Consider the following 139523-nt stretch of genomic DNA (forward strand, 5'->3'; position numbering starts at 1 on the left):
TATTTGATCATTATCTTTTTGTAAACAGATTTTTTTTTTTTTGCCAGTCCTGGGGCTTGAACTCAGGGCATAGGCACTGTCTCTGAGCTTCTTTTGCTCAAGGATAGCATTCTACCACTTGAGCCACAGTGCCACTTTTGGCTTTTTCTGTTTATGTGGTACTGAGGAAACCCAGGGCTTCATGCATGCTAGGCAAGCACTCTACCACTAAGCCACATTCCCAGTCCTGCACAGATTATTTTTGTTTGTTTGGTTTTGTTTTTTTTCTCATTGATAAAGAGAAGACAGCATCAGTCACTTAAAAAGTAATATGGGAGAGGGTCTGGGAAGGTGGCTCAGTGGTAGAGTGCTTGCCTTGCATGCATGAGGCCCTGGGTTCGATTCCTCAGCACCACATAAAGCAGAAAAAGCCGGAAGTGGGGCTGTGCTCTAGTGGTAGAGTGCTAGCCTTGAGCTGAAGAGCTGAGAGACAGTGCCCAGGCCCAGAGTTCAGGCTCCAAGACTGGTAGAAAAAAAAAAAAAGTAATATGGGAGAAATGTACTCATTACCTTGCACATGTGATTATAACCCCTCTGTACAGTAGTTTCACAACAAAAAAAACTTATTTTAAAAAAAGTAATATGGGCTGGGAGACAGTGGCTCATGCCTGTAATTCTAGTTACTTAGGAGGCTGAGTTCTGAGGATCACGGTTCAAAGCCAGCCCGAGAAGGAAAGTCCATGAGACTCTTTTTTTTTTTTGTCGGTTGTGGAGCTTGAACTCTGGGCCTGGGCGCTGTCCCTCAGCTCTTCAGCTCAAGGCGAGCGCTCTACCACTTGAGCTACAGCGCCACTTCCGGTTTTCTGGTGGTTTATTGGAGATAGGAGTCTCACGGTCTCTCCTGCCCGGGCTGGCTTTGAACCGCGATCCTCAGATCTCAGCCTCCTGAGTAGCTACGATTACAGGCGTGAGCCACCAGCGCCTGGCTTCCATGACTCTTATCTCCAATAAACCAACAGAAAACCAGAAGTGGCACTCTGGCTCAAGTGGTAGAGTACTTGCCTTGAGCTGAAGAGCTGAAGGACAGTGTCTAGGCCCAGAGTTCAAGCCCCATGGCCAACAACAACAACAAAGTAATATGGGCCCAGCACTGGTGGCTCATAACTTTAATCTTAGCTACTTAGGAGGCTGAGATCTAAAGATTGTGGTTCAAAGCCAGCCTGGGCAGGAAAGTCCATGTGATGCTTATCTCCAATTTACCACCAGAAAACTGGAATTGGCACTGTAGCTCAAAGTGATAGAACACTAGCCTTGAGGAAAAAAAAAAAAAAAAAAAGCTCAGGTATGGCACTGAGACCCTGAGTTCAAGCCCCATGACCAGGAAAACAAAACAAAACAAGTAGTATGGAAGCCTAGTGTTGGTCCCTAACACCCATAACCCTAGCTACTCAAGGATCCTGGTTTGAAGACAGGCCAGGCATAAAGTCTGTGAAACTCTTTTGACCAATAAACTACCAAAAAAACCCTGGAATCGGAGCTGTGCCTCAAGTGGTAGAGCACTAGCCTGGAGAAAAAGAAGCTCAGGGTAGGGCTGGGAAGGTGGCTCAGTGGTAGAATCTTGCCTTGCATGTATGAGGTCCTGGGTTCGATTCCTCAGCACCACATAAGCAAAAAGAAAAAACCCGGAAGTGGCGCTGTGACTCAAGTGGTAGAACACTACCCTTGAGCTGAAGAACTCAGGGACAGCACCCAGGCCCAGAGTTTAGGCCCCACGACCGGACCCCCCCCCCGCAAAAAAAAAAAAAAAAGTAATGTGGAATGAAAGAGATATGGGTTCAAATCTGCCTCTGCCTTGTATTAGGTAAACAACATTAAACTAGATATATTCATTGATTAATATAAAGTTACTTTTTTTTTCTTGTGCAGATACTAAGGCTTGAATTCAGGGCCTTGCGATCTTGCTGGGTTTGCTAGATGACAGCTAGTGTTCTACCACTTGAGCTATACCTCCAGTCCAGCATTTTCTTGATTAATTAGAAATGGAATCTCCCAGACTATTCTTCAGGGGCAGTCTTTTTTTTTTTTTTTGGGGGGTCTGGTCATGGGGTCTGAACTCTAGGCCTGGGCGCTGTCCCTCAGCTCTTCAGCTCAAGGCGAGCGCTCTACCACTTGAGCCACAGTGCCACTTCTGGCTTTTTTCTTTTTGTTTATGTGGTGCTGAGGAATCGAACCCAGGGCCTCTGGCATGCAAGGCAAGTGCTCTACCACTGAGCCACCTTCCCAGCCCCAGGGGGGCAGTCTTTTTTTTTTCAATTTTTTTTTTTGAGTCCAGTCGTGGGGCCTGAACTCTGGGCCTGGGCACTGTCCCTCAGTTCTTCAGCTCAAGGCTAGTGCTCTACTACTTGAGCCACAGCGCCACTTCTGGCTTTTTTCTTTTTGCTTATGTGGTGCTGAGGAATCGAACCCAGGGCCTCTGGCATGCAAGGCAAGTGCTCTACCACTGAACCACCTTCCCAGCCCCAGGGGGGCAGTCTTTAAACCTCAGTCATCCAGGTCTCACCTTCATTAGTCTTTTTCTGATCAAGGCTAGCACTCTACCACCTGAGCTACAGATTCACTTCTAGCTTTTTGGTGGCTAATTGCAGATGAGAATTTCACAGACTTTTTTGCCTGGGTTGGCTTTAAACTACAATCCTCAGATTTTAGCCTTGTAAGTAGCTAAGATTGCAGGTATGAGCCTGTACTATGCCACTGGCACCTAGCTGGAATATTAATTTTTTTCCTCTCTCTCTCTAAATAAATCATAACCTCTAAGTAGGCTATAACTTCTTGGAAGGGAAGGTCAACTTCTTTTTTTTTTGTCAACCTCTTTTCTATTTTATTTTACTCTGTGTGTGTGTGTGTGAGAGAGAGAGAGAGAGAGAGAGAGAGAGAGAGTCAGTCCTGAGCCTTGAACTTGGTCCTGGGCACTGTCCCTGAGCTTTTTTGCTCAAGGCTAGCACTCTACCATTTAAGACATACCACCACTTCCAGGATTTTGCTGCTCAATTGAAGGTAAGCATCCCACAGACTTTTCTATCTGAGCTGGCTTTGAATGGCAATCCTCAGATTGCAGCCTGCTGAGTAGGTAAGATTGTAGATGGGAGCTACAGGAACACATCAAGGATGGATTTATTTTTCCTGGCGATTTCAGATGTTCAGTCAGTGTTTCAGACACTGTTTTGAAAGATTTCCCTATAATTTCTAACTTCATCTTCACAATATTTCTAGGTGTAAAGTATTCCTATTTCCACTCGACAGAGGAAGAAACTGAGGCTTGAAGAAACTGCCCAGGTCACAGAGCTCTAATAAACATGGGAAATCTGGCTACAGCCTCTGCACGTCTGTGAAAAGTACTCATGAGTAAGGAAATAACTTTGAAAGCGACTAGTAGAGAGATTATTTTCTCTTCTACTGTGGTCTTTGACTCAAAGAATATCTCTCATTTCCCTTACCCTTTATGGTTGCATGAGTAGTTCTACACTTGTTTCTGATATCAAGACATGGAGCTCACAGAATCATAGTCTTTTTTCCATATCCATAGGCCAGTATTGCTGGGGACGTTGAGGAGAATCAGGTTTTCTGGGACGTTGAGGAGAATCAGATTTTCTGGGAAAGGCTCAGAAAAGCAAGCATTTTCAAGGCAGGGAGTTGCGAGGTAGAGAGCTCGGCTTTGTTCAGCACCAAGGACAGAGCTAAGGGCGTCCTCAGGACCATGGACAGGGCAGCTGGTTGTGCTGGCTAGGAAAACCCAGCTGGTTTGGAGGAGGGCTGATCAAGGGAAGCCTGAGCACTCCAAAACTTCTCCTTTCTTTGCCTCAGCCCAACTTCAACCACCTGCTCCTGAGTCTTCGGAAGGAGAGAGTTACAAGAAGCAAGTACATTTTAGCGGGAGAGGATTATGTCAATAAAATTTCTTTAGCTGATCTAGTTGGAGAACTCCAGAAACATCTAAATTATTACAGTCCCCAGTGGAGAACAGGGCACTGCTGAGGATATCTGTTAATGATATGTATCTTTTAGACTGAATGGCAAAAGAACCATCATAGCCCTTTCTATTCTCCCCTCCAAGACCTCTCTCCCATTTCTTGCGCTCAAGATTAACCTCATGCAGAGCCATAGGTAGGAAAGAAGGAAATAATTTGCCCATAGTCTCTGTCTCTCCTTCCCTACCCTCCCACTTAACTCTTTTATCTTTCTTAAATGCACACACACACACACACACACACACGCCCACCCCCACGCACACACAACTGCAGCGTGAGAACCAGAGAACTTCAGCACACTTGTGAAGAAGGGGGAATTGTGAGCGAGCAAGTCGGTGCCCCCAAAAGCAGGCTCTGTCCCTTTAAATGGGTTGTAGCCGTGGGGGAGGGGAGCTGGCCGGAGCTGGCATTGTCCAGTTTGAACTGAGCACCGGAAGTGAAGGGGCAGGGCCAGGGCCGTGCACTGAGCCCCGGGCCATTGTCCATCTCCAGCCCGGGCCCTCGCTGCCCCCTTCGGCCCACCCTCTTTATCTCCTAGGAGGGAGGCTATCTCTTCTAAGGAGGAGCCTTCCCGGCCCCATCTCTCCACCCTCCCCTCCGCGGGGAGGGCAGCCCTGGGCTCGGGGGTCCCGCGACCTGGAGGGTCTGGGAGCTGCGGGCGGGGCGGGCGCCCCGACGAAGGGCCTCCGCGCCCCGGCTCTGGCCGGCCTTCCCGGCCGGTGGACGGGACGGGCGGGCTGGGGGCCGGCGGGGTACGGAGCGGGGGAGGGAGGACCCGTCTCCATCCCTCCGTCCCCGGCTCCCCTCCCGCTCTCCCAGGGCGCCCTACCTGGGGCCCACTAGAAACACACGAGGGAGGGGCAGGAGGGCTTTCTCCCCGGCCCTCGGGGGAGGCCGCGGGGAACTGTGGAGTCGGGAACTCTGGGAGGTCGAGACCTTTGTGCCGGCGGACGTGGAGGGGGCGAGCGCCTTGATCGACAGCGGCCGGTCATCCCTTCCCTTCGGGGTCCCCAGCCCCGGCCCGGCTCCCCGATCGCGGACGCACGGGGGTGGGGGGGGCGGCGGAGCGGGTCAGCGCGGAGCCGCGGGTCAGCGCCGAGGCTCGGGGGGAGGGGAGGGGCGCGGGGGGAGGGGGAGGGCTCATCCATTTCTCCCTTGACAGGTGGTTTGTGTTTCTGATTGGCCAGCGCCACCAGCCTTACACCTCCCTCCCCCAACTCTCTGGAATGTATAATTATCTGCGCGGGGGGCGGGGGGCGGTGTGGGAGTGTGTGGTGTGTGGGACAGTCACGTGGTTATCAAACTACACCCCCCCCTCACCTTCCCTACCTGTACCAGCTTTGGGGGACCCCCCCACGCGCCCCCACCACGCTGAGTCCTTAAAAGTGTTAAGATCCCAAATTCTGGGGTGCCCGCGACTCGCACGGGCAGATGACTCCCCAACTCCAGATGTGCGGCTGCGGAGCGGGTGTCAAACCTCCGGGTCTGGGAAGGGAACCCCAGAGGTGTCAGGGAGCCGGGCGGTGGGGGAGGGCCTCGCCGGGGCGGGGGGGGGGGGGAGGGAGGAGAAGGGCGAGGGAGGGGAGGGCGGGGAGGGGAGGGGAGGGCGGGGAGGGGAGGGGGCTGCCCGCGGGGGGCTGGGTCATTGTCTTTTAGAATTTGGGAGCCTTTGAAAAGCCGTGGGCCCTCCCACCGCTATTGTGCGGGGGAAGATGTAGCCGCCTCTTCTCCGAACCTCCCCTTTGCCTCCGGACTTCTCTGGGGCCAGCAGCCGCCCGACCAGGGGCCCGGGGCCGCGGGCTCAGCCGACGACCATGGGCTCGGTGTCCAACCAGCAGTTTGCAGGTTCGAACTCGGGACTTCGCGGGGACACCTTCAGGGTGCCGGCGCCCGGGAGCCACGTCGAAGGGAGGTGGGGGAAGAGTGTCTCCCCCACCCCCAGGCTGGGGCGCACGCAGGATCCCCCCTCCCTCCCCAAGACAGCGCGGCCTCCGGCCCGGCCACGGGGCCGTCTCCGGAGCCGGGGACCCCGGCGTCCCGGCGGCGAGCGCGCCTCGCCCGTGGGGGCGGAGGGAGGGCGGAGGAGGGGCCTGTCGGCCCGGGTGTCCCCGGCAGCGTGCCGTTGGGTAGACGGGCAAAACTTTCGGGGCACCCTTGGCTTCGGTGTGAGCTCGGGGAGCGCGGGAGGCAGCCGGGACAGGTTTCTCGGAGCCAGCTGCCGGGGACCTGCCCGCCCACCCCGGTTGTCGACGGGCTGGGAGGTGGGGGGGTCCCCTGACCCCCGCCCCCCGCTCACCGCTCGGCCCTGTCTCCAGGTGGCTGCGCCAAGGCGGCGGAGAAGGCGCCCGAGGAGGCGCCGGCGGACGCCGCTCGGGCGGCCGAGGAGCCGCAGCTGCTGCACGGGGCCGGCATCTGTAAGTGGTTCAACGTGCGCATGGGGTTCGGCTTCCTGTCCATGACCGCCCGCGCCGGGGTCGCGCTCGACCCCCCGGTGGACGTCTTTGTGCACCAGGTGAGACTGGTTCTGGTAACTTCGCGGCGGAAAGGGGAGGACTGGGGGCCGCGGACGCAGGACACGGACGGAAGCAGATCCAGGACTCTTGGAATTAAGCACCTCTTAATCTTTGCCTGGGCACCCCAACTTGGGAGTCTCCCCGCTGGGGGGATCCCCTCCCCCCGGTTTTGAAGACAACACTGGGGGCAGTGGAGGAACGCTGACGGTCAGCACCCCCAGCCCCCTTCCGGGAACCCCCCTAGCATACCACGTGTCTGTTACCTCCTTCCCCTGGGAAGGGAGCAGGGGGCAGGGAGGTGACCCCATGTGGCAGAAACTAAGGTTGTATTGTGCTTGTCGGTGGGGGGAGGGCGCGCAGGCCGACCGGGAAGCACATGCCGGGCCTGCGCCCTGCGCCGAGCGCCCGGTGCCTTCACGTCTGAATGGAGCTCGGAGAGGGCACTGGCATCCCCGCCCCGGGGCGCGAGGCCCCGCGGTGTCCGGGGCTCCGTGCAAACCCCACTCAGGTAGTCACCCAGAAGTTACACCCTGGGACCGCAGGGGGTGGGGTTCTGTGCGGGCGCTTGGAGGCTCGCAGAGGGTGGGTCGCAGTGAAGGAGCAGAGGGTTACCATGGTTGTTGGCAGGACTTGTCCTGCCAGGAAGGAAAACGGTTAGGGGGCCCAGGCGTGAACGTCGCCGGCTCAAGTCAGTCTAGGAGGGATCTGGGTGGATACAACCCCAAGTTCTCAGTTAAAGCAGGGCGGCTCAGTGGGGGGTGAAATTCAGTGTCGCGGGGCAGGGGGTGGAGGAAGGATGGCCTCTGGACCTATTCTCCACAGCTTGGCGTTTATGGCCCCTGACTGCCATTGATTGCTGTCCTAACCTTCCTAGCCTCAAACAAGGAGCCCAGAGCCAGCCTTCTCCCTCCTCCCAGCCTGCCCCTTTCCTCAACATCCTGCAGGGATGACCGTGGTAGGGCCGGAGTTGAAAGGAAGTTGCTGCAAGTTCCCTTCCCCGCGAGGTGGTTTAGGGCTGTTGTAGGAAAGAAGAAATTGCTAATCGCATGCCCTTTAGGTTGACACCCAGGCCTGGCCGGGCAGGGAGGGGTTACTTCGGGGAGGTTGGCCTCAGGAGCAGTGGGGGGAGGGGAAAGGAGGATGTGGGGATTAAGGGTTGGAGCCTGAGGGATGGCATTCGGGAGGGGGAGGGGGAGGGAAGGGAGGTGTGGAGTGGACTGGTTAGAAGCTTCTGGGAAGTCTTGAGAACAGTCCTCAGGGAGGAGGGGAAACTAAGGAGATCCGGACCTGCTGGTTACTGTGGCCTCCTTGGGGGTCTCTGGCCAAAAGGACCTGCAGCACAGTGCTTTACTCAGCTACCCCTTTTGCAGTGCCCCTCCCCCCCCCCAGTTCTATTCCTCTCCTGCCAGACTGCTGGTTTCTGGCTGATGGCCTTGCCCCCCCTTCATTTACATATGTGAATGATAACCCACAGGAAGTAATTGTGAGGGAAAGAAGGGAATTGGGGTCTTTAGATCTATTAAATCACTTTATTACAGGAACCTACTTTGAATAGCTCTCCTCAGCAGGAGGTTAAGGGGTAGGGGAGAGGGAGAAGAGTCTCCCATACTCTCACTTATCTGATCACAAAGACATTAAAATATTTTCTGGTCTGGGGAATGACTGGGCCAACGTCCCCAAATTGGGAGTTCTGAAATAAAAAAATTTCAGATCCAATGCTTTGGATCTCTCCTCCAAATACTGCTAAGGAGGACGAGGCTGAGGGGCTGTGTGGTTTCTGAGGTTTTTTTCTGAGCAAGTGGTGGTGGTGGAGGTGGAGAGTCCAGAGGAATCGAGTAACTTGGTATTGCCTTGGAAGAAAGCAGGAACCTTCTGGAATGCCAGGGACCAATGACTTTTAGAGAGCTGAGATTAGGAAGAATTTTTCATGGTTAGGAGCTTGGCTTGAGTGGTATTGAGCATTTGTCTAGCATGCCCAAGGCCCTGGGTTCAAACCCTAGTACCATGAGAAAAACAAAACCTAAGAACTTCTCCTTAATCTCCACTCTCAAGATTAGTTAATGAGGGGTCTATGTACACTTAGTTTGAAGTTCCTCTGGGAATCTAGGGATGAGATCGATTTGTAGGTACAGAACAATCCCTAAGAATTGTTTAATTTTAGTGGGGAGTTAAGAGTAAGAAATGCCAAACAACTCATTATTCAGCTACAGCGGATGGGCACTAAGGAGGTCAGTGTGATGGGGTGTTGGGAAGGATAATTTGCCAGGGCAGGGGATGAGGAGTCCCTTCCAAAATTGGCTTGTTAGATTTCCCAATACCTTATTAACTACTATTATTCATTCTCTTCCCTAGGAGTTAGGTGGGAGAAAAAAACCCATCCTTAGTTTCCATGCCACAAGAAAAATGCCCACAGACTAGAGAGAGAGAGAGAGTGTGTGTACGCATGCAAATACTGAGGCTTCAACTCAAGAACTCAAGATGCTGTTCCTTTAACTTTTTCACTCAAGGCTGGCACTCTACCACTTAAGCCACAGAGTCATTTCCCGTGGGTAGGGGTATGGGTAGGGTGTGTTTAGTTAATTGGAGATGAGTGTTTCCTGGTTTCATAGGGCTTTTCTGTCCAGGTTGGCTTTGAACCATGATCCTTGATCTCAGCTTCCTGAATAGCTAGGATTACAGGCTTCAGCCACCCACCCCATTCCTGGCTTTTAGCCCCAGTTTTTAAGCTGAAGAAATTTCTATTGGAGTTATGATTTTAAGGGAAGCTCTTAAATCTGGGTTTCTCAACATTGGCACAATTGGCAATTTTGAGAAGGTTAAAATAAAATTCCCTTGATCTTGGGACTGTCTGTAGAAAACACAACAGCTAGGCATGGGTTGCTCACACCTATAATCCTAGCTACTCAGAAGGCTGAGATCTGAGGATTGAGGTTCAAAGCCAGCCCAGGCAGGAAAGCCAGTGAGACTCTTATCTCCAATAAACCATCAGAAAACTGGAAGTGGCTCAAGTGGTAGAGCCCTTGCCTTGGGCTGAAGAGCTGAGGGATGGCACCTAGGCCCAGAGTTCAAGTCCTGTGACTGGATTCCCCCCCCCCCCCCCCCCCCCCCCCCGCCAAAAAAAAAGAATAGAATAATAGAATAGTATTCCTGGCCTATACTCCTAGTAGAAAACCAGTTATATCCTTCAGTTGTGAAACACTAAGTGAATGTAAACATTGCCAAGTGTCCCCTGGGAAGTAGAATCACCCCCCCCCCCCCACCCCAAGCTGAGAAAGTTACACAAGTAAACCAGTGCAAAACAGCTACACTGTCCTCTATACTTTTCATTATTCACCAAAAATGCTAAAATCGCAATGACCATGGGTTGAGCTTAAGTGTTTTGCTGCGTGTGGTTTCAAATCCAGACTGCCAACATTGATAGAGATTTGGGAGTTGGAAAACTTTCTTCTTCATAGTTTCTTAAAACCTATGTATGTGGGGCTGGGAAGGTGGCTCAGTGGTAGAGTGCTTGCCTTGCATGCATGAGGCCCTGAGTTTGATTCCTCAGCACCACATAAGCAAAAAAAAACCTATGTATGTTGACATTGAATTTCTGGCTAAAGTGGTCTGTTAAAAGACTTGGCAGCAAAAAAGAAAAGCACATACATAGTTGGTCAGATCACTAAGTTGGGTTTGGAAATAGACTTCTGATGGTCGGGTGGGGAGAAATAATAGGATCTTTCTTCCCTGGTTCATAGCACTGCGCCTGACTACTCACTCATGTATAGTTGTTGATATCATTTTCTTTTTTTTTGGGGGGGGGCAGTCAATTGTGGGACTTGGACTCTGGGCCTAAGCACTGTCCTTCAGCTCAAGGCTAATGATCTCTCACTTGAGTCACAGTGCCACTTCCCGTTTTTGTGGTTTTATTGGAGATGAGAGTCTCTCAGACTTTCCTGCCAAGGCTGGCTTTGAACTGTGATCCTCAGATCTCAGCCTCCTGAGTAGCTAGGATTACTGGTATGAGCCACTGCTACCTGGCTGATGTCATTTTCTTGTATGATTTTAGCAAATGTGTAAGCCCTGTAAGGAGGGAAACAACTGCCTGGGTCATTTGATAGAATCTATTTAGGCTAACAACACAAATGGAAATCAGCGAGCTGAATATGAACAAGGAAGGGCATCTTTATTTAGCACCTGGTAAATCAGGAATATACTGACTCGTTTAGCAGAAGTCTAACTCCAGAGGGAAAAGATTGGAGATAGAAAGAGAAGAGGTGTAAATTGATAGTTGCATTCTTTCTAGTCTGGTTAGATACAAACATGATCCTCTGAACAGTTGTAGAGTGAACGAATCACAGTTCTGAGCCCAAGAGAATTTTCTTGTTGATGAACTGGAAGCTGCGAGTTTATTGGTTTTTATTAATTATTCTCACTCTCTTTTTTTTTTTTTGCTAGTCCTAGAGCTCAACCTCAGTACATCATACATACATACATCATCTAGTTCTTCCCATACAAATGGGAAAAGGCAAAATAAATGGATTTTTCAGAAAGTTGGCTCACCCACTTGCTTTTTGGGTGTCATAGGCTCTTCTGGGAATACTTCTGTTTTTGCAGAGACATGCTTTCTCTAGATAGTGTCTCCAGTAGAGAGGCTGGGTCACCATTGGAAGCAAAGCTTCCAATATGGGAAGCTTCCACCCGGGGGTGACACTACTGACTGTCCAAAAGAGATTTTTCTAGTAACATGGACAAGAGTGCTGTTGTTACTCTGACATTGCTAATTAATCACATTCTCCACTTTGCTAGAATGTCCCCCCCCCCCCTTGAAACTGCCCTAGGTAAAAAGAAAAACAATTAAAAAAAAAAAACCACACCTCCCTTTATCCTGCAGATGTGCAGAATGACTTGGTAGCTCCTTCCTGGAAGATACCAGGAGTTGCAAAGAGAAAATTTCCATGAAGTTTACATATATTTATATATAAATATTTTCCTTCTTTGGGCTTGAACTCAGGGCCTGGGTGCTGTCCCTGAGCCTCTGTGCTCAAGGCTAACACTGCCATTTGAGCCACAGTGCCACTTCCAGCTTTTCCTCAGTAGTTTAAGTTTCATTTCAGGATTTATTTTAGTATAAGAAGGTAAAACTAAGCCTGGCGCTGGTGGCTCAAGCCAGTAATCCGGCGTACTTAGGAGGCTGAGATCTGAAGATCACAGTTCAAAGCCAGCTCGGGCAGGAAAGTCTGTGAGACTCTTATCTCCAATAAACCACTAGAAAACCGGAAGTGGCGCTGTGGCTCAAGTGTTAGAGCACTCACTAAAAAATAGAACCGTTTCCTGATCTTCCTGCAAGAAATTACAGCACAAATATGTAAGCCCTGTAAAGATGTAAGAAGCGGGTGTCGGTGGCTCATCCCTGTAGTCCTAGCTACTACCCAAGGAGGCTGAGATCTGAGGATCCTGGTTCAAAGCCAGCCAGAGCAGGCTCTTATCTCCAATTAGCCATCAGAGACCCAGAACTGGTGGTGCTACTCACAAAGTAGTATAGTAGAACATTGGTAAAAAAAGACTGAAAGGAGTTTGTACAGAGTTTTTTGTTGTTGTTGTTTTTTTTTTTTTTTTGGTCCGGTCGTGGGGCCTGAACTCTGGGCCTGGGCGCTGTCCCTCAGCTCTTCAGCTCAAGGCTAGTGCTCTACCACTTGAGCCACAGCGCCACTTCCGGCTTTTTTTCCTTATGTGGTGCTGAGGAATCGAACCCAGGGCCTCATGCATGCAAGGCAAGCACTCTACCACTGAGCCACCTTCCCAGCCCTGTTGTTGTTGTTTTAACATGATCTCAAGTTGGAGTTAATTGAGATGGGAAACCTGTGTCCAAGAAGGGTAATGGCCTTGTGCAAGGCAGTGCGTGGGAGCAATGATGTGTCAAATGACCACCTTAGGAGCTATGGAGAGAAATCTAGAAATCCAAGTGACTGTATGAGTTCCACAATCAGAACTCCTCAGTCCCTGCTGGTCCTAAGCTCTCTCTGGTTTGCCTTCTGCGCACAGGCTGATGGATAGCGCCATCTGGTGGGAAATTGCAGTCAGAAGCCTTGGATCTGGTTCTCCATGAGCAGAGGTGGTATAGATGATGGGTTGTGTATCTGTCTGCCTGCAGCTTTTGATTCTGGACATTTCTTGGGGCCTGTGCAACATCAAATAAAGTTCTGGGTGAATCTACCTTGGGTAATGAAGCTCAGAGCTCTGATTAAAGTTATTTTGTTGCATTTTTATTTCCATTATATTGGGCCATCTGGCTAGTAGAGTGAGGCTAGGGTGTTCTGTTAACACCTCACAAATCAGAAATGACACTTTGTGAGTTATAGCATGCAAAATGTTGAGAACATTACTCTGCTTGTAGCAAAAAATAAGAAGCTAGTTATTTTGGATAGCCGAGAACTTAGTATACTCAACAACTGTTGTGCCCTGGGAGAGCTCAAGGACAGTGTTCGGGCCCAGAGTTCAAGCCCCATGACTGACAAAAACAAACAAGGGAGCTCTGGGTGATGGAGAAGAGCTGGAAAACCCTCCAGTGAGATAGCCAGTATCTTGAAATTCTGTCTCTCCCTGGGTATGGGTGGCCCTCATGCCTGTAATCATTAGCTACACGGGAGGTTAAGATCTAAGGATACTGGTTCAAAGCCAGCTTAGAGACTTACTTTCATTAAACAAGCACAAAGCTCTTAGAAGTAGAGTTGTGGTTTTGTGGGGGGGGGTTGGTTTTTTTTGGGGGGGGAGGTCCGGTCGTGGGGCCTGAACTCTGGGCCTGGGCGCTGTCCCTCAGCTCTTCAGCTCAAGGCTAGTGCTCTACCACTTGATTTTTGTTTGTGTTTTTTTTGGGGCCGGTCGTGGGGCCTGAACTCGGCCTGGGCGCTGTCCCTCAGCTCTTCAGTTCAAGGCTAGCGCTCTACCACTTGAGCCACAGCGCCACTTCTGGCTTTTTTTCTTTTTGTTTATGTGGTGCTGAGGAATCGAACCCAGGGCCTCAGGCATGCAAGGCAAGTACTCTACCACTGAGCCACCTTCGCAGCCCCGCGCTCTACCACTTGAGCCACAGCGTTCCCCCTTTTTTTTCTGCTTATGTAGTGCTGAGGAATTGAACCCAGGGCCTCATGCATGCAAGGCAAGAGCTCTACCACTAAGCCACCTTCCCAGCCCTTAAGTGATACAGTTTTGAGCAGAGAAAGTAAGCAAGAGAGCTTGAGGCCCTGAGTCCAAACTTTGTAACATCACAGAAAGAAAAAATTCTGACTGTTACTACCAGTCCACTAGATAGAAGCCAGGAGACTACAGTGAACTGTGTTAGAGCTGGAAGAGACCCGATTGTCATGAAGCCTGACAAATGATTGAAAGAAGTAGATTTCTTAAATGACCATTTCTTAAGGTCCATTCTTTCTCTTAAGCTTAGGAAGTTAGTTTAGTACTGGAGCAGAGTTCTGCCAGGCATCAAGAAAAGGAAATGCTCCATTTTTGTTTTTGTTTTTTTTTGCCAGTCCTGGAGCTTGAACTCAGGGCCTGGACACTGTCCCTGAGCTGCTTTTGCTCAAGGCTAGCAATCTAGCACTTGCCACAACACCACTTGTGGCCTTTTCTGTTTCTGTGGTACTGAGGAATCGAACCCAGTATTTCATGCGTGCTAGGCAAGCACTGTACCACTAAGCCACATTTCCAGCCCCTCTGCCACTGTTTCCTAAGTGCCATCTTCTCCCATCCCCGCGCAGCAGTGGGCTCAGGGCAGACTGATTTCCAAAAACTTGGGAAGATGTGATCCCTTCCTCTCCCATTGAATATAGATCTGAGGAATTAATTATACTTATTTAGGGACAGGTCCTCTGTTGGGTCACTCTCAAGTTGGGGCGGGGGACAGGCCTAAGGGTAGGAAGAACTAGACCACTGGAGATGACTGGCAAGCCCAGCAGGTCTCACTGGCAAAGTGGTGTTTCAGTATCCATTTCTCTCACCATGACCATAACCCCAACAAGGAGAGGAAGGAAGGAACCGATCTGTTTGAATGTGGGGGAGGGTGCCTTGGAACTCCAGGAATCTGACCACCAGAACCAACCAGTGTCAACTCTTTGTTTCCTAGGGTTGGGTTCTATTGGGGGAAGCTCAGGCAGTGCCCCTCCCCCCTGGGGCTTTTTTTTTTTTTTTTTTTTGGTGGGGATAGGGAGAGGGGCGGGCCCCTGCTTTGTGTGTGGTTGGGGGTGGTACAAGAATTTTCTGGCTCCTTTCAGATGCTGGCCCTGGGAGGCTAGCTCCGTGGGGCTGCACACTGATTACCTATCTGATAAGAGAGGAATTCAAACTATGTGTTTTTAGCAAAGAGCTGGGAGGTGGGGGAAGGGAGACACTTCTAGAGACCACCAGTTTAAATCCTGGCCATCCGGGTTATTCTGAGGTGCCTGCCCAGGAGTTTTTTTGTTTTTTTTTTTTTAACTCACACATCTCCAGCCCAGAGAAGACTAGTCAATGTCATATTGAATTGTTTCATTTATAGTGTCCCCTATTCTCCCAAACTTCTGAGGCGTGGCTTGAAGAGGGAGTTACTCTGAGGCTGTGGGACAAGAGTTACAAAGCTGGTTAGTGATAAAACTAGAGTTAATTTTGAATCACTTGACACTTGGATGTCACTGTTGCCCTGCCCCCAAGCCAGTCTGAAGAGCCTGCTAATTGCCACCCACCTCACCAGGGATTCATGTGTGGCTGGCAAAGTGTTAACTACTTCTTATGCATAAAGCCCGCAGTGCACTGCCATAAAATTAGTATCTATTTCATCTTATAAATGCATAAGGAGAAGAGGGCACAGGCTCTGATTCATGCCTTTTTTCCTCCCTTAAGCCTTTATCTGCTGGATTTCAGCTCAGACTGAGAAGGTTCCAAACCTAGATAAAAGTTGAACTGGAGTCTACTGGGGAGAAGGTTGTTGGTCTTGCTTCTCTCTTATCCCAACTCTGAAAGAAAGTCATGGTCCTTTGTCCATTGAAATGTTTGTTTATTTATTTATTTTTATTTTTTGTCAGTCGTGAGGCTTGAACTCTGAGCCTGGGCACTGTCCCTGCGCTCTTCAGCTCAAGGCGAGCACTCTACCACTTGAGCTACAGTGCCACTTCTGGTTTTCTAGTGGTTTATTGGAGATGGGAGTCTCAGGGTCTTTCCAGCCTGGACTGGCTTTGAACTGCAATCCTCAGCCTCCTGAGTAGCTAGGATTACAGGCTTGAGCCACCAGCACCTGGCTGAAATGTTTTCTTTGTGTTTGCTCTAGCCCATTCTTGCTTTAATGTCCCACCTCCACCAAATCAAGATGGTGCAGTGAGAGGTGTCATCACAAGCATATTTCCATGCCTAGTAAATTGAAGGACACTGCTTAAGCTGTATGTGGTGGTTCATATCTATAATCCCAATACCACAAAGTCTAAGGCAGCAGAATTCCCCAGTTCAAGACTAACTGAGCTGGGCGCCCATGGCTCATGCCTATAATCCTAGCTACTCAAGAGGCTAAGATCTGAGGATCACAGTTCAAAGCCAGCCCAAGCAGTAAAGGTAGTGAGACTCTTACCTCTATTAAACCACCAGAAAAACTGGAAGTGGCACTGTGGCTCAAGTGGTAGAGCACTTGCCTTGAGCTGAAGAGCTGAGGGACAGCGCCCAGGCCCAGAGTTCAAGCCCCACAACCACCCCCCTCCAAAAAAAAAAAAAAAGGATTAACTGAGGAGATTGTGCCAGTGAGTGGCTCACTCCTGTAATGCAATCCTAGAAACAGGAAGCTGAGGATGGAAGGATTGCAGTTCAAAGCCAGCCCAGGCAGAAACATTCAAGAAACCTTTTCTCAAAATTAATCTGCAGAAAACAGGACTGGAGGCACCTCTGAATTCAAAATCCGGTACCATCAAAGGAAGAAGAAAGACTTCTTTATGCTGCTTAGTTAGGACTCTCAAAAATAAAGGAACTGCTTTCTCCCTTCTCAAACATCTGAGGTCCAGAGATGAGTGACAAGCAAGGTTGCAGAGTCAATGATTGAAGAACAGGCATTTCACAAACCAGGATGTGTGTGACTCCCAAACCTGTGCTCTTCACCAATAATCCAGGGGAAAGATTTGTCTTTTGTTTTGCAATGCTATCTAAATTACAGCAAATTTTTTTTTTTTTTGGTCCGGTCGTGGGGCCTGAACTCTGGGCCTGGGCACTGTCCCTCAGCTCTTCAGCTCAAGGCTAGTGCTCTACCACTTGAGCCACAGCACCACTTCCGGCTTTTTTCTTTTTGCTTATGTGGTGCTGGGGAATCGAACCCAGGGCCTCAGGCATGCAAGGCAAGCGCTCTACCACTGAGCCACCTTCCTAGCCCCTAAATTACAGCAAATTGGAATGATAGGAAATCCTATATTCCATCTAGCTAAATTAGCAAGTTTCATCTAAGACCCAATTGGAAGTGTTCTAGTGTCCTATGTGCATGTTCCCTCCAGCAGGACTAGACAGATGCACATTAATCCCTTTTTGCTTCTGTAACCCTAGTTTCTTTTCAGGAGCAGGAAGGGATGCAGGCTTTGTACATATTAGGAAAGCTCTTACCATTGAATCCTCTCCATCCTTTTTGTTGTTGTTGGTAGTGGTGGTAGTGATGGTCGTTGTCGTTGTCGTGTTGTGGTGGTGGTCATCATGGGGCTTGAACTCTGGGCCTGGGCGCTGTTCCTTCAGCTCAAGGCCAGAGTTCTACCACTTGAGCCACAGTGCCACTTCTGGCATTTCTGGTGTTTTATTGGAGATAAGAGTCTCATGGACTTTCTTTGCCTGGGCTGGCTTTGAACTGAGATCCTCAGATCTCAGCCTCTTTTGTAGCTAGGATTACAGGCATGAGCCATCGGGCCCAATCCTTTAGGGGGGTGGGGTGGGGGGACAAATCTCACTACTATGTGGCTTCAAACTGATAATACGCCTCCCTCAGCCTCCCAAGGGCTGGGATTACAGGTGTGTGCCACAATAACTAGCGGAACCCAATAGATAAGGCTGTGGTGAAGACTTGGGGAGGAGCAGGAAGATGCTATTACCTTCACCAATGGGCTGTGATACAGTGTGTGGCACCACTGGGAGCAGGAACTCTGGGTTCTTTTTTGTTGTTGGTCGTGGGGTTTGAACTCTGGGCCTAGTCACTGTCCCTGAGCTCTTTTGGTCCAGGCTAGTGTTCTACCACATGAACCACAGCACCACTATTGGTTTTCTGGTGGTTAATTAGAGATGACAGTCTCATGGACTTTCCTGTCAGGGCTGGCTTTGAACTACAGTCCTCAGATCTCAGCCTCCTAAGAAGCTAGGATTACAGGCATGAGCCACTGGTGTCCCGCTCCAGGCACTTTTTTAAAAAATTATTTTGTTTACTATTTATTTATTTATTTATTGGTCAGACGTGGGGCTTGAACTCTGGACTTGGGCACTGTCCCGGTGCTCAAGGCAAGTGCTCTACCGCTTGAGCCACAGTACCACTTCTTCTAGGCACTTTTGATTTCAGGATTTACCTATGTGAATAGCTCCCTGCTTTCTAAGATGTCTAAGCTCTTTAACTGCTTTTGTGAACATCAGTGTTAGATTTTGGTACACATATGCAGTATTTTAATGGAATTATTCAATATAAAGCAGGTCTACATTGTGTGTTTGTTTTTTTTTGTCGATCGTGGGGCTTGAACTCTGGGCCTGGGCACTGTCCCTCAGCTCTTCAGCTCAAGGCTAGTGCTCTACCACTTGAGCTACAGCGCCACTTCCGGTTTTCTAGTTGTTTATTGGAGCTAGGGGTCTCACGGTCTCTCCTGCCCGGGCTGGCTTTGAACCGCGATCCTCAGATCTCAGCCTCCTGAGTAGCTAGGATTATAGACGTGAGCCACCAGCGCCCGGCATTACATTGTTTTTTAAACCATACTGTGAGGTCATCTTTCCAAGTTGAATAATTTAAGAATCTTTATCTCCTGCTTCAAGACTAGCCAAGACAGAAAAGCCATAGAGGAAGTGGCGCGGCACTGTAGCTCATGTGGTAGAGCGCTGGCCTTAACCTGAAGAGCTGAGGGACAACGCCCAGGCCCAGAGTTCAAGCCCCACGACCGACAAAAAAAAAAAAAAAGAAAAGCCCTAGAGTCCATCTCTAAAATAACTGGCACAAAGCAGGACTAGAGGTATGTCTCAAGTGGTAGATTGTCAGCTTAGCCAAGGAAGTGAGGCCCCATACTGTTCATCCCCCAGTACTGCCAAAGATGAAGCAGAGAACAAGACTTTACATTCACTTTATAACTGCAACTTGCCTGGTGTTCCTTATGCCATATTGTACTCAAATATTCTGCTGCAGTGAACTAGCAAGTTATTTTGATTTAAGCTAACAATGATACTCTATATGTGTCATTCAGTGTTGTGAAAATTTTTTCTATATGTTTTATGTTTGTTCTTTGGTTGTGGGGCTTGAACTCAGGGCTTACCCGTTGTCCCTGAGCCTCTTTGTGCTCAAAGGCTAGCACTCTGCCACTTGAGTCACAGTGCCACTTCTGGTGTTTCAGTGGTTAATCAGGGACCACTTCCAACAGCCATCCTCAGATTACAGGCATCCGAGCCCTGCTTCTTTCTCTTATCTTTTTTTGTAGGTGGTAGCGACGGCTTAATTGTAGATAATAGTCTCTCAATCTGGCTAAGCCAGATCTCAGCCTGCATAAGATAGGATTATAAGCATGTGCCACTGGAATACAGCTACTAACACTTTTGACATTGTTGACATTGTTTCAGATTTGGCAGGGGCTGGGATGTAGCTCAGTGGCAAAGCGCTTGCCTCGCCAGTGCAATGATCTGAGTTCATTCCCCATTACCAAAATAATAATAGTTTCAGAATTAGAAAACAGTTAAAAGAACAGTGCAAATTTTTTTCCATCAGCCAGGTGCTGGTGGCTCACTCCTATAATCCTAGCTACTCAGGAGGCTGAGATCTGAGGATTCATGGTTCAAAGCCAACCTGGGCCAGAAAGTCAGAGAGACTCTTGTTTTGTTTTGTTTTTGTTGGTCCTGGGGCTTGAACTCTGGACCTAGGTGGTGTCCCTCAGCTCTTCAGCTCAAGGCACTCTACCACTTGAACCATGGTGCCACTTCTGGTTTTCTGGTGGTTTTATTGGACTTAAGAGTCTCACAGACTTTACTGCCCAAGCTGGCTTTGAACTGCGATCCTCAGATCTCAGCCTCTTGAGTAGCTAGGATTGTAGGCGTGAGCCACTGGTGCCCAAACCTGGGAGACTTTTTTTGTCAGTTGTGGGGCCTGAACTCTGGACCTGGGCTCTGTCCCTCAGCTCTTCAGCTCAAGGCTAACACGTTCTACCACTTGAGCCATAGCGCCACCTCCGGCTTTTTCTGCTTATGCAGTGCTGAGGAATCGAACCCAGGGCCTCATGCATGCAAAGTAAGCACTCTACCACTGAGCCACTTTCCCAGCCCCCCTGGGAGACTCTTATCTCCAATTAACTACCAGAAAACTAGAGGTGGCCTGTGGCTCAAGTGGTAGAGTGCTTGCCTTGAGTTGAGCTCAGGAACAGTGCCCAGGGCAAGAGTTCAAGCCCCACGACTGATCTAAAAAAAGAAAAAGTATATATAAACTTTATTGTTACTAAGGTGTTGCACAGAGGGGTTACCATTTCATAAGTGGTGATTTGTTTTTTGTTTTGTTGTTTTTGGACAATGCTTTTCCCCCAGTTTCTTCCTCTCATCCCTGCCTACAGGTTATGTAGGTCATTTTGTTGTTGTTGTTTTTTGTCAGTGGTGAGGCTTGAACTCTGGGGCCTACGAACTGTCCCTCAGCTCTTCAGCTCAAGGCTAGTGCTCTACCATTAGAGCCACAGGCCCACTTTCCGCTTTTTCTGCTTATGTGCTGCTGAGGAATCGAACCCAGGGCCTCATGCACGTGAGGCAAGCACTCTACCACTGAGCCACCTTCCCAGCCCATACGCCATTCTTTTATGTAACCCAAGTATGATGATTATGATCAAGAAATTTGACATTGATATATTTATCTGCATTCCATGTACAGATTTTTTTTTGGGGTCCGGCTGTGGGCCTGAACTCTGGGCCTGGGCACTGTCCCTCAGTTCTTCAGCTCAAGGCTAGCACTCTACCACTTGAGCCACAGCGCCACTTTCAGCTTTTTTTTTTTTTTTTTTTGCCAGTCCTGGGCTTGATCTCTGGGCCTAGGCACTGCCCCTGAGCTCTTCAGCTCAAGGCGAGCACTCTACCACTTGAGCCACGGTGCCACTTCTGGCTTTTTCTGCTTATGTGGTGCTGAGGAATTGAACCCAGGGCCTCATGCATGCAAGGCAAGCACTCTACCACTGAGCCACCTTCCCAGCCCATTTCCGGCTTTTTTTCTTTTTGCTTATGTGGTGCTGAGGAATCTAACCCAGGGGCCTCGTGCATGCAAGGCAAGTACTCTACCACTGAGCCACTTTCCCAGCCCTCCGTATACAGATTTTGATCTTACCTCATTCAGTCCATTCTCTTCATTGCATTGGATCACAGTTCTTGGTGATAATGACATTTGAGTTCATATTATGTAGGATGTCTTATGTAATCTGTTTTGTAGAGTATCCCTCTATGTTTGTCTGATTTTACCTCAGGGTTAGAGTGAAGGTGTGCAATTTGAAGTCATTTATCCTTAGTGCTTCTTATCAGATGTGTGTGTCCCGTCTGGGTGGGTCCCATTATTATTTTTTGTTTTCAATTTTTTGAGATAGGGTCTCTGCAACACAGGCTGTCTTAGCACTCTGGATTTTCCTGCCTCGGTCTTTTAGTTGTTGGATTTATAGTATGTGCCATCGTTTCCAGTTCCAAACTTAGTTTCCTTACCGATAGAGTAAGAGTCCTGTCATTCTTCTATCTTATAGGAACAGGTTTGTACATTTTTGGTAAATAATAAGAATGAATGATAAAAATCTACTGTGGGGGGGCGGGGGGAGAAAGAAAGAAAGCTGAGCCTGTGATCCTAATCAGGAGGCTGAGATGTGAGAATTTGTGGTGCCAGCCCAGGAAGGAAAGTCCATGAGACTCAACTCCAGTGAACCAGCAAAACTCTGGAGGTAGAGATGTGGCTCAGGCACAGCTTTAGGCCCTGAGGTCAAGCCAAAAATCACCACCAAAAAAAGTAAAAGAAAAAATTGAATTGTGTTTCTTTTACAGAGTAAGCTGCACATGGAGGGCTTCCGGAGCCTGAAGGAGGGAGAGGCTGTGGAGTTTACCTTTAAGAAGTCTGCCAAAGGCCTAGAATCCATCCGAGTCACTGGGCCCGGTGGGGTGTTCTGTATTGGGAGTGAGAGGCGGCCAAAGGGGAAGAACATGCAGAAGCGCAGATCCAAAGGAGACAGGTACAGCTCTCAAGGCAGCTTGTGTGGGTTCTAAGAATGAGATCTCTCCCAGTCTTGGGCCAGGTTGTCATGGCTTGTGAAGCTTATAGTTCCTGCAATATCTAAATAGTTGTGTGTGTCTTTGTGGTGTTCAGTGGAGAGGCACTGACTGCCCATGATCATTTGATGGTACTGGGGTTTTGAATTCAGGGTTCTCATAGTGCAAGTGCTCTACCACTGAGGAATGAGAGGCTTCTATCTCTGCTCTCCATCTCTATCAGGTCTCCAGTTGACTTGTTTGATCTTGATGTGGGGCTAAATCTCTTAGCTGTAAGCAGCTAAAAAGAATCTACCCTTTGGGGCTGGGAAGGTGGCTCAGTGGTAGAGCGCTTGCCTTGCATGCCTGAGGCCCTGGGTTCGATTCCCCAGCACCATATAAGCAAAAAGAATAAAGCCGGAAGTGGCACTATGGCTCAAGTGGTAGAGCACTAGCCTTGAGCTGAAGAGCTGAGGGATAGCACCCAGGCCCAGAGTTCAGGCCCAATGACCGGACCCCCCCCCCCCCCCAAAAAAAAAAGAATCTGGCCTTTAAAATTCCTTCATTATTAAGGGTATGGCAGGTCCACAGCTATCCTCCAAGTTGCAGTTTGATCAGTAACTCTTCGTGTGTGTGTGTGTGTGTGTGTGTGTGTGTGTGTGTGTGTGTGTGTGTGTGTGTGTGTGTGTGTGTGTGTGTGTGTGTCTCTCTCTCCTAGGGCTTACACTCTGTTTGTTTCTAAGCTTTTCCACCACTGCCGAGGAGGTTTTGTTTTTTAATTTATTTAATTGGGGATAACAGTCTCCAAGGTTTTTTTTTGCCCTGGCTGGCTTTGAAAGGAGATCCTCAGATCTCAGCCTCCATAGTAGCTAGGATTATAGGCATGAGCCATGGTCGTTCCCTCCCTCCCTCTCCATGATATCTATTCTCATCTTGGTATTTTCAAGTTCATCTCCAGAGATCATCTGATTAGATGACAATGAGGAGTCAAACCTCTAACCTCTTCCCATGTCTCTCACACCTTTACCCTCTCATTTTGTACCAGGTGCTACAACTGTGGTGGTCTAGACCATCATGCCAAGGAATGCAAGCTGCCACCACAGCCCAAGAAGTGCCACTTCTGCCAAAGCATCAACCACATGGTGGCCTCCTGTCCACTGAAGGCTCAGCAGGTCCCCAGCTCCCAGGGAAAGCCTGCCTACTTTCGGGAAGAAGAAGAAGAGATCCACAGCCCTGCCCTGCTCCCCGAGGCCCAAAATTGAGCCACCAGAGTCAGGAGGGCTACTCTTGCTAGCAGGAAGTTTCAAGGAGCAGGCATCAATCGGCAAAGTGGAGAAAGTGGGGATATGGGGTGGGTTGGCGAGTAGCTGGCACTGCCATACGTCTCAGGCCGGGATGTCCCAGCATCACCCCATCTTCTCTTTTGATGAGGGGAAGGGGTGATGCATAGGAACTCCCATCATGATCTATCCCAATTCAAGTGAGGGGCTTTGGGGGAACCACTTTTGAAACCTGCATACTTTATATGATAAGCTTCACCTGCCCCACATGCTTCCCCTCCTTCCCCCCCAGCCTCCAGCTTCTAAAAATGACCCAGATTGGCAAGTTGTTCCTTTAAAGAAGGATGTGTCCTATTTCCCTTGCCAGGGTGTGAAATAATTAAGCATCAGACCAGCAGATCCATGAGCCCAAATCCCCAAGGTGTAGTACCTCGGGTAGGAGGGCCCGTCAGGAGCAAGGCAGGGTTGTTTTGTTTTGTTTTGTTTTTTTTGTCTCCATCACCCTCCTCCCCTCCACATCTTGTTTCCTCATCACCCTATCTTGAGCCGTAGTGCTGGGAGAGCTGGCCCAGGCATTGGGTTGTGATGACAGGCAACATGGGTGACTAGGGAATGGCTACAAACCTGCTGCTCTGAGCTTCTCCCCGCCCCCGCCCCCCTTTCTGGGCCAATGTGATTGTAATTTATTTGTTCCCTTGGATAACTGCACCTTGGGTCCCCACTTTCTTCAGAATGCCAAACCTGCACTATCTGTGCGAATGACGTATCTTGTGCATTTTAACTTTTTTTTCTTATTATAAATATTCTGGTTTTGTATTTTTATATATTTTAATCTTAAGGCCCTCGTTCCTGCACTGTGTTCTCAGGTACATGAGCAATCTCAGGGATAAGTGGGCAGCAGCTCCAGGTCTGCACAGCAGGAAGACTTTGTTGTTTTTATCACCATGGAGAGCAACCATTTGGAGTGCATAGCCTATTGAACTACCTCATTTTTGCCAATTAGAGCTGGCTTTTCTGCCATAGGGTCCTCTTGAAACCCCCTCCACCCTTGGAAATGTTTCATGGGAGACTAGGTTTTTAATTGGGTTGCCCCATGACTTGTTCTCCTTCTGCTGGAAGAATGGAAATTAGTCTAAACAGGAAACGGTGGTGCAGACAAGGTAGAAGAGGCCCAAAGAGGAAGCCAAGGTTAGTAATGATTGTCTAATCCTATGGCTCTGGGACTTGTTTTCTTTCCATATACCATATCTATCCTTTACTAGGTTAGCCTGGGATTACTGTGCACGTAACTGCATATGTATTTTTTTTTCCTCTAAGGAATGGGAATTGATATGGTTGGATTTTAAGACCACAGATTTGTGTCCACCTTGTACTAGCCATGCAGGGATGGATCTATGAAAAGCAAGGACCAAAATCCTCAGTCTTGGCTTCCAGAGAAACCCATAAGTGAAGGCCTCTCTCTGGAGCCTGTGTCCTGCCCTGCTGCATAATGGTTCATAGTGTTGTGTTAGCTAAAGGAGAAAAAGGGGGTTTCGTTTACATGCTGTGAGATCACCGCAAACCTACCTCACTGTGTTGAAACGGGACAAATGCAATAGAATGCATTGGGTGATGTGTGTCTGATCCTGGTTTCTTGTCTCCCCACAAATGCTGCCCCCCTCTAGTTAATTGTATTTGTCTAGGCTCTGTAGGACTTTACTGAGTTTCTGAATTGGTCATTTGCTAGGTGGCCTAGTTTGTGTAAATAATAATGTGTGGGTCTTTTCTCCATGTTCTTTTTGGGGTTTTATTGTTTACAAACTTCTTTTAGAATTGAGTAAAATAGCCAAAGCATCTTTGACAGAAGGTTCTGCACTAGACAAAAGGATCTGAAGCTAAGTTGGGGGACCTTCTAAAGTGAGGATCTTGAACCAGTTTTTCTTTTGTTCCCTCACTTCCCCTGTTTCCCATTTTGGACTAGATCTTCGTTGGTAAAAATAATAATAAGTCCCTATCTTCTACCCTTTTCTCCCTCAAAAGAAAACCTACATGCCCATACACAGATGATTCTTGGAATGTCTCTTCAACTTTTATGTGACTTATGCAAAGATTCTGAAGATGCTAGGACTCCAACTTCCCTTCCCCTCCCACACACACCTTGTTCCCAACCTGAGTCCATGTTTTTTAAACGTAATTCTCATCAAATATGACATTTGTGACCAAACCTGCTTGTTCTGTGATACTAGAGAAAATCAATTGGGGCTTTCCATGTAGAAAGTGGGGTCAGGAGACCAGGAAAGGGAATATGAATGTATGTTCAAGTCACTCAGGAACTTGTACACAGGTGCAAGAAAAGTTATGTCAAAGTGGCCACAAGATTGTTTAATAGGAGACGGACGAATGTAACGCCATGTTTACTGCTAGAAACCAAAGCTTTGTGAGAAATCTTGAATTTATGGGGAGGGAGGGTGGGAAAGTGTGTACCTGTCTGTCCTTTCTCTGATCCCTGCAGACTAAAGCTCCCTTGGACTTTGATGATCCCAGTCCAGGGGTGTTTTATTTCATGATTGATTTGTGCTGTACCCGAGTACTTCCTTTCCCCTTTTCTAATCATTTTTTTTTTTTAACACATGCTGACTCTTCCCTACCTTTCTTTTCCTGGGAAAATACAATGAATAAATAAATAAATACTTATTGGTACTCAAACTGTCCGATTCTTGTCAGATATGTAACACCCACTCCCCCCCCCCACCCCGTTCTGTAGTTCCTATCTTAGATTGGGACTCAGAAGTCAGGGACAGACCATTAAAATTTTTTGTTCACCACTTTGTTAGGAATGAATCTTGATTCTGTCTTCATAGCACCTCATTACAGTGGATTTTTGTTTCTAGTTGAGGCCTCTTGTCCCTTCCTTGGAAGCTGCCACATTCAAGAGGGGATTAGAGGCTTGGCATGCATAAGAATGGGGTTGCCTATGCCACTGGCTGGGATGAAAGCATGGGGCCAGAGCTTGGGGCATGAGACCCTAATAATACTTTGTCCCCTACTCTTCAAAGCCTTTTACAAATCTTAATTAACCCCTTCTAGCACCCCCAGAATAATAATGTCATATGGAACTGGGGAAGTTGAGGCCAAAGGAGATTGTGAGTTCGTTTACCAGCCTAATAAATTGAATTTGTAAACTTTTTACGGGAAGATTTTACAAGGAAAAAAAAAAAACTTGATTTCAGGCCAACAAGATATTAACAAAAGTACAGAGAAATGGGATTAAATTGTCAAGTTGGCAACATCAGAGCAAGGGGTTTCTGCCTGCGCTATTTCCCCATAAGTAGTATCAAAACCTGAAGCTGACTTACCTGACTGGTCTTCCTGCCAAAGATTCCAGGCTTCCCAGGTCCTAAATGATGGTTGTTTGGTTATTGAAGGTTGGGTTGCCTGTCTCCTGGTCTTAGTTTAAGCATTTTAATCATGTTACAATAGCCAAGTCATGTCAGGTGCCCTGTACGCACCTCATATCTGTAATCTTAGCTACTGAGAAGGTGAATCTGAAGCTTGAGGTTCAAAGGACAGGTAAGTCTCAATTATTCCCTCCCTCCCTACATCACCACGACCACCACTCTGTCAAAAAAAGAAAGTCTGGGGCTGAGAAAGGTGTCTCAGTGGTAGAGTTCCTTGCATGCATGAGGCTCTGGGTTCCATTCCCCAGCACCACATAAGCAGAAAAAGCCCGAAGTGGTACTGTAGCTCTACTGGTAGAATGCTAGCCAAGTACCAACACACAGGCACTGAACTCTGGGCTTGGGTGCTATCCCTGTACTCTTCAGCTCAAGGTGAGCAGCTCAAGGCAAGTGCTCTACCGCTTGAGCCACAGTACCACTTCCAGTTTTCTAGTGGTTAATTGGAGATAAGAGTCTGGCAAGGGCTGGGAAGGTGGCTCAGTGGTAGAGTGCTTGCCTTGCATGCATGAGGCCCTGCGTTTGATTCCTCAGCACCACATAAGCACAAAAAAACAGAAGTGGGAGCTATGGCTCAAGTAGTAGAGCGCTAGCCATGAGCTGAAGAGCTGAGGGACAGCACCCAGGCCCAGAGTTCAGGCCCCACCACCGACCAAAAAAAAACAATTGAGCTGGAGGCATGGCTCAAATGGTAGCCCAACTCAATGACCAGAGGTATAAAACTCCAGTACCACCAGAAAAATAAAATCTCAGCTCCAAACATTTTAATAACTTAAATACTTAGAAGGAAATGCTGACTTTATTGGATACTGAAAGCCATTTTTAGTTTACATCCTTCCATGTACATGATTTTAGAAAGAATAGTTTTTTGTTAAGAAAATGCAACAGTTGGGCTGGGAAGTTGGCTCAGTGGTAGAGCGCTTGCCTTGCATGCCTGAGGCCCTGGGTTCGATTCCTCAGCACCACATAAGCAAAAAGAAAAAACCTGGAAGTGGAGCTGTGACTCAAGTGGTAGAGCGCTAGCCTTGAGCTGAAGAGCTGAGGGACAGCGCCCAGGCCCAGAGTTCAGGCCCCATGACCGGACCCAAAAAAAAAAAAAAGAAAATGCAACAGTTTCTTCCATGTCTAAAAATTCGGCAAGATTGGGTACATTGTGAACCCCTTGGTATTTCTATTTTGATACTTAGGGCTTTTCTGATTTTTAAGTTGCTCTTACAGAAAAGACATTTCTGCTTTTTAGTTTTTATTTATTTTTATTTTATTTTTGGTCATGGGGCTTGAACTCAGGGCCTGGGCGTTGTCCCTCAGCTCTTCAGCTCAAGGCTAGCACTACCACTTGAGCCATAGAGCCACTTCCGGTTTTCTGGTGGTTTATTGGAGGTAAGAGTCTCACGGACTTTCCTGCTGGGGCTGGCTTTGAACCACAATCCTCAGGGCTCAGCTGGTTTTGAGTTTATTTAGGTGGGGCTTGGAAATCTATAAACCAAAAGCTGGGTACCTCAAATGAGCCACAAATGGGCTGATACACAAAATGAAATACACTATAGCAAAAATTACTGGATTTTTGGGCTGGGAAGGTGGCTCAGTGGGAAAGCGCTTGCCTTGCATGCATGAGGCCCTGGGTTTGATTCCTCAGCACCACATAAGCAGAAAAAGCCAGAAGTGGTGCTACGGCTCAAGGGTAGAGCCAGCCATAGCCTTGAGCTAAACAGCTGAGGGACAGAGTTCAGGCCCCACGACCGGACCCAAAATAAAAAAAAAAAAAACCATTTATTTTGTCTTCAGCTCAAGGCTAAAGCTTTACCACTTAAGCCACAGCGCCACTTCCGGCTTTTTTCTTTTGTGCTTATGTGGTGCTGAGGAATCGAACCCAGAGGCTTCGAGCACGCAAGGCAAGCGCTCTACCACTGAGCCACCTTTCCAGCCCCTAAATAGGTTCTTAAGATCTCACATATGCTATGCAAACACTAGAGCTACATGGTCGGCTTATCTTTTTTTTACACAAGTATTTGGTGTTTTCCGTTTTCACATAGTTTTGATCCCAGGCCGGCTTTGGACTAGGATTCTAACAGAAGCCTATGCTGGTCTAGCCCACCAGCCACAGCTGCATGGGGAATCTCACTGAAGTGTTCCCAGGGCTGGCCTGGAACTTCGGTTTGCCACATCTCCACCTCCCAGTAGTTGGAAATATAGGCCTGAGCCACCGCCCCGGGACTCCTGAGTTTTACTAACTTGTGCCAGGACTTCTGGAGAATTCTGGTTTCTGCAGACCCCAAAGTTATCGAGATCCCTGAGGGCGGAAGTGTGCCTTACACCAGCTCAGCATCCTGCCTTAAGTATCCCAATTCGGGGTGGGGTTTCCTCAATTCACGCCCCGTGGCAATTTCCGCAGCAGCGAACTGAGGCCAACTAAGGGCCGCTGGAGCTCCACCTGGTCTCCAGCAGCCCATTCACCCGCTCGGAGCGCAGGAGACGTCTCTCAGTCACGTGACCCCGCTATCTGGCACCGCCGCCTCGCCCATCGCGAGTGTGCACCAATGGTAGCCCCCAAGCACTCGGCCCGTTCCCGCCCCTAGTTCATTGGTGCAGAGCTGGGCTCCGCCCCCTGAATGACGGAAGGGGCGTGTACCAGCGCCCAACGATGACGCAATCTTTCAGCGCCACGTAGTAAGGAAGTGTTGGCTCCCTGGCGGCTGAGCTCAGGTGCTGGGCAAAGGCGGAAAACGAGGAGACATCAGCGGGAGACTTAAAGGTACACTAAGAACATTGTGACTAGGCCACTGAGGTCTGAGGCAAAGGGTGCCGAAGACTTAGTGACTGCGAGCGCCAAAGTGGGAAATGGCTTGGCAAAAGACGGAGGAGAAAGAACTGGGCAAAGATCAAAATGTAGGCACCATAATGTGGCAGGAAGCAGACTTGGAAACTTAGAAAAAGTGCAGATAACGAGGAAGGCCCACGAAAACGAGACAGATGGACCAAGGAAAGTCCCCATTCGGCTTATACAGCTCTGAGTCGTGAAAGGTTAGACCAGTGTCTTTGGGTGCTGATGCTGTCAGCTTGCTACAATCCTGGTGATTCTCTTGAGAAGTGAATCATTGCAAGTGCTGATGACTTATGGTCTGTCAGTCTCTGTCTGTCTCCCTCCTCTCTCAAGTGTACCTGGCTCTTGTCTTGTTCTAGGTGGTCTTCTGGCTTGGCAAGAACTATGTCATGGATCAAGGAAGGAGAGCTGTCACTTTGGGAACGGTTCTGTGCCAATATCATAAAGGTAAGCCATGGCTCAGAGCACAAGCTGGCTTTATGACAGTTAGGTGATCTTGTGTCAAAGTCTATTGTTTAAATTAAGCAATCTTTAAGGTTAAGTGGGGTTTAGCCCAAGGGTCCAGAAACTTATAATTGTAATGTAGTTTTGACGTCTATATTTTTGGTAGGCCTTTTTTTTTTGTTGGGCATTCCTGGGGCTGGAACCCAGGGCCTGGACACTGTCCTGAGCTTCTTTTGCTCAAGACTAGCACTCTATCACTTCCAGCTTTTTCTGTTTGTGTGATACTGAAGAATCAAACCCAGGGCTTCATACATGTTAGGTAAGTGTTCTACCACTAAGCCACATTCCTAGCCTAGTAATGTTATTTTTTTTTTTTTTTTTTTGGTCGGTCGTGGAGTTTGAACTCTGGGCCTGGGCGCTGTCCCTCAGCTCTTCAGCTCAAGGCAAGTGCTCTACCACTTGAGCTACAGCGCCACTTCCTAGTAATGTTATTTTTACAATAGCATTTTTAGGCAAACCAAGGCCTCCCAATATTATTTGGCAGCATAGCTTGTTTTTCCAGATAGAAAAAAAAATTTTCCTGGAACTGGTGATCCATTGTTGTTACTGCTGTCCTCTGGGTTTAGCTAGAATAAATAATCTTCCATGTGGCAATACAGTGTAATGGACTCTGGAAGCAGTTAAGCATGAATGAAAAGTTTTATTTTATTGTTTATTCCCCATATGACTTTAATAATCGCAGAGCTGTTATGAGAACTAAATGAAATGTACAAATAAAGCACTTAGCAAGATGTCTAGCAGTTCTTAATTACTGTTATTTTGAGTGTTCTTTCAGTCACCTGAACACTGGGATCACTATTTATCACACTGTTTGTATCCACAAGTTTTCCTTCAGTTTCTCTCTAGGAATTTCAACTATTTCATATCTTTTGCACAAGACAGGTTTTAGGTTTTTTTGTTTTTGTTTTTGTTTTGTTGGTAGTGGGGCTTGAACTCTGGGCCTGAGCGCTGTCCCTCCGCTCTTCAGCTCAAGGCTAATGCTCTACCACTTGAGCTACAGTGCCCGGTTTTCTGGTGGTTTATTGGAGATAAGAGTTTCATGGACTTTCTTGCCTAGGCTGGCTTTGAACTGAGATCCTCAGATCTCAGCCTCCTGAGTAGCTAGGATTACAGGCATGAGCCACCGGTGCCCAGCCTAGACAGGTTTTAGATTGGAGTTTTCAGCCACACACTATCAAGTAGCAGATAGCAGTGAATTTATCAGTCAGTTAGCCTTAGACCTCCACATATGCTCACACACAGATACCAACTGACTTCAGGCAGGTAAGGAAATAGAAAACCACCTTTTCAGGAAGTCAGAACAGTCATATGTTGGGATTAACAAACTGCTCTGAATTTTCTAGAAGTACAAAGGTAGAAGATTTTGGAAAGGTGCAGGGGAAATGGTCAGTGAAAATCCCTCCAGGTGAGGGAAGATAGATTAAGGAGTGAATTTTTGCTACAGTAAACAACCCAGATTGGCTTTAAGCCACATAAGAATTTTGTCTCACTGAAAAAAAAAATTTTTAGTTTGCTTTGAATTTTTTTTTAAGAGATGAAGTCTTACCACATTGCTTAAGCTGTCTTTGAAATTTGTGAACTCAAGCAAACCTATTACCTCAGCCTCCAGAGAAACTAAGATCATTGATGGGTGCTCTCATGCTCCTATATATATATATTTTTTTTGTTGTTGTTAGTTGTGGGGCCTGAACTCTGGGCCTGGGCGCTGTCCCCCAGCTCTTCAGCTGTAGACCAGCAGTCTACCACCTGAGCCTCAGCCCCACTTCCGGCTTTTTCTGCTTCTGTGGTGCTAAGGAATCGAACCCAGGGCCTCATGCATGCAAGGCAAGCACGCTACCACTGAGCCACCTTCCCAGCCCCTCATGCTCCTATATTTTTCTTAAAATCCTGATGTTTAGCTGATTGCTCTGTGGCTCACTCTAACCCTAGTTACTTGGGAGGCTGAGATCTGAGGATCACAGTTTGAAGCCAGCTGCCGAGGAAAGTCCATGAGACTCACCTCAAATTAACAAACAAGAAGCCAGAAATGGAGCTTTGGCTGTGGCTCAAATGGTAGAGTGCTATCCTTGAGCAAAAAAGCTCAAAGACCCTGAGTTTAAACCCCAAGACCAGCATAAAAAAAAATATTGATATTTAGTTCTCTTATAAAGTTAGATCATATAGGGCTGGGCAGTTGGCTCAGTAATAGAGTGCTTGGCTCTCATGCATAAGGCTTTGAGTTCAATTCCTCAGCACCACATAAGCAGGAAAAAAAAAGACGGAAGTGGCACTGTGGCTCCAGTGGTAGAGTGCTAGCCTTGAGCTGAAGAGCTGAGGGACAGTGCCCAGGCCCAAAGTTCAAGCCCCATGACTGACAAAAAAAAAAAGAGTTAGATCAGAATAGCATTAGTCCTCAGTTTCTGTGTGCTGCCACAGAGAAACTAAGGCCTAGTGCTATTATGTTCAAACCTGTCAACTTGAGATGTAGTGTCCTTCTTTTTTTTTTGACAATCCGAGGGCCTGAACTCTGGGCCTGAGCACTGTCCCTGAGCTTCTTTTGCTCAAGGCTAGCACTCTAGCACTTGAGCCATAACACCACTTCCAGCCTTTTCTGTTTATATGGTACTGAGAAATGGAACTCAGGCCTTCATGCATGGTAGGCAAGCACTCTACCACTAACCCACATTCCTAGCCCTGTAGTGTTCTTAATCCCCAAAGAATATGAGATCAATTTATCATTTGTTTTCTTCTTTCCACAGGCAGGCCCAATGCCCAAGCACATTGCATTCATAATGGATGGAAACCGTCGCTATGCCAAGAAATGCCAGGTGGAAAGGCAAGAAGGCCACTCACAGGGCTTCAACAAGCTGGCTGAGGTGGGTGTGGGTAGCAGAACCCACTATGAATAGCCTCTGAGAATTTGATTAACACTAGAACATGAGCCTCTGAGCATGCTGAAGTTTGAGAAGGCTTTGTTTTTAAAAATATTAGTGGTGTGCATGCACATATATTTGAAGTGGGATCTCTTTATATAGCCCAATCTGGCTTCAGACTTGTGGTCCTCTTGTCTCTGCCTCCCAAGTGCTGGGACTATAGGCTTGCAACACGTGCATATCAGATTCTCTATATTTTACTTGCTTGGTAATTGTAGGTCTCATATTAACATTAACAACAACAAAAAAAGTCATTATAGCCAGGCACCAGTGGCTCATGCCTGTTAACCTAGCTACATAGGAGGCTGAGACTGAAGGATCATGGTTCAAAGCCAGCCTGGGCAGGAAAGTCTATTGAGACTCTTATTTCCAATTAATCACCAGAAAACTGGAAGTGGTGCTGTGCACTAGCCTTGAGCAAAAAAACTCAGTGGCAGCACCCAGGTCCTGAGTTCAAGCCCTATGACCAACCAAAAGAAAAAAGAAAAGGGGCTGGGAAGGTGGCTCAGTGGTAAAGCGCTTGCCTTGCATGCTTGAGGCCCTGGGTTCGATTCCTCAGCACCCATAAGAAAAAAGAAAAAAGAAAAAAAGTCATCACAAGATGAAATTGTCTCCTCATATTACCTTAACAAATAATTTCTATTATGTTGTGCCTCATATAATCTTCATAGTATGTCCTACATGTCCTAACATTTATGAATCTATATCTCTTAAAATTTTTATTTTAATTTGACATTTTGGCAGATTATTTTTCTATATGTTATAGAAAATTTCATTATGAGAATCTCATATAACTTGTTCAGCTTGTTTCACTGTTATTAAACATTGCAAACAGGGTTGTTTTAGCTACATGTAGTAGTACACACCTGTAATCTCAGCACTGTAGGGGACTGAGGTAAGAGGATTTGAGTTCAAGGCTTGCTTCTGCTGTATAATGAGATCCTATATCAAGAAAAAAGTTTAGGCCAGGAGCCAGTGACTCACACCTGTAGTCCTAGATACTCAGGAGGCTGAACTCTGAGGATCACAGTTAAAAGCCAGCCCCGGCAGGAAATTCCATGAGACTCTTATTCCCATTAAACGACCAGAAAACTGAAAGTAGTGCTGGGTAATGGTGGCTCAGGCCTGCAATCCTAGCTACTCAGGAGGCTGAGATCTGAGGATCACGGTTCAAAGCTAGCCTGGGCAAGAAAGTCCATGAGACTCTTATCTCTGATAAACCACCAGAAAACCAGAAGTGGTGCTGTGGCTCAAGTGGTAGAGCGCTAGCCTTAAGCTGAAGAGCTGAGGGACAGCGCCCAGGTCCAGAGTTCAAGCCCCAGGACCAACAAAAGAAAAAACAAAAACAAGTGGTGCTGTGGCTCAAGTAGTAGAGCGATAGATTTTAGCTGAAGAGTTCAGGGATAGCACCCATACTGAGTTCAAGCCCCACAAATGACACACACACACACACACACACACACACACACACACACTCTCTCTCTCTCTCTCTCTCTCTCTCTCTCTCTCTCTCTCTCTCTTTAGGATAAAGTCTCAAAAGTATCCTTTCTAAAACAAAGGTAGGGTAACTAAATATCTGGCTTTGCTGCCCAGTTTCACAGGATTCAGGGCTTTTTATTTGTTTGTTTATTTGTTTGTTCAAGACTGGGACTTGAACTAGGAACCTGACACCTTTACTCATTGGCTGACACTCTTCCAACTGAGCCATACCTCCAACCCCATATTCAGGCTTTTCAATGCTAAAACTGCAAAATTGCCAGGCTACCAAGCATAGCATTCTATGCAGAGATCATGAAAATTTTGTTTTTTTGTGGTTTTTTTTTTTCCAGTCCTGAGCTTCTTTTGCTCAAGGCTAGCACTCTACCACCTGAATCATAGCACCACTTCTAACTTGTTTGTTTATGTGGTACTGAGGACTTGAACCCAGGGCTTCACACATGCTTGGCAATCACTCTACCACTAAGCCACATTTCCAGCCCATTTTATGATTTAATGAGTATTGCAAATTGGGAAGTTGTAGCAAAACTAAAATGTTAACAATCTCTGTGAAACTTTATTTTGGTGGGTAGGGTTCTGAGAATTGAGCCTGGGTCTTTATACATGCTAAGCACTTGCTTTACTTCCTAGTCCATTGTGAACCTAACTTTTAAGAAAATGGAAATACAGTTTATAGCACACAGATGCTATCTTTCTTTTCTTTTTTTGTTTTCTGAGACTGGGACTCAAACTTCGCACTTGATGTTTTTTTGTTTGTTTGGTTGGTTTTTTGTTGGTTGTGGGGCTTGAACTCTGGGCCTGAGCACTGTCCCTCAGCTCTTCAGCTCAAGGCTAGTGCTTTACTACAGCGCAACTTCCAGTTTTCTGGTGGTTTATTGGAGATAAGCGTTTCATGGGCTTTCCTGCCCTGGCTGGCTTTGAACCTCGATCCTCAGCTCTCAGCCTCCTAAGTAGCTAGGATTACAGGCGTGAGCCACTGGTGCCCAGCTTAGCACTGTCATTCTTAGCTCCAATTAGCTCAGTCTCAGACTTTCCTGCCTCTTCTGGCTCCAAATCATGATCCTTAGATTTCAGCCTCTTGAGTAGCTAGGATTACCAGAGTAAGCCTGTGGCACCCAGCTCAGGTTTCTATTTTATTTTATTTTATTTATTTATTTATTTTCTTTTTTTTGGTCTGGTCGTGGGGCCTGAACTCTGGGTCTGGGCGCTGTCCCTCAGCTCTTCAGCTCAAGGCTATTGCTCTACCACTTGAGCCACAGCGCTACTTCCAGCTTTTTTCTTTTTGCTTATGTGGTGCTGAGGAATCAAATCCAGGGCCTCAGGCATGCAAGGCAAGCGCTCTACCACTGAGCCACCTTCCCAGCCCCTAGCTCAGTTTTTTAAATGGTGGTATTTCTGCTTATTTGGTTTTTTATTCCGATGGAGAGTTATATCAGGTAAATTACAATGGCATCAGTTTAGTGGTCTTTATTTATTTATTTATTTTTTTGTCGGTCGTGGGGCTTGAACTCTGGGCCTGGGCGCTGTCCCTCAGCTCTTCAGCTCAAGGCGAGCGCTCTACCACTTGAGCTACAGCGCCACTTCCGGTTTTCTGGTGGTTTATTGGAGATAGGAGTCTCACAGTCTCTCCTGCCTGGGCTGGCTTTGAACCTCTATCCTCAAATCTCAGCCTCCTGAGTAGCTAGGATTACAGGCTGAGCCACCAGCGCCCCGCTAGTGGTCTTTATTAAGATCACATCTTTTAGGGCCATTTTTGGTGAATCTTTTTTAAATTTTTAAAAAATTTTTAAATTGATACTATAAAGGTGATATACAGAGTGATTAGAGTTGCTTAAGTCAGGTAATAATTTTTATTTATTTATTTAGGTCAGTCATGGAGCCTCAGTACTGTCTCCGAGCTCTTTCCCTCAAGGCTAGTGCTCTACCACTTTGAGTTACAGTTCCACTTCCAGTTTTCAGGTGGTTAATTGGAGGTAAGAGTCTCTTGGATTTTCCTGCAAGGGCTGGCTTTGAACAGTAATCCTCAGATCTCAGCCTCCTGAACAGCTAGGATTATAGGCATGAGCCACCTGCACTCAACTACTCTTTTTTTTGTTTTGTTTTTTTGGGGCCGGTCATGGGGGCCTGAACTCTGGGCCTGGGCACTATCCCTCAGCTCTTCAGCTCAAGGCTAGCGCTCTACCACTCGAGCCACAGCACCACTTCCGGCTTTTTTTCTTTTTGCTTATGTGGTGCTGAGGAATTGAACCCAGGGCCTCATGCATGCAAGGCAAGCGCTCTACCACTGAGCCACCTTCCCAGCCCTCAACTACTCTTATTTCTTGATCCACAGCTTTTGGATGGCTAATTAGAAGTAAGTCTCACAGACAGCTGGGTGCTGGTAGCTCATGCCCATAATCCTAGCTACTCAGGATGCTGAGATCTGAGGATCAAAGTTCAAAGCCAACCCAGGCCGGAAAGTTTATGAGACTCATTTCCAGTTAACCACCAGAAAAGTAGTAGTAGAGCTGTGGCTTAAAAGTGGTGAGCGGGAAAAAAAAACAAAAAAAAAACAAAAAAAAACGGGAGCTGGGAAGGTGGCTAAGTGGTAGAGCACTTGCCTTGCATGCATGAGGCCCTGGATTCCATTCCTCAGCACCACATAAGAAAAAAAAAAAAAAAAAAAAAGTGGTGAGCGGGCTGGGAAGTTGGCTTAGTGGTAGAGCACTTGCCTCCCATGTATGAGGCCCTGGGTTCGATTCCTCAGTACCACATAAGGAAAAAAAGGCGGAAGTGGTGCTGTGGCTCAAGTGGTAGAGCGCTAGCTTTGAGCTGAAGAGCTGAGGGACAGTGCACAGGCACCGAGTTCAGGCCCCACAACCAAAATAAAAAAAAAGTGGGCCGGGCACTGGTGGCTCATGCCTGTAATCCCAGCTACTCAGGAGGCTGAGAGCTGAGGATCTCGGTTCAAAGCCAGCACAGGCAGGAAAGTCTGTGAGACTCCAATAAACACTCAGAAAACTGGAAGTGGCGCTGTAGCTCAAGTGGTAGAGCGCTTGCCTTGAGCTGAAGAGCTGAGGGACAGTGCTCAGGCCCAGAGATCAAGCCCCACGACCAACAACAACAACAAAAAAAAAGTGGTGGAGGGGCTAGGAAATTGGCTTCTTGGTAGAGTACTTGCCTCACAAGCATGAGGTCCTGGATTCGATTTCTGAGCACCACATAAGCAGAAAAAAAAGCTGGAAGTGGCACTGTGGCTGAAGTGAAGTGGTAGGGCGCTAGCCTTGAGCTGAAGAGCAGAGAGACATTTCTCAGGCCCAGACTTCAGGCCCCACAACCGACAAAAAAAAAAAAATAGTGGAATACTAGCCTTAAGTGAAAGAACTCAGAGATAGTGCCAGGCCCTGAATTCAAGCCCCACAACAACACCTCCACACACACACACCCCTCAAAAAAAAAAAAAAGTCTCACAGACAGAAAGATAAAAGTCTCTCTCCCACTCTGGTCAATGCAGAAGCCTCTCTTACTTTCTTCCCAATCTATGTATATTCCAGCTGTTTGTTTTTTCCTTTCTTAGACTTTACGCTGGTGTTTAAATTTGGGCATCCTAGAGGTGACAGTCTATGCATTCAGCATTGAAAACTTCAAACGTTCCAAGAATGAGGTTGATGGCCTACTGGATCTGGCTCGGCAGAAGTTCACCAGCTTGATGGAAGAACAGTAAGATTTTATCTGAGGGGAGGATGTATGGTCACCCCTCCAGCCTTTCCTCAGCCCTCACAGAGACTCTTAATTCCCCTTAATTTTAGATCTCCCTGGTGGCACACATCAAAAACATGCAATCTAATTTTGCTTTTTTTTTTTTTTTTAAGATGATACTTATTTGAGGATATTGGGATATTCCACAGACCTTAACAAGTATAGGCAGTCTCATGCAAAACAAATCAGGATTTAGAATCCGTTTGGCAGTCTCTTTATAATTTACTACTTCTCCATACAAAACTGCTTTCTCAGCTTTGAAATGAGCTAACTCCCTTAAATTGTGGCCCGATGAGTGAAAGTAAACACAAAGAGTACTTTTCTCATGTGGCAAGTTTCCTACAAAATACTATACTTGCCCTGCACAGTGTCTTTGATTTGGCATGATGCATGATGCATAATGCATGAGACCTCAGTGGCGCTGGGGCTCAAGTGGTAGAGCGCTAGCCTTGAGCTGAAGAGCTGAGGGACAGCGCCCAGGCCCAGAGTTCAGGCCCCACGACTGGACCCAAAAAGAAAGAAAGAAAGAAAGAAAATAATCCTGGCAGGACCTCAGAGTTCCAGGAGTACGCATTGGAAAAAAATCCCCCATAGAGGGTGACGTGTGATATGTGTTCATTTCTTTCTTTTTTTCTTTTTTCTATTTTATGTCATGGTCTTCTGTATGGGATTGAGTTCAAGAAGAATTCTTAGACCAAAAGAAAGTCTGAAAACACTGACCTAGTTTAATTTCACTGGTTGGGAAATTACACTCTAGTAAAGAGAAGAGAAGGCCTTGCCTGTGGCCACATTGAGCTGGTAGTAGAGCGGGGTTGGTGCCAGTGCCCAGGCATCTCCAGGGATTTCACAGTTTGTTCTCTACAGAGCTCAGTGGAGTCCTGCATCTGCTTCTGAGAACAAGCCTCTCACTACCTACTCTTGTCCATAGTCATAGTTTGGCAGGGACAGTTGTCACCCCCAGCTTACAGATATGGGGCATGAAGGGGTGGGTAGAGGATGAACTCCGAGGAGCAGTCCCTTCTTTTTTTTTCTTTCTTTCAGTACTGGGGTTTGAATTCAGGGTCTTACGCTTCCTAGGCAGGTTCTCTATTGCTGATCCACACCTCTAGCCATCTTTTCCACTGCTTATTTTTCAGATAGGTGTTGCCTTCTCTCCTGGCACATAGCTAAGCTATGATCCATCTATTTTAGGCTCCCCATCAAGGCTGGAATGAAAAGTATGTGTGACTGTGACTAACTCTTGTTTGAGAAAGAGGTCTCACAAACTTTTCTGCCTGGTTGGTTTCAAAGGGCAATCCTCCCCAAATTTCTTCCAAGTTGCCAGGATTACAGGCATAAACCCTTGGTATCCAGCTGAAGAAGTTGTCTTCATGCAGGATCACCTAGTAAGTGGAGGTTCTAGGACTTAGAGCTATTATTCTTATTCAAATTTTGTCTTTTTGTTTGGATAGGGCCTAGATGGTATCTTTGAGCTTTTCTGCTCAAGGCTAGGACTCTACCATTTTGAGCCACAGCTCCACTTCCAGTATTCTGGTGGTGAATTGAAGATGAGTCTCAAAATCTTTTTTCCTATTTGGCCTGGCTTTGAACCATGATCCTTGATCTCAGCCTCTTGAGTAGCTAGGATTACAGGCTTGAGCCACCAGTGCCAGCTTGATTTTTTTTTAACTACTTTCTTTTCTTTTCTTTTCTTTTTTTTGTCTTTTCTTTTTTGGTACTAGGGACTCAAACCCAGGACATTGTACTTACTAGGCAAACACTTTGCCACTGAGCTACATCCCATCCCTGTTGTCTTGATTTGACTATACATTTGTCCTCAGTAATGCCAACAAATTTTCAAAATTAAGTGATTAGAGTTTGCTTCACAAACTATGAACTAATATATTAAGTTAAAGGTTGAGTGGAGTTGACAGGCTCTAGATATAGCCATGAGCCTCTGGCTCAACAGTCTTCAGAACAACCTGTGGGAGACTCACACCTCACAGTATTAATCTCCCACTTCCCAACCACAAAGCACTTAGTTTCTGCATAGCATTCCCAAGAGAGAGAAGCTGGTTAGTTTACAGTGAATTCACTCACTGTATACAGTTACTGTGCAGAGGTGCTATTAGGATTAAGGGGACAAGCTCTGAACCCAGATTGTCCGGGTTCAAGTTCAGGATGTCCATTCACTTGCTGTCTGAACAAATTAACCTCTCCCTGTGCCTCACATTCCTTATTTGTATATGGGCACTAATTTTGGTGCGCGCTTCAAAGATGGTGTAATGATGGAATGTATTGGTAGACTAGCAAATATATAATTAACGTTAGCCAACACTGTTACCTTCCTTTTACCAGAGTGTAACTAAAATAGCCAGTTATATAGATCCTACTCTAAAACAATTAACTCAGTTGTCAAAATGAGACAGACGTATCACAAAGTAAAATGCAGCTTGCCAACAAGGACACCTGAGGAGATGCAATTAAGTGCTTAAGAGTTTGGCTTCTCCGTGCAGCCAGACATGAAATCAGTCCAGACATAGTGCCTGATAACTGTGTCCCACATAGTCTCTCTCTGACTGTCCTGTCTGAGCTTCAGTGCTCTAGTGAACTTCTCGCAGAAGCTGAAAGTAACTTCCTACCTTAGCAGTAGGTAGTCTGTCTCAATCTGCCTCGTTTTTCCGAATCAGAGAGAAGCTGGAGAAGCATGGGGTATGTATCCGGGTCCTGGGAGATCTGCATTTGTTGCCTTTAGACCTCCAGGAGCAGATTGCACAAGCTGTACAGGCCACAAAGAACTACAACAAGTAAGTTTTCAGATTTCCCCTCAAGAACCTGTCTCAATCTTTGGCTCTTTTCTGGTTTTAAAGAGATATCTGGGGCATTTCTTGGTGTGTATTCCATATGTGGGGTATAGAGGGAGTCGTTGTGGATGTTTAGAGACAAAAACTTCTTCCTTCTCTCTGAAATGCTGCTGTAATACCATGTCATATGTGATTATACTCACATGTAGACATATTTTTCATCTTACTCCAAATGTGTGTGTGTGTGTGTGTGTGTGTGTGTGTGTGTGTGTTTGATGATGGTAGTTGCATTTTTTTTTCTAACTTGACAAGTTGGGGTGGGAATGCAGCAGTCCTTTCTAAAGGCAGATGCTTCAAGAAATATTTTTTTTTTTGGGGGGGCGGGTTCGGTCGTGGGGCTTGAACTCTGGGCCTGGGCGCTGTTCCTCAGCTCTTTAGCTCAAGGCTAGCACTCTACCACTTGAGCCACAATGCCACTTCCGGCTTTTTTTTTTTTTTTTTTTTTGCTTATGTGGTGCTGAGGAATCGAACTTAGGGCCTCTGGCATGCAAGGCAAGTGCTCTACCACTGAGCCACCTTCCCAACCCTCAAGAAATCATTTTAATATCTCTTCTTTTTTTTTTTTTTTGAGGGATGGGCTGGTACTATAGCTTGAACTCAGGGCCAAACTCAGAACTTTCACCAGACCTGGGGCTTGGGGCCTGGGCACTGTCCCTGAGCATCTTTTGCTCAAGGCTAGCACTCTGCCACTTGAGCCATAATACCACTTCTGGCTTTTTCTGCTTATGTAGTACTGAAGAATTGAACCCAGGGCTTCATGCATGCTAGGCAAGCACTCTATCATTAAGTCACATTCTCAACCCTACTGGCTGTCCATTATGAAGGTAGTAAAGGACATTTAGTTTTTGTCTTAAAAAACAAACAGCATAAGCCCCAGGTGCCATTGGCTGATGCCTGTAATCCTAATTAATCAAGAAGCTGAGATCTGAGGATTACAGTTCATAGTCAGCCCCGGCAGAAAAGCCTGTGAGAATCTTATCTACAATTAATTACCAAAAAGCTGAAAGCAGAGCTGTGGCTCAAGTGGTAGAGCACCAGCTTTGAGTGAAAAAGCATAGGGACTGCACCCAGGCCCTGAATTCTGACCCCAGAACTGGCAGCAGAACAAACAAACCAAAAACAACCCTGATAGCTTGTTTATTCTGAGAAATCACACATACACAAAAAGTATCACAATCTCACCTTTCAGAACTAATCAGTTAACACTGGACTGGGGGTCGATGTGGGAGGCATGGGGTTGTCCTTGAAGGGAAGGAGTGCTCTAATCTTGCTAAATCAGCTTATTCTCTTTCCTCAGGTGTTTCCTGAACGTCTGCTTTGCATACACATCCCGTCATGAGATCACCAATGCTGTGAGAGAGATGGCCTGGGGAGTAGAGCAAGGGCTGCTGGATCCCAGGTATGCTCGGTTGTTTCTCATGGCAACTACTAGGGAAACAGATGTGCACCAAATATGAATACTTCTTCTGTACCAGGTCCTGAGCCAGAGGCTAAATTGGCACACATGGCAAGATCTAAGAGAGACTACAAGCATAGAGCTCAGATTCAGTTTATTATAGCTGCTTCAGGTTTTCTCTGAGTTTTATCATACACCAAGAAACTCCTAAGAACAGCAGAGCATGAGTCAAGGCCACCCCATCAATGAGAAATTACACCCGCCTTATCTTTTGCAAGAATGATTTTTCAGGAATATACCCTGTGGAGTCTTTTTAATTTTTTTTTTGGTCAGTCCTGGGGCCTGAAATTCTGGGCCTGGGTGCTGTCCCTCAGCTCTTCAGCTCAAGGTTAGTACTCTTCCACTTGAGCCATAGTGCCACTTCCGGGTTTTTCTGCTTATGTTGGTGCTGAGGAATCGAACCCAAGGTCTCATGCATGCAAGGCAATCACTCTACCACTGAGCTTCCTTCTCAGCCCCTCTGTGGAGACTTTTAGGTTTCTCACATTATACTTTCACACAAAATTTTCCAAATAGGGCACTGGTGGCTCACATCTGTAATACTAGTTACTCAGGCTGAGATCTGAGGATTGAAGTTCAAAGCCAGCTTGAGCAAGAAAGTCCATGAATGAGACTCATTTTGGGTTTTTTTGTTTTTGGTTTTGTTTTTTTTTGTTTTTTTTTTTTTGGCCATTTGTGGGACTTGAACTAAGGGCCTAGGTCCTGTCCTTGAATTTTTTTAAATTAATTTATTATTTTTTAAAATTTAATTTTTTATAATCATGGGGCTTAAACTCTGTGCCTAGGTGCTGTCCCTGAGTTCTTCAGCTCAAGTTGAGCATTCTACCACTTGAGCCACAGCACCACGTCAGTTTTCTGGTGATTACTTGGAGATAAGTTTCATGGACATTCCTGCCCAGGCTGGCTTTGAATTGAGATCCTCAGATCTCAGCCTCCTGAGTAGTTAGCATTACAGACATGAGCCACCAGTGCCCAGCTATCCCTGAATTTTTGCTCAAGGCTAGTATTCTACCACTCTGAGCCACAGCTCCGCTTCCATTTTTTGGGTGGTTAATTGGAAATAAAGAGTTTGATAGCGGAAGTGGCACTGTGGCTCAAGTGGTTAGAGTGCTAGCCTTGAGCTGAAGAGCTGAGGGATAGCACCCAGGCCCAGAATTCAAGCCTCATGACTGATCAAAAAAAAAAAGAGTTTGATAGACTCCTGCCTGGGATGGTTTTGAACCACCATCCTTAGATCCCAGGTTCCTAAGTAGCTAGGATTACAGGCGTGAGCCACCAGTGCCCAGCTAGTCCATGAGACTCTTAACCCTAATTAACTACTCAATAAAAAGCTGGAACTGATGCTGCGGCTCAAGTGGTAGAATACTAGCTAGCCTTGAGCAAAAGAAGCTCAGAGACAGCATCAAGACCCTGACCAGCACTCATAAAACACAACTCCGGGATGGGAAGTTGGCTCAGTGGTAGAGTGCTTGCCTTGCATGCATGAGGCCCTGGGTTCGATTCCTCAGTACCACATAAGCAGAAAAAGCTGAAAGTGGTGCTGCGGCTCAAGTGGTAGAGTGCTAGCCTTAGAGCTGAAGAGCTGAGGGACAGCACCCAGGCCCCGAGTTCAGGCCCCATAAATGGCAAAAAAACAAATAAAAAAACACACCTCCAAAAAAGAAAACTGTGAATCATTAGTAACAGTAATGTCCTACTTTTTAGAGTTGGTAAGGACTTTCAAAGCCATTTGTCTATTTGGTCTTTTTCATGTTATTAGTGTAACCTTTGGTTATAATATTAGTATAATAATAAAAATAGTAAAGCGGAGTAACAAAATACAGTTCAGGCAATGTGTTCTATGTTTTATAAGTTATCATCTTATGTATGAAACATTCACGTTATTTTGTACAGTTTACAGATGAGAAAACTGAGAACACTGAAATAACTCACCTAAAGTCAGTCACTCAGCTAGTCAGTACTCAAATCGTAAGCTGTCTGATGCCAGAATTTTTGCCCTCTATCTCTATTATATGAGATCTTGGGACTGATGAATTTTTCTGATTCCTTCCTCAGGTATAATTTGATTGACTGGAAATTAAATTAAGAATTAAGCTTAAGCTGGGCGCCGGTGGCTCACACCTATAATCCTAGCTACTCAGGAGGCTGAGATCTGAGGATTGCGGTTCAAAGTCAGCCCGGACAAGAAAGTCCAAAGTCCGTGAAACTCTTATCTCCAATAAACTACCAGAAAACCGGAAGTGGTGCTATAGCTCAAGTGGGAGAGCGCTAGCTTTGAGCTGAGGAGCTGAGGGACAGCGCCCAGGCCCAGAGTTCAAGCTCCATGACCGAAAAACAAAAAGAATTAAGCTTAACATCTATGGCTCACGCCTATGATCCCAACTACTCAAGAAGTTCAGATCTGAGGATGGTGGTTCAAGCCAGACTGAACCACAAAGTACTGAGACACTTTTTTTTTGGGGGGGGGGGTTCCGGTCGTGGGACCTGAACTCTGGGCCTGGGTGCTGTCCCTCAGCTCTTCAGCTCAAGGCTAGCGCTCTACCACTTGAGCCAGAGCGCCACTTCCGGCTTTTTTCTTTTTGCATATGTAGTGCTGAGGAATCGAACCCAGGGCCTCATGCATGCAAGGCAAGCGCTCTATCACTGAGCCACCTTCCCAGCCCAGTACTGAGACTCTTATCTCCAGTTAACCATCAAAAATCCAGGAGTAGAGGTATGGCTCAAATGGCAGAGTGCTAGCCTTGAGTATAAAAGCTCAGGCTCAGCACCCAGGTCAAGTTCAAATCTAAGTATTAACACACAAAAAAAGTATGTCTGAGGATGTTCAAGTTCGAGAGAGCTTCCTAGCAAACCCAGACCCTGAGTTCCAGCTTTAGTACCCCTGGGGCTAGAGAGAAGGGGGAATTATGGTTAGGATTATATTGCAGTCCTAGAGCATGGGAAAACCCATGGTTCAGTCTTTAGTACCACAAGGTAAATTGTTTCATTAGAATAGGAAAGATAAGAAGGAAAGAACCTACCTTATTTCTTTTGGATTTTGCTTTTTGAGATAGGCCAGTCTTGAGCTTACTACATAGTGAGTCCAGCCTTACTATGTATGTGATCTTCCTGCTTGTCTACAATTCACACTCTGATCTTGCTTTCCCTTCAAACTATATTACAGTACTCAGTGACCTTACCTTTCTTTCTGCCTAGTGCTCTGCATGTTTTTTCCTGCCCAAGTTCTCTGCCTGCCTAACTTGCCTCTCTGGGATTCTCATGCCAGTGGAGTGTGGGCTGCTAGGATCAACAGGGTTAGGAGGCTAATGTCTCAACCCACTAAGCTCCTGCCACTTGCTTTGGAGCTCTGGCTGGGCTCATCTGGGCCTATTATTCAAATTTAGGCAAATTCTCATTTGTATTAGAAAGTCAATGAGTTTTTGCAATTAGGCTCTACCTAATAGTTTGATTTCTATATTCTTATTCCTGCCATCCAGCTCCTGGTATGTATTTAGTAGATTATTTTGTGATTCTCAAAGTACAGAAGAAATAAGGTTGAGCCTGAAGAATAGTTAATAAACTCTCTTTCAGTGAATTACTTTGAACAGGTCATGACCTCCTATAGGGCTCTGTTTTCTTTATAAAATAAGAGGAACAAAAGTAAATGCTAACATTTAGCATTTACTAACATTTAGGCACTTACTAAGTGCTCTGGATACTTTTTTTTTTCTTTTTATGATTCCTGTAGCCCCAAGCTGGCCTCTACTTTTCAATCCTCTGGACTTAGTCTGCTAAGTACTGAGTATAGATGTGCCCTGGCATGCTCAGATCTCTGCATGCATTTAGTCCTAGTCCCTATAAGGCTAATACTGGGTTGTTGGGGGTTTTTTTGGGGGGGGCGCTTGTTGTTGCTGGTTTTTTGAGGGGTTTCGATTTTGTTTTTTTGGGGGTCCAGTCGTGGGGCCTGAACTGTGGGCTTGAGCACTGTCCCTTAGCTCTTCAGCTCAAGGCTAGCACTCTACCACTTGAGCCACAGTGCCACTTCCAGCTTTCTTTTTGCTTATGTGGTGCTGGGGAATCGAACCCAGGGCCTCATGCATGCAAGGCAAGCGCTCTACCATTGAGCCACCTTCCCAGGCCCTGGTTTTTTTTTTCCTGATACTGGGGTTGAACTCAGACCTTGTACTTGCTAGGTTAGCACTCTGAGTTCTAGCCCTGTTTTTCTTTTTTCTTTTTTTTGTCAGTCATGGGGCTTGAATTCTGGGCCTGGGTGCTGTCCCTCAGCTCTTCAGCTCAAGGCTAGCACTCTACCACTTGAGCCACAGCGCCACTTCTGGTTTTCTGGTGGTTTATTGGAGATAAGAGTCTCATGAACTTTCCTGCCCAGGCTGGCTTTGAACCGCAATCCTCAGATCTCAGCCTCCTGAGTAGCTAGGATTATAGGCGTGAGCCACTGGTGCCCAGCTTTTTTAACTGTTTAATTGTTATTATAAAGATGATTTACAGAATTACATAAATCAGGTAAAGAGTACATTTATTTCTGGACAATGTTACCTCTTCCCTTGCTCTCCCAGTTTTTCCCTCCCAGGTCCACCCATAAGTTGTATAGTTCATTTTCAACATACTTTCCAGAGAGTACCATTGCTGCATTTGTTCATCCTTTGTCCCTCCATTTCTGTGCCTTCCCTTATACTCCCAAAGACATAAAAATAAACAAACAGAACAAAAAGGAAGGAAAACTAAAACGGCAAAAAAAGAAAAAAAATCTCTTGTTAATTTCCTAGAGTTCATTTCATCCACCACTCTTAATAGAATAATGTGTGAAGGAAGTGGCGCTGTGGTCGAGCGCTTGCCTTGAGCTGAAGAGTGCAGGGATAGTGCCCAAGCCCAGAGTTCAGGCTCCACAACCGACAAAAAAAAAAAAGCAAGACATGCCAGGCGCCAGTGGCTCACGCCTATAATCCTAGATACTCAGTAGGCTGAGACCTGAAGATCTCAGTTCAAAGCCAGTGCAAGCAGGAAAGGTTGTAAGATTGTTATCTCCAATAAACCACTAGAAAACTGGAAGCGGTGCTAAGGCTCAAGGGGTAGAGCACTCACCTTGAGCTGAAGAGCTAAGGGACAGCGCCCAAGTCCAGAGTTCAAGCCCCACAACTGACCAGAAAAAAAAAAAAAAGCAAGATGTTTCTCTGAGCCTCAGTTTTCTTATCTAAAAAATGAGAATAGATATATCTTATATAAATATGAAGATTTAAAATCATTTGTGGGGCATGGGATATAGATCAATGGTAAAGCACTTGCTTAGTGTGCATGAAGCCCTGGGTTCAATCACCAACACCACACACAAAAAGAGAGGTGTGGGGGACAAGAGTGGGAGGAGGAATGAGAAGAGGGTAGGAGTTAGGAAAGCAGATCATTTATGAATTTAGCAAATTCTTATTAAGGGCCTTTTCTATAGAAGGTAGTACTGCTGAGTATATTTAATGGTAGTCCCTGAAGAAATCGGAAACCTTATGCATGCTCACCAAGACATACTTCAAAAAGATGTGTGCTTTTTATTTTTTGTCTCCCCTTCACCTTAGTGATGTCTCTGAGTCTCTGCTTGATAAATGTCTCTACACCAACCACTCTCCTCACCCTGACATCTTGATACGGACTTCTGGAGAGGTTCGACTGAGTGACTTCTTGCTCTGGCAGGTAGGTGCTTTCCAGGTACTGTTGGGATTGTGTTGAGATGAATACTGGGCACTGGGCAGGACAGCACTCATAGACCAGATGAGACAGTTCCTGCCTATTCCTAGCCACAGTAGGGTCAGAAAACATGGAAGTAAGGAGGCTGAAATGTGGAGAATCATTTCCAGGCTGTGCCTGGTGACATTTGCTTTTCCTTCTGCATCTGACCCTGGCTTTGCAAACTTCTGTGATTCCTGCTTTCCAAAGTGCAAGGCATCCAAAACCAAGCTTTCCAATAATAGTGAAAACTTGTGCCATTTTTCAACTTGTGCCTTGATGTCTTAGTAACATGTCAGCCTCTATGTAAGCATGGTCCATGAAGGATCTAAACTACATGCAAACTCTTAGGGGTTTGCCGTGACACTTTTCTCAGTTCTTCCATCTAGGCAGTCCCTACAAAGTAATCATATCTAATTTTAAGTTGTTGTTGCTTAACTCTTTCCTCTCCTGAATACTTGGCCCCTGAATAGCATATAGCTGGGGGAAGGTTTTTCTCAAAGATAAATTGCATGGGAACTCAGCTTAGAAGCAGCTCAGTTGATAAACTCCAGAAATTTTAATGGACCATAATCTTAAAAATGAATTAAACTCTGTACAGTATTCTCACAATAAAAAAATGAATTAAAATTATTAGTTACTGAAGATGCTTTTGGTCTTTGATTATACTAAAGGAAGCATGATATGTTTCTCATGGTTCTATGACCTACTATTCTGCTGCTCAAGTTTACTTTGGGCACTGAAATTTAAGGGACTAGTGCTAGGCTGGAAATATAACAGTGTTAAGAGCATCTGCTTAGGCTGGAAATGTGGCTTAGTGGTAGAGCGCTTGCCTAGCATGCACGAAGCCCTGGTTCAATTCCTCAACACAAAAAAAGCCAGAAATTACACTGTGGCTCAAGTGGTAGAATGCTAGCTTTGAGTAAAAGAAGCTCAGGGACAAAAATAAGTGTCTGCTTAGCATGCACAAGACCTTAAACAGACAAATGAACAAATAAACCACACTGATCAACTAGAGGATAGATAGCAAGGACCCTCATGTCTTAAAAGGACCAAGGAACAATGCTCTGGAAAAGATGAGTTTTTATTTCTGAGAGGAAAAAAAAAATTGAGTTCCTTATTTGTGCTTCAAATATGGCAGTAATAAAGTCAGGAATGATCCCTATTGTCTTGAAACTTAGTGTCTTGCCTGTGACAAATCATTTTAACTTTGGGAACAGATTACAGGCAACTTGAGCTAGTATTATTTTGGGGATGGGAAAGTGGCTCAGTGGTAGACTGCTTGCCTTGCATGCATGAGGCCCTGGGTTCGATTCCTCATAAGCACCACATAAGCAGAAAAAGCTAGAAGTGGCACTATGGCTCAAGTGGTAGAGCACTAGCCTTGAGCTGAAGAGCTGAGGGCCAGTGCTCAGGCCCAGAGTTCTAGCCCCACGACTGGCAAAAAAAAAAAAAAAAAGTATTATTTCGGGGATGGGAAGGTAGCTCAGTGGTAGAGTGCTTGCCTTGCATGCATGAGGCCCTGGGTTCGATTCCTCAGCACCACATAAGCAGAAAAAGCTGGAAGTGGCGCTTTGGCTCAAGTGGTAGGGCGGGTAGCCTTGAGCCGAAGAGCTGAGGGACAGTGCTCAGGCTCAGAGTTCAGGCCCCATGACCGACAAAAAAACAAAAACAAAACAGAGTTCAAGCCCCATAACCAACAACAACAAAAAAAAAGAATCATTGAAGCCTGAAGCCAGCTAGGGCAGAAAAGTCTATGAGACTCTTTTCTCCAATAAACTATTCAGAAAAAGCCAGAAGTGGTGCTGTGGCTCTGGTAGAGCACTAGCCTTGAGCACAAAGAGGCGCAGGGACAGTGCCCAGGTCCTTAGTTCAAGCCCTAGTACCAGCAAAAGAAAAAAAAAGTACAGCATGAGGTCCTGAATTCAATTTCTAGTACTATAAAATAGAAAAAAGACTACTGTACTGGAAAGATCTGATTGCTTATTTATTCCTTTAACAACAACAAAACAACAACAACAAAAAAAGAGTATCATTTCGAAGAAGTAAACTTGTTGAAAATAGTTACAACCTTGGTAGAATGAAGATGATATTGGCTTAGCATAACAAGTTAGCTGACAACTGAAATTTTCCCCTAGAAAGCATTGAATTCTTCACCCCTGAAGGAATCAAGCAGTAGCTATAAGAGTGTGTTGGCGCTAGGGGACAGCTCATTTGATTTTTACTCAAGTTTATCCTGTTCTGTGCTCTACATGATTTACATTCAATCTTCATAATGAAACTTTGAAAACCAGATACTCCTATTACCCAACTTTACACTTGAGGAAGGTTAAATGGTGCTAGAAGAGGCAAAATACAGAACTAGGCATTTGGGCTGTAGAGTTCACGCACTTAGCTGCATTGCCATTCTGCTGCTACTGAAAAGTAACAATGGCAGCTACCATTGGTTTACTGCAGACTTTTACCAGACAGTGTCTCAGATGACCTCCAAGAGCCAAGTGTCAATAACAGAGTCCAGATATTATTTCATAGTCTGAAAATTGGCTCTGGGAAAAATCCTAGTGGAAGTGATCTAGTCTAGTTTTGCTTTGCAACAGGCAGGTGATCTGGCTGCTTCAGACACCCCTACCCCTCAACCTCTCCCACTCCCCATGAAGGAGTCAGAGCTGGTGTCGGAAGCAACTGCAGCTCTGGATGCCTGGGCAACATCATTTCTGGGCTTCTTCCAGCTCAGCCTGCTCCTCCATGGGAGGACTGGCCAGCAAAGTGGCTCAGCAACATGTGACTAAATGTACTCTTCCTTCTCTTTCTGTCATAGACCTCCCACTCCTGCCTAGTGTTCCAACCCATTCTGTGGCCAGAATACACATTTTGGAATCTCTGTGAAGCTATCTTTCAGTTCCAGATGAACCATAACACACTTCAGGTATGGAGGGGGGGGGGGGGGGGGGTACTGGCCTGACTAGATACATTAGAAGAAAAGGTTAGCATTAATTGGCCACCTTGCTATATATATTAGACACTTCATGACAGGCATGGTGATGGTGATGACAATGATGTTGCTACCACTCAATGAGCATTTACTGTGAATGAGCATACACTGCAAATGTTTTACATGCAGTACTTTATTTAATGTTCCCAAGTACCAATTCAGGCAAATCCTAGTACCTCTTTTATGTAAATGAATAAATAGAAGAAAAAAATTTAGGGACTTATAACTAATGAGCGATAGGAGTAAGGGTCAAAGTCTTTTTTTTTTTTTCTTTTGGTATGTCATGGGGCTTTAACTCTGGGCCCTGGGCACTGTCCCTCTGCTCTTCAGCTCACTGCAGTGCTCTACCACTTGAGCCCCAGTACCACTTCCAGTTTTCTGGTGATTAATTGGAGATAAGAGTCTCATGGATGTTCCTGCCCAGGCTGGCTTTGAACTGTGTTTCTCAGATCTCAGCTTCCTGAGTAGCTAGGATTACAGGCGTGAGCCACAGGCACCCGGCAGGTTCAATGTCTTAAGAACCTGGGAAAATGTTTTTTTAGAAGGATTGTCCATTAGTCCCAGAAGATAATAGCCTACTAAAAGATTATAGCCTGGCCTGGTGCTACCCACCTGTAATCTCAGCTGCTTAGGAAACTGAGGCTGAAAGATTTCAAGTCAAGACCAGTGTAAATTTGATGGGGAAAAATAAAAGTAAGTGTAAGTATGCAAAAATCCAAGCTGCTTCTAGAAATGTTAAGAATATAATACTTGGGGCTGGGAAGGCGGCTCAGTGGTAGAGCACTTGCCTTGCATGCCTGAGGCCCTGGGTTCGATTCCTCAGCACCACATAAGCAAAAAGAAAAAAGCGAGAAGTGGCGCTGTGGCTCATGTGGTAGAGCGCTAGCCTTGAGCTGCTAAAGAGTTGAGGGACAGCGCCCAGGCCCAGAGTTTAGGCCCCACAACCAGACTCCCCCTCCCCCCCCAAAAAAAAGAATATAATAATACTGCATAAAACCACATTATTCAACAACTTTGAATTTTGACCACCATATTTTTTAAGTCCTTAGGAGCCAGTTACCCTCATCTGATTAGCATTCTTTATTCTTTTTAAATTTTTTATTGTTATTATAAAGGTGATCTACAGAGGGGTTACAATAATTTAAATCAGGTAAGGAGTACATTTCTTTTTGGGGAATGTCACCTTCCTCATTGTCTCACAGGTTTTCCCTCTGATTAGCACTCTTAACAATAATAGTGATATGTTTGAGGCTAGCTAACATACTGAGATTTCACACATACTTCTTTATTTAAGCCTTCTAACAACCCAGCAGGTTTGGTGTCCTCATTTTTCAGATATCAAAACAGGAGCAATGAGACCAAGTAACTGACCCACAGCCCCTGAACTAAGACCTTAAGTTTTAAAATTATACCTAGTGTTGCTTCTTTGTGTGTGTATGTGTGTGTGCATGTGTGTACATGTTCATGTGTGTGCTGGTACTGTGGCTTGAATTCAGGGCCTGGCTACTGCCCTTGGCTTTTTTTTTTTCCATACTGGCACTTTATCACTTGAGCTACAACTCTACTTTCAGATTTTTTCAATGGTTAATTGGTAGTAACTACCTCATGGCTTTAAACCATGATCCTTAGATCTCAGCCTTTTAAGTAGCTAGGATCACAGGCATGAGCCACCAGCACCACCCTGTGGTTTTTGTTTTTCAATTTTAATTTAATTTTTTTTCTAGTGATATTTTTAAAGTCTGGGAAAATAATGGCCAGGAAGAAATAACGAGTAAATCAGGGTTTCTCAATCTCCCTGGTTTAAGGGCCCATTGGGAGAATTTCATGAAAGTGATAGGCCATGTTCATATAACAGTCACAGATCTGTTTTCCTCAGAACTGCATTTGACACTCACTTATTTTTTTTTGTTTTTTTTTTTTGGGTCCGGTCGTGGGGCCTGAACTCTGGGCCTGGGCGCTGTCCCCCAGCTCTTCAGCTCAAGGCTAGCGCTCTACCACTTGAGCCACAGCGCCACTTCCGGCTTTTTTCTTTTTGCTTATGCGGTGCTGAGGAATCGATCCCAGGGCCTCAGGCATGCAAGGCAAGTGCTCTACCACTGAGCCACCTTCCCAGCCCCTTGTCATTCACTTATATAGAATACTTTCAGTAGGTACATGTTGTCCCTGAAATTGTTTTGTGAGTTCCAAGTCAGAACCCCTAGCATAAGTCAATCTTATCAATCATGTCAAAGGATTTGATTGTTAAGTCTCACAATATTAACATATTAGGGAGTACATTTAGAACAAATGAACAGAAAACAGTAACGCTTCAATTATCCACTGTCAATGAGGAATGAATACCAGATTTTTCCCACATAACCAAACTACTTTTTTTTTTTTTGGGTCGGTCCTGGGGCTTGAACTCTGGGTTTGGGTGCTGTCCCTGCACTCTTCAGCTCAAGGCGAGCGCTCTACCGCTTGAGCCACAGCGCCACCTGTGGTTTATTGGAGATAAGAGTCTCACCGACTTTCCTGCCCGGGCTGGCTTTGAACCGCTATCCTCAGTTCTCAACCTCCTGAGTACCTAGGATTACAGGCCTGAGCCACCAGCGCCTGGCTTCAAAACTATTTCTTAAGAACTAAGATGGATGGGCACTGGAGATTCACACCTATAATCCTAGCTCCTCAGGAGACTGAGATCTGAAGATTGTGGTTTGAAGTCAGCCAGGGCAGGAAGGTCTATGAGACTCTTATTTCCAATTAACCAGCTAAATGAAAGTGGTGCTATGGCTCAAAGTGGTAGAGCACTAGCCTTGAGCAAAAAACTCTGGGACAGTGCCCAGGACATAAGTTCAAACCACACAATGAACAATTAAAAAAAAAGAACTAAGCCCAAAAAAAAAAAAAAAAGAACTAAGACTGTTCCCCCCTCCCCCTTTTTGATTGGAAAACTTGAAGTGAGGCTTGTATGTGATTTATTGACCTTATATACCAGCATTTGTTAGTAATGATGATGATTAATCACTTTGTAATGATGATTATAATGACCTTGAAGAGTGGGACTGTTTATTCTAAAGCTAGATGGTTCTTCTTGGTTTTTGGGTTTTTTTGTTTTTTTTTTTTTGGTGTGTGTGTGTGTGTGTGTGTGTGTGTGTGTGTGTGTGTGTGTGTGTGTGTGTGTGTGTGTGTGTGTGTGTGTGTGTGTGTGTGTGTGTGTGTGTGTGTGTGTGTGTGTGTGTGTGTGTGTGTGTGTGTGTGTGTATCTTCCCTTTTTCTACAATGTCAGTGGCTAATTTTGACAGCATACCTCTGTTTCTTCCCTTCCTGTTTACTGTTTTAAATTAGCTGTTATAGGCAAAAAAAAAAAAACAACAAAAAAAAAACAGTTAATCAAGCATGTTAAAATCGTGTATTAAATGAGAGCAAATTAGCTCTGCGTGAAGCCTAAAGGAGCCTTTGCGTGTGGACATTCTTGTGTCTGGGCCTCTCACTTAACCTTTTATAGTAATTTTAGGTTTCCTAGATGCGTTGCACATGGTTGTCACAGGAGTTACTACAGGTTTCCTCCTTGCTGTAACTGTCCCTCTGAAATCCAGGGAGATGTTGGGCACAGGAGAGTTAGCAGTTAGCTGGTCAGACACGGTATGTGCCTTTGTGGAGTTTTTATATTCTTAGTGGAGGGGACAGACAAGTAAACAAATGGGTAATGTAATTCCTGAGTCTAATAAAACAAATATATGGAATGATGTGCTAGAAGGTAATGGAGGGAAGGAAAAGGATAGTGAGGTTAGACAGTTGAGGTCAAGATTAGAAATGAGGAGCTGGGAAGGTGGCTCAGTGGTAGAGCGCTTGCTTTGCATGCATGAGGTCCTGGGTTCAATTCCTCAGCACCACATAAGAAAAAAGAAAAAAGCCGGAAGTGGCGCTGTGGCTCAAGTGGAAGAGTGCTAGCCTTGAGCTGACGAGCTGAGGGACAGCGCCCAGGCCCAGAGTTCAGGCCCCACGACCGGACCCCCCCCAAAAAAAAAAATTAGAAATGAGCTGGGCGCTGGTGGCTCACGCCTGTAATCCTAGCTACTCTGGAGGCTGAGATCTCGGTGCAAAGCCATCCTGGGCAGGAAAGTCCATGATACTCTTATTTCCAATTAACACTCAGAAAATCGGAAGTGGCACAGTGGCTCAAGCCTTGTGCTGAAGAGCTGAGGGACAGCGTTCAGGCCCAGAGTTCAATCTCCATGACCGACCAAAAAAAAAATAGGAGAAATGAGGGCTGGGAATTTGGCTTAGTGGTAGAGTGTTGCTAGCATGCAAAAAGCCCTGGATTTGATTCCTCAGTACCATATAAACAGAAAAAGCCAGAAGTGACACTGTGGCTCAAGTGGCGGAATGCTAGCCTTGAGTAAAAAAAGCTCAGGGACAGTGCTTAGGCCCTGAATACAAGCCCCAGGACTAGCCCCCCCGCCAAAAAAAAAATAATAATAAAGTAGAAATGAGGCTGGAGAAGGTCAGGCTTCTGATATTGAAGGACTTAATCAGAGGAGTGACAGGATCTGATTGGTATTTGGTTAAAAAAAAAAAAAATCACTTAGGATTTATTCAGGGTAGGAGTCAGAGACAAGAAACCAAAACAAGAGACCAAACTCCTACCATAGAATGAGAGGGGATGTAGCTTAAGGTAAGGTGATAGCATTTGGGCAGAGGAGGACTGAAGGTAGAGATTTAAAATAAATCTTGCTGGGGCCTGGGAAGGCAGCTCAGTGGTAGAGTGCTTGCCTTGCATGCATGAAGCCCTGGGTTCGATTCCTCAGCACCACATAAGCAGAAAAAGCTGGAAGTGACACTGTGGCACAAGTGGTAGAGCACTAGCCTTGAGCTGAAGAGCAGAGGGACAGCATCCTGGGCCAGAGTTCAGGCCCCACAACCAGCAAAGTCTTACTGAGTGCTAGTGGCTCAGAGTGCCTGTAATCCTAACTATTCAGGAGGCTGAGATCTGAGGATTGTGGTTCAAAGCCAGTATTGAGACTCTGATCTCCAATTAAATACCAAAAAAACCTGAATGGAGCTGTGGTTCAAATGGTAGGATGCTAAAGACTTGAGCACAAGAAGCTCACAGAGTTTGAGCCCGATACCTGCGCCCCCCCAACCACCGCTTCCCTCCCCCCCAACAAACACAAAAAGAAACTCAGGTACAGTGCCCAGGCGCTGAGTTCAAGTCCCAGGACCAGCACAAAATAAAATAAATCTTTAACAGAAGCAAGCCAAATGTGGTGGGGCACACCTATAATCCAATCACTTGGAAGGGTAATGCAAGGAGGATTGCAAATTTGAAGTCAGTCTGGGCTACACAATGAGAATCTGCCTCAAAAAGAAACTAAAGCCAAGTGCCAGCTGCTCACATGTAGCTACTCAGGAGGCTGGGATCAGAGAGCCATAGTTTTGTTTGTGTTTTGTTTTGTTTTGCCAGTCCTGGGCTTGAACTCAGGGCCTGGGCACTGTCCCTGAGTTTCTTTTTGTGTTTGTGGGGGGAGGGGGGGCGCAGGTATCGGGCTCAAACTGTGCCTGGGCGCTATCCCTGAGTTCTTCAGCTCAAGGTGAGCACTCTACCACTTGAGCCATAGTGCCACTTCCGTTTTTCTGGTGGTTAATCGGAGATAAGAATCTCATGGACTTTCCTGCCCTAGCTGGCTTTGAACCACAATCTTCAGAGCTCAGTCTCTGAAGTAGCTAGGATTACAGATGTGAGCCACCAGCGCATGTCCCTAAGCTTGCTCAAGGCTAGCACTCTACCACTTGAGCCACAGTGCCACTTCTGGCTTTTTCTGTTTATGTGGTACTTCATGCATGCTAGACAAGCACTGTACTGCTAAGACATATTCCCAGGCTGAGATTTGTAGTTTGAAGCCAGGTTAGACAGAGAAGTCTAAGAGACACTATCTCTAGTTAACTACAAATACAAGGCTGGATGTAGGATATGGCTCAAGTGGTAGAATGCCAGATGAGCAAAAAAGCTAAACAAGAGTTTGAGCCCCCAGAATCCAAATGAAACCAATAATGCCAAGATGATAACATAACTCCCCAGTAAAAGGAATTACTTTGAACTACCTGAACACAGTTCTCTGGCTACTGCCTCCACTGCTGGTATTGGCCTGCGAATGCTATTTGGAGGAAGCCTGAACTTCATGAAGTGCTTCTTAAACCCCAGAGCTCTGGGTAGACTGGCCTGAGCTAGCTCTCCCAGCATATGCAATATTGTCTGTTCTTCACACTGCCAGAATATTCTTCTTCCTCCACACTCTACTTCTCTTTGAATATTCTTCCTTGGTTGAAAGCCAGCAAAAATTCTGTGAGGTCTTATTGTTCCTTAACCTTTATCAACCATGATTGTTTTCTCCTCTGAGATTGTTTGGCCCTTTTCCTTGCCTCCTTGATGACCTTTTCCACATTTTACCTTGTGCTATATGGTACTCTGTATTCATGGTTGTGTCCTTGTCACCCTGTGAACTCCTGGCTTAATAAGACTGTATGTTGGGCACCTCCATAACCCCCAAGTCTTTTACATAGTACCCAAGGTTCTCTTAACCAAGGCCGGCATCTGCTTCTGCATGTAGTCTTCATCACAGCAGCCAGAGGAGAACTCTCTCAAGAATGTCTGGGATGGGCTGGGAAGGTGGCTCAGTGGTAGAGCGCTTGCCTTGCATGCATGAGGCCCTGGGTTCGATTCCTCAGCACCACATAAGAAAAAAGAAAAAAGCCGGAAGTGGCGCTATGGCTCAAGTGGTAGAGCGCTAGCCTTGAGCTGAAAAGCTGAGGGACAGCGCCCAGGCCCGGAGTTCAGGCCCACGACCGGACCCAAAAAAAAGAAAGAGAACCTACAAAGATATTCTAGAATTTTCATTTATCATCTTTATTTATACAGTAGACTTTTGTTGAGAGACCTTAGCAAACAACCTTTCCGAGCCTCAGCTAGGTAACACCTCCCTTGCAGCTCCATTCTGAGAGTCAAGTGAGGCAAGAGATGAAGGAAGTACTTATGTACAGGTAGGACATTTTTTTTTAAGATGAAGACAGGGCAGTCGAGGAATTTACAGACTGATTAGACAAGACCTGAACACAAGCTACCATAATACAAGGTCAGAAGTGGTAGAGTCATCAGTGTAAGATAACCTGTAGGTATCCTGTAAGAAAATGCTGTTGCCACTTGGTGTGGTAACACAGGCCTGCAGTCCCAGCTACTTGGATATAGGCAGAAGTATTTCTTGAGCCTAAGATTTTGTAACCAGCCTGGGCAACCTTGGGAGCACCCTGTCTCAAAAATAAGACAAAATCCCCACCAAGGTTACTTGCTCATGGAATAAGTCTGGGAGGAGGAGGTCTGGTGGAAAGGCTCAGCAGGCCTGATAAACTGGCAGCAACAGCAATAGTGAGGCCCAGCCAGGAGCAGCCACCTCCTCTCCTGGGGGCATGTGGCCAGTGATTGTGATTGGCTGGTTCACTTGTGCAGGAAACACCAGGTTCCTAAGAAGAAAAAGCATGCTCTCTACACTTAGGAGTTGATGGTTTGTCTGGGTCACATACACAAAGGAGTGCTGTTCGGCAATATTGCCACCCAGTGTTGGACTTGGTTTCAGGAGTCCTGGGGGCTCTTTGGCACCTTCAAGGACTTCTTTCCTAGAAGAAAGCAGACTATAGACCGTAATACCTGTTCTAGGCAGATGTAGTAAGTGGCTTATGAGTGTTCATAGGAGGACTGTCGATTGGCTGTCTGCATAGTAGAAGCAGGTCCGGAACAGAATCCAGCAAAGTAGCTTAGGGGCCTGGGAGGGGGCCCTGGGAGACCATCAGGGACCTAGTGAACAGTGCCTGACAGAAACAGGACCTTCCCTGTAGCAGAGAGTAGACAATACAATGTAAAATTGCTGTTTCTGTCTGAGAGCCTGCTAATATGCTGGAGAGGATTTTGCATATATTATCTCTAATCCTTAAAACCACTCTTCAAGGTAGGCACAACCCCCACTTTACAGATGAAGAAATGAGGTTAGGAGAGGATTTTCTCAAAGCCATAAAGCTCATTGGGTGGGGAATCAGAAGTCAGCCTCACATTTGCCTGGTTTCCTTCATGCTGGAAGGCTGAGACAATTTTAAGGAATACAGATGCTTCCACACAAACCAAATCAAGATGGACCCACAGCTGTTTCTGCCTTGCCTGTACAACATGGGCACCACCTCTGGCATATCTGCCCAAAATTCCTTCCAGAGCTGGTACAAACTCTCCACTGTGCTACCTCACTTGGCCCCTAGTGCCCCACTCCCATCCCAGGCTCACCCACGCTTAATAAACAATTTTCCCACCCCAAACCCCACTTTTCTCTAGCAGAAGGCCCGAGACATGTATGCAAAGGAGCGGAAGAGGCACCAGCTGGAGAGGGACCAGGCTGCAGTGGCGGAGCAGCTGCTGCAAGAGGGGCTCCAAGCCAGTGGGGATGTCCAGCTCCGACGGACACGCTTGCGCAAACTCTCAGCCAGACGGGAAGAGCGAGTCCAAAGCTTCCTGCAGGCCTTGGAACGCAAAAGGGCTGACTGGCTGGCACGTTTGGGCACTACATCAGCCTGAGTGAGGCTGGCCACCAGCCACTGTGCTCTGCCCTTTACCTCCAGGGCCCCATTCCCTTTTCTTGGTGAAAGGCACCTCCCTTCTGGTGATGAATTATGCTCTGCTCCTCTTGCTTGGCAGGAGAGCCCCCATGGCCACATGTGCTGGCAGTGGATACCTTTGGGTTGCCTGGGGCAGTAGTAGCTCCTGGGGAGGATTGAGGGTGATAGTATTCCACAAGGACACTAAACTCCACTCTTGTAACCAATAGATTTGGAGAACAGAGGGCCCCAACTCAACTGGCTGCTTCCCCGTCTGCCTGTGCTCTTGGATGCACTTTGTTTCCATGAGTATGTCTTTCAACATGCAGAATTGCAGGGAAGAGGTCTTTCCCAATGCCTAGCCTTTTTCCCATCCATCTTCCCGACCAGACTTTCACAAAAGATTTGGCTCTACCTTGGATCTGCTGGTAAATTGCTAGTAGGCAGCCAGAATTATTTAGGCAAGGAAGAAAGGGGCGGGAGAGACAGAAAATTTGCCCATCTGCTGCTCCTCCCCTTGGCTCTCCACCTGGGATTTGCTATTGAGGCTCTACCCCCACCCACTATGCAGGACTGATTGCTCACTGAAAGGCTCAGCGCCCCCAATGGTGCACAGAAGCCAGGCGGGTGATTACAATCCAATTACCTATTGTCGACTCAGCCCACACAAGCTTTTCTCCCCCTCTTGCAGGGCTTGGGGCCAGGCACTGCTCCCAGGGAAACTTGCCCCCTCCGTGGCTACAGGGTAACAGAATGGCCTGTGGGCCCTGGTGAGTCTAATCCAACATTAACACAACAGGACTGAGCAGAACCAAGCATTTCTCCCAACTGGCTCTGCCTGCTGACCCCTGCCTACACCATCACAAACTCTTGATTCCCACTTCCCAGTCTCAGAGGCCCCCTAAGTAGGCTCCAAGACCATTTATCCTGAGCATGGCAAACCCTGTTCCCACCTCTCTAGTGTTAAGGCTAAGGCTGCCCAGCAGGAAGAGGAGGGCAGGGTGAGGGCTGTGTCTTTCCCCTTACCTCCTCCTCAGAGTTGCTGGATTAGGACTTCTGACCAGTTGTCTGCCTAGCAACTGTGCTTCAGGTGCCCCAGAGTAGCAAGTACCAGCCATACTGAATGTTACTTTCCAGTCTTCTCATTTTACTTTCTGCAAGCCATTTTCCCTGCACCTCCAGGAGAGAAGTGGGGTCTTGTAAGCAGTGACGAGTACATCCTGTAGATTCCTAATTTTTCTGTACCCTAGTCCCATCCTGCCTTTCTGTACTTTGGATACCTCTTACTGGGGATGCCTTGGCCATCTCTGCTCCCAGAATCAAGTATAAACGCCTAACACTGCAATTGAAAAGCCAATCCATGCACCCTTTGGCAAGTCCCCCCCCCTGCCACACACACACCTGGCACTCCCCACTACCAGTCCCTGGCACAGAGCTCCCAGAGAGCAGGTGCTGTACAATTTCCAGCTTTACAATGGGGTTGTTGACAGCCTTAATTAGGGAGGCATGAATTATGTGGCTATAACGAAGAGCCCTACAATTAAGGCGGGAATGGAGGCAGCAAGCGGAATCTGCCCTGTGAGCATAGTGGCTTGGGTCCCGTCTCTTCTCACTTTCCCTGGTTGTTGGGGTACAGTAGAGGTGATTAATGGAACAGGTCTCTGGGAAAGGTACACTGAAGGGTGGAGTAGGAAAGAGCTGCCTCAGGAGGCATCCTGGGGGTGGGAAAGATGCAAATTTGACTGCTGCCCAAAGCAAGAAGCAAAATATTTTGTTTTCTTTCTGCTGGCCTGATTTGTGCAAACTAGCCTCTCTCCCTTGCCTCAAAAAGTCAGGCGAGGCCATCTGTCCCCTCGCCTGAAAGCCAACCTCCACGCTGAGGATATTTATTCTCATCTTGTGTTGTGGGTCTAAATAGATTTTTTTAATTCTTAGATGTAAGACTCGTCTGCTAACTGCAACGGAAGTACACCCTGCTTCGCTCCTGCCATTTCCTACCTTCCAGGACCCCTGACTTCGGGCTGAGGCACACCCGAAGAGCCCTTTTGCCTTCACACCTGTTCTCTACTTGTTTCCCAATCCCGCGGTGCTTTCCTCCACCCTCCATTTCCTCCCGCTAGTGAAAGGAAGCCAGCCTGACAGTGTGGAAGGAGGGATTTCACCAGCTGCGGCGTCGGCTGCGCCCAGGCTCGGTGGCCGCGTCGAGTGGGGGCAGCTGGACTAGATGTTCGGGGACTGGGAGTGCTCGGGGGGAGGGGAGTGCCCGAAGGCCGCCGGGGCGACGGCGCCGCGTTCCCACTGGGTCCTAAGGGCCGGGCATGCAGAGACTTCAGGCTTGGAGACGCCTGCCAGGCTTTGGGGGCTCGGTTACCATTTGGGGAGGCAGCTGAGCAGCGGGTGCTGAAAGGACAGCTCCTACCTGCCCGGCAGCACCCAAAATGCACCCCTGCTTGGACGGTCTCCCCCACCCCGCCCTGCGCAGCCGACACCCCACCTGGAGTGAACGGCTTTCCAGGTGGGGCGCACCTACGGCTTTCCCGAAGTGGGAGCTCGGAAGGATGCACGTCCGCCCGCGCCAGGCCGGCCTCCCCGCGCTTTTCCCGCTGGCGCCGCAGCCAGGGCCCCGCGGCGGTGCCTCCCGCCTCCCGCCTCCCCAGCCCGCCCCGGGGGGCCCGCCGCGGGAGCAGGAAGGAAGGCTGCTGAGATGCGCCCCGAGTGTTGCACGGTTTGGAGAAGTGGGCAGCTCGTTGCTTAAGATGGAAGGAACTTGGTAGTTTGCAAAAGCCAGCTCTTGGCGGGAGCGGAACCCCGACTCGCGCGCCCCGCCTCATTGATTGCCCTCGCCGCGCGCCTCCCCCACTGCGCCCCCACCCCCTCGGCGCGCCGCCGTCTCTCGCGCCCTCCCCCCACACACCCCCCTCCTCACTCCCTCCAGAGGAGGTGAGTTTAAACCCCGCCCACGTGACCCCAGCTGGACCAATGAGCTGCAGCGGGAGGTGAAATCCGGTTCTAACCGGTCCGGGGCTCCCAGCGCTATAAAAACTTTATAAACCCCCCGGAGCCCGAGCAGTGTGAAGAAGAGGCGAGAACGACCCCCGGACCGACCAAAGCCGCGCGTCGCTGCATCCTCGCCCAGCGCCTCCGTCCCGCCGCCGCCATGCCCAAGAGAAAGGTACGTGGCGCGAGGGCCGCGGGCGCCGACCGCAGCCGCCACCCTGCCTCCCGCCCGACCGGAGGCGCGGGAGTCGGCGCTGGCCGAGGGGCTGCAGCCGCCAGGCGCGGGGCTCGAGTCGAGGTCGGGGCCTCGGGCTCACCCTGCGCGGCGCCGCTGCCCCAGGCGCCAGAGGCCATATTGGAGGAGGCAGCGGCGGCGGGAGGAGCCATGTTGTTGGCTGTTTATCCTGCTCCCCGCGGGCTCCGAGCCCCCTCCCCCACCAGAATGTCGCCCTCCCCGCGGGCGGGCGTACGATTCAAACCCGAAAGGGCGGGAAGACGGCGTTCGGGGTTGGCGGGCGGGGGAACGCGCTGCCGCCAAAAAACCGCCGCCGCGAGGGGGCGGGGCCGCCGCCCGAGGCTCCGCCCCTGCCCGCCCACGTCCCCGGCGCGCAGGACGCGCGCTGCCGCCGCCCACGAGCTCCTCAGGCCGTGCGCCTCCCTTCTCCCGCCCTCGACGGCTGCCATGGCAACGGCGCCCGGCTCCGCCTCCGGAGGGGTTTGTTTGCACCAGCTGCAGCTGTTGCTCCTGCCTGGCGCGGTGGCGCGGCCCGGCTCCGGTTTTGCCCGAGAGTTTCCCCGCCGGGCCGAGGCCTCCGAACACGCCTTGGGCTGGAACGAGCAGTGGACGGCTTCCTCGAAACCGAGCCCGACATGTTCTGGGAAAGTTGTGGCACTTTTTCTTAGAATCCTGCGGAGGAAAATCAATGAGGATTACTTCAGGAGCTACAGGGTTTTTTTCCTTTTTGGTTTTGTCTTGATGCCTTCTAGGCCGAAGGTGATGCTAAAGGAGATAAAGCAAAGGTGAAGGACGAGGTAAGTGTCCCTTACTTTTCCTTGGTAGTAAATCAACCACGACTCACCTCCCTCTCAGTTTGCCTAGAGTTGTGCTCCATTTCTGTAATGCAGAACAAAGTAACCTTCTGTTTTTATTTTAATAGCCACAGAGAAGATCCGCCAGGTTGTCTGCTGTAAGTGCAAAGTTTTTCCTATCTTATTCTTGAAACTATTGCTTCCAGAGAATTTTATTTTGGGTGATCTCCACCTCGGGGTATTGCACCTTGGGAGTTACTAGTTCTGAAATTCCAGTGGCTGTAGCTGAATTGGGAAAATAACATTCCAAAAGAAAACCAGCCATAAGAAATTTGGCAAGTAGGAGAACCCTTTCTATCCTTTTTTTTTTTTTTAATTTAATTTTATTTTTTTGTGAACATACTGTATAGAGGGGTTACAATCCTTTGTACTGTGATTGAGTTGTTTTGTTTCTTTGCTCTATTGAACTAAAATACTCTCTTCTTCCCCTCTGCCTGCCAAAATAAGAAACCTGCTCCTCCAAAGCCAGAGCCCAAGCCTAAAAAAGCCCCTGCAAAGGTAAGTGAAACTCAGAGATAATAGTGCTAACGCTGGAATTGGTGATTTTCACAGAAAGAGAACTGTCCTTCACCACCTTAACCTAATTCAGCATAATGGTGACTCCATCAATGGATGTTGTAAGTTGTTTTGATAGCCTTATCCCTGCTATTCCTATTAGTTTTCTAGTCAAGAACTTTGTCAGTTTCTTGAAAATGGCTGGAGCGTTAAAACATTCAAGTATTTGACCTGGCTTATTCTAAATGTGAGTTTTTGTATGCCGAAGACCACAGTAAATTAATGACTAGGCTTAGTTTGGATCATTTATTATAGGTGGGGGGAGTTGGCTTCAGTAAGCAAGCCTACCTTTTACACCATACAGAACTTTGCAGACTGTAATCTGGCCCACATGAATAAAGAGGAACAGTTCTCTTTCTCTTCTTTTTTAGAAGGGAGAGAAGGTACCCAAAGGGAAGAAGGGGAAAGCTGATGCTGGCAAGGATGGGAATAACCCTGCAGAAAATGGAGATGCCAAAACAGACCAGGTACAGTTGTTTCATTTTTTCAGTAGATGTGCACATTGTAATCTATATCACTCAAATATGTTGTGCTTTCCTGCTGACTGAAATCCTGGATTCTTAAGATCTTTTCCATTATCAAAAGACACTGTTGTCCTGATATCCTACTAAAGCTTCACTACACCATTTACCCCCCCCCCCCCCAACTTCTCCCCTCCTCCCCCTTTTTTTTTCTTTTGTCTTATGGTGCTGATCCTGGGACTTGAACTCAAGGCCTAGGCGCTGTCCCTGAGCTTTTGTGGTCAAGGCTAGCAGCCTGCCACTTCCAGCCACAGCTCTGCTTTGGTGGTGGTTAATTGAAGATAGGATACTCACAGACTTTCCTGCCCAGGTTGTCTTTGCATTATGTTTCTCATGTATCAGTCTCCTGAATAGTTAGGATTTCAGGATTAAGCAGTTGTCAACCAGCTCACAATATATATATATGTTGCATACTTATAGGTACACCAGTCCTGGGCTTGAATTCAGGGTCAAGGCACTGTCCCTTAGCTTTTTGAACCACACCTCTGCTTCAGCTTTTTGCTGATTAATTAGAAATAAGAGTCTCAAGAAGTATTGAACTTCCTCTAGGACAAAATCTGAACAGACACTATACATCTAATGCCTTATTAATCTTTTTATTTCAGGCACAGAAAGCTGAAGGTGCTGGAGATGCCAAGTGAAGTGTGTGCATTTTTGATAGCTGTGTACTTCTGGTGACTGTACAGTTTGAAATACTATTTTTTATCAAGTTTTATAAAAATGCAAAATTTTGTTTTACTTTTTTTTTAAAGCTATGTTGTTAGCACACAGAACACTTGTTTTGGGGAAAGGAGCATCTGTCACTAATAGAATGTCTCCAAAGCTGGATAGATACAGGGAAAACACCTTTCCCTGCTAGTTTTGAGAGACTTCTTGTTGGCTCCCAGGAGGAGGAATTCCCTCATGTTGACACACAGCCATCTTGGCACAAACACCTTGTGATGTGGGAAAACTCAAAATAACTTTTGTCCTTCTCCTCCTCCATCATCAGCATAGACTTAACTCCCTTAAAACCAGAGGCCAGTCGGGACCTTAACCCTCCCTGCCCCCACCAATTGGTTTTTCCAATGTGCCAGGCAATCTGGACCTGACAGTGACATCATTGAGATGGTGTTCCTTAAAAGAGCAGTAGTTTCCTTTTCTAAATCGTGGATTTTCAGATTGATAATTCTGCCATTTTCACTTCCTGAAAGTCAGGGTCGGCTTGTGAAAAGTTGTTAAACAACATGTTTAATGTGAAATGTCAACCCTCACTCTAAACTTTCCCTATTCAGAGCTTCAAATGAAGACGTCATTGGGTTTTATAATGGCTTTCTGATTTTGATAGTCCATCCAAAAAGGGAGTTTGAAAGTTGTTGTATACTGTTTAAAAACAAAAAAAAAGATTGTCTGCCCATGTCCTGCCTGAAATACCATGATTGTTTATGAAAAGTATCTTTAATAAAGCTGGATACAGTTTGGCTTGGAATGCTGCTTGTGATCTTTTCAGATCATTAGAAGCCTGGCTTCTCAGGTCTCTTCAATTCTGGGGGTTTTTTTGGGGGGGGAAGGTATTTTTTTGTTTTTCAATGTAAAGGTTACGTTTGTAGTCAAAATTCATTGGTCTTAGCCGGGCGCTGGTGGCTCACGCCTGTAATCCTAGCTACTCAGGAGGCTGAGATCTGAGGATCGCGGTTCAAAGCCAGCCCGGGCAGGAAAGACCGTGAGCCTCCTATCTCCAATAAACCACCAGAAAACCGGAAGTGGCGCTGTATGTAGCTCAAGTGGTAGAGCGCTCGCCTTGAGCTGAAGAGCTGAGGGACAGCGCCCAGGCCCAGAGTTCAAGCCCCATGACCGACAAAAAAAAAACTCATTGGTCTTTATCTCAGGGTTACTGGGGGGGGGGTTGGAGGGGGAGATGGTTTGTGTGTGCATGTGTAGGGCTTGAACTGAGGGCTTGGGCACTGTCCCTGAGCTTTTGGCTCAAGGCTAGTGTTCTCCCACTTGAACAACACCACTTCCAGCCTTTTTTGCGTAGTTTATTGGAGATAAGTCTTATGGACTTTACTGCCTGGGCTGGCTTTGAACTGTGTTCCTCAGATCTTCGCCTAAGTAGCTAGGATTGCAGGCATGAGCTACCAGTGCCAGGCTTTCAGGATACTTTGACAGTTTTGGTAGATCTAAGTTGTCCTAGAGGCTGACAAGGGATATGTCTACTTAACTAGTAACCTTTAAAATTAGAAAATCTATTGTAGTCTTTGTCAGATGTCCCTGGGTCTGGCCTTATGTAAGGCAGGTAACACTATTGTTTGTTTGTTTGTTTTTGTCGGTTGTGGGCCTGAACTCTGGGCCTGGGCACTGTCCCTCAGCTCTTCAGCTCAAGGCTAGCGCTCTACCACTTGAGCCACAGCGCCACTGAGCCACCTTCCCAGCCCAACACTATTCTTAAGGATGTCTGTAACACATTAGTGAGGACTTTGTAGAGGACAAGTCTTGCAAATTGGATGCTGGTGGCTCCCGCCTGTAATTCTAGCTACTCAGGGCTGGGAAGGTGGCTCAGTGGTAGAGCACTTGCCTTGCATGAATGAGGCCCTGGGTTCGATTCCCCAGCACCACATAAGCAAAAAGAAAAAAGCCGGAAGTGGCACTGTGGCTCAAGTGGTAGAGCGCTAGCCTTGAGCTGAAGAGCTGAGGGACAGCACCCAGGCCCAGAGTTCAGGCCGGCCCCACCACCAAACCCAAAAAAAAAAAATGCTAGCTACTCTGGAGGCTGAGATCTGAGGATCGAAGTTAAAAGTCAGCTCAGGCAGGAAAGGCAGTGAGACTCATCTCCAGTTAACCACCTAAAAGCCGGAAGTAGAGCTGTGGCTCAAAGAAGAAATCTTACAAGTGTTGAAATTGTTCATAGATAAAGAAACTGAAGCAGTGAAAACCTAGAACTCCTAACTTAGGGTAAAAGATCTCAGACTTGTTTGGGGACACCTTTGGATAAAATTACCATTTGGAGCTGGGAATGTGGCTTAGTGGTAGAGTGCTTGCCTAGCATGCATGAAGCCCTGGGTTCCATTCCTCAGTACCACATAAAAGGCCAGAAGTGGTGCTGTGGCTCCAGTAGAGTGCTAGCTTTAAGCAAAAGAAGCTCAGGGACAGTGCCCAGACCCTGAGTTCAAGCCCTAGAACTGAAAGGGAAAAAAGCAACTAAGCCGGACACTGGTGGCTTATGCCTCAATCTTACTCGGGAGACTGAGATCTGAAGATTGTCGTTGAGAGCAAGCCAGAGCAGAAAAGTCTGTGAGACTTTTATTTCCAGTTAACCACCAGGAAACGAAGTGGAGCTGTGGTTCAAATGGTGGAATACTAGAATTGAGCAAGAAGTTTAAGAACTGCCCAGACCCTGAGTTCAAGCCCCATAATAAAAAAAAAAAAAAAAAAAAAAAAAGCACTTATAAGATTTCTAAGTAGGGGCTGGGAAGGTGGCTCAGTGGTAGAGCACTTGCCTTGCATGCCTGAGACCCTGGATTCAATTCCTCAGCACCACATAAGCAAAAAGAAAAAAGCCGGAAGTGGCGCTGTGCCTCAAGTGGTAGAGTGCTAGCCTTGGGCTGAAGAGCTGAGGGACAGCGCCCAGGCCCAGAGTTCAGGCCCCACGACCGGACCCAAAAAAACAACAACAAGAAAGATTTCTAAGTAGACAACACTATTTTTATTTTGCTAGTCCTGGGGATTGAACTCGGGGACTAGGCACTGTCCCTGAGCTTTTTTTGCTCAAGGCTAGCACTGTACCACTTGAGCCACAGCTTCACTTCCAGCTTTTTCTGCTTATGGGGTACTGAGAAATCAAGCCCAGGGCTTCATGCATGTTAGGCAAGCACTCTACCACTAAGCTACATTCCCAGATGTGACTAGGGTTAACAGGTTGATAATGGAGCAAAAGCTCCAGAACTTGATTAAGCTACATTTAGGGTTCTTAGTCTGTTGACAGTAAATTTTGTGCTAACAGCTTGGCCATATGTTCTTGATTTGAGGGCCAATTGTGAAGTGAGGGCATTCTTATTTTGTAGCTCAGGCATAGTGACTGGCTTGACCAGCTTTGGACCATTAAAAAAAATGTCAATGTAGTAACCACAATGAAAGTGGACCTGGGGCTAGGAATATGGCTTAGTGGTAGAGTGCTTGCCTAGCACACATGAAGCCTGGGTTTGATTCCTTAGTATCACATAAACAGAAAAGGCCAGAAGTGGTGCTGTGTGCTCAAGTGATAGAGTACCGGCCTTGAGTACGGAGAGGCTCAGGGACAGAGCGCAGGCCCTGAATTCAAGCCCCAGGACTGATTGCCCCCCCCAAAAAAAAATAAAAAAAAGGGGACCTTCCCAGCACTTTCCAAGTCTGTTCTATGTAGTCTTAGGAGGAATCATCTGCATTTGGGGCCATACAAACAGTACTAAAATCAAATGGTTTAAACAATATGTGAAGGGCTGGAGGCAGAATATTTACCTAGCAACCTGAGTTCAAACCCCAGTAATGACTACACAAAAGGGGATTTAAGCCCTGAGGTAGGAGTGGCTTTACACAGGCTGGTGGTTTCTGTTCTGTCCTTAGGACACACTTCAGCTCCCGGCTTAATACTACATCAATGTCCAGAGGCAAGACCGTTCTCTTGAGAACAATAAAACCTTTTCCAGAAAGCCTTTCAGCAGCCTCTGTTTCTTCTGAAGTGCGTGGCCTGCTCTCTCCTAAGCCAATCGTAGCAAGAAAGGGGGAACCACCACATAATCTGCTTAGATCATTAGAACTAAATAGGATAGATGACCACAGAAAAGAGAGGGCTATTGGGTGGACAGTCTTACGCATTCAGATCCTGTGACGTAGGCTTAGCCCCATCTGACTTTATTGCAGAAGTGTCACTGCTAAGTATGACCCCTCCCCTTTTGATTCACCATGTTGTACAATGATCACCATGGTCTGTATCTCCAGACTGTTTTCATTACTACTCCCCCCAACCCTAGGCAATCATTAACTGTGTTGTCTAAAGACTTGCCTATTCTTGATATTTCATCCAAATGGTCTTTCTGGACCTCTTTTTTTCCCAGTATTAGAGCTTCACATTTGCTGGGCTGACACTACCACTTGAGCCACACACCTAGCCTTTATAATGTAATTCTCAGAAACTTTTCAAGGTCCATCTACCTTATAGCATGTGTTTCCTTGTTATTGACTATATGTTTTATATACATATATATATGCATATATAGAGACTATATTATACATAGTGTGTGTGTTTGAACTCAGAGCCTCAAGCTTCTAGACTGGCATTCCTACCACTTGAGCCATGCTTCCAGCTCTGCTTTTTTTTTTTTTTTTTTTTTGGTCTGGTCGTGGGGCCTGAACTTGGCCTGGGCGCTGTCCCTCAGCTCTTCAGCTCAAGGCTAGCGCTCTACCACTTGAGCCACAGCACCACTTCCGGCTTTTTTCTTATGTGGTGCTGAGGAATCGAACCCAGGGCCTCTGGCATGCAAGGCAAGCGCTCTACCACTGAGCCACCTTCCCAGCCCCCCGCTCTGCTTTATTTTTTGTCGGTCATTGGGCTTGAACTCTGGGCCTGGGTGCTCTCCCTCAGCTCTTCAGCTCAAGGCTAGCTAGTGCTCTACCACTTAACCCACAGCGCCACTTCTGATTTTCTGGTGGTTTATTGGAGATAAATCTCATGGACTTTCATGCCCAGGCTGGCTTTGAACTGTAATCCTCAAATCTCAGCCTCCTGAGTAGCTAGGATTATAGGCATAAGCCACGGGCACCTGGCCGTGCTTTTATTTTTTTAAGATACGTTGTTAATTTATTCTGAATCTTACATTAATAAGTAATTCCAGAAGAGTTCATTATAGCAGATAACACTGCAAATTCTAGCACAGGTTTTAGTGACAAACAGGCCCATTCCATGGCTATAGATGACTTTATTTTGCATATCTTTACTGTGATACCTTCATATCGGAGCTATAGGTGCTACTTGGGAGAGTTATTGCACAGCACTTCCATGGCATGGAGTAGTATTTGGTGTAGAAGATGGAGGCTAGTTAGCTGCAGCAAAATGAATATTTTTCTTAGTATAGTAATAAAAGCCAGGTATCTGTGGCTCACACTTGTAATTCTAGCTACTCAGGAGGCTGAGATCTTAGGATCACAGTTCAAAGCCAGCCAGAGAGGAAAGTCCATGAGACTCTTATCTCCAATTACCACCAGAAAACTGGAAGTGGCACTGGGGCTCAAGTGGTAGAGCACTAGCCTTGAGCTGAAGAGCTCAGGGACAGCACCCAGTCCAGAATTCAAGCCCCCCGACCAACCCAAAACAAAAAATGTATAGTAATAAAGCACAGTCAGAGTGGGGCGCCGGTGGCTCACGCCTGTAATCCTAGCTCTCAGGAGGCTGAGATCTGAGGATCAAGGTTCAAAGCCAGCCCAGGCAGGAAAGTCCGTGAAACTTATCTCCAATAAACCACCAGAAAACTGGAAGTGGCACTGTAGCTCAAATGGTAGAGCACTAGCTTTGAGCTGAAGAGCTGAGGGACAGCATTCAGGCCCAGAGTTCAAGCCCCACCATCGACCAAAAAAAAAAAAGCACAGTCAGAACCATAAGATCGCCTGTTAATGTATGTTCTAGTATATGTTCCTTCTTTACCTTACCCCCAACTCTCATTCATGTTTTTTAATAACTTGTCACTTTAATGTAGGCTTATAAGATACAAAAGATCATAAATATAACTGGGTTTGATGGCTTTATTTGCTTATAAGGGAATAGCTACCTTTAAATAGAGCTTGCACACGGCTGGTGCTCTACCACCTGAGCCATGTCTCTACCTCTCATTGAATATTGAATATCTTTTTTTTTTTTTTTTGGTTGGTCGTGAAGCTTGAACTCTGAGCCTGGGCACTGTCCCTCAGCTCTTCAGCTCAAGGCTAGCACTCTACCACTTGAGCCACAGAGCCCACCTCCAGTTTTTTCTGTATATGTGGTGCTAAGGAATCAAACCCAGGGCCTCATGCATGCGAGGCAAGCACTCTATCACTGAGCTACCTTTCCACCCCCTCATTAAATATATCTTATGCATGGAATTTCATTTGTAATCATGCTTGACTAGTGATAGTTTTGTAGCCTGAAGGAAGGTATACTGTTTAGTTGTTTTTGGTTTTTTTGGGGGGAGGAGGCAATACTGGGAACTTAGGGCTTTGTGATTGTCAAGCAGGGGTACTACAAGTAGAGCCACACCTCCAACTCCTTTTGTTCTGGTTTTCTTGTGATAGGGTCTCATTTTTTGCCTGGGCTGGCCTAATACTATTTTTTTAGGGAGGGGTCCGGTCGTGGGGCCTGAACTCGGCCTGGGCGCTGTCCCTCAGCTCTTCAGCTCAAGGATAGCGCTCTACCACTTGAGCCACAGCACCACTTCCCGCTTTTTTCTTTTTTCTTTTTTTCTTTTTTGTTTTGGGGGGGGCGTCCAGTTGTGGGGCCTGAACTCTGGGCCTGGGCATTGTCCCTCAGCTCTTCAGCTCAAGGCTAGCGCTCTACCACTTGAGCCACAGCGCCACTTCCGGCTTTTTTCTTTTTGCTTATGTGGTGCTGAGGAATGGAACCCTGGGCCTCATGCATGCAAGGCAAGCACTCTACCACTGAGACACCTTCCCAGTCTCTGAACTAATATTATTTACACTTCCCACTATAGCTAGTATGACAGGCACACACTGCTGCAATTCCCAGCCTTTGCTGTTGAGATACAGCCCCACTCTTTGTTAGTTATTTGGGAGATGAAGTCTAGCAATTTTTTTCTGCTGGAACTGGTCTCAAACTTCTATCCTTTGTATCTTAGTTTTATAAATAGCTAGGATTACTGGCATGAGCCACTGTGGTGCCCAGGCTTGACCTACTCTTTCCCCCTACCCATCCCCACCCCACCCCCATCCCTGGTCCTAGGGCTTGAACTCAGGACCTGGACTCTGTCCCTGAGACTCTCTGTGCTCAATGCTAGTGCTCTTGAGCCACAGCACCACTTCTGGCTTTTTCAGTTTATGTGATACTGAAGAATTGAACCCAGGGTTTTATGAATGCTAGGCAAGCACTCTACCACTAAGCCACATTCCCAGGCCTTCCCTCTTTTTTTTTTTTTTTTCTTCCAGTGCTAGGGCTTGAACTCAGGGCCTAGGTGCTATACCTGTGCCACAGTCCCACTTCCAACTTTTTCTATTTCTGTAGCACTGAGGAAACAAACCCAGGGCTATATGCATGCTAGGCAAATCCCCAGTTTTTTGTTTTTTTTGTTTTGTCTGTCAGGCTTGTACTCAGGGCTTGAGCCCTGTCCATGAGCTTTTTTTTTTCTTTTTCTTTTTTTTTTTTTTTGTCAGTTGTGGGTCTTGAACTCTGGGCCTGGGCACTTTCCCTCAGCTCTTCAGCTCAAGGCAAGCACGCTATCACTTGAGCCACAGTGCCACTTTCAGTTTTCTAGTGGTTTATTGGTGATAAGAGTCTCACGGATGTTCCTGCCGGTCTGCTTTGAACTGCAATCCTCAGATCTCAGCCTCCTGAGTAGCTAGCATTACAGGCGTGAGTCACCGGCGCCTGGCTCCATGAGCTTTTTTGCTCAAGGCTACCACTCTATCACTGAGCCACAGCGCCACTTCTAGTTTTCTGGTTGTTAATTAAAGATGAGTCTCATGGGGGCTGGGAAGGTGGCTCAGTGGTAGAGTGCTTGCCTTACATGCATGAGGCCCTGGGTTCCGTTCCTCAGCACCACATAAGCAGAAAAAGCTGGAAGTAGGGCTGAGGCTCAGGTGGTAGAACGCTGGTCTACAGCTGAAGAGCTGGGGGACAGTGCCCAGGCCCAGAGTTCAGGCCCCACAACCGACTAAATAAATAAATAAATAAGGAGTCTCATGGTCTTTCCTGCCAGGCTGGCTTTGAACCTCAGTTCTCAGAGCTCAGTCTACTGAATAGCTAGCAGGCATGAACCACTGGTGCCCTGTTGCCTTCATCTTTGTTATTTTTTGTTTTTACCAGTCCTGGGGCTTGAATTCAGGGCCTGGGCACTGTCCCTGAGCTTCTTTTACTCAAGGCTAGCACTCTATCACTTGAGCTACAGTGCCACTTCTGGCTTTTTCTGTGTATGTGGTACTGAGGAATCGAACCCAGGGTTTCATGCATGCTAAGACAAGCATTCTACCACTAAGCCACCTTCCCAGCCCAAGCCCCCATCTTTTTTGAAGTCACTATTAACCAGCCTCCTAAGTCAATGTGCCACAAGCACTAAAATTTAGCATGACCAAATAGAACTTACCCTACTCTTCACAAACCCACAAACCCTCCCTACTTTCTCTAGACCTGACTTACAAAAATAAAAAAAAAAGCAGGGATGGGTAGCTCACACCTGTAATCCTAGCTACTCAGGAGGCTAAGATCTCAGGATTTTGGTTCAAAGCTAGCCTGGTCAGAAAAGTCCCTGTGAGACTCTTTATCTCCAGTTAACCCCTCAAAATTGGAAGTGGACCTATGACTTAGTGATAGAGGAAAAGAGCTCAAGGGCAGTGCCCAGGTCTTGAGTTCAAGCCCCATGACAGACAAAAAAAAAAAAAAAAAAGCACCAACACCAAAGCTGAGAGTGTTAGCTCAGTGGTTGAGTACTTGCCTGGCCACACAGTACTGAAGTCCCTCAAGAAACTTGGAAGAAACCTCAGTTTTCATGACATGACTTTGTAAAAGATGTTTCATGCTGGGTGCTGGTGGCTCATGCCTGTAAAATCTTTTTTTTTTTTTTTGGTCAGTTGTGGGAATTGAACTCGGCCTGGGCGCTGTCCCTCAGCTCTTCAGCTCAAGGGTAGCGCTCTACCACTTGAGCCACAGCACTACTTCTGGCTTTTCTGTTTATGTGGTGCTGAGGAATTGAACCCAGGGCCTCATGAATGCAAGGCAAGGGCTCTACCACTGAGCCACCTTCCCAGCCCACACCTGTAATCTTACCTACTCAGGAAACTGAGATCTGAGGATAACAGTTCAAAACCAGATTGGCAATAAAGTCTGTGAGACTCTTACCTCCAATAAACTACTCAGAAAAGCAGGAAGTAGTGCTGTGGCTGGGGTAGTAGAGTGCTAGCCTTGAGAAAAAGAATCTCAGGGGGCTGGGAAGGTGGCTCGGTGGTAGAGCGCATGTCTTGCATGAATGAGGCCCTGGGTTCGATTCCTCAGCACCACATAAGCAAAAAGAAAAAAAAAAAACGGAAGTGGTGCTGTGGCTCAAGTGGTAGAGCGCTAGCCTTGAGCTGAAGAGCTGAGAGACAGCGCCCAGGCCCAGAGTTCAGGCCCCATGACCGGACCCCAAAAAAAAAAAAAGAATCTCAGGGACAGTGTCCAGGCTTAGCATTAGAAGAAGATTCATTTTTTTTGTTATGGAAAATTTCAAATATGTGCAAAAAAGTACAATAATGTAATGTTCCGCCAATGCACAGATCATACAACCCCTGCAGCTATCACTTGAGGTTCGACCTTTGTAATTTGTGCCATGTCTACTTCTCCCCTTTAGTACAAGTTGACAAGTCATTTCATCTATAAATAGTTCTATATATATATATATATATATATATATATATATAGAACTATATATATATATATATATATATATATATATATATAAAGGATGTAGACTTTTTCTTAGCATCACAGTACCAGCATCCCAAAAGTAAATAACATTAGTTCCTTGTTTTAACTCCATCAGTCATGAGGCTTTAACTTAGAACCTGGACACTATCCCTGAGCTCTTTTACTCAAGGCCAGTGCTCTACCACTTTAAGCCACAGTGCCTCTTCTGTTTTTTTGTTTTGTTTTTGTTGATTGTGGGGCCTGAACTCTGGGCCTGGGAGCTGTCCCTCAGCTCTTCAGCTCAAGGCTAGCACTCTACCACTTGAGCCACAGCACCACTTCCAGTTTTCTGGTGGTTTATTGGAGATAAGAGTTTCCCGGACTTTCCTGCCCAAGCTGGCTTTGAACCTCAATCCTCAGATCTCAGCCTCCTGAGAGCTAGGATTACAAGTGTGAGCCACCGGCACCCGGCTCCAAGCTATTAATTCTTTAATATGTGTTCTCAAATTTCTAGTTGTGTAAAATATTTTTTAGTGTCCCCATTTGTATGTTTAAATTCCACATAGGGTCCAGACATTGCAGTTCATTTGCATATCTTTTTTTTTTTTTTTTTTTTCATTTGTAGGGCTTGAATTCTGGGCCTGGGCGCTGTCCCTGAACTCTTCAGCTCAAAGGGAGTACTCTACCTACCATTTGAGCCACAGTGCCAATTCCAGTTTTCTGGTGGTAAATTGGAGATAAGAGTCTCACAATGTTCCTGCCCAGGCTGGTTTTGAACTGTGATCCTCAGATCTCAGCCTCTAGAGTAGTTAGGATTACAGGCATGAGCCACCATCGCCCAACTCATTTGCATATCTTTAATCTCAAACCTATAAGCTCGGGCTGGGAAGGTGGCTCAGTGGTAGAGCGCTTGCCTTGCATGCATGAGGCCCTGGGTTCGATTCCTCAGCACCACATAAGCAGAAAAAAAAAAAAAAAAGCTGGAAGTGGCACTGTGGCTCAAGTGGTAGAGCACTAGCCTTGAGCTGAAGAGCTGAGGGACAGCGCCCAGGCCCAGAGTTCAGGCCCCACGACCAGACCAAAAAAAAAAACCTATAAGCTCCCTCTCCATCTCTGCTTCCCACAGAGTAGATTTTGCTGATTATTTGCCAAAGGCATCATTTCTTTTTTTTTTTCTGGGGGGGAGTCCGGTCGTGGGGCCTGAACTCTAGGCCTGGGCACTGTCCCTCAGCTCTTCAGCTCAAGGCTAGAGCTCTACCGCTTGAGCCACAGTGCCACTTCCAGCTTTTTTTTTTCTTTTTGCTCATGTGGTGCGGAGGAATCGAACCCAGGGCCTCAGGCATACAAGGCAAGCGCTCTACCACTGAGCCACCTTCCCAGCCCCAAAGACATCATTTCTAACAGGCTTCTCTGTCTTTTGTATTTTCTATTAATTAGGAATGGATCTAGAAGTATGAATGGATTCAGATTTTGTGACATGAAAATAAATTCTTTTATCATCTGGTTATCTCTATGTCACAGCCACTGATATGTTATCAGGGATTGTAAAATAGCAGTTTTAATTTTGCCATGCCTATATATAATACCTGAAATACTCATAAATATAACTATCTTAACTTGCCTGCTGCTTGTTTGGTTACCCAAAGGTACAGTTCATATTAGAAGGAGGACTAATGCCTATATCTTGCCAGTTTCAAAATTGAGTTCATTTGATATATGAGTTTAGGGAGGAAGTTAGGAAAACTGATGGCTAAACTCCATGGCTTGGTTGTTAATAAGGAACCACATCCTAGACTGCTGGTGTTAATAGAACAACTTGTGACATACAAGCAGGGTCCTGGGGCTGGGAAGGTGGCTCAGTGGTAGAGCGCTTGCCTTGCATGCTCGAGGCCCTGGGTTCGATTCCTCAGCACCACATGAGCAAAAAGAAAAAAGCCGGAAGTGGCACTGTGGCTCAAGTGGTAGAGCGCTAGCCTTGAGCTGAAGAGCTGAGGGACAGCACCCAGGCCCAGAGTTCAGACCCCATGACCGGACCCAAAAAAAAAAACAAAAAAAAAAAAACAAGCAGGGTCCTGCTGACCCACAATCTACAAAAATGACAACCCCAGCCTGACCATCCAAAGCCAAACACTCCCCCGACCTGATGTGTTCAAGGAGTTGATGACACATAACCCAGTCTCCTGAAGCTAATGACACATTTACCCCATTTTCAGGACTGACCTTCATCTCCATAAACTTAATAAAGCTTGTGGTCTTGGGATCTCTAGTTCAGTGCTCCTTCTTGAGCTTGACCCCACTCTCCTCTGGAGGGGGGCACTTTTGTGTTGCTGTGCTTTAGTATTAATAACCTCCTGCTTGTTTCCTCTGTCTTTTGATATGAGACCAAAACTTCTGGCCTTAGGACCCAGTAACTTCAATCCAGTGACATATTTTGCTGAGCCAAACTTGGAGGCTTATCCTCTGATTCTCTGATTCTGATAAGCCTACCTGATTCCTTCGTAGTTTTATTCTCTAACATCCTGGACCATTCTAAGACTTGTGCAACAGTGGAGATTTGCTTCTCTTTCTCTTGTCTAGAAACACCAGATAATTACCCATCAATTTGCCTTTTGTATCCTCAGCCACAACTACTGGGATAATAACATTTTGGACGCTTTGTCATTTTCTCTCATTTCTGCTTTCTTCTTGGTTGCACAAAGACAGTTTTTCTGTTCAGGGTCATTTGGAAGTTTTATCTTAGCCAGCTCTAACATGTAACTTTCTATAATTTTTAGACTCATGTAAAACCAAAGGGGAAAAAAAATGTTTCAAAGGACCTTTGAGCTGGTTGCCTGTGGCTCCCCATAATCCTAGCTACTCAAGAGGCTGAGAGCTGAGGGTCCCAGTTCAACATCAGCTGAGGCAGGAAGTCTGTGAGACTCTCATCTCCAATCAAGCACACAAAGCTAGGCTGGCACAAGTGGCTCACACTTGTAATCCTAGCTACTCAGGAGGCTGAGATCTGAGGATCAAGGTTCAAAGTCAGCCTGGGCAAGAAGATCCATGAGACTCTTATCTCCAATTAACCATCAGAAAACCAGAAATGGCATTGTGGGTCAAGTGGTAGAGCTCTAGCCTTGAGTCAAAGCCCAGAGTTCAAACCCCACAACTACTGGGGGAAAAAAAAAACAAAAAAAGCTCAGGAACAGCACTCAGACCCGAAGTCAAAGCACCAGGGATGGCGCATGCACACACACACACACACACACACACACACACACACACACACACACACACATACACACACACACACACACACACAGAAAAGGAAAGAAAAAACATTTTAAGCTGGGCACAGGTGGCTCATACCTATAATAGCTTCATGCATGGGAGGCAAGCACCCTACCACTGAACCATCTTCCCAGCCCAAGATTTCAGTTTTGCTTTGATATAATCTTTTCTTGCTGTTCCCCTATATTCTTTTTCTTTTTTTGGTTGGTTGTGGGCTTGACTTCTAGGCCTGAGCCCGTCTCTGAGCTCTTACAGCTCAAGGTTCTACCACATCAGCCACAGCGCTACTTCTGGTTTTCTGGTGGTTAATTGGGGATAAGAGTTTCATGGACATTCCTGCTCCGGCTGGTTTGGAATCTTGATCCTCAGATCTCAGCCTTCTAAGTATTTAGGATTATAGTCATGAGCCACTGACACTCAGCTATTCCTCCCTTTTTGAGGGGAATGTTTAGACTGTAGCATTAGGTATTTAAAGTACATACATTGAGCCAGGCGCCAGTGGCTCATGCCTGTAATCCTAGCTACTCAGGAGGCTGAGATCTGACAATCGTGTTTTAAAGCCAGCCCAAGCAGGAAAGGCTGTGAAACTCTATCTCCAATAAACCACCAGAAAATCAGAAGTGGTACTGTGGCTCAAGTGGTAGAGCACTAGCCTTGAGCTGAAGAGCTGAGGGACAGTGCCCAGGCCCAGATTTCAAGCCCCACAACTGACAAAAAAAAAAGTACATACATTAAAAAGTACATACATTGTATTTTGATTTTTTAAATTTTTTTCTTTTTTGGGGTACAGTCATGGGGCCTGAACTCTGGGCCTGAGTGCTGTCCCTCGGCTCTTCCACTCAAGGCTAGCACTCTACCACTTGAGCCACAGTGCCACTTCCGGCTTTTTTCTTTTTGCTTATGTGGTGCTGAGGAATCGAACCCAGGGCCTCAGGCATGCAAGGCAAGAGCTCTACCACTGAGCCAACTTCCCAGCCCATGTATTTTCATTTTTATAGGGGCTGGTAGCTAAAAGTTGCCTTAAGTTTCAGAGGAGACTTAGAACTGGGATTTTGGAACAATGTTGGAACTGTTAGACTATGGGAGCTCACAGAAACTGACTGAATGCCTCTTGCATTATGAAATAGCCAGGAATGTTTTCAGGGCCAGGGGTAGGCTTTTATAGTTTAAGGAGATACATTTGGGTATAAACTTGACAAGGAGTGGACTTCTGATGGTTAATTTCGTTTATTTATTATCTATTTATTTAGTGCCAGCCTGGGCACTATCCCTTGGCTTCTCCTCTTAAGTCTAGCAAGCTATCACTTGAATCACAGCTCCATTTCTGGCTTTTTTTTTCCTTTTAGGGTTAATAGAAGGTAAGTTTTGGGCTGGGAATATGGCTTGTGGCAGAGTGCTTGCATGAACCCCTGGGTTCAAATTCTCGGTATCACATAAACAGAAAAAGCCAGAAGTGGCTTGTGACTCAAGTGGTAGAGTGCTAGCCTTGAGCAAAAGAAGTTCAGGGACAGTGCCCAGGCCCTGAGTTCAAGCCCTAGGACTGGCAAAAAAAAAAAAGTTTCATGGTCTTTCCAGCCTAGGCTGGTTTGGAATCACAAGCCTCAGACCTCAGCCTCCTGAATAGCTATTACAGGTATGAGCCACCTGTGCCCAGCTTAAATTTTTTTTTCCTTTTCTTTCGAGTGTGTGTGTATGTGTGTGTGTGTGTGTGTGCGCATGCACCATCCCGGCCCTGACTTAGGGCCTGAGTGCTGTCACTAAGCTTTTTTTTTATTTTCCCCAGTAGTTGTGGGGTTTGAACTCTAGGCCTGGGCGCTGTCCCTGAGCTCTTCAGCTCAAGGCTAGCGCTCTACCACTTGACCCACAATGACATTTCTGGTGGTTAATTGGAGATAAGAGTCTCATGGATCTTCTTGCCCAGGCTGACTTTGAACCTTGATCCTCAGATCTCAGCCTCCTGAGTAGCTAGGATTACAAGTGTGAGCCATTGGTGCCTGGCTTCACTTCTAGCTTTGTGTGCTGAATTGGAGATGAGAGTCTCACAGACTTCCCACCTCAGCTGGTATTGAACTGGGACCCTCAGCTCTCAGCCTCTGAGTAGCTAGGATTACAGGCGTGAGCCACCAGTGCCTGGCTTCATTGTTTACTTTCACCTAAGTAGGAGCCTCCTCAGACTCCATACTTGAACAATCTTTTCTCTACCCAGCAGTGACAGGTGTACTTTAAAGATACAGATTTTGCCAGGTGTCAAGGATTTAGAGGGTTCGTGTCTATAATGCTAGCAACTCATAAAGCTGAGATCTGAAGATCACACAGTTCACAGTCGGCTGGGGCAGAAAGTTTTGCGACTCTCCACTGAACTACTAAGCAGCAGGAAGTGGAGCTGTGACTCGAGTGGTGGAGCCATAGCCATGAGCACAAAAGCTCTGGGACCGCGCCCAGGCCCTTGAGTTCAAGCTTCAGAAAAAGAAGAAAGGAAAAAAAAAAGATACAAATCTGCATTCTCCAAGTTGTCCTGCTTGTTGTTCTTGTCTTGGCCTTATTTGTTCCCCGTGGCCCTCACAATCTATAATTATTAATCTGGGTACTGATTTAGGCAGGAATGGCAGTTCTGAAAAACATGACAGACTGAACAGCCACATTCACCTTCTTCCCTCCCCAAACTCACTAAAACTACAGTGAAGAGCTTCTGTCAGCCCAGCACTCAGAAGCAGGGACACAAACGGCTAATGCTAACTATGCTGCAAACGTAAGAAAATCATACCATCAGCTAGGGCGAGGGTAATGAGCCCAATCTAGATCATAGATTCCCTCAAAGGCTCCTTTACCTCCTAAAATGAGGTGCAGGCCATGAAATAAGGACTGGAAGCTGTCAGAAGACCAAGCTGTTGGAATCTGGGTCATCTCCAATCGCAGCAGAGGACCGGAGGTTTATTCTCTGGAGAGGATTGGACAGGATCTCTAGCGCAGAGGCATAGGCACTGTGAGGACTGGGGTCTCCTTCTAAATCAGGCAAGGATGTGAGCGTAAGCCCCGCGAAAGCAGAGTCGCCCCCGACGGCTTCCAACTTGTCTCCCGGGAAGCCAGCAGCCATGGCTTTGCCCCTAAGTACAAGGCCAGGGAATGTTTCCTCAAAGCAGACTGGCCAGGGCAAGAAGAAGGACCTCCTGTTAACATCTCCAGAGAGATTAGAGAAGACATTGTGCCTGTCTTGGCTTTTTTTTTTTTTTGGTCCGGTCGTGAGGCCTGAACTCTGGGCCTGGGCGCTGTCCCCCAGCTCTTCAGCTCAAGGCTAGCGCTCTACCACTTGAGCCACAGCGCCACTTCCGGCTTTTTTTTTTCTTTTTGCTTATGTGGTGCTGAGGAATCGAACCCAGGGCCTTGAGCATGCAAGGCAAGCGCTCTACCGCTGAGCCACCTTCCAGGCCTTGTGCCTATCTTGTAAGAAGAGCAGGTTATTTAAAAGAAACAAGCATCAACAATAACTACAAGTCTTTGGAATTTAAAATTTCACAGGAAGGGTTGAAAGAGAAATTTGAGGCCAATCTTCCAGAAAGTGTAACAAATAGACAGAGGAGGGAAAAATTAGGAGTTTGGTCCAAGACACTCAACATTTGAATAATAGAAATAGAGAAAGAGCCAGACGGGCTGGGAAGGTGGCTCAGTGGTAGAGTGCTTGCCTTGCATGCATGAGGCCCTGGGTTCGATTCCTCAGCACCACATAAGCACAAAAAAGCCGGAAGTGGTGCTATGGCTCAAGTGGTAGAGCGCTAGCCTTCAACTGAAGAGCTGAGGGACAGCACCCCAAGCCCAGAGTTCAAGCCTGGCCCCACGACTGACCAAAAAGAAAAAAGAGAGAAAGAGGCCAGGCACTATAGTCCAAGCCTATAATCCCAGCTTCTCAGGAGGGGGAGATCAAGAGAATCAAGGTTCAAGGCTACTGGGGGGCAGTTGGTGTTTAGGGAGATCTCTAACAACAAATAAGCCTACAGTCCCAGCTAGAAGGGAGGCTATAAGAGGACATGGCAGTCTGAGACAAGCCTGAGCAGAAATGTAAGACACTACTTCTCCCTCCCCCCAAAAATGGCTAGGAGAACTGGTACAAGACCCCTCTGCCATCCCCAGCTACCAGGGGCCAGTCACTGTGCTAATTTGTGGGCAGTTTTCACATAGGCTGAAATATGGATTGAATTAAACTTGGAAGCTCCATGAAGATTTTCTTTCTTTTTTTTTTTTTTGCTTTGCTTTGCTTCTCCCCTTTTCATCCAAAATGGTAGCTTCCAGCCACATACAAGTGTTAGATCTGTACCAAGTGATGCTGGGAAAGAGCAAGCATTTCAACACCTACGATTACAGAACGTATGCTGTCAGGAGGATTAGAGATGTCTTCAGAGAAAATGCAAACCTAAAGCGTTCTGTAGAAATGCAAGCTCTAGTGAATGAAGCCAATGTAGGCCACTGGCAGGTCCTTATTAGTCAATTGCATTAGACTAATAAGCTTACCACTGAGACTCAAGAGAAGCCTGGGAGGTAGGGAGCTAGGGACCGACCATGGACCATGCTCAGTCCATTGTATGTGTGGGCTGGGGCTTCCAACACTGCGTGTACACAGTTATTACTCTGCTTGCCCTGTGGGAGCTGATAAACTGTGTTTTGTTTCTTTTCTGTGGCAGCTTTAATGTGAAAGGATGGCTAGCCCGTTAGAATGAAGTGCGGGAGGTCACTCGCATAATGCTATGTATTTTTGTGTCTGCTCCACCACACCCTCGTTACGCAGCTCAGCCTTATCTGACAGAGCATTTCTATGGTGCTTTGTTTCTTAGTCCTTAATGAACAGAAGTCTCTCCCTAACCTTTTGCACCAAATTAAAAATCAAAATAAAACAGAGCTGGGCGCAGGTAACTCAAGCCAGTAATCCTAGCTACTCAGGAGGCTGAGAGCTGAGGATCACAGTTCAAAGCCAGTTCAGGCAAGAAAGTCCAAGAGACTCTTATCTCCAATAAACCCCCCAGAAAACAGGATGTGGCACTGTGGCTCAAGTGGTAGAACTCTCAACTTGAGCTGAAGAAGAGCTCACAGACAGTGCCCAGGCCCAGAGTTCAAACCCCACGACCAACAAAAACAAACAATAAAAAAAAAAAGAAAACAAGTGATGGAGCTTTAGTTCAAGGGTTGAGACACCTGCCGAGTGAGCGTGAGACCCTAGCTCAGACCTCAGAAGCTCCCACACAAGAGAAACAAACAATACATAAAGTATGAAAAAGAGGGGGAAAAGGTATCAATTAAAAATTAAAATTCTGGGGGCTGGGAAGGTGGCTCAGTGGTAGGGCGCTTGCCTTGCATGCATGAGGTCCTGGGTTCGATTCCTCAGCACCACATAAGCAAAAAGAAAACAGCCGGAAGTGGCACTGTGGCTCAAGTGGTAGAGTGCTAGCCTTGAGCTGAAGGGCTGAGGAACAGCACCCAGGCCCAGAGTTCAGGCCCCATGACCGGACCCCCCCCCAAAAAAAAAATTAAAATTCTGGGCTGGGAATGTGGCTTAGTGGTAGAGTGCTTGCCTAGCATGCATAAAGCCCTGGATTCAGAGTACCACATACACAGAAAAAGCCGGAAGTGACACTGTGACTCAAGTGGTAGAGTGCTAGCCTTGAGGAAAAGAAGCTCAGCTACAGTGCCCAGGCCCTGAGTTCAAGCACTAGGACTGGCAAAAAAAAAAAAAAAAAAATTAAAATTCTCAGCTGGGCGCTGGTGGCTCTGGCCTGCTGTAATCCTAGCTACTCAGAAGGCTGAGAGCTGAGGATCTTAGTTCAAGGCAGCCACAGCAGGAAAGTCCCATGAGACTCTTATCTCCAATAAACCACCAGAAAACCAGAAGAGCCACCGTGGCTCAAGTGGTAGAGCACTTGCCTTGAGCTGAAGAGCTGAGGGACAGCGCCCAAGCCCAGAGTTCAAGCCCCATGACTGACTGACTAAATAAATAAATAAATACTTCTCAGGACTAAAGGACTTACAGAACTATTTTGATTTTTTTTTTTTTTTTTTTGGTCGGTCGTGGGGCTTGAACTCTGGGCCTGGGCGCTGTCCCTCAGCTCTTCAGCTCAAGGCAAGTGCTCTACCACTTGAGCTACAGCACCACTTCTGGTTTTCTGGTGGTTTATTGGAGATAGGAGTCTCACGGTCTCTCCTGCCCGGGCTGGCTTTGAACCGCGATCCTCAGATCTCAGCCTCCTGAGTAGCTAGGATTACAAGCGTGAGCCACCAGCGCCCGGCCAGAACTATTTTGAAAAGTGACTCCAAATGTTCAGAGCGATGGGTGATTTGAATCTAACCCAAGACACCAGCATGGAAGGTCAGAGCACTGAGGACACATAAGATCCTGAAGCTTCCAAAGCAGAAAAGCAACTTGTGAAGATCAGCACAAATTAGAATGCCTGTGGACTTCTCAATAACTCTAAAGAAAAAAATAACTTCCAAGTAGAAAAATATAATAGCTGGGTGCTGTAGCTCAGGCCTATAATCCCAGCTACTCCCTCCTGAGGCAGAGATAGGAGGACCAGGGTCTGAGGCCAATGCTAGGTAAAAACTTGGGATCCTATGTGAAAGAACTAAAATACAAAGGGTTGGACCATGGCTCAAATGGTAGAGTGTTTGCCTAGAATGCTTGAGGCCCTAAGTTCAAATATCAGTATTACCTACCTGGGGGTCAGTGACTGACTCTGCAATACTAGCTACTCAAGAAGCTGAGGGTTTTTTGTTGTTGTTGTTGTTCTGTTTGGGGTTTTTTTTGTTGTTGTTGTTCATGGGGCTTGAACTCTGGCCCTGGGCGCTGTCTCTCAGCTCTTCAGCCCAAGGCTAGTGCTCTACCACTTGAGCCACAGTGCCACTTCCGGCTTTTTCTGTGTATGTGGTACTGAGGAATCAAACCCAGGGCCTCATGCATGTAAAACAGTCTACCACTGAGCCACCTTCCCGGCCCTCAAGAAGCTGAGATTTAAAAAAAAAGAAGTCAAAATGGAGATGTGGCTCAAGAGATAGAGACCAGACAGAAGAGGAAGAAAGAAGAAGGAAGAAAGGAGGAATAAGAGGAGGAAGAGGAAGAGGAGGAAGAAGAAGAGGAGGAGGAGGCTGAGAAGATGGCTCATAGTAGAGTGCTTGCCTCACATGCACAAGGCCTTGGGTTTGATTCCTAAGCACGACATAAACAGAAAAAACACAAGTGGCACTGTGGGTCAAGTTGGTAGAGTGCTAGCCTTGAGTTAAAGAGCTGAAGGACAGCACCCGGCCCAGAGTTCAAGCCTCACAACCAACCAAAAAAAAAAAAAGTGGGGGCTAGGAAGGTGGCTCAGTGGTAGACTGCTTGCCTTGCATGCATGAGGCCCTGGGTTTGATTCCTCAGCAAAAAGAAAAAAGCCAGAAGTGGCGCTGTGGCTCGAGTGGTAGAGCGCTAGCCTTGAGCTGAAGAGCTGAGGGACAGCGCCCAGGCCCAGAGTTCAGGCCCATGACTGACAAAAAAAAAAAAAGGAGGAGGAAGAAGAAGATGACGACCCCACAAATATTGGGTGCTAGTGGCTTACACCTAGATACTCTGGAGGATGAGATATGAGAATGGAGGTATGAAGTCTGCCTGGGCAAGTATATCCATGAGACTCATCTCCAAATTAACCACTGAAAGCTAGAAATGGAGCTGTTGCTCAAGTGGTAGAGCACTAGCCTTGAGTACAGTAACTCAGAGACAGTGCCCAGGCCCTGAGCTCATCCCCCAGGATTGGTACAACACAGAAAGCCCCAGTTGAGGCCTAGGATTGTGGCTTAGTGGTATGGTAGAGTGTTTGCCTAGCATGCATGAAGCCCTGGGTTGGATTCCTCAGTACCATATAAACAGAAAAAGCCAGAAATGGCACTGTGGCTCAAGTGGTAGTGTGCTAGACTTGAGCAAAAGAAGCTCAAGGACAGTGCCCCAGCCCCTGAGTTCAAGCCCCAGGACTGGCACACACATACACACACAAAGTCCCAGTTGAATACTCCCTTTGAACTCTTTGAACATCAGCATATAGGGGTTAAAGGTTATACTTTGAAATCAATCCTGAGGGGCTGCTGGTGTAATTCAAGTGTTGGAATGCTTGCCTAGCCTGTACAAGGCAGTGGATTTAAGCTCCTGTACAAAAAATAAAAATTCTTAGCTACTTGCTGTGTTACTTTGAACAAGTTCTTTAACCTCTCTGAATCTGTTTCCTTAACTATTACATGGGAATAGTACCCTTGTATACAAAACCAGTGAGTGTCTAGCATACAGGCCAGTCGCTTCAAATGCTACCTATTTCATGAACCATGAATGGCAGGACTTTCACTACTTGTTATTGTCCATCTTGGTATGCCTCCTTCAAAGTTGTCTTACACACGCTGGGCGTCTAGGAAAAGCATTACACTGGCTGTGGAATTCCTTGCTGCTTTTGAGAGGTTTCATTCTCATTCACAGATTCCTGAGGACGACTAAAACCGATGCTGAGTGTCCCGGTCCAGCGGGATGCACAGAGGCCGGGGGCCAGCGCCGCCGGGGCTCCACCGTCGCCATGGCAACCCCAGCGCCAACCTCCGACCGCCCTTGGGAGGGGGCGGGGTCTCGACTGGAGGCCCGCGCGCGCCCGCCCGCTTCGGGTCCAGCTCCAGGAAGTGTCCGGGTGCCAGGCGGGCGCTGCTCTCGCTCTGGCCACACGGTGGCGGCGCAGAGCCGAGCCGTGCTCCCACCTGGGAAACGCCGGAAAGGCGCCGCCTCGAGGTCGGGCCTCCAGGGTCCTCACCCCAGCCGGACACGAGCCGCCGGCGCCGGGTTGTTTGCCTGCTCTCCTGATTCGCCCTCCACCCGCGGCGACGAGCCCGGGCCGCCCCGCGCAGCGCACCTGGCGGGCACCAGGCCGCTAGCACCCGGCGGCGGCGCCACGCCTGACCCCAGCCCAGGCCGGCCTGGGACCGGCTACCACTGCACCGGCCCGCGAGGAAGGCGGTGGGCTCGCACTCTGCTCCCCGCTGCCACAACGCTGGGCCTCCTCCATCCCGGGAGCAGGCAGAGGCCTCGGCCTCCGCGCCCCAAGCGTCCCCGGAGAGTGGGCCTAGCGCTGGCCGGCCAGTAGTGAGAGGGGCTCGGGGGCGGGGCCTCGGCTTGGGGGCGGGGCATCCAGGGGCGGGGTCTCGGGCGCTGTTCCCTTGGGCCGCGTGGGGTGACGGGAGCTGGGCCAAAGCGGAGCCGGGAGGGGGGCGCCGCTCGCGGAGGGTGGGGCCGGCTCCCGGCCAAGTAACTGGGGGCCGCCTGGGTTGAGGACCCAGCAAACCAGGAGGGCCCAAGGCGGGGAAGGGGCGGAGACAGGAACCCCGCCTACTTTCCGGACCAGGTGTTTAGAACCAGCCCTGAAATCCTGGAACTCAATCTAGGAGCTGGATGTGGGCACCGACCCTGTTTTTTGTTTGTTTTTGTTTGTCGGTCGTGGGGCTTGAACTCTGGGCCTGGGCGCTGTCCCTCAGCTCTTCAGCTCAAGGTGGGCGCGCTACCATTTGAGCCACAGCGCCACTTCCGGTTTTCTCGTGGTTCATTGGAGCTAGGCTCATGGACTTTCCTGCCCGGGCTGGCTTTGAACCGTGATCCTCAGATCGCAGCCTCCTGAGTAGCTAGGATGACAGGCGTGAGCCCCCGGCGCCCGGCTGTTTTGATTTTTTTAGGGATCGGCGAGCGAGTAGGGGCTCGCAGCATGACCTCGCACTCGTTTCTCCTGCTTGTCAGGGACTGCAGGCTGGTCCTCCAAATGTTCAGAGGTCAGCTGTTCCCATTTCCCACATGGCTGATTGGGCCCCGCTCTGAGAACCTGACTGAGGTCCCTCAGTCATCCTTCCGTTTCAACAAAATTGGGGGTTGCAGACTCTTTGGCCACAGTCCACATCTAGAAAGATCTTCAAGCCTCAGAGACTTCTTAGTGGCTCCAGAAGACTTTCCTACAGGTAGGGTGGGGAAACCAAACTTAGCTGGTACCTTTCTCTTGCCATCTTTGCACCTAGATCTCTAGGTGAGGGCTGGAGACCTGGTGTGCCCTTCAACCCCCTCCCTCCAACCCAATAGCTAGGAAGCATGAACTGCCCAGGAATAGAACTGAAATGCAAGGCCCTTGGAGCCCTTTTCTTTTTGTCATGCTCTGTCTTTGGGACTAGATAAGCCTTTCCCTCAAAAAGGAATTTTTTTTATTATTTTTTAAAATTTTTGTCCGTTGGGCTGGGAAGGTAGCTCAGTGGTAGAGCGCTTGCCTTGCATGCATGAGGCCCTGGGTTCGAATCCCTAGCACCACATAAGCAAAAAGAAAAAAAAGGCTGGAAGTGGCGCTGTGGCTCAAGTGGTAGAGCGCGAGCCTTGAGCTGAAGAGCTGAGGGACAGCGCCCAGGCCCAGAGTTCAGGCCCCATGACCGGACTATTTTGTCCGTTGTGGAGCTTGAACTCTGGGCCTGGGCGCTGCCCCTCAACTCTTCAGCACAAGGCCAAAGCTCTACTATTTGAGCCACAGCGCCACTTCCGGCTTTCTCTGTTTATGTGGTGCTGAGGAATCGAACCCAGGGTTTTATACATGCGAGGCAAGCACTCTACCACTGAGCCACCTGCCGAGCCCTTCAAAAAATAATTTTTGCCGGGCACTGGTGGCTCACGCCTGTAATCCTAGCTACTCAGGAGGCTGAGATCTGAGGATCGCGGTTCAAAGCCAGCCCGGGCAGGAGAGACCGTGAGACTCCTATCTCCAATAAGCCACCAGAAAACCGGAAGTGGCGCTGTAGCTCAAGTGGTAGAGCGCTCGCCTTGAGCTGAAGAGCTGAGGGACAGCGCCCAGGCCCAGAGTTCAAGCCTCACGACCGACATAAAATAAAGTAAAATGTAAACATAAATGCATTTTGTTTAAAACAGTAAACCTTCTCTGGGTACCAATGGTTCACACATATATTCTAGCTACTCAGGAGGTTCAGATCTGAGTTTGGCAAATCTAAGAGATACTTATCTCCAGTTAGCAAAAAACTAGAACTGGAGATGCTGCTCAACTGGGGGCAAGCCAATCATGAGCAAAAAAGCTGAGCTAAAATGGGAGGCCCTAGGCTGGGAAGGTGGTTCAGTGGTAGAGTGCTTGCCTTGCATGCATAAGGCCCTGGGTTCGATTCCTCAGCACCACATAAGCAGAAGGAAAAAAAGCCGGAAGTGGTGCTATGGCTCAAGTGGTAGAGCGCTAGCCTTGAGCTGAAGAGCTGAGGGACAGCGCCCAGGCTCAGAGTTCAGGCCCCACAACCGGACCCAAAAAAAAAAAAAAAGAAAAAGAAAAGAAACTTACGTAAGTAAGCTAAAAAAATGCAAAGTCCTTGCCTTTTCTGCTGATACATCTGCACTGTTTTTCTGTATATTTTTATATTTACATACTGAAGAGAATGTAATATGTAAATAAATATGAAGAGATTATTGTACATATTGCTTTTTGCCTTGCTATTTTCAGACAGCGTATTTGAGTAAACACAGCATAAACACCTTATATCTTTTTTTTGGGGGGGGGGGGCCAGTCCTGGGGCTTGAACTAAGAGCCTGGGCACTGTCCCTGAACCTCTTTGTGCTCAAGGCTACTGTACCACTTGAACCACAGCTCCACTTCTGGCTTTACTTTTTAGTAGTTTATTGGCCATAAAGTCTAACTGGAGGAGGGGCGAGGAAGGAGGTAGTTGAAAATGTGGCTTCCTGGTAGAGTGCTTGCCTAGCATATATGAAACCCTAGGTTCAATTCCTCTGTACCACATAAACAGGAAAAGCCAGAAGTGGTGCTGTGGCTCAAGTGGTAGAGTGCTAGCCTTGAGCAAAAGAAGCTCAGAGACAATGCTCAGACCCTAAGTTCAAGCCCCAGGACTGGTAAAAAAAAAAAAAGTCTCATGGGGACTTTTCTGCTTCAGCTGGCTTTGAACTGTGATCCTCAGAGCTCAGCCTCCTGAGTAGCAAGGATTACAGGTGTGAGCCACCAGTGCCTGGCTAAACACTTTATATTTTATATCTTTAGAGGTAATATTCCAAACAAGGCACCTGTTACAAAAGTGTAGGCCCTAGGGGCTGGGAAGGTGGCTCAGTGGTAGAGTGCTTGCCTTGCATGCATGAGGCCCTGGGTTCAATTCCTCAGCACCACATAAGCAGAAAAAGCTAGAAGTGGCGCTGTAGCTCAAGTGGTAGAGCTCTCGCCTTGAGCTGAAAAGCTGAGGGACAGTGCCCAGGCCCAGAGTTCAGGCCCCACAACTGGCCAAAAAAAAAAAAAAAAAAAGTGTAGGCCCTGAGATCAAATTCCAGTATCATATAACTCTCCCAGAATATGGATACCCAAAATCTGTTTACTCCTCTGCTGAGTAAGTGTTTGGTTTATGCCTATGTTTAGAATAATCATAGGGCTGGGAAGGTGGCTCAGTAGTAGAGTGCTTGCCTTGTATGCATGAGGCCCTGGGTTCCATTCCTCAGCACCACATAAGCAGAAAAAACTGGAAGTGGTGCTGTGGCTCAAGTGGTAGAACACTAGCCTTGAGCTGAAGAGCTCAGGAACAGCACCCAGGCCCAGAATTCAGGCCCCATAGCAGACAAAAATAATAATAATAAATTTTTATAGCATTTAAGTTACAAATGTACATTCAGTTAAAAAATTAAGAAAATATTGATAAAAGCAGAAAACCTTGGTAAAAACAATGTCTGCCATATTCTGGCTAGGTAGATGTAGGAATGTGTAAGCTACACACCATGGAGTTCTCACTGTAGCCAGATATCACATTAATTCATGGAATGGAAAGCTGAGGTTTGTCATAACAAGGGTTGCTGTAAGAGCTAGAAAGCGGCCTACCCAGGAGCTGGGCTTAACTTCATCTGGTCCCAGAGCTCTGCTGGCCTTTTACTATTAACACTCTGGTAGATTTCCTTCCAATCTTGTTCTATACAACAGGACACAAATATTTATGTGTAAATATTCATGGTTTTTCCTCTTCCAGACTTAGATATAAGAGGGCTTGTAAAGGGGGCAGAGGGGAAGGGACAGGCCTTAGCAAAAGCCTATATTGAACGGAAAGAATTTCCTCCCACCCGCACTCAGGAAAAGCTGCAGCAAAAAGAGAAGTGAGCACTGAATCTGGTGATCAGGAGTTTGGAGGAGAGAAAGCAAGCTGGGCTGTGGAGAGATGCACAGAAAGCTTGGTACTTTGAGGAAGACTTAGAAGGATTTTCAAGATCTTGCTGTGAGCTGAGCTGTGTGAACCCTTTAAAACACCCTGCAGAGACCTTTAGTAAAGGCCTTTGCTTCCTGTAGTGGGTTTTTGGAGTTAGACTAGCTTCAAGAAGAGACAAAATGACCAGCTTTATGAATTTATATACATTTTGAGTATTTTATTTTGTGAAAATTCCACATTGCGCTGGACGCCAGTGGTTCAGTAATCCTAGCTACTGGGAGGCTGAGATCTGAGGATTGTGGTTCAAAGCCAAACCTGGAAGAGTCTCCGTGAGACTCTTTATCTTCCAATTAATGAAGAAAATACCAGACAGGAGGTGTGGCTCAAGTGGTAGAGCACTAGCCTTGATCGAAAAAAAGCCAAGTGAGAATGTCAGTCCCTGAGTTCAAGCCCAAAAGAAAGGAAGGGAGGGACGAAGAAAGGAAGATTGAGAAGAAGAAAGAAAAAGAGAAAGAGAAAAAAAAAGAAAAGAGTATCCTCCCTGCTTTGTACACTCCTCCTGAAACACCCAGCCTTTCCTACCTTTCCTCATTTTCCCATCTTTTCTCCTCCACCTCTGTCCCTCTCCTTCCCTCCCTTCTCTTGCCCCAGCCCCTTTCCACTTCTTCAGAAGAACCAAACCAGAATCAGTGACTGGTATGCTGGTGGGCTGCATTAGGTGAACGTTCTACTACTGCTAGATTTATTTATTTATTTTGCCCTGAGCTCAGACTCTGAGTTCAAGCCCCAGTACTGACACAAAAATAAAACAACAACAAAAAGAGTGGGCTGGAAGTGAGGCTCAATGGTAGAGTGCTTGCCTAGCATGCATGAAGCCCTGAGTTTGATTCTTCAGTACCACATAAACAGAAAAAGCCTGAAGTGGTGCTGTGGCTCAAGTGGTAGAGGGCTAGCCTTGAGCAAAAGAGGCTCAGGGACAGTGCCCAGGCCCAGAGTTCAAGGCCCCCCGGCTAGATTTCTTTAATAGTTATTTTTTTTCCCAATTAGGATTCAAATAAGGTTCACACATTTCATTTGGTCTTCTATATTTTGGCAGTTCACACACACGTATGTATAAAATTTATTTTATGGGGCTGGGAAGGTGGCTCAGTGGTAGAGTGCTTGCCTCGCATGCATGAGGCCCTGGGTTTGATTCCCAGCACCACATAAGCAAAAAGAAAAAAGCCGGAAGTGGCGCTGTGGCTCAAGTGGTAGAGCGCTAGCCTTGAGCTGAAGAGCTGAGAGACAGCGCCCAGGCCCAGAGTTCAGGCCCCACGACCGGACCCAAAAAAAGAAAAAAAAAATTATTTTTACCACATTTGTCCTGTAAAAGTTTCTCCATCCTAGAAGAATTAGCTGGTTGTTTCCTGGTAGTACAGTTCAACTTGCTCTTCTGTTCCTTTTATTTCCAGTAAACTTGAAGTTAGATCTAGAGACCTGATTAGACTCATGTTTACTAGCTTTTACAAGAATACCTTATTGGTGGTGGTGATGTGTATTTAGTGTGTACATCATATCTAAAAGCACATAATGTCTAGCTGAAATAATTTCATTGGTGTATCAATGAGTTTAATGTTGTCTTCATTATAAAATTTCCCAACAGCCTTTCACCTGTTTTGTTGTTGTTGTTGCTTCTTCTTCTTTTTTTTTTTTTTTTGCAATATTTAGATTTGAATTCAGGTCCTTATTCCCTACTGGACAGGCATTTTAATACATGAGCTTAACTTCTAGCTCTATCTGTTGGTTAATTTTATCTGTTTATGGCAATATTGGGGTTTGAATGCAGGTGCTTACACTTGCTAGCAAATGCTCTACCACTTGAGCCACTTTTCTAACCCCCAATCCATTAGTTTTTTGGTGTTTTTTTTTTTGTTTGTTTGTTTGTTCGTTTGCCAGTCATAGGGTTTGAACTCAAGGCCTGGGCACTGTCCATGAGCTTCTATTGCTCAAGGCTAGCATTCTACCATTTAAGCCAAAGTGCCACTTCTGGCATTTTTTGTGTATACAATACTGAGAAATTGAACCCAGGGCTTCATGCATGCTAGGCAAGCACTCTACCACTAAGCCACATTCCTAGCCCCCAATCTATTAGTTTTAACATTCACTAATAAGCCATTATGTTATTAGGTAATCAAAAATGGTTGCCTTTCTAACTTTATCATTCTCTTTACATTCATTACCTGGAATTCTTCTACAAAGGACTGTTTCTTATTCATTACTTTATTCTCCTGAAATACAGTTTATATAAGGCAGATTGATTCATTCTTCTCTCCCTTCCTCTTTTCTTTTTTCTTCTTTTCCCCTTTCGTTCCCCTCCCACTTTCCCCTCCCTTCCTCTCCCCTTCCACCTTTCCCTTTTCCTCTCCTCTTTCTGAGGCCAAAGGTCTCTGCCTCTAGCTTGTAGCTCAAGCTGGCCTGGACACTATGCCACCACATTTGGCTTCCTCCTGCATATTTTTATAATTTGTTTAAAAAAAAAAAAAGCTCAAGGACAATGCTCAGACTCTGAGTTCAAACCCCAGTACTGACACAAAAATAAAACAACAAAAAGAAAAGAGTGGGCTGGAAGTGAGGCTCAATGGTAGAGTGCTTGCCTAGCATGCATGAAGCCCTGGGTTTGATTCTTCAGTACCACATAAACAGAAAAAGCCTGAAGTGGTGCTGTGGCCCAAGTAGTAGAGTGCTAGCCTTGAGCAAAAGAGGCTCAGAGACCGTGCCCAGGCCCAGAGTTCAAGGCCCAGGACTGGGGGAAAAAAAGAGCAATGCCAAAAATATCAACATTTTGTATAAACACAGGCCTGACCTTACAATTGTATAACTGGACTCACTTGCCCCACTCTATCTCGCACTGGTCCTGGAGTTTGAACTCGGGGCTTAAGCACTGTTCTTGAGCTTTTTTGCTCAAGACTAGTACTCATTTGATCAATAGCTCCACTTCTAGCTTTTGGGTGGTTAATTGAAGATAAAAGTCTCCCGAACTTGGCTGGTGCTAATGGCTCCTGCCTATAATCCTAGCTACTCACACAGCTGAGATTTGAGGACCATTGTTCAAAGCCAGCTGGGGAAGGAAACTCTGTGAGACTCTTATCTCTAATAAACAACACAAAGAAACCAGAAGTGTAAGCCAGGCATTGGTGGCTCATGGCTGTAATCCTAGCTACTCAGGAGGCTGAGATCTGAGGATCATGGTTCAAAGCCAGCCCAGGCAGGAAACTCCAGGAAACTCTTACCTCCAATAAACCACTCAGAAAACTGAAGTGGCACTGTGGCTCCAGTGTAGAGTGCTCGCATTTAGCTGAAGAGCTGAGGGATAGTGCCCAGGCCCAGAGTTCAAGCCCCACGGCCGACCAAAAAAAAAAAAAGTCTCATGGACTTTGCTGCCTGTGCTGGCTTCAAACTTTGATCCTCAGATCTCAGCCTCCTGAGTAGTTAGGATTACAGGCATAAGCTACTGGTGCTTGGCTCACATCTTGGGTCATAAACATGGCTAGCTGGGCCCTCACCCTTACTTGATTCACCTCTGCCACGGGGCCATCAGTTTCTGAATGGGGCTCTATTTAAGATAATCCCAAAGGTCCTTTCAACAGCTAACATCCCTACTTTCCAGTTCTAGCTCCCCAAGTTATTCCATCTGTAAGGTCTGGGTAAGTCAGGCCATTTTTCTAAGTCATCATTTTATGGGTCCCTTGGAAATAGGATCATAGCCATACTTAACTCAGGATATTTCTGGGAAGCAGATGTGTGAAGGTTTGTTTGTTTTTGTGGGGATACTTAGCTTTGAGATTAGGGCCTCATGCTTGCTCAGCAGCTGTGCTACCACTTGAGTCTTTCTGACAGCCCCTTTTTGCCTGGATTATTTATAGGGGAGAGACAGCATTGGGGCTTAAATTCACTGCCTCATGTACTCTTTTGGCCTTTTCACTCACTGCTGGCACTCTACCATTTGAGTCATACCTTCAGCCTGGGATTTTGCTTATTTATTGGAGAGCTAGGATTCTCTACCAGAGCTGGCTTTACACCTCAATCCTTAGATCTAGCCTCATAAGTAGGTAGGATTATAGGTGTGAGCCATCAGCACCTAATATATATTGGTTATTTTTTAGTTTAGTTTTATTTTTTGGTTATAGGTCTTGAACTCAGGGGCTGGGTGCTGTTCTTGAACTTTTCTGCTCAAGGCTAGTGCTCTACTACTTTGAGTCACAGCCTCATTCCTTTTTCTTTCTTTTTTTTTTCTTTTTTTCCAGTCATGGGGCTTGAACTCTGGGCTTGGGCGCTGTCCCTGCGCTCTTCTTCAGCTCAAGGCGAGCGCTCTACCGCTTGAGCCACAGCACCACTTCCCGTTTTCTAGTGGTTTATTGGAGGTAAGTCTCTCGGACTTTCCTGCCCGGGCTGGCTTTGAACTGAGATCCTCAGATCTCAGCCTCCTGAGTAGCTAGGATTACAGGCGTGAGCCACCGGCGCCGGGCTAAATTGGTTATTTTTGAGATAGTTCTTGCCCTGGATCATGATCCTCCTATTTGTGCTTCCCTGTCTTACCAGGACAGGTGTGTGCCTCCATGCACAGCTATTGATTCATATGGAGTCTCATAAAATATCTGTGCTGACCTTGAACCATGATCCGCCATTTCCACTTCACAAGAAACTAGGATTATAGATGTGAACAATCACTCTCAGCTTCTTTTTGTAAAGAGGGAGACACTCCCAGGTGACAGATACAGAGGTAGCAGGCCTTGATGACAAAGGCAGTGATGTTCCTCTGAAGTCACAGAAGTTGCCCAGATTTGAGGTGTGGGAGAGGGGAAGGCATATTTTTTCCTTCTAGGAAAAGATTAGATCATCTTGACCCAGAGGCAGGAGGCTGGTCACAGTGACCCAGGCTGCTCTGCTGCCCTAGTGAAGCCTGCAGCCAGGGCCATTTCCCTTCCAGGCAAAGGGAACAGAGGAGCAGGGTAAGAGGGGAAGCTAAGCACAGGGACTTGAGCTCACCTGCTTAGCTGACTGTCTCCCTCAATGACAATACCAGTTCCTAGACCAGGGGTGATACAGACACACTTCGTTACTAAAGAGCCAGCAAGTAAATATTTTAGGCTTTTGCAGGCCATATGGTCTGTATTGCAACTACGCAATTCTGCTGTTGTGGTGAGAAAGCAGCATAGACGATACGTAAACGGAGCATGGCCGTGTTCCAATAAAACTTTATTTATGGATACTGGGACCTGAATTTCACACAACTCTCCCATGTCATGAATACTCTTTTCATTTTTGAAATTATTTTAGCTGGCTGGTCTACAGAACAGTAGGCCAGCTGTGACCTGTTGTCCATTTGCTCCGACCCTAGAGGGCAGGGCTGAATTTCCAGTGCCTAGGAGAGTGCCTGGTGCTGGTTCCCAGCATTTGTTGATGACCAGCTGTTCCAGCTTTTACCTTCTTTCCAAACTCCTTCCTCTCCCTCCCCCCTCCCCCGCCCCGTCTCTTTTTTTCTCTCTCTTTGTGTGCATGTGTCAGTACTAGGGTTTGAACTTAGGGCCTTACGCTCTTGCTTGGCTTTTTTGGCCAAGGTTGCTTTGTTTTACTTGAGGCATGCCTCTACTCTAGTCCTGGCGTTTTCCTAGTTAACTGGAGATAAGAATCTCACAGACTTTTTGCCCAAGCTAGCTTTGAACCATGACCCTCAGATTTCAGCCTCCTGAGTAGCTAGGTTTACAGGGGTGAACCACCAGTGTCTGGTAAGTTTGTCATTTCAATGATCACCTCCTGGGGCTTGAACTCAGGGCGTGGGCATTGTACCTGACTTTCTTTTGCTCAAGGCTAGCATTCTACCACTTGAGCCACAGTGCCACTTCTGGCTCTTTCTGTTTATGTGGTACTAAGGAATCAAACTTAGGGCTTCATGCATGCTAGGCAAGCACTCTATCACTAAGCCATATTACCAGCCACCTTCTGTCTTTTATTAATGGCAGTGAGGAGATAGTGTCTCCTTGCATCTGCCAGGTCAATGGTACTACCCTAGGGAGGAACCTGCTGGCTGATTTTACTGTTTTGCTCTCCTTGATCAGACTGCAGTGAGGCTCCTGTTCCTGCTCTTCCTCTCTGATGTTTTCTTTGGCCTCTGTCTTTATCACCCCTGTGGTTAGTCATCGTCCCTCCAAACCAAAGTTTCATCCCTCTTCATCCCACAATAACAACTCTCTCATGAACCCAGTCCCAGGCTCGTGCCGTCTGCGGGAAGAATTCAAAAGAAGAGAGTCTTGAATGACTACTACCAATGCTATTGAGCACCTGTCATGTGCTAGGCACAGCACAGATTTTTTGTTTTGGTTCGGTTTTTGGTTTTGATCAGTCATTGGGTTTGAACTCTGGGCCTGGGTGCTGTCCCTGAGCATTTCAGCCCAAGGCAAACGCTCTACCACTTGAGTCACAGCGCCACTTCTGGTTTTCTGGTGGTTAACTGGAGATAAGAGTCTCACAGACTTTCCTGCTGGGCTGGCTTTGAACTGTGATCCTCAGATCTCAGCCTCCTGAGTAGCTAGGATTACAGGCCCCAATGCCTTGCCTGTATAGGTACTTTATTTCTTTTTATGCATTTATTTGTTGTCAGTTGTGGGTCTTGAACTCAGGGCCTGGTTGCTGTCTCTGAACCACTTTGAATCACAGATGTACTTCCAGTTTTTGAGTGGTTAATTGGAGATGAGGGTCTCATGGGGACTTTTCTGTCTAGCTAGCTTGGAACTCTGATCCTCAGATCTTAGTTTCCTGAATAGCTAGAATTATAGGCATGAGCCACCAGTGCCTGGTGCAGTATTTTTTTTTTTTTTATTTCACTTAATACTCATAACCACCCCTAGTTAAAAGGGGTTAGTTAACCTTTCTGATTTTCAGAAAATTTAACTGAAATACTCAGAGTTACACAGCTAGGAGGTAGCCAGTATTGGAACTCAGGTTTAGCCGGGTACCAGTGGCTCAAGCTTGTAATCCTAGCTACAAAAGAGGCTGAGATCTGAGAATTGCATTTCAAAGCCAGCCTGAAAGCAAAGTCTGTGAGAGTCTTATCTCCAGTTAACTACCAAAAAGAATGGAGCTGTGGCTCAAGCAGTAAAGTTCCAGCCTTGAGCAAAAAAACAAACAAACAACTCATGGAAAGCACCCAGGCCCTGAGTCAAGCCCAAGTACTAACCAAAACAACAACAAACAACAGCAACAACAACAAAAACCCTTAGAAGTCAGGTTTGTGTAAATCCATTCACAGGTATATTTTGGAGGCCTGTAATATATCAGGCATATCCAGGTCTATAGCAGTGAGCAAAAGTGATCAGCACTACATCCCAGAGTTTTATTGTACCAGGAAGCAAACAGCTACAAATGTGCAATAGGACTGTTAGAGGACAAGCATGCCACAAAAAAAGAACAAGCCTGGTAGCCCCTTGCTGAGTAGTTGTTTTAGACACAGGAAAGTCCTCTGTGGAGGTGACACTGGAGCAGAGGCATGGCAACACGAGGGCCAGAAAGCTGAGACTAAGGAAGAATGTTCTGGTGGCAGGCACAGCAGGAGCAAGCCCAGGTAAGAGCTTACCTGGCATGTGCAGTGAGCAGGAGGGCAGCAGGCCAGGACGAATGGCAGGAGAGGAGGTGCAGAGGGAGCAGGGACCAGTCCTGTGGGGTTTTGCCAGCTTGGCAGAGGCTTTAGGTTTTGTTTGAAGTGCATAATGAGGGAACCATGGGAGGATTTCAAGCCAGGGAAGGACACAATCCTTTCCCTCAGACCTAGAAGTGGTAGTCAAGAGACACCCTCCCCCTCCCCCCCCCCCCTGAACCTTCATTTTTCTTACCTGGAAAATGACACTAAGTTCTGCCCCATGCAGAACCCCGTGGCTCACACTTGCAATTCCAGCTACTCAGGAAGCTGAGGTCTGAGAATTGTTTGTTTTGTTTTGTTTTGCCAATCTTAGGGCTTGCACTCAGGGCCTGGGCACTGTTCCTGAGCTTCTTTTGCTCAAGGCAAGCTTGAATTATAGCTCCACTTCTGGCTTTTTCTGTGTATGTGGTACTGAGGAATGGAACCCATGGCTTCATGTATGCTAGGAAAGTACTATGCCACATTCCCAGCCCCTGAGGATTATTGTTTGAAGCCATCTTGGGAAGAAAAGTTCATGAGACTTTTTTTTGCCAATTAATCAGTAAAAAGCCCAAAGTGGAGGTGTGGCTCAGTAGTAGAACACCAAGCTCTGAGTGAAAAAAGCCAAGAGAAAGCTAGGATCTGAATTAAAAACCCCAGTACACACACACACGCGCGTGCGCGCGCGCGCGCCTCATGGTCTTATTGGAGTCATTGGATGAGCTCTAGCTTGGAAAATAGTCAGCTCTGGCCAGGCCACATGGGGTTGGGGAAGCCAGTGGAAGTTAGAGCACTTGCCTTGCCTGCATGAAGCCCTGGATTTACTCTCCGGTGCCTGCCTGTCTGTCTCAGCCTCTCACATCCTCCTCCCAGTAACTCAATAAGGCCTCCTGATTGTGGTGAATATGTAAATGCTTAGCCTTTTCCTGGTGCATGTAGTCAGTCGTTAGAGGTAATTGCTACTGGAAGGGGATATGTGGATCAAGAAGTAGAGTGCCAGCCTTGAGTGAAAAAGACAACTGAGAACACGAGGACTGAGTTCAAGACCCAGTACAGGCACAAAACACAACAAAAGAGAACTGCCAGCTGGGCGCCGGTGGCTCACGCCTGTAATCCTAGCTACTCAGGAGGCTGAGATCTGAGGATCATGGTTCAAAGCCAGCCCGGGCAGGAAAGTCCATGAGACTCTTATCTCCAATAAACCACTAGAAAACCGGAAGTGGTGCTGTGGCTCAAGTGGAGGAGCGCAGGGACAGCGCCCAAGCCGAGTTCAAGCCCCACGACCAATACAAAAAAAAAAGAGAGAGAGAGAACTGCCACCATGATTCTTCGCTGTGTTCCACGTGCTACCAGAAGGTGCATACAGAAGACCCTCCTCTTCCTAGAGACCAAGAAAGAATAATCACAGATTGGCTCCCCCCAGCAGTGCCCATCCAGTAAACACATCCCAGGCTGCAACAGAGACCCAAAACCAGCTTCGCCAGTCCGTTACTTCAGCCTCTGATCGCTGCCAAAGTAACTTCTTCAATAAGGTACAGCAAACCTTTCTCGTTCATGAGTCACTCATTTAACAAACACCTCAGCTAACTGCCCAGAACAGCCTGTTCTAACCCCAGTGTTATTACTATTATTAATACCCAGCACTCCAAGTAGAGCATCTTAAAATATGAGGTTAGTCTGCCTAGGTCTGAATCACAGGTATGTAATGTCACTGCTGGGTGATAGAGGTCATACTGTATTCTCTGTGTGTGTGTGTGTGCCAGGCGGTATATACTAAACACATACTCTTCCACTGAGGTACATCTCCAGCCTCTAACTTAGCTACTTTGAGTATCTATGTGCCAGGGACACAATGAGGAGCCAAGAAGACCCACTGCTGCCCGCTCAGAGTTCTAATTGAAGAGCTAGCTGTTAATCAAATAATCCCATAGATAACAGGGAAAGTCCAATACAGTGCAGTACTGTGGAACAGTGTCTGTTGCTGTATGAGTGTGTGTGAGAGACAAGGAGATGAGGGAAGATATCCTGAAAGAAATCATCACAGAGCTGAGCTGCCTTCAGAGAGGAAGAGAAAACCGTCTCCATTATAAGAAGCAGCATGTGCAAAAGACCTGTGGCAAGAAAAAAGAAGGAAAGTATAGATAGATAGAATCACGTGTGAACTGAGGTAAGCGGCAGCTGCACTGGTGCATTGAGGGCTATGGTTTGCGGGTAGAGCTCTCTGCTGAGTGACTGCTATCCTTTCTCCCCTTACTGGGGACAGGTGAAAGAGAGAGTGGGTGTGGCCTTGGAGGGACCCAGAAAATGAGATGCTTCACTTCTTTCTTCCTCCTCCTCCTCCTCCTTCTTTTTTGTTGTTGGTTGTGGGGCTTGAACTCTGGGCCTGGGCACTGTCCCTCAGCTCTTCAGCTCAAGGCTAGCATTTGAGCCACAGCACCACTTCCGCTTTTCTGAGTGGTTTATTGGAGATAAGAGTCTCACAGCCTTTCATGATCTTCAGATCTCAGCCTCCAGAGTAGCTAGGATTACAACCATGCCCAGCTTAGAGATGCTTCACTTATTATCTGTATACTGGGGCCATACCAACACCCGCTTCAAACAGTTGTGAGAATTACATTATATTGGATGCAGAAGTGCTTAGAACAGTGTCTGGTTCACAGTAAATTAAACTGTAATTATTTAATAACATCAGACTGCATACAAACTTCATAACAGCAAGGACCCAGATTCTTCCCATTATCATGTAGAAGACATGACTTACTTTTATGAGTGGGGTTTTTTTTTGGGGGGGTGGGGTGCCAGTCCTAGGGCTTGAACTCAGGGCCTCAACAAAATCATGGAGCTGGGCGCTGGTGGCTCATGCTTGTAATCTTAGCTACTGAGGAGGCTGAGATCTGAGGATCACAGTTCAAAGCCAGCCCGGGCAGAAAAGTCCGTGAGACTCTTATCTCCAATTAACCACTAGAAAACCAGAAGTGGTGCTGTGGCTCAAGCAGTAGAGTGCTTGCCTTGAGCTGAAGAGCCCAGGGATAGTGCCCAAGCCCAGAGTTCAAGCCCCACCACCGACCAAAAAAAAAAAAAAGTCTAATGGGCTTACCTTCCCTGGCTGGCTTCAAACCAAGAACCTCAGATCTCAGCCTCCAATTGGGGTAGAGTGCTAGCCTTGAGCAAAAAAAGAAGCTCAGGAACAGTGCCCAGGCCCTGAGTTCAAGCCCTAGGACTGGCAAAAAAAAAAAAAAATATATATATATATATATAATATATATATACATACATACATACTGAATTACATGAAATCATCAGTCCTCACTATATATCTACAAGATTGAGATAATTCCCATTTTGCAGACAGGAACTGAGCTTAAAGGCTTGAGTGTTAAGGAGGTAGCAAAGCTGGGATCCATATCTATATTTGTTGTATTCCAAAGTCCTTTGTACTCAAAACTCAGTTCGGGGTCTGTGGATGTGGTTTAAGTAGTAGAAACCTTATCTTTGCCCACCAAGTGTGGGGATCTGAGTTCAATCCCTAGAACTGCAAAACCAAAATACTCAGCTCAGGTTATAGTTCAAGTCCTTCTTTGGGGAAGTCATCTCCTTTGATACACACATGTGTGTGCCAGTCCTGAGGCTTGAACTCAGTGCCTAGGCTTTTTTTGCTCAATGCTGGCACTTTACCAGTCGAGCCACAGCTTCACTTCTGGCTTTTTTTTCATAGTTTTATTGGAGATAAGAGTCCCACAGACTTTCCTGCTGGGGCTGACTTTGAACTACAATCTTCAGATTTCAGCCTCCTGAGTAGCCAGGATAACAGGCATGAGCCACCAGCATCCAGCTCCTTTTATTAAAAAAAAAAAAAAATTGTGTGGTTTTTTTTTTTTTTTGGGGTGGGGGGATCGGTCGTGGGATCTGAACTCTAGGCCTGGGAGCTGTCCCTCAGCTCTTCAGCACAAGTCTAGCACTCTACCACGTGAGCCACAGCACCACTTCTGGCTTTTTCTGCTTATGTGGTGATGAGGAATCGAATCTAGGCCTCGTGAATGCAAGGCAAGCACTCTACCACTGAGCCACCTTCCCAACCCCTATCTTTTTTTGGGGGGCATCCAGTCGTAGGGCCTGAACGCTGGGCCTGAGTGCTGTCCCTCAGCTCTTCAGCTCAAGGCTAGCGCTCTACCACTTGAGCCACAGCGCCACTTCTGGCTTTTTTCTTTTTGCTTATGTGGTGCTAGGGAATCGAACCCAGGGCCTCATGCATGCAAGGCAAGAGCTCTACCTCTGAGCCACCTTCCCAGCCCACTTTTTTTTTTTTTTTTTTTGTAATAAAAAAATAATTTGTTGGGTGCTGGTGGTTCATGCCTATAATCCTAGCTACTTGGAAGGCTGAGATCTAAGGATCACAGTCTGACATCAGCCCAGGAAGGAAAGTCTGTGAGAGAGACTCTTTTTTTTTTTTTTGGTCCTGGGCTCTGTCCCTGAGCCTCTCTTGCTCAAGGCTAGCGCTGTACCACTTGACCCACAGTGCCACTTCCAACCTTTTCTGTTTATGTGGTACTGAAGAATTGAACACAGGGCTTCATACATGCTAGGCAAGCACTCTACCACTAAGCCTCTGTGAGATTCTTTTTTTTTTTTTCCCCAGGGCTGAGGACCAAACTCAGGGCCTTGCGTGTGCCGGCTGGGTGCCCTTCTGCTGGGCTAAACCCCCAGCCCTGTGAGATTCTTTATTTCCAATTAACCACCAAAAAGCCAGAAGAGGAGCTGTGGCTCAAGTGGTAGAGGACTGGACCTGAGCACAAACGCTCCAGAGACAGCACCTAGGCCCCGAGTTCAAGCCCCAGGACGAACACCAAAAACAAATAAAAAATATTTTATTTTCTTTTTTCCCGAGAAAAGGCTTTGCTATGTATCCTAGGCTGGCCTCAAATTCTTGATCATCTTGCTTTTGACTCCTGAGTTAAATCTATTTTTATTTGCATTTATTTATTGGCACTGAGGATTAAACCAAGGACCCCACACATGCTAAGCAAGTGCTTTTTTTTTTTTGCCGGTCGTGGGGCCTGAACTCTGGCCTAGGCACTGTCCCTCAACTCTTCAGCTCAAGGCTAGTGCTCTAGCTCTAGAGCCACAGTGCCATTTCCAGCTTTTTCTGCTTATGTGGTGCTGAGTAAATGAACCCAGGGCCTCAAGCATACAAGGCAAGCACTCTACCACTGAGCCACCTTCCCAGCCCCAGCAAGTGCTCTTTTATTGAGCCTAAGCCCCCAAGCTTAATTAAGCCCCTGTTATAATCCCCCCCCCCCCCCCCCCCCCCCCCCGCCCCGTTCTGGGGCTTGAACTCAGGGTCTAGGCACTGTCCCTGAGCTTCTTTTGCTCAAGGTTAGCACTTTTCCACTTGAGCCACAGCACCACTTCTGGCTTTTTCTGTGTAGGTGGTACTGAGGAATGGAACCCGGGCTTCATGCATGCTAGGCAAGCACTAAGCCACATTCCCAGCCTTCATTATGATTTTCTTTTAAGATCCTGCTTTGTGACCTTGGGTAAGTCACTTTATCGTTCAGATCCTGTTTTATGATTTGTAAATTAGGTAGTGGTAAGGATTCAAGGAACTGACTGGATAGAGGGCGTAGCTCAGGGCTGCAAAGAATTCTTAGGAAGCAAAGGCCTTGGATTCCATGCCTAGCATCAAAACAAAAACAAAACAAAACAAAAAAGGAAATCCGCACGCATGTTGGTGGCGCCCAGTTTACAGGAGGCTTTGGATAAATATTCCTTCCCATCCTCCTCCTTAGAGCAGCTTTGTAAAGAACTGACCAGTCGTCTGCGTGTGAAACCAGCAAGCTCCCTCTCCTGAGCCCTTACCTGAGAAGAAATCCCACCACACCTGGACCCCAGACCTCTTTAAGTGGAGGCTGAGTGTCGTCAGGGGGAACCCCTCTCCTCGGCCGTTTACTCCAAATCCCAGCAAGTCTGGAGAAGCCATGATCCTGCGGTCCTCACTACCACAGGAGTGCTGGGCCCATCGCTCAGGAGATTCCAGACCTGGCTTGAAAAGAGGGCCCTCCAAAGCCAGGCACAGCACACAGGGCGCAGAATGTGTGCTAAGAAATCACCCCCAGGGCGGTGTGGGTCGGGACGGCGGTGGGACCGGGGCGTGATCACCTGGGGAGCCCAGTGAGGGCTTCGCCGCTGGGCAGGAGCCGGTAGAAGGGATCTCCAGGGAGGCGAAGACTCGGGGACCGCAGGGCCCGGGTTCCTCCCAAGCCTGCGCCGGGATCTGACCCAGGACACCCTGCGTGCTTGTAGGCGGGCTGGGAAGCCTCTCCCGCGGGAGGGAGAAGGAACGTTCGGGTTGGAATTCCAAGGGAGCCTAGAACTGGAGAAGGGTGGCTCCGGCGCGACCCGCGCCAGGGACCCCGGCCAGGGAGGTGTGGGCCAGCGGGGGCTTCGTGGCGGGGCCGAGCGCGGGCGAGGGGGCTCGCGGTGCAGGCGGGCCCGGGCTCCGGACGCGGCGGGGGGCGGGGGTCCGCGCCGGGAATGCCGCGCCGCGGGGGCTGGGGGCGGGGCTTCCGCGGTCCCGCCCCCAGCCCAGGTAGCCAATGGGTGCGGCGGCGCGGGGTGACGGAGGGAGCCGGAGTGCGAGTGCCGCGGAGGCTGCGGCGGCGGACGGCCCAGCTTGAGCTCGAGGGTCTTGGGGGCGCGCCGGGATCGGGGTGCAGAGCCTGGGAGCCCCCCGAGCCGGGAGGCAGCGCAGCCGAGGCCGCCGGAGGAGCGCGGGCGGCCCGGCGGCGGCGCGATGCCGCTCGCCCAGCTCAAGGAGCCCTGGCCGCATATGGAGCTGGTGCCGCTGGACCCGGAGGTGAGTGCGCGGGGCGGGGGGGACGGGCGCCCGCGGCCGGCGAGCCCGGATCCGCACAGGGGCGGGGCGGCGCGGGCGCGCCGCGGCAGCCCTGCGAGTGCCCTCGGTGCTCCTGCCACACTGCCCGGCTCCACCCCCCTGTGCTCCGGGTGTGCGTGTGCACGGGACAGTTCCGCCCAGCCCCGAGTACCTCCGTGCTCGTGCCGGGAGAGGGGACCCCCCCGGACGCCGAGATCCGGCCCCTTCACTCCACACCTTTAGGACCTGACTCGCCTGGCATCTTTTGGAAGCTGTCATAGATCCTCCATCCGTGCAGACAGGCCAGGCTTGGCTCAGATGTCTGGAATTCTAGTAGGGACAAGGATCATAGGACACCCTCCCACGCTGTCCCAGCCCTCTGCCCCCCCACCCCCGAGATAACCTCGCTTCCTCACTGCTGACCCTTAGCGGGAGCTGCCCCTCTAGATCCCTGGCAGTTGTGGAATGTGAGATGACACCACCCCTGTGGAGCTAAGACTCCTAGTTTCCTTTGCCCTACCTATGGCTAGCGCTAGAGGACACCTAGTATCCCCTGCCCCAGGCTATGCTGAAGAGAGTGGCCCCAAAGCCCGCAGACCTTTTGAAGATTAGTTCTGGTGGGAGGACACCTTGTGTTTGCCTCCCTCTCTGTCTCCCCTCCTATAGTGAGGGCTGGACCCCTGGGGAGTGTGGCCTCAGCCACTTCATTTCTCCCAGAGGCAGCTCCTGTCTTCCTCTGGGGATTCTGTAGTGAAAGGCCCTGAGCAGGTAGAAGGTCAGTTTTTCCAGTGCCCTGTGACCCCAGGGTCAAGGTCAAGTCATGAATTGGCAGGTTGAAAACTTTCCCCAGGCCTCATCCTGGGAAGGTAGCTGGTGAACCTATCCTGAAGGGAAGCTGTTGGGGGCAAGGGGAGTAGAAAGAGGCGGGCACCTCATTGACCCTGGTGCCTAGGTGATGTTTCTCCTGCTTGAGCTCCTGGCCTTTGCCTCTGTCCTCTCTTCTGTTCTGCCACAGGTGGAGATGGGTGGCATGAATACCTAGTTTGCCAGCACCTGGGGTGTGCTGCCCCTTTAAAGGGATGGCCAAGACTGGCTATTGTAGGGTGGGCGCGGTAGGATTAGGTAACCAACCTGAAGGCACAATTTGGAGTAAATTGCTCTGGGATTCTTGCCATGGGGTTTTTACAGGCCTTACATGACTGCTCAGAGGTTCTCTCGCTGACTCACCCTTTTAGGTGAGGAACACTGCCCTCTGCAGCCCCTCCTCACCACCCCCCTCCCCAGCACATATACACCAAGACTGGGTGCAAGGCCTGGGGGTGGCGGCAGGAGGCTCAGAAGTGTCTTCCTTTGCCCAGGCATGCTTCTGCGACCTAGGCATCGAGAAGAGCCTAGGGATGAGAATGTCTAGGGAGGGATTTTGCTCTGTGCTTCCCCTCGGTTTCCCTAGTAAGAGTAGACAGACACCCAGAAGTTCCTTCATTCTCCGGGACACTACTTCCTGCTTCCCTTTGTGAAATCCTGAGGGGCCAGCCTTACCAGGGGCCAGGTTAAACCGGAAACTCATCCCAGTTTGAGTAGAGGACACCTGAATTCTGTAAGAAGAGACTGGTGAGTTCCAGAGTAGGGGGAAGATTTTTCTAGGAGCTTTACTTGGGAAGTGCTGTGTGATCCTTAGGCAGTCCTCAGCCTGTCTGGGCTTGTGCTAACTTTTAGTTCTGTTCCTTGGGCCTGGGAGGGTGCTGAACTTGGGTCCTGCTGTCTATGTCCCTTCCTCCCTTCTGTGGAGGTGCCAGGGACTGGGTGGTATTGTTTGGGTAACAGGAGACTTGGGGCAGCCAGGGTTCGGGTTGGGCTATTCTCACTGGAGAACAGGGCCTTGCTGTTCTTAGCCCAGGTGACATGTAAGTGATACAGCAGCCTGACCTGCAGGTACAGGCGCCATCGCCGGAGGCTCCTGGCTAGGAAGGAGGCAGGTGAGGTACTGGCAAGGACATTTGGCAGAGGCCTGGGATCTGTACTCCTCTGTACTGCGATGATACTGAAAATAGGCTGCTGGGAGGCAGGGCCTGGCCTAGGGTGTGGCCCAGGTGAAGTAAACCCATTGCAAGTGTGGGTGAGGATTCTGCTTCTACCTAGGCTTTCCCTGGCCTTGTCCCCAGGCTTGGTCCTGTCACACAGCTCTACTGTCTGCCATCCACCTCACTGCACCTTCACCTATGGTGTGTGTGTGTGTGTGTGTGTGTGTGTGTGTGTGTGCACATACACGCGCGCATGCGCCTGTGCACTGCACTGGGTCTTGAACTCAGGGTTGGGCATTTATAACTGTATTTTTTTTTGTCTTTTCTTTTTTGGTACTTGGGATCGAACCCAGGACGTTGCACTTGCTAGGCAAGCGCTTTGCCACTGAGCTACATCCCAGCCCAGGGTTGGGCATTTATTATTCCTTGGTTTTGTTGCTCAAGGGTGGCACTTTACCACTTGAGCCACAGCTCTACTTCTGGCTTTTTGGTGGATCATTGGAGTTATAAGAGTCTCAATTTGCTAGGCTCCGGTGGCTCATGCCTATAATCCTAGCTACTTAGGAGGCTGAGATCTGAGGATTGAGGTTCAAAGCCAGCCCGGGCAATGTCCTTCAGACTATCTCCAGTTAACTACCAGAAAACCAGAAGTGGCACTGTGGCTCAAGTGGTAGAGTGCTCACCTTGAGCTGAAGAGCTGAGGGACAGTATCCAGGCCCAGAGTTGAAGCCTCATGACTGGAAAAAAAAAAAAAAAGAATCTCAAATTTGTCTGCCCACGCTTGATTCAAACCTTGATCCTCAGATCTCAGTCTCTTGGGTAGCTAGGATTATAGATTTGAGCCAACAGCACCTAGCTCTGTTACTTTAATTCTCACAACTTCTTTTTTTTTTTTTTTTGGTCCGGTCATGGGGACTAAACTCTGGACCTGGGTGCTGTCCCTCAGCTCTTCAGCTCAAGGCTAGCGCTCTACCACTTGAGCCACAGCACCACTTCCGGCTTTTATTCTTTTTGCTTATGTGGTGCTGAGGAATTGAACCCAGGGCCTCATGCATGCAAGGCAAGCGCTCTATCACTGAGCCACCTTCCCAGCCCTCTCACAACAACTTCTAAAGATAGGGATTATTACTCCCATTTTCAGATGAGAAAATTCAGCTTAGAGGACTGGCATGTTTATTCATGTCAGAGCCAGGATTAGAACCTGGATTTCTTACTATCTTCCACCCAAACAAGGAAGCTCCCTGATGGGCATAGACTAGGTTCAAATTGGTCCAGGTGGAAGGTACTCTAAGTGTAGCTCTGGATGTTGGCAGACTCTTCATCTTGCAGGGCTCTTGTCCAGCCTTTGCTGAGGGCTGGCAGTGCCCTGGCACCAGGCCCCCAGCCGGGCACAGGGCTGCCAGTGCTGGGCTTAGAACCCAGTTCCTGGGGCTGCTTCCTGCCTGTGTGACACGTGCTGCCTTTCTCCATCTGCTCTGCTGCTCAGCTTTTGCAGCTGCTGTCCTGGACCCCTCTTCTCAACATGGAGCTAACCCCCGAAAAGGGGGACAGTAGTTTCAGGGGTTCTGGGAAGCTGTCCTCATGAGTAGTACTGTATCAGGTTTTTTAGTTTTTGCCAGTCTAAGGATTGAACACAGGGCTTTGCACTGCATACTTAGGCATGTACTCTACCTCCGAACTATATCTTAAGCTATGTCCACAGCCCTAAACATTTTTTTTTTTGCAGGGGGGGGGTCAGTCGTGGGGCCTGAACTCTGGGCCTGGGTGCTATCCCTCAGGTCTTTAGCTCAAGGCTAGTGCTCTACCACTTGAAGCCACAGTGCCACTTCTGGCCTTTTCTACTTATGTGGTGCTGAGGAATTGAACCCAGGGCCTCATACATGCAAGGCAAGCAGTACCACTGAGCCACCTTCCCAGCCCCAGCCCTAAACATTTTTAGAAAAGGACTTCATTCTGCAAGGTCAGCACTTCTGACCCATTCATTTATTCATTCGTTCACTCAACACTTACTGGATGAATATTATTCTAAGCAATACAGTGCAGCTGCTAGGAAGACAGACTTGCCTTTATAGTTCCAGAGAGGAAACTGAGGCTCTGCAGTGTAATGTGACAGACCCAAGGCCAAAGCAAATGCCTGGCAGAGCCTCAGTTAGTGGCTGTGTCTTTATGGTTGCACCCTCAAATATGAGTTCTTCCTTCCATTAAACCTGAAGGAAATATGACCCTTAACCTCTTGGTACTCAGGCTCTTCTGTAGTCCTCTCGGCTCCCTTCCGTCCTTTCTCCATGCTGCCCACTCTCCTCATAAGAGAGTTGGTACATCAGCTGTTAGAGGTGTGGGGCTCTGTGAAGATGGCACCCAGGCCAGTGATCCTGCCAAACAGGAACTGGGGCAGGGACCCCTGAATCATCCAGGCTCAACAGACAGGCACCTCTGGGTACACACACCTCTTCCTTTCCCTCAACAGGGATCTAAGCTTGCAGCCACATGACTAGTTATGGTCCCATGGCTGCTACCTGCTAGCTGAGGGACCTCAGGTGACTCCCTTAAGTGAAGATGGGAGGGAGTAACAGAATATGCTCTGTCCTTCTGGCGGTCTTCGCTGGGTTGACTTTTTACTTTATTTTACTTTTTATTTATTTTATTTTATTTTTTTGGTCATGGGGCTTGAACTCTGGGCTTGGGTGCTGTCCTTGAGCTCTTTAGCTCAAAGCCAGCACTGTAGCGCTTGAGCTACAGTGTCACTCTGGTTTTCTGGTGGTTTATTGGAGGTAAGTGTCTCATGGACTTTCCTGCCCTGGCTGACTTTGAACCTTGATCCTTAGATCTCAGCCTCCTGAGTAGTTAGGATTGATTACAGGTGTGAGCCACTGGCTCCCAGCTTTTTAATTTTTTTTTTTCATGCCAGTCCTCAGGGAACGCAGGGCCTGGGCACGTCCCTAAGCTGCTTTTTTTGCATTCTACCACTGGAGCCTCAGTACCACTTCTGGCTTTTTCTGTGTATGTGGTACTGAGGAATCGAATCTAGGGCTTCATGCATGCTAGGCAAGCACTCTACCACTGAGCCACATTCTCAGCCATGGCAAGGCTCTTGTTTAAGTCACTTTAGGGTGTGAAACAAATGGCTCTAATCAAGGCCTCAGTTCAGTAGGTTTAGCTAAAAAACCAGGACCCAGTAACAATAATGGCTACTATTTGTAGGCCAGTTAGAGTCCGTATGTTTATGGGCATTCTTTAGTTTACTCTAGCAGCCATTTCATGCATACATCACTTTTTCATTTTCATTTCATTTTATTTTTTGTCTGTTGTGGGGCTTGAACTCTGGGCCTGGGCGCTGTCCCTCTGCAACTCAGCTCAAGGCTAGTGTTCTACCACTGAAGCCACAGTGCCACTTCCAGCTTTCTGAGTGGTTTACTGGAGATAAGAGTCTCACGGTCTCTCCTGCCCGGGCTGGCTTTGAACCGCGATCCTCAGATCTCAGCCTCCTGAGTAGCTAGGATTACAGGCGTGAGCCATCGGTGCCTGGCTTTTATTTATTTATTTTTGCTGCCAATTCTGGGGCTTGAACTCAGCTCTTGCCTAGCTTTTTCACTCAAGGCTGGTTGATACATTACTACTTCAGTTACACCTTCACTTGTAGCTTCTTCCTGATTAACTGGGCTGACTTTGAACTGCAATCCTCAGGTCTCAGCTTCCTGAGTAGCTAGGATTACAGATGTGAGCCACTGGTGCTCGAGCTCCATTGAGGCTCTTAATACATATTGAGTGTGGAGTAGAGTATAACAGACACTCTTGATTTGGGGAAGGATGAGGGTTGGGAGTGGGAAGAGACTGATGGATAGTCTGTGATCATTGGAACAGTTCCCATGTCAAGAGTCTAGAATGGCTGGGTGCTAGTGGCTCACACCTGTAATCCTGGCTACTCAGGAGGCTGAGATCTGAGGATCGAGGTTCAAAGCCAGCCCCAGCAGGAAATTCCATGAGACTCTTAGCTCCAATAAACCACCAGAAAACCAGAAGTGGTACTGTGGCTCAAGTGGTAGAGTGCTTGCCTTGAGCTGAAGAGCTGAGGGACAGCGCCCAAGCCCAGAGTTCAAGCCCCATGACCAACCAAAAAAAAAAAAAAAAAAGTCTAGAATGCTAGGTGGACTGGAACTCAGTTTACAAAAGCATTCCTGACCAACCTATCTGTTCACCCCAGGCTGCTGAGACATAGCTCTGTGTGTGTGTGTGTGTGTGTGTGTATGTGTGTGTGTGTGTGTGTTTGTGTGTTTGTGTGTGTGTGTTGTCTGAAGAGATCCACAGAAGACTTGGCTCCTGGGGAGAATTAGTGGCATTGAAGGGACTCAGGGGGACAGGAAGGATGTTCTGGACTAACAATGGGGAGCTGCCCAGGGGCAGGGAGATTATGTAATAGGCAGAGCACAGCTGTGCCTACTGCTGCCAAGCAAGGCCACAGCTGCCCTGTGGACCCAGCTCCTGGCTCCAAAGTCCTGTCCTGCCCTGGGCTGGGTCTTCTAACTGTTGGAAACCTTCTTTTTGACTTACCACACACTCCATGCCAGGAGGCTTTGTGATAGTTACTCATCATTCTGGCACACAGGAACAGATAATCTAGGTTTAGTACACCCCTGGATTTTAGTTCCTACCTGGGTTGAAATCTGGAAGAAACAGGATTACTGGGAGAGGGCTGCAGTGCCTGCCTCTCCCTGCAGATAGCTCTCTGGCTGGGATGAGGGCGTTCCCAAGCAGAACTTCAATGAGCACTCCTTGGATTTTGGACCACTTTGGATTCCTATTTTTCAGTTGTATGATTTTAGGTACCATCACTGCTCACCTCTGAGCCTTAGTTTCCTTCTCTGCCAATGGGGCCAAGACCTTTCCCCACCCTCCCCACCCCCAGGGTTGATATGAGGATTAAATGATGCCACAGGTGTGAGGCTCTGAGCCCAACTTGGCATGCAGCAGAGGCTCAGAAGAGCAGCTGTTAGCACCAAGCCCTCGTCTCTGCCCTCACAGGACTCCCCGTTTATTGGGAAGGGTAGAACTGTGTGTAAATAGTCCCTGCAGTAAGGCAAGTGGTACAGTAAAGCAACTCTGAGATCCAGTAGAGGCCACCATCACCACCGGACAAAGGGAGGGAAGAGGTCCCAGAGTGAGGCAAAACCAGGGCAGCCATTGTCTCTGGGCTGGACAGGCCAAGACTTTGAATCCTTCCGCCTTTGTTAGAAACTGTGGGAGTCAAATTAACCACCCCTATGTTACAGATTGGTAAATTGAGGTCTCATAATTGGTTAATTTGCAAAAGAGTTGCCCAGTCTGTCTTGTTATACTTTACTTATTCTTTCTTTATTTGTTTACTTGTTTTTTGGTGTGGGTCTTAGGGCTTGAACTCTAGGCCTGGGCACTGTCCCTGTGCCCTTCAGCTCAAGGTAGTCGCTCTACCTCTTGAGCCACAGTGTCACTTCTGGTTTTCTAGTGGTTTATTGGAGATCAGAGTCTTACAGACTTTTCTGCCTGAGCTGGCTTTGAACTGTGATCCTCAGAGTCAGCCTCCTGAGTAGCTAGGATTACAGGAGTGAGCCACCGGTGCCTGGCTTCTTTTGTTTTTAATTTATTGGAGATGAAGAGTTCCTGCCTGGTCTGGCTTTGAACCTCGATCTTCAGATCTCAGTTTCCTGAGTAGCTAGGATTATAGATAGGTGTGAGTCACCAGCACCCAGCTGTCTTAGTTCTTTCAAGCTGAGGCAGTTCTTTCTGCTAGGCAGAAAGTAAGAAGGGGAGAAGGTTGGTCATGGGACTGTTCTGCCTGATTTGTGAGCAGTTACCAGAGGTCTTGGTACTGCACCCTCACTGTGAAAGCAGAGGTGGGGAGAGGAGACCCAACTAGAACTCCTGATCCTACCTTGGAAACAGCCAAGGAGGGGTGTCCCCGCTATACAACTTTCCCCAGGTTGGTAAGTTCTTTCTATTTTCCTTTCCAGAATGGACAGGCATCAGGAGAAGAAGCTGGACTTCAGCCATCCAAGGTGAGGATCAAGGCCAGGTTCCTGGGCTAGTGATTATGGAGGTACTGTTTGTATGACCTTGGTGGAGAAAGGCCTGTCCTTGCTCCACCTGGACACAGAGACCCTGGCCTCTCATCCCTGTGTACAGCTCAGCCTTCCTGCTCTGATTCCACCTAATCCTAGTGGCATCTGTGGGCATAGAACCCAAGTGTTCCATTCTTCCCATTTCATGGGCTAGAGACCAGGGGTCAGGAGCAGGATCCAGGCTGGAATTCTGGCTACTTGTCACCCACACCAGTACAGACACTTCCTAGATTTACTTACTCATGGGGTTTGGGTAGCTCTTAAGAGAGGGCCTCTGCTAAGCTTCTTGGAGGATTGGGCATGACAAAGGCCTTAGAAGCATCTGGGCCCATGAGCTGGAATGCTAGTGCTAGGGGAACCCGGCAGCTTCTGTAGTCTAACCAGGCCCAGTCCCTGGCAAGTGGCTCATAGGATGAGGAACAACCCCTCTCCCCTCTTTCTCTGCTTCCCCCAGGTCCTTCCTACAGCCTCTCAGACCATGTTGCTGGTTTTATGTGTTACTAAAGGCACCCAAGGCTAGGTGACAGTTGTGTGTATGACCTTAGATGAATCCCCTGTTCTCTCTGGGCCTTGGCTTTCTCATTTCTGTTATTGGAAACTACTGGACAGAAGCCAAGCGTGGGCAAACCTGGGTTCAAGTCCTGGCTCCATCTCCATCATTTGCCCAGAAGCTCTTCTCCTTTCTGAGTCTCGGTCCTTCTCTGTCAGTTGGGAAAAGATAGTCCACAGGGGTGATGCGAAGGACAAATGAGATGGTAATTCCTTTGCACACGGTGGCTTCAGCACCAGCAGGGTGATTGCAAGTACAGTACATTGCTCAGCTCCACTTCCTGCCACCAGCCCCGCCTTCTCCGCTAGAGCCTGCCGAGCCCAGACTCACCACAGCTTGACCTTTGAGATGGAATCTGGGTGGGTCCTTCTGTTTACCTTGACTCAACTTCCTAAGATAAGGTAACTGAGCTGAGTGGGGTGGGACAAGGTAGGAAATAGAGCTTTCCCATCCCCTTTTCTGCTGGTTACCTTGGCAACAGAGCCATGGGTATGGGGTCAGTAAACTATGTAGCCTGGACCCCTTGGTTTATTCCCGTCCATGTCTGGAGACTCATTTCTCTATGTACATGCCCTTGGCTTGTTTCCTTCCTTCCTTCCTTCCCTACTTCCTTCCTTCCTTCCTTCCTTCCTTCCTTCCTTCCTTCCTTCCCATCATGGGGCTTGAACTCTGGGCCTGGGCACTGTTCCTGAGCTCTTCAGCTCAAGGTGAGTACTTCACTACTTGTGCCACAGCCCCACTTCCAGTTTTCTGGTGGTTAATTGGAGATAAGAGCCTCATGGACTTTCCTGCCGTGACTGGCTTTGAACCATGATCCTCAGATCTCAGTCTCCTGAGTAGCTAAGATTACAGGTGTGAGCCACCAGTGCCTGGTACCCTTGGTTTTCTAGTAATAAAGTAAAGGGGTTGTGGGTCCTAGTAAAGATCCAGAGGTTCAAATCTTTGGGCTGTGGCTTTGGAGGTTATAGAGGAGTTGATAGCTTTTGAGGAGCTGGTGGTGGTGGTGAGCCTCAGAGCGGCTTTCCAGTTCCTGGGAGAGGGCAGGAGCGTGCCCAGCCTGGGAACCTCCGCTCACTGCCCAGGTTATGGCTCCTGTCCTGGAGCAAAAGATCTTTGGGTAGGAAGGGAGACAAGGCTGGAAATGGTAAGGCAGCAAGAATCTCTGCCACAAAGGAAGAAAGGGGAACTCTCACCTAGCACCATACCACAAGCTTTGCATTTAGTTCCCACTGTGCCCACATTCTTTCCTGAAGAGGAGGATCATGGCTACTATGACTTGAAGTTCCAGCCCCTGGCACCAACCAGCTCATTCATCTCTTGCGCCAGACCAGTATCCCTCAGTTCTCACTTCTGGGCTTAATACACCAGGGGGCGCTCAGGATCTCATAGCTGTGTATTGGATTTACCCTTCATTAGCCGTTCAATGCACTTTGTTGTGGAACTGAGGGACCCTTACATGAAGTCAACATTCCCTAGCTATAGGGAACCCTCAGTCTTGGAGGGAAGGTGGAAATAGGAAAGCCATGTGGCAAGTATTATGGCAAGAGAAGAACATAGTCCTGGGCATATAGAACCTCTGTTCTGGGCAGAGATATATACCAACTTCTACGTGCCCACGTTTCTCTCAGTTGCATGATGAGATGAGCACATCCAAGTCCCAGCTGGTGGCATCTGAGCACCAGGCTGAGCATGGACCAGACAGATGGTCACTGCTGTGTGTGGCAGAAGAGTTGGGTAGTTGTTGGGCCCCTGACTATCCGCCCTGCAGGGCTAGCAGTTGGCTGGCATTTGGATGGTTGGATTTGGGTAGCAGGAAAAAGAGAAGGTAGCTTTTCAGGTGGAGAGGAGATGGGGCAGGGGAGGGGGGGGCTGGGGAGGGCAAGCATCCTGAGTTTAAAAGCTTTCCTCTTTGTCTTATGTGCTTCTAACCTGGGGTAAGTAATTGTGTCTCCAAGGCTCAGACTCTTCCTATAAAAGAAGACTAGAACTTACCTCTTAGAGCCACCTGGAAGACATATAAGATGTGTATACATTAAAAGTTTCCAACAAGGTTTATGGCACAGTATTGTTAAATGCTTGTTTATTTTGTCCATTTCAAGCAAAAAGGGAGCTCAGGGTTTTGGCAACTATAGCGTAGACAGCCAGTGCAGCGCAAGCGCTCCTGGGATGCCATCCACACCTGGGCATTCCTAGTATCTTCAGGCACACTGGAGCTTCACACAGCCTCCCTCCCTTCCTGGGAGTGGACTGGGCATCCCGGGCCCCCTCTTCCAGCTATCTCCGGAGCTGGACCCCTTTGAAGCGCCTTCAGGTCTATTTTGAGAGCAGAGCGTCTCCCCCCTCCCCTCCTCTCTTCCTGTTTATGAAACCCTGATCCCTCTCGGATCCCTCATGCTCCCCTGGCCCGAGCTCAGGCAGGATGTGACTGTGGACTTTGGGGAACCTCAGGTATTAGGAGAAACTTCCCTTGAACGGCAGAGTAGGTTAGCCTACCCTTCCAGCACCTGGGACCTTTGCTTGTGCTTTGGCCTCTCAGCCTGTCCAGAGGAGACCCTGTGGCAGGGAGAAGGTCTGTATATAATGCCTCTTTGTCTCCATGGCACATTTTGCTCCTAAAAACAATCTTCTGTGGGTGGAGCATGTAGTTTGAACCTTCATTTTACTGAGAAGGAAACTAAGGTTCAGATAGGGAGAGAGATTTCCAGAAGCATCCAGCTGGTGAAGACCAGGCACATAGGCCTCGAGCCCCTTGCTCACTGGCCCTTCTTTGTTTGGACTATGTTTTTCCTGTTTCTGCCTGGTCAGTATCTATGTATTCTCAGGACCCAGCTGACTGCCTCCTGCCCAGGTTTCTCCAGGTCTCTCTTGCTGGATAGTCTCTCCTTCTCCTTCTCCTTCTCCTTCTTCTTCTCTTTCTCCTTCTCCTTATTCTTTTTCTCCTTTTTTTTTTTTTTGTCAGTTGTGAGGCTTGAACTCTGGGCCTGGGTGCTGTCCCTCAGCTCTTCAGCTCAAGGCAAGTGCTCTACCACTTGAGCCACAGCACCACTTCTGGTTTTCTGAGTGGTTTATTGGAGATAAGAGTCTCATGGCCTTTCCTGCCTGGGCTGGCTTTGAACTGCGATTCTCAGATCTCAGCCTCCTGAGTAGCTAGGATGACAGGCGTGAGCCACCGACGCCCAGCTGATAGTCATCACTTCTGGGCAGCCATAGCACCTTGATTATAGCGTCATTCTGTCCCAGAACAGTTGTGTTATCAAGTATTTACTTTCGGTGCTACCGGAAGTCAAATCCTGCTTTGGCTTGGCTATACCAGGGGCAGGAGCTGTCAGGGATGTCCAGTGGAAAGGCATGACGCTGGTGTCTAATGCGGGCAGAGAGGCCTTGCAGGGAGCCATGATGAACCAGATGAGTGTGGGCATGGAAAGCAGTCAGACTCCAGCTTTGCTCTTAGCACTCGCACTTGTTCCTTGTGGCCTCGGGCAAGTCACTTTGTCCCTGAGGCGAGTTTTCTCATCTCTGAAATGGGGATTGTCACATCTCCCCTTGGAGCTGAAACACAGGCTCCTCATCCCAGTGCCAAGCACAGGCCTGGTGGACCGCAGTGCATCAGAGCCCGACCATGTGCACTAAATGCCCATTCAGCCCAAGGCATAGTTTTCATTATTGCTCCACGCCAGGCCTGACTCAGGAACTGTCAATCTGGCCTCACTGCTCAGAGGCATGCTGGGAGATGCACCTAGAGACAACCCTTGGGAAGGCCCACATACTGCCATCTAGGGAAGGGACCGCTGGTGTCTATTAGGGCCAAAGACTGTCAGATGGGCTTGACCACAGCTGGAAGAGGGGAGCCCACAGTGGGGATTCTTAAGAGCAATGTTGTGGGGCCCTGGGCTTCTGTCCCAGCTGTGGGAGGAAGTAAATAAAGAGGAAGTATCTGTGGGGTGAACTGGGCAGGGACTCAGGGATGTGGGCTAGTAGCTGTCCTTCCCCCTCCTGCTACCAGAGCCTCAGGCCCCCACACCCTTCAGCGAAGGCAGTTCTGAGACTGTTTCCTTCCTCTTGTCACTTCTGGTAGCCTGCTAGCCACAGCCATTCTTCCCTTGCTTCTGAGGGACTAGGAGGTTGGGGAGAGAGCTGGCACTGGTGCTCACCCAGAGAGCTTTGGGCTCCTGGGGCAGCTGCCCCTGCCCAAAAAAGCCACAGGAGCCTCAGTCTAGGGGAGACACCTTTCCCAGCCCCTGTAGGCCATGCTGCCGATAGCTGTCGTAGGCCCTGCAAAGGACAGGACGTCCTTGTGTACATGGAGGCGTGTTATTTCTGCACAGGATTGTCTAAGGAAAAGGTTTCCGATGATCAGAGCACGTGTCAGTTCCTGTGGGTAAGGGGGTGGAGGGATGCGGCCATATGGAAGGGGGAAGGGCCTGGCTAACCTCTCCCTTCAGCAGCCGTGCCTTCTCTTGGACCTTCTACCCTCTTGCCCACCCCAGGCACTGAGACTGGCTTCTTCAGGGAAGACATTGAGAGGGGGCAAGCCTGGATTTGATCCACTTGACTGCCATTCTTGGGAGCTCACAGCCATGGCAGGGATGCTGTCAGGAAAGGCGTGGCTGAGCTCCACTTCATCATCATACAGCTTCTGTGTTCCTTAGAGACAGGGCAGGAGGGGATGGGGTTGTTTGCTGTCCCTGGGTCATAGGCTTAGGTATCTGTAGTATCCCCTCTTCAGCAAGGCAGCCTGCACCATCTTCCGTCCCTCCCTGCTGAGGGGGAAGTGAGAAGGAGGGGGCCAGGGACCAAGAAAGCTAAAAAAAGCAGAAGTATGAGGAGTAACGGGGCCCTCTGGCCACTAGCTTGAGCCCCACCATGCAGACCCCGGCAGAGTTCCCCAGAGTTGAGAGAGACCCAGTCTCCTGTCTCAGAAAGGTGAGCCAAAGAATGACCTGCCTCCAGCAGTGTCTGTCACAAGACTCTGGGCAAGTTATAGATGGGGGGGTGGGAAGGGTGGCTCCGTCCTCTGGGGTTTCCGGATGGCTGCATCTGTCTCCAGGGAGTTTTCTGTCAGAGGCAGGCAAGACAAGCAGAGTTGCAGATCTTCGGGTAGTCTGGGCAGGGATTGCTGTGTGGCTTTAAACTATCTCAGTCTCTCTGAGCCATCATTTCTGTCTGTCTAGAAAGTTACACATCAGCCAGGGATCTAATTTGCCTGCTTTTTGGTTATTTCATGGGGCTGCTAAACCTAATCCCCTATTGTCAGAGGGAGTCTCCTGAAGGCAGAGTTGTCTCTGAGGGTCAAGCTCTGGAGTGGGAAGTTCCATACTGGCCTTAGGGCTTAGGGAAAGGATGGCTTGGGTAGACAGGAAGGGAGGGGGCTTGCCTGCCCACCCTTCCCTGGCACTATGAGTCTGCGCTCCAGCCAGGCAGGGTCCAGAGGAGGAACTTGGCTCAAGTTGTTTCATCCAGGGGCTGGCTTTGGACGGTGCTATTCTCTGTGCCTCAGTTTTCTGTTCCCCAAAAGGGGTTAACAGGTTTTTTTTTTAAAAATCAGAGTCAAAATCATCAAAATGCTAGCAGAGACGGTACCCTCGAGCAGTACCGGAGCCCTAGACCCCGTTTAGGTAAAACCCAAGGAAACAGATGACCTTAGAGATGGGTTGGCCACGAACACCGGAGTGCTGAGTGCTGACAGCCACGTTCCCTTGTGCCTCTGCACAGCCCTGGCTATACCAACAAGAATGCACAGATCTGCCCTTCACTCTTTTCCTGGCGATCTCTGTCCTGTCACTTGCCTGTGTCTGCTCTGGGCATTTGTCAGTCTGCGTAGACTTCACTTGCTCTGGTTGTGTTGCTGCCTACTTCTCTGTGTTATTGAGTTTCAGGTCCTGTCTCTATTTGATAAGTGCCTGTTGTCACTTATTGAGTACATGCCACATGTTAGGCATCTATTGGTACCTAATTGTCTTTGCCTTCTGTCTTTGCCTGTTGGGTTGGTATTTCCATCTGTTGCTACCTGATATGTTCATATCCCTTCTGTCTACATGTTGGTACAGGGGTCTTGTCTACCTCGGTTAGACCTGAGTTTCCATCTCTCTCTGCTGTTAAGTGAAGATCTTCATCTATCTCTGCCTGTTGGACATAAGTTCTTTTACTTCCCTTCTGTTGGAGGCATATCTATTTGTATTTGTGTATGTATATATATACATATATATGTATATATATATATACTTACAAGTGATGTGTATCTCCCTCATCCTGCCTGTTGGAAGCTTATCTTTTTATATCTCTACCTGTTGAATGCCTGCCTCTGCCTGTTGGTGTCCCCTTCTCTGCCTATACGCACTAGGCACCTGTTTCTGCCTGCTGGGTACCAATCTACTCAGCAGCTGGGTCTGCCTGAGGTTTTCCCTCTAAGCCCGCAGGAGGATGGGGGGAGGGTCAGAGGGTAGCCTCTTCAGGCACTGGGAGGTGGGGTGGAGAGAAGGGAGCCGGCTGAGGGTGGAGGCCTGGAGCTAGGAAACCACAGGCCCTGAATGATTGGTTGCCCTGGGCCGGGCCCAGCCCCTGTGCCCTCACCCTGCACATCCGCCTTGGGCCTGGCCACCTCCGCAGCAGCCCTTGACACTGCCTGCTCCTGCCATGGTGCTGGCCCTGCTGGGCAGATGGAGCAGGATCCCAAGCCGCCCCGTCTGCGGCTCTGGGCCCTGCTCCCCTGGCTACCCAGGAAGCAGCGGCCCAGGATCATTCAGTCCTCTCTGCCTGCCCCTGGCCCTGGTTCTGGCCCCCAGCAGGACTCGGTGAGTGTGCCCGGATGTCTGGTCCTAGTCTGGCATAGCCCTTGGAAACAGGTGCCTGAGTAGCCACTAGGGCTTAATCTGGCTTTGGACTCTCCTAGCCCATGTCTGGCCCTGCGGGGTGGTTGGACCCCGCTCAGGCTTGCTTCCTGGGGAAATGAGGTGGTAACACCTCAGGGTATCAGGGCAAGACTGACAGATTGGGGAGGGGCAGAAAGCCCCTAGAACAGCTGGGACCTGACCAAGGGTTTCCAAGAGAAGTTTGGGCAGGTGAGGCATGGAGTTTCTGGCATTAACTCCCACCGAGCTCAGGCTGATACTTAGTGGGTTGAAGGGGGTTGTTTGGGTGACACTTAAGCTTCTGTGTACCTTAACTCTCTCCATATACCCAGAGTGAACTCCCCATCTCATCCTTACCAGCAACAAAGGCCAATTCTACCTCCCCATTGTGAGCTCAAATGTTACTTCCTATTGTAGCAAAACCAAAACAGCAGGGGGAGGGGAGTCCTACTGGCAAACCTCACAGGTCCCTGCACCTCAGCCAGAGTCTAGGGTCAGCTCTTCCTGGCCATGCTGGCCCATTCCTTGGGGCCTGACCAGGTCAGAGCCGGGCCTTACCTGAACCAGCAGCTTGGTGATTTGGCATTGCAGCCTTTGAAGCCCCATTGGGACCCATGAGTCTTAGAGCCGGCCCATCAGGAACATGGTCTGTTGGGTCTGCTAAGGTCTGGTGGTACTGCTTGGATGGGTGCCATCCCCGCTCTCTGAGCAGGACCCTGTGCCTACCACCAGCTCTGCTCCTCTGTCCAGGATGAGGGCGTCCTCAAGGAGATCTCCATCACGCACCATGTCAAGGCAGGCTCCGAGAAAGCAGATCCATCTCATTTCGAGCTCCTCAAGGTTCTGGGCCAAGGATCCTTTGGCAAAGTGAGTCATAAGTCCTGGCTGGGAGGATAGCACCAGTCATGTCCAAGGTGGGGGCTAGGTGTCTTGACCAGAGAGTCAGAGGGCGAAGGTGAGAAGTTCATCTTGGGGCTCAGGGAAGCCAGACTCAACAGAGACTATGGAAGATGAGAGCCAGTCGGCTCAGCCTCCTCCCAGCTCCTCCCTGGAGTTTTCTGCCTCTACTTTCTCAGGTCTTCCTGGTGCGGAAGGTCACTCGGCCTGACAATGGGCATCTGTATGCCATGAAGGTACTGAAGAAGGCAACATTGAAAGGTGAGTCTGGGCACCTTCCTGGGCAGAACCCACTCTGGGCCCGGGGTTAAGGGAGAAGCCCTTAGTAGCTCTATCTTCAGGAGCACCTAGTATGGAGGTGGAAAACAGACCTATACCCAATCTCCCCCCTCCCCTTCCTCGTTCTCAAAGAGGCTGGCCATGACTGGCTGAAGGTGAATATGTGGAATGAGGTAGTGGGGAGAATGTAATGTACTTCGGCAAAATGATTCAAGCCAGGAATCCTAGCTACTTGGGAGGCAGAGATTGGAAGATAATGGTTCAAGGCTAGACTGGGCATAAATGTTGCAAGACTCTATCTCAATCAATGGCTGGGCATCTGTCATCCCAAGCACCTGGCTGGGGATTGTGGCATGGACCTGTCATTTCAGTGACAAAGAAAAACACAAAATAGGAGGATTGCAGTTCAGGCCAATCCATACATAAAGTGAGACCCTATCTTGAAAGTAGCCTGCACAAAAAGGAACTGACTGGCTCATGTGGTAGAGCACCTGTTTAGCAAGCATGAGGCCCTGAGTTCAAACCCTAGTACTGCAAAAAAAAAAACAAACCAAACTGGTATCTGGTCAGCAGAGTTGTTTTATAATGCTAGAAGAATCTGAGGGAAGCAGGGTGCTGGTGGCTCACACTTGCAATCCTAGCTACTCAGGAGGCTGAGATCTGAGGATCTCAGTTCAAAGCCAGCCTGGGCAAGAAAGTCCATTAGGGGGCTGGGAAGGTGGCTCAGTGGTAGAGCGCTTGCCTTGCATGCATGAGGCCCTGGGTTCAATTCCTCAGCACCACATAAGCAAAAAGAAAAAGCCAGAAGTGGCACTGTGGCTCAAGTAGAAGAGTGCAGGCCTTGAGTTGAAGAGCTGAGGAATAGCGCCCAGGCCCAGAGTTCAGGCCCCACAACCGGACCCAAAAAATTAAAAAAAAAAAAGAAAGTCCATTAGACTCTTACCTCCAATTAACTACTTGAAAACTGGAGGTGGCACTGTGGCTCAAGGGTTAGAGCACTTGTCTTGAGCTGAAGAGCTCAGAGTTCAAGCCCCACAACTGATTAAAAAAAAAGGGGGGGGGGCTGGGAAGGTGGCTCAGTGGTAGAGCGCTTGCATTGCATGCATGAGGCTCGATTCCTCAGTACCACATAAGCAAAAAGAAAAAAGCCAAAGTGGTTCTGTGGCTCAAGTGGTAGAGCCCTAGCCTTGAGCTGAAGAGCTGAGGGACAGTGCCCAGGCCCAGAGTTCAGGCCTGCTGAGGGACAGTGCACAGGCCCAGAGTTCAGGCCCCAAGACCGGACCCAAAAAACAAACAAACAAAAAAGAATCTGAGGGAGATTTCTCTGGCTCTAGGGTACAGAAGGGTGTGGAAGAAGTGGAGCCCAGTGGGGGGTAGATTGGCTTAGAGGGTGGGTGGAGACAGGGCTACAGAGCTGAGTGGAAGAGAGGTTCTGAAGGAGGAGAATCTAAGCCAAAGTCTAAAATTCTAGGACCTTAAAAAGGATGTGAAGGTAGTGGATTCAGGGTCAGATGTTGACTGTGACTGGCCTGCAAAGTCAGTGTGTCCAATGATCATGTGCAGTCTAAGCCAAGCCTTGATTGGAGTGTAGGGGAAGTGGGAAAGTTCAGCCTTAGGAATGGATGGCTTCTATGGCCCATGAGGGATCTGCAAGGTGATGGTAGTTTTTGTGCAGCCTAATGGACAGGGGTCACTCCCCAGAGGCATAGTGATGAAAAGACATCTCATATGAACAGGTCTCACAGGCTGGATGCAAGAGGCTATCTATAGGGCTGGGAAGGTGGCTCAGTGGTAGAGCGCTTGCCTTGCATACATGAGGCCCTGGGTTCCATTCCTCAGCACCACATAAGCAGCATAAGCCGGAAGTGGTGCTGTGGCTCAAGTGGTAGAGTGCTAGCCTTCACCTGAAGAGCTGAGGAACAGCACCCAGGCCCAGAGTTTAGGCCCTATAACGGACCAAAAAAAAAAAAAGTTATCTATACATGCCCTGCAAATGCCATGCAATGGTCCTGTGACCCTTGTGTATGGCTGTCTTAAGACTGTGGAGCACAGTGGGCTGATATGCAGCCTTTCAGAAACTGCTGAGAGGTCACGGATACACCTGAAGAGAAGCCAGGAGAGATACGCCTTGAGGAATGGATTAGGAGTTATCTTGACCAAGGTGATAGAGAAAGGGCATCTGGAAAGGAGGAGCTGTTTGCCTGAGATGGTTGGAAATATAAAATGTGTTGGAAACAGCTGGGGTAGTTAATTACCTCCTAGCACCTGCTGCATCTGGTAAGGGGAATACAAGAATTGAAGCAAAGCCGGGAGCTGGTGGCTCACGCCTGTAATCCTAGCTACTCAGGAGGCTGAGATCTGAGGATCGCGGTTCAAAGCCAACCCGGGCAGGAGAGACCGTGAGACTTCTATCTCCAATAAACCACCAGAAAACTGGAAGTGGCGCTGTAGCTCAAGTGGTAGAGTGCTTGCCTTGAGCTGAAGAGCTGAGGGACAGTGCCCAGGCCCAGAGTTCAAGCCCCACGGCCGACAAAAAAAAAAAATTGAAGCAAAGAAAAAGTACTCTGGAGGGGAAGCCCAGCACTGGGAACCCAGAAGTCCCCATCCAAGGGTTCAAGGGCAAAGCGGCCTCCAGTGGGGAAGAAAGCCAGACCTGAATCACATCAGCCAGGAGCCTGCTGATAGAATTACTGGGCAATGTTTTTTCTTCCTTTTTGTTAAGCTTTTTTGTTTGTTTTGTTTAGTTTTTTTTCCGTCTGGGGCTTGAACTCTGGACTTGGGCGCTGTCCCTCAGCTCTTCAGCTCAAGGGTAGCGCTTTACCACTTGAGCCACTGTGCCCTTTTTGGTTTTCTGAGTGATTTATTGGAGATAAGAGTCTCACGGACTTTCCTACCCAGGCTGGCTTTGAACTCTGAGTAGCTAGGATTACAGGCGTGAGCCACCGGCGCCCAGCAATACTAGGGAATTTTTATGTCTGATGAAGAGGAGGCTGTTAAAGGTACACAGAGTCAAAGTCTAAGGACCTCAGAAAATAGGGCACAGTGGAGTTCTAGTTGCTCAGTGGCTCTTGATATGAGATACGGTGGGAGAGAGGGCTGGAGTTCTGGGTGAAGTACTGAGTCCTGACATTGGGCTTTGCCATGAGAGGCAGAAGTAGAGGTCAGGCCCAGAACTGAGAAAGCCAGAATGGTCTGGGGAGGAAGAAGGAAATTGATTATCCGCAGGGCTGTGGTTGGGAGAATCTCAGAAGCACAGGCTTGGAGGAATAGCTGGAAAGGGAGCCTGTAGTTGGGCTGGGAGAGTGGCTATGTTGGTGACTTCCTTTCTCTTCTGGCCAGTGCGTGACCGCGTTCGGACCAAGATGGAGAGAGACATCCTAGCTGATGTCAACCATCCATTTGTGGTGAAGCTACATTATGGTGAGACACAGATCCCGCCCAGGAATCCCACAGATTCCTGTCCCTCTCAGCTTCGACCCTTTCCCATGGTCTGCTGCCTTCTCTGTACCTTGTCCTACTTCCCACCTGTCTGGCCAAAGAGCCAGAGCTGGAGGAACAGTTCACAACTCAGGTGACACCAGTATGGATCTTCCCCTTTCTCAGCCTTCCAGACAGAGGGCAAGCTCTATCTCATTCTGGACTTCCTACGTGGTGGTGACCTCTTCACTCGGCTCTCAAAAGAGGTGAGCTGACATTCATCCTGCCAGAGGGCCCCAGGATGGAGCTGGGGACACAACAGTCTTCTATTCCAGGGCCTTGTGAAGAATATATCTGATGTGGCCTGGTGCTATAACTAACTGTCTAGCCCGTCCTGGCGGCCTCTGACCCTGGAAACGTCACCTGCCCTAGTACAGAGGCCACCCCTAGAAAGCCTCTAGATCTGATGCCACCTTGATTTTACAGAGCTAAGGGTGCCCCTTACCACATCCATGCTGCCAGTGCTGTGCTAAGCAGGACATGAGCACAGAGGAGAAGTCCAAATGTCCCCAGAAAGCTATAGACTAGCGTTCTTGTCCTGCATGTTATATAAAAATAGTTGAACTACGCTGGGCGTCGGTGGCTCACCCTTGTAATCCTAGCTACTCAGGAGGCTAAGATCTGAGGATTGCTGTTGAAAGCCAGCCCGAGCAGGAAAGGCTGTGAGACTCTTATCTCCAACAAACCACTCAGAAAACCAGAAGTGGCGGTGTGGCTCAAGTGGTAGAGCGCTTATTTTGAGCACTGAGGGCCAGCGCTCAGGCCCAGAGTTCAGGCCCCAGGACCAACAACAACAACAAGACTTCCAGGGGCTGGGAATGTGCCTTAGTGGTAGATGGCAGAGTGCTTGCCTAGCATGCATGAGGCCCTGGGTTTGATTCTTCAGTACCACATAAACAATAAATAAATAAGTAAAACAGTAATAATTATTTTTAAAAAATCTTCAGGGCGGGATGCTGGTAGTTCACACTTTTCAGGAGGCTAAGGTGTGACAATGGTGGTTCGAAGCCAGCTTGAGCCAGAAAGTCCATAAGACTCTTAACTCCAAATTAATCACCAAAAAAAAAAAAAAACAACCCAATAATTTTGTTTTTGCTCAAGCACTAGCCTTGAGTGAAAAGGCTCAGGTACAGCACCCAGGCCCTGAGTTCAAGCCCCAGGACTGGCACATACACACAAAAAATAGTCTTCCTCTTTTTTGATCTCATTCCCTTCTATCTCCCTACCTCTAGGTAAAGCATTTCCATTGTTTTCTTTCACATTGGTTTCCCATGTGCCTTTTGCAAATAATGTTCTGAATCTTTACCTCCACCTTCTTGGGTAAAATGTATCATTCTGTATATACTGTGTCCCATTACCCCCTCCACTCCCCCCCCCCCCCAAACACCTGCTTTTTAGTGCCAGTCCTGGGGCATGAACTCAGCCTGGACATTATCCCTGATCTTCCTTTGCTCAAGGCTAGTATTCTACTACTACTTGAGCCACTTCTGGAATTTTCTAAGTGGTTTGTTGGAGACAGAAGTCTCATATACTTTCTGTCTGGGCTGGCTCTGAACTGAGATTCTCACATCTCAAAGACTCCTAAGTAGCTAGGATTACAGGCATGAGCCCATGCCTTTTTAAGACTGTCATAAATCACTCCATATAAGAACTAAATTTGTTCTAGTTTATGTCTGCAGAGCCCTCCGTTATGTGGGGAGAGTCCGGTTTATTCTAGTTCTCTACTACTTAGACACAACCTTTTGTTATTACCAAACAATGCCACAGTGAGTGGCTTGGATGTTAGTCACTTCCTACTTCACACCCCTTTGGTGTATGTTTGTTTGTCTTTTTTTTTTTGGGTCCAGTCATGGGGCTTGAACTCTGGGCCTGGGCGCTGTCCCTCAGCTCTTCAGCTCAAGGCTAGCGCTCTACCACTTGAGCCACAGCACCACTTCCGGCTTTTTTCTGTTTGCTTATGTGGTGCTGAGGAATCGAACCCAGGGCCTCTTGCATGCAAGGCAAGCGCTCTACCACTGAGCCACCTTCCCAGCCCCCCTTTGGTGTATGGTGCCTAGAGTGGACCCCTAGAAGCTGTTGACTGCCTAGTGGCCCAGCCCCAGAGAAAGAGGGTGTTCCAGCTAGAGGCGCCTCCTCATTTTGGCCCCTGGCCCATTGCAGGTTATGTTCACGGAAGAGGATGTGAAGTTTTACCTGGCAGAGCTAGCTCTGGGCCTGGACCACTTGCACAGCCTGGGCATCATTTACAGAGACCTCAAGCCTGAGAAGTGAGTAGAGCTCTGCCCTCCCTGCCCTGCCTCCTTAGTGAACTAAGTGCCCCAGGCCTCTTCTAGAATACCGCTACCTGATGGAGGTGGGTGCTATTCTTTCCAGGAGCTGCCCCCTTCTGGGGCTCTCTGAAAAATGGGCAGGGTTGAGCAGGGTGACAGCAGGCTGCTACCTTTGGTGATTAGAGGCTACCTAATCACCTTGCTGCCATTACCAAGACCTGATACCTTCCAGGCAGCTGTGTTGTCCACTTTTGATTGTTAAGTCAACATGACACCTGAGATTCTGCCATTAAAGATCATCCCTTGAGGGGCTTGGAATGTGGCTTAGTGGTAGAGTGCTTGCCTCCCATGTATGAAGGCCTGGGTTCGATTCCTCAGTACCACATAAACAGAAAAAGCTGAAAGTAGCACTGTGGCTCAAGTGGTAGTGTTCTAGCCTTGAGCAAAAGAAGCTCAAGCCAGATGCCAGTGGCTTACGGCTGTAATCCTAGCTACTCAGGAGGCTGAGATCTGAGGATCGCAGTTCAAAGCCAGCCTGGATAGGAAAGTCCATGAAACTCTTTTTTCTTTTTATGGTTGGTCATGGGGCCTGAACTCTGGGCCTGGGCGCTGTCCCTCAGCTCTGCAGCTCAAGGCTAACACTCTACCACTTGAGCCACAGCACCACTTCCAGCTTTTTCTGCTTATGTGGTGCTGAGGAATCAAACCCAGGGCCTCAGGCATGCAAGGCAAGCACTCTACCACTTGAGCCACAGCGCCACTTCCGGATTTTTTTTTTTCTTTTTGCTTATGTGGTGCTGAGGAATGGAACCCAGGGCCTCAGGCATGCAAGGCAAGCACTCTACCCCTGAGCCACTTTCCCAGCCCTGCATGAAACTTTTGTCTCCAATAAACCACCAGAAAACTGGAAGTTGGCATTGTGGCTCAAGTGGTAGAGCACTCGCCTTGAGCTGAAGAGTTGAGGGGCAGTGCCCAGGACCAGAGTTCAAGCCCCACAACCAAACAAAAAAAAGAAAAAGAAGAAGGAGCTCAAGCAGGGCGCCGGTGGCCCACGCCTGTAATCCTAGCTACTCAGGAGGCTGAGATCTGAGGATCATGGTATAAAGCCAGCTCCACCAGGAAAGTCTGCACTGTGGCTCAAGTGATAGAGCACTCACCTTGCGCTGAAGTGCTCAGGGACAGCACCCAGGCCCAGAGTTCAAGCCCCAGAACCAGCAAAAATAAATAGGTACATCTGAATTTAAATTCTGTCTCCAACAGCTACTAGCTTTGAGACTATGGAGAGATGCTTATTAACTTTCCTGAATTGTAGTTTCAGTAAATTTATGAAATGGGGCTGTAATAGGCCTTTCCTCACAGTTGTTGCAAGAATTAGCAGAAAAGGTAGACCCACCTGTGTGGCATTGCTGGGACCCTGCTCCACCACCCATTTCTCCAGTCTGGGTGCAGTACCTCGTATAGGCAGGCCCAAGTTCCTCTGCCCCATGGTGCCAGCAGAACTCAGAGTTTTTTGCCTGGGCACCTGCCACTGAGGGACCCTGACTCCTGTTTCTTCACTCTTAGCATCCTTCTGGATGAGGAGGGCCACATCAAACTCACTGGTGAGTGGTGGGGCCCAGCCCCTTAGGGCCCCAGGGGAAGATGGAAGGAGCTCCTGAGAGGTCTTAGCTGAGGTCTGGGGGCTCATTTTTCCTAAGAGATGGTACCAAGCTGGTGCTGGTGGCTCACGCCTGTAATCCTAGCTATTCAGGAAGCTGAGATCTGAGGATTGAGGTTCAAAGCCAGGCCAGGCAGGAAAGTCTGTGAAACTGCCAGAAATTAACTGCCAGAAAACTGGAAGTGGCATTGTGGCTCAAGTGGTAGAGCACTAGCCTTGAGCTGAAGAGCTGAGGGACAGCGCCCAGGCCCAGAGCTCAAGACCCATGACCAAAGAAGAAAGAAAGAGAGAGATGGTACCAGCTACTCAAAAGGGTCAGATCACTGGCAGGCTCCAGACTTGGAACATCCCAGTCTTGGAATCCTTGTTCTTCGATCTGTAACCTTGGGCAGGTCACCTAACCTCTCTGAGCTTCAGCTTCCTTCTAAGTATCATGGAAGTGATGCCCTCCGGCCTCTTGAGTGGGCAGTTGAGTAAGGGGTGGCAGCAAGGAAAGCCAGGGTTCGAAAGATGTGACCTCTGCCCCCTCCTGGCTGCAGACTTTGGCCTGAGCAAGGAGGCCATTGATCACGAGAAGAAAGCCTACTCGTTCTGCGGGACCGTGGAATACATGGCTCCGGAGGTTGTCAACCGCCAGGGCCACACCCACAGTGCAGATTGGTGGTCCTATGGTGTGTTAATGGTGAGTGCCCAGGAAAGGGTGAAGAATCCTTGGACTCTGGCCTCAGTGTCCCCTCTGGACAGCACGGGAGTTGGCTTATCTCAAAGCTTTCCTCTTGTCTTCTCACAGCCTGGCTCTCCTCACCCTTGCATTCTGTCACAATTTCCTTCCTTGGAAAGCTCCCAGGATCGGCCCCACCTGAGGGACCCCCTTCCCCACTCCCAAACCTGGCTCAGGGCCTTTCCTTGGTTTCTGGCACCTAACGCTGTCACTGGAGGTTTGGGTTGGCAGAGGGGAGAGGTGGACTTGGAGCTAGAATTCTAGCGTTGGAGCAGGGTGGCTGGAGGAGGAGGAGGAAGGGGGGGCGTGGCAGATGGAACAAAGCCTAAATGAACTTGTCCTCTGCAGTTTGAGATGCTGACGGGCTCCCTGCCCTTCCAGGGGAAGGACCGAAAGGAAACCATGACCTTGATTTTGAAGTAAGCACCAGTCCCATGCTGGGCCCTCAGGAACTCCCCCAACAGCACCCGGGTTTGGAGGCCTGCCGGTTATCCCCTCGTTGCCTCCATGATCCTTTTCTTCTTCTTCTTCTTCTTCCAGGGCTTGTGGGAGGGATCCTTGAAGTCCTTGGGAGGTGAGGTAGTGGCCTCACTTGTCTTGACTGAGCTGGGAACAAGCCTTGGAAGAGGGGGAGGAGAGCTTGGGCTCCTGGGGCGGGATTCAGTCCTGATGAGATGTGGGGGCTGTTTCAGGGCGAAGCTAGGCATGCCCCAGTTTCTGAGCACGGAAGCCCAGAGCCTCCTGCGGGCCCTGTTCAAGAGGAACCCTGCCAACCGGCTCGGTAAGCAGCCACAGCCCAGAGGAAGGGACTTGGTGGTAGGGAGCAGGGTACAGCTGCAACTTAGGCCATGGGGTCACATCTGGGGCTGAAAGGGACCGTTGTCCTTTGTGTGAGCAGACAATGCCACGGGCCACTCTGTTTTCTGCTCCATGTGTGGTGTTGGAGGGGGGTGATGACCTGTGTGTAGGGGGGAAGGCAGGAACTGAGTCATCTCCACTCCCTCTGAGGACAAGGACAGAGGCCCCCACATAGTTTCCCTGCCAAGGTTGCTGGCTCAAGAGCAGGCCCATGAGCTCAGGAATGACAAGGCTCAGGCCCAGCCCCAGCGGTGTCAGTCCCCACTGCCTGGCTCCCAGCAGACCTTCGTAAATATTTGCTGAATGAATAAGTACCATGTATGAGCCATGTGACCATGGCAGGTGACCTCACCTCTCCGAGCTCTGAGTTTCTTGTCTCAGTGGAGCTGAGGATCCCAGGCTGGCACAGGGCTCTGCCAATTAAGTGAAGTCTCATGGATGGGCCTGACACGTAGTAGGCGTTCAATAGGTGTCTGCTTCCTTGGCTCGTGGGTTCACCTGGTTCCATGATCAGCTTCTTAGGGTGTCATCGATGCTGAGAAGGGCACTAGGATAAGAGGAGAGCAGAGATGGGGTCTGGATCAGGAGGGTGTAAGGGGCCTCTGTCCCTCCCAGAATAAGTCCAGCTTCTGTCCTGACTGTGTGACCTTGACAAGGTCTTGGACCTCTCTGGGCCTCCTCCTTCTATGTATACATTGCCGCTTGATCATCAAAAGCTCCATAAAGTAGAAAAGACAAAGTGGTCAACAGTCTTAGGCACATTCAGAGCAGCGTGAGCCTATCCCCTGCTCCCTGTCCTAGCATCTGGTCACAGAGCTCTGTGCAGCTCCTTGGCTGATGGGTTGGTTGCCTGGGGTTGGGCCTTGGAGTAAACCCTTCATTTGGGCTCTTTTAGGTTCTGGCCCCGATGGGGCAGAAGAAATCAAGCGGCACATCTTCTACTCCACCATTGACTGGAACGTGAGTGGCCATCCATGCCTGGCTCCCCCAGGGCTGGCCATAGGAAGGGGATGGAGTGCAGGGGAGGGGGGGAGGGGGAGCATGGGAGGGGGCTCTGAGGATGATGGCCACAGAAGTAGCAGTAGAGGATGACGACCGGTCTTGAAGACTTCAACGTAGGGCCCACCTCCCTCAGGCAAGCAGTCCTGCTGTTTGCTGGACATTGTGACCTCTGCTCCTAGCTGGGGCTCCCGGTGGGCAGTGGGTGGGCAGTGGGAGTACCGTGGTGATCAGAAACCGCACCCCCATCTTGTAGAAGCTCTACCGTCGCGAGATCAAGCCACCCTTCAAGCCCGCTGTAGCTCAGCCCGACGACACCTTCTACTTTGACACTGAGTTTACATCCCGCACACCAAGAGGTACATCCCTTGTCTGATTTTGTCTGTCCAGGGCCGGTACAAGAGCAAAACAGGGAGATTGGGGCACCTGGGGACACAGGGATGATCAGGAACTCTGGCAGGCCGGGCCTGAGTGTGTGGGTAGACAGGCGGTGAGTGTCTGGCCTGTGTCAGACTGCTTGATTCTCTTACTCTGGGGCTCTGTGGGCTTCTTTGTGTCTGGGTGAGAGGGTGAGGTGTGTGGGTGGATTGGGCCACAATGGGAGAGTCAGGACCCCTGCTGTGGGCGTCACCCAGCCCACTGGGAAGACTAAACACAGCAGGCCTGTAGTCAGGTCAGGACTAAGGAATCTGACCCAGCAAAACCACGGTAGAGAGAGTCTGGTAGAGCAGGGTTGACAGTATTCATAGGTCAAGAGCAAGCGTGGGAATCTGACTTTGGGGCTTTCTAACTGCTGGGCCCTCAGTGTACTCATCTGGAACATGGGCACAGCCACTGTCCCACTCATTCCTAGGAGTTACTTCAAGAAGCCAATGGGAGGGGCTGGGAAGGTGGCTCAGTGGTAGAGTGTTTGCCTTGCATGCACGAGGCCCTGGGTTCGATTCCTTAGCACCACAGAAGCAGAAAAAGCTGGAAGTGGTGCAAGTGGTAGAGTGCTAGCCTTGAGCTCAAGAGCTGAGGGACAGCGCCCAGGCCGAGTTCATGACCAACAAAAAATAAAAATAAAAGGAAACCAAAGAAGGCCTTCTGGGTGGAAGCTTGGTAATTCCAAACATTTTGGCTAGGTTTTTGCCTGTGGGTGGTGAGTAGCATGTTAGGACTGAGATGCCTCTGGAGAGGCACATGTTAGCAAAGCATGTGCTTTGCGCACTATAGCCTGCACACCTCTGGTGACTGAGCATTCAGCACTTTATGAACAATCTGTCTACACCTTATTTATCAGCTAACTACATACCAAGTCACTATTGTGTCCCAGCCATAAGAGGCAATAATGGTTAATAAGATGGTCCCTTGCAGACTGGGAATGTGGCTTAGTGGTAGAGTGCTTGTCTAGTATGCATGAAGCCCTGGGTTTGATTCCTCAGTACCACAAAAACAGAAAAGGTCAGAGGGGCTGGGAAGTTGGCTCAGTGGTAGAGTGCTTGCTTTGCATGCATGAGGCACTAGGTTCGATTCCTCAGCACCACATAAACAGAAAAAGCCAGAAGTAGCGCTGTGGCTCAAGTGGTAGAGCGCTAGCCTTGAGCTGAAGATCTGAGGGACAGCACCCAGGCCCAGAGTTCAGGCCCTACAATGACCAAAAAAATAAAAAAGAAAAAGCCAGAAATGGAGCTGTGGCTCAAATGGTAGAGTGCTAGCCTTGAGCAAAGAATCTCAGGGAAGCCAGGCGCCAGTGGCTCACGCCTGTAATCCTAGCTGCTCAGGAGGCCAAGAGCTGAGGGTCCTGATTCAAAGCCAGCCCAGGCAAAGTCCATGAGATTCTCATTTCCAATCAACCACCAGAAAACCAGAAGTAGCTCTGTGGCTCAAAGTAGTAGAGCACTAGCCTTGAGTGAAAAAACTTAGGGACAGTGCCCAGGCTTCGAGTTCAAGCCCCATGACTGACAACAAAGCTGGGCCCCAGTGGCTCACACCTATAATCCTAGCTACTCAGGAAGCTGAGATCTGAGGATCGTGGTTCAAAGCCAGCCCAGGCAGGAAAGTCCGTGAGACTCTGATCTCCAATTAACCTCCAGAAAACTGGAAGTGGTGTTGTGACTCAAGCAGTAGAGCACTAACTTTGAGCTGAAATGCTCAGGGACAGCGCCCAAGCCCAGAGTTCAAGCCCCACAACTGACAAAAAAAAAAAAGGTCCTGAAGAGTCACACCTGAGTCAGGGAGGCCAGGGAGAAAGTAGGACTCTTAGTCTGAATGGAACTTGGACTGGAAACCAAATGTGGGAATTGGACATTCTTCATGTGGCAGGGCTGGGTTGATCTAAACATGTAGGAGCAGATAGGCGAAGGCCTAGAATAGAGGCCCCACTGTGGTCAGATGCTGAGGCAGGCTGGGACCTCCTGGGTCCTCTTTGCTGGGCTGTGTGGGGATGAAGGGCACCTCTCCAGGCTCATGTCACCTCTTGTCCCTACAGATTCCCCAGGCATCCCCCCCAGCGCTGGAGCCCATCAGCTATTCCGTGGCTTCAGCTTCGTGGCCACTGGCCTCATGGAGGATGATGGGAAGCCTCGGACCACACAGGCGCCCTTGAACTCAGTGGTACAGGTGAGTGAGGCAGGGTACTGCTGCTCACTTATACTTTTCCACCCGGAAGCCTCAAGGCGAAACAAAGAAGAACACAGGCTCTAGAGGCGGATGGGCCTTGGATAAACCCTACGCGAGCCTCCAAGCTCCTGGACCCTCACCTATCCCGTGCATGAAGCGGGATGATGCCTGTCTCACCCCTGACGACTAGATGGGAATAAAGGTGTAAACTCGCTGACACAGAGCCAGGGTGTGTGTAAATGCCAGTGAATGCTCAGGAGGTAGAGGAGGGAGTGGCGGCCCGGTCAGGAGTGGGTGGCGGAAGACTAAGTTCTCACATTCGTCCCTCGTTTGTACGTTGCCCTGCTCCAAGGAAAGCTTAGAGAGGGGAGGCAAGAATGTAGACTCCAGAGCTTGTTGCCTGGGTTCAGAGCTCCCAGGGTAAATGTGACTTTGGATGAGACACCTTCCCTGTGCCTCAGTTTCCTTATCTGCAAATTAGGATCATGATAACCTCTCTATAGAGTTGTGAGGGTTATCTGAGTTACTATGATTATAGCTAAGGTGATTATGTAATTTGTTGTCCCCACTGGGCCATCTTTGTCCAGGACAAATATTAAACCAGACTAGAGCCAGGCAGGCGCCCGTGGCTCATGCCTGAAATCCTAGCTACTCAGGAGGCTAAGATCTGAGGATCTCAGTTCAAAGCCATCCCAGCAGGAAAGTCCCTGAGACTCTTATCTCCAATTAACTACCAGAAAACCAGAAGTAACACTGTAGCTGAAGTGGTAGAGGGCTAGCCTTGAGCTGAAGAGCTGAGGGACAGCGCCCAGGCCCAGAGTTCAGGCCCCATGACAACAACAACAACAAAAACAGACTAGATGCAAGGACAATAGACAATAGTCACAAACCAAATTGACATGTGGCCACCTTACAGAAGTGCTTAAATGTATGCCTCACACCGCTCACACCAGGCACCCTGTGAGCATCTCTATAGTTAATCTCAGAACCTTGAGACACCCCATAAAGGGCAAGTAGTCAGGGATCCTGCATCTCTCTGAGATTTTCCCAGGCTTCTCAGAACCATACCTGTAATCCTAGCTACTCAGAAGGCTGAGATCTGAGGATCACTGTTTGAAGCCATCATGGACAGGAAAGTTCATGGGATTCTTTTTTTTTTTTTTTTTTTTTTTTTGGCGGGGGGGGGGGGGGGGGGCGGTTTCCTGGTCATGGGGCCTGAACTCTGGGCCTGGGCGCTGTCCCTCAGCTCGTTAGCTCAAGGCTAGCACTCTACCACTTGAGCCACAGCACCACTTCCAGCTTTTTTCTTTTTGCTTATGTGGTGCTGAGGAATCGAACCCAGGGCCTCATGCATGCAAGGCAAGCACTGTACCACTGAGCCACCTTCCCAGCCCAGTTCATGGGATTCTTTTTTTTTTTTTTTGGGTCTGGTCTTAGGGCCTGAACTCTGGGCCTGGGCGCTGTCCCTCAGCTCTTCAGCTCAAGTGCTCTACCACTTGAGTCACAGCGTCACAACACCACTTCTGGCTTTTTCTGCTTATGTGGTGCTGAGGAATTGAACTCAGGGCCTCAGGCATGCAAGGCAAGCGCTCTACCACTGAGCCACCTTCCCAGCCCCATGTTCATGGGATTCTTTTTTTTTAATTTTTATGGTGGGGCGGGGGGGTCCAGTCATGGGCCTGAACTCTGGGCCTAGGCGCTGAACCTCAGCTCTTCAGCTCAAGGCTAGTGCTCTACCACTTGAGCCACAGCGCCACTTCCGGCTTTTTTCTTATGTGGTGCTGAGGAATGGAACCCAGGGCCTCATGCATGCAAGCCAAGCACTCTACCACTGAGCCACCTTCCCAGCCCCATGGGATTCTTATGTTCAGTTAACCACAAAAAAATTTGGAGGTGGAGCTGTGGCTCAAGTGGTAGAGCGCCAGCCTTGAGCAAAAAGAGCCAAGTGAGGAAGCCCTAATACTGGCACAAAGAGAAAAAATGTAATGCACCCTCTGACCAGCAGACTGCAGCCCAGGCCAGCAGAGAACTAGTGAATGTGCTGGTGATATTGAGTAGAAAATCGAGATTCAGAGAGGGGCTGGTTCTTGCCTGGGGTCACGCAGCCATCACTATCCAGGCCTCCTGACTCTTTCCCAGCACCATCTCCATTGAGTTGAGGTTCTGGGGATGACGGCTGGCACTTGTATGCCCACAGTAAACCCCATTTCTCGGTCTCCTGTAGCAACTCCATGGGAAGAACCTGGTGTTTAGTGATGGCTACGTGGTAAAGGAGACGATCGGTGTAGGCTCCTACTCTGTGTGCAAGCGCTGTGTCCACAAGGCCACCAACATGGAGTACGCTGTCAAGGTGGGCCCCCCGACCATGGCTTGGCAAAGCCTGTTGGGCCGTGGGTGAGGCTGATTAGTGTGGCCCTTTGGTGGGGAGGGCTGGGGCCCGAGGCTCTGTAGATGGTGAGAGGGATGTGTCTGAGACTCCCAGGGCCTGCAGTACGGGCTCTATGGCAGCAAAAGGACCTGGAGTCCCAGCGCTGCTCTGTGCACCCACTTTCTTCAGGTCATCGACAAGAGCAAGCGGGATCCTTCAGAAGAGATTGAGATTCTTCTGCGGTATGGGCAGCACCCCAACATCATCACCCTGAAAGATGTGAGTGGGCGGGTCCTGGAGACCAGGACCGAGGCAGGCTCCCAACTCTAGTCTCAAGCCATGTCTTTAACTTCTGAGTGCTTGAGTGGAGGAACGCCACCCTGGGTTCCCCCTGCCCTGGACACACCTTAGCTTCTCCCCTTCAGACTCAGGCCTTCTCTGAGAGCTCCTCTGCCTATGGGGGATCACGACAGCTCCCTTGTGCAGAAAGACAGGAGCCCGGTTGGGTGATGGCCCAGCCCAGGGCCACTAAAGCACAGAGCAGGAAATAGACCTGAGGCTCATGGGGAGGCTGGTTGGTAACTGAGGTCCAGGCCTGACAGCGAGGTTGCCGGCAGGTGTACGATGATGGCAAACACGTGTACCTGGTGACAGAACTGATGCGGGGCGGGGAGCTGCTAGACAAGATCCTGCGGCAGAAGTTCTTCTCGGAGCGGGAGGCCAGCTTCGTCCTGCACACCATCAGCAAGACTGTGGAGTATCTGCACTCACAGGGGGTAAGTCCAGGTTAGGAGAAGGGGCAGGATGTGCCCAAGGTCATGCCATCTGCCCCAAGGGAGAACTGTGAGCTGGCCCAGGTGCGGCAGTTTTCAGACAAGGAACATTCAGGGCAGGTGAGTGGGTAAAGGTAGATGGAGTGATGGTCGTGGAGGGAAGGAAGGGAAGGAGGAAGAAAAAGGTGATACAAACTAGAAAGGAGTGTTTATTCAGCGCCTACTGTGTGCCAGGTTTGTTTATTTAGTGCCAGTATTGGGGCTTGAACTCGGGGCCCTGGGAACTTTATATTTTTCCCCTCAAGGATGGTACTTTACCACTTGAGCCACAGCTCCACTTCTGGCTTTTTGCTGGTTAATTGGTGATAAGTCTTAGACTTTTCTGCTCAGGCAGGCACCTCAGCCTCTTGAGTAGCTAGATTATAGACATAAGTTACCAACACCTGGCCCATGCTTGGTCCTTACATTATCTAAATTGAGTTTCACATCAGCCCTGAGTTGGGTGCTGTGAGAAAGCCTACTTAATAAGTAAGAAGAGTAAAATGGGGGCTGGGAATGTGACTTAGTGGTAGAGTGCTTGCCTAGCCACTTCTGGTTTTCTCATGGTTAATTGGAGTGTTATGGACTTTTCTGCCACAGCTGTCTTCAAACCACGATCCTCAGA

General features: G+C 48.2%; 5 protein-coding genes across 9 annotated transcripts in view; all 5 read left to right on the forward strand.

Moving 5' to 3' along the window:
• Window positions 1-5818: 5818 nt before the first annotated feature.
• Lin28a (lin-28 homolog A) lies at window positions 5819-23175 on the forward strand. The gene is made up of 4 exons (XM_042688676.1): window positions 5819-5849; window positions 6320-6516; window positions 21713-21897; window positions 22959-23175. The coding sequence occupies exons 1-4, from the start codon at window positions 5819-5821 to the stop codon at window positions 23173-23175; spliced, it is 630 nt and encodes a 209-aa protein (XP_042544610.1).
• Window positions 23176-29813: 6638 nt separating this feature from the next.
• On the forward strand, window positions 29814-61643 carry Dhdds (dehydrodolichyl diphosphate synthase subunit). Of its 2 annotated transcripts, none has more exons than XM_042688674.1 (8): window positions 29814-29895; window positions 32691-32807; window positions 37918-38060; window positions 40769-40885; window positions 42240-42341; window positions 47960-48074; window positions 50926-51033; window positions 59450-61643. In XM_042688674.1, the coding sequence occupies exons 1-8, from the start codon at window positions 29833-29835 to the stop codon at window positions 59687-59689; spliced, it is 1005 nt and encodes a 334-aa protein (XP_042544608.1). In that variant the 5' UTR covers window positions 29814-29832; the 3' UTR covers window positions 59690-61643. The 2 variants fall into 2 exon arrangements, with proteins under 2 accessions (XP_042544608.1, XP_042544609.1); XM_042688675.1 differs by having other exon boundaries at window positions 59453-61643.
• Window positions 61644-62700: 1057 nt separating this feature from the next.
• On the forward strand, window positions 62701-66339 carry Hmgn2 (high mobility group nucleosomal binding domain 2). Its single transcript, XM_042688670.1, has 6 exons — window positions 62701-62881; window positions 63694-63738; window positions 63864-63893; window positions 64243-64293; window positions 64722-64817; window positions 65477-66339. Exons 1-6 carry the CDS (start codon window positions 62867-62869, stop codon window positions 65510-65512), a joined length of 273 nt encoding a protein of 90 aa, XP_042544604.1. The 5' UTR covers window positions 62701-62866; the 3' UTR covers window positions 65513-66339.
• Window positions 66340-83002: 16663 nt separating this feature from the next.
• On the forward strand, window positions 83003-83221 carry LOC122115342 (LYR motif-containing protein 4-like). Its single transcript, XM_042688776.1, has one exon. The coding sequence runs from the start codon at window positions 83003-83005 to the stop codon at window positions 83219-83221; it is 219 nt and encodes a 72-aa protein (XP_042544710.1).
• Window positions 83222-106212: 22991 nt separating this feature from the next.
• The window catches only part of Rps6ka1 (ribosomal protein S6 kinase A1), a 43602-nt gene continuing 10291 nt past the window's right edge, over window positions 106213-139523 (forward strand). Inside the window, exons 1-17 of one of the 4 annotated variants that reach the window (XM_042688547.1) lie at window positions 106213-106430; window positions 114454-114498; window positions 122710-122826; window positions 123036-123117; window positions 126475-126555; window positions 126739-126818; window positions 128773-128879; window positions 130446-130483; window positions 131079-131221; window positions 131609-131679; window positions 131953-132041; window positions 133014-133078; window positions 133374-133476; window positions 135588-135718; window positions 137943-138068; window positions 138276-138365; window positions 138704-138862. In XM_042688547.1, the coding sequence (XP_042544481.1) occupies window positions 106368-106430; window positions 114454-114498; window positions 122710-122826; window positions 123036-123117; window positions 126475-126555; window positions 126739-126818; window positions 128773-128879; window positions 130446-130483; window positions 131079-131221; window positions 131609-131679; window positions 131953-132041; window positions 133014-133078; window positions 133374-133476; window positions 135588-135718; window positions 137943-138068; window positions 138276-138365; window positions 138704-138862 (1590 nt within the window). In that variant the 5' untranslated portion in view covers window positions 106213-106367. Of the gene's footprint in view, window positions 106431-114453; window positions 114499-119929; window positions 120035-121686; window positions 121903-122691; window positions 122827-123035; window positions 123118-126474; window positions 126556-126738; window positions 126819-128772; window positions 128880-130445; window positions 130484-131078; window positions 131222-131608; window positions 131680-131952; window positions 132042-133013; window positions 133079-133373; window positions 133477-135587; window positions 135719-137942; window positions 138069-138275; window positions 138366-138703; window positions 138863-139523 lie in introns of those variants that run through there. The other 3 variants (XM_042688548.1, XM_042688545.1, XM_042688546.1) reach the window with 3 other exon arrangements.

The sequence above is a fragment of the Dipodomys spectabilis genome, unplaced genomic scaffold (assembly GCF_019054845.1).
Source record: "Dipodomys spectabilis isolate Male_0828 unplaced genomic scaffold, ASM1905484v1 ptg000118l, whole genome shotgun sequence".
In the NCBI taxonomy this organism is placed as follows: domain Eukaryota; kingdom Metazoa; phylum Chordata; class Mammalia; order Rodentia; family Heteromyidae; genus Dipodomys; species Dipodomys spectabilis.

What these genes read in the sequence shown, in the direction of transcription:
- Lin28a (XM_042688676.1), top strand. Translation starts at nt 5,819, where the DNA reads ATGGGCTCGGTGTCCAACCAGCAGTTTGCAG. An exon ending in GTCCAACCAGCAGTTTGCAG is followed by an intron (nt 5,850 to 6,319) that starts GTTCGAACTCGG and finishes CCCTGTCTCCAG; the next exon opens with GTGGCTGCGCCAAGGCGGCG. An exon ending in CGCAGATCCAAAGGAGACAG is followed by an intron (nt 21,898 to 22,958) that starts GTACAGCTCTCA and finishes ATTTTGTACCAG; the next exon opens with GTGCTACAACTGTGGTGGTC.
- Dhdds (XM_042688674.1), top strand. Translation starts at nt 29,833, where the DNA reads ATGTCATGGATCAAGGAAGGAGAGCTGTCACTTTGGGAACGGTTCTGT. An exon ending in GCTTCAACAAGCTGGCTGAG is followed by an intron (nt 32,808 to 37,917) that starts GTGGGTGTGGGT and finishes TTCCTTTCTTAG; the next exon opens with ACTTTACGCTGGTGTTTAAA. An exon ending in ACCAGCTTGATGGAAGAACA is followed by an intron (nt 38,061 to 40,768) that starts GTAAGATTTTAT and finishes TTTCCGAATCAG; the next exon opens with AGAGAAGCTGGAGAAGCATG.
- Hmgn2 (XM_042688670.1), top strand. An exon ending in GATCCGCCAGGTTGTCTGCT is followed by an intron (nt 63,894 to 64,242) that starts GTAAGTGCAAAG and finishes TGCCAAAATAAG; the next exon opens with AAACCTGCTCCTCCAAAGCC. An exon ending in GAGATGCCAAAACAGACCAG is followed by an intron (nt 64,818 to 65,476) that starts GTACAGTTGTTT and finishes TTTTTATTTCAG; the next exon opens with GCACAGAAAGCTGAAGGTGC.
- LOC122115342 (XM_042688776.1), top strand. Translation starts at nt 83,003, where the DNA reads ATGGTAGCTTCCAGCCACATACAAGTGTTAGATCTGTACCAAGTGATG.